General features: G+C 48.5%; 7 protein-coding genes across 11 annotated transcripts in view; 4 read left to right on the forward strand and 3 right to left on the reverse strand.

Annotated features, from left to right (window-relative positions):
* Positions 1–1,470, reverse strand: part of PVRIG (PVR related immunoglobulin domain containing) — a 1,592-nt gene extending 122 nt beyond the window's left edge. Inside the window, exons 1-5 of the mRNA XM_032872575.1 lie at positions 1,335–1,470; positions 895–1,248; positions 689–812; positions 543–600; positions 1–448 (exon numbers count right to left, since the gene is read on the reverse strand). The exon at positions 1–448 is cut by the window's left edge and continues 122 nt beyond it. Coding sequence (XP_032728466.1) covers positions 173–448; positions 543–600; positions 689–812; positions 895–1,248; positions 1,335–1,395 — 873 coding nt within the window. The 5' untranslated portion in view covers positions 1,396–1,470 and the 3' untranslated portion in view covers positions 1–172. The remainder of the gene's footprint in view (positions 449–542; positions 601–688; positions 813–894; positions 1,249–1,334) is intronic.
* A 7,327-nt stretch (positions 1,471–8,797) lies between these two features.
* On the reverse strand, positions 8,798–46,851 carry STAG3 (stromal antigen 3). The gene is made up of 34 exons (XM_032872581.1): positions 46,391–46,851; positions 45,537–45,698; positions 44,415–44,517; positions 43,522–43,638; positions 39,082–39,178; positions 38,161–38,237; positions 37,665–37,869; positions 36,748–36,899; positions 32,989–33,062; positions 32,069–32,192; positions 31,484–31,582; positions 31,197–31,276; positions 30,699–30,806; positions 30,318–30,432; positions 29,629–29,734; positions 29,360–29,463; positions 28,997–29,089; positions 28,804–28,893; positions 28,338–28,538; positions 28,146–28,216; positions 27,963–28,050; positions 27,414–27,494; positions 27,241–27,333; positions 26,938–27,106; positions 26,676–26,812; positions 25,566–25,667; positions 24,918–25,066; positions 24,537–24,665; positions 24,280–24,437; positions 11,239–11,413; positions 10,907–11,008; positions 10,507–10,585; positions 9,191–9,250; positions 8,798–8,928 (listed from the first exon to the last, which is right to left on the reverse strand). Exons 2-34 carry the CDS (start codon positions 45,686–45,688, stop codon positions 8,920–8,922), a joined length of 3,699 nt encoding a protein of 1,232 aa, XP_032728472.1. The 5' UTR covers positions 45,689–45,698; positions 46,391–46,851; the 3' UTR covers positions 8,798–8,919.
* Positions 46,852–46,895: 44 nt separating this feature from the next.
* GPC2 (glypican 2) lies at positions 46,896–53,331 on the forward strand. Its single transcript, XM_032872576.1, has 11 exons — positions 46,896–47,135; positions 47,218–47,416; positions 48,082–48,240; positions 48,527–48,849; positions 49,637–49,717; positions 49,984–50,146; positions 50,365–50,495; positions 50,715–50,906; positions 51,002–51,141; positions 51,238–51,413; positions 52,446–53,331. Exons 2-11 carry the CDS (start codon positions 47,251–47,253, stop codon positions 52,694–52,696), a joined length of 1,782 nt encoding a protein of 593 aa, XP_032728467.1. The 5' UTR covers positions 46,896–47,135; positions 47,218–47,250; the 3' UTR covers positions 52,697–53,331.
* A 1,891-nt stretch (positions 53,332–55,222) lies between these two features.
* Positions 55,223–59,644, forward strand: GAL3ST4 (galactose-3-O-sulfotransferase 4). The gene is made up of 3 exons (XM_032872580.1): positions 55,223–55,466; positions 55,647–55,956; positions 58,205–59,644. Exons 1-3 carry the CDS (start codon positions 55,342–55,344, stop codon positions 59,255–59,257), a joined length of 1,488 nt encoding a protein of 495 aa, XP_032728471.1. The 5' UTR covers positions 55,223–55,341; the 3' UTR covers positions 59,258–59,644.
* Positions 59,645–59,959: 315 nt separating this feature from the next.
* MAP11 (microtubule associated protein 11) lies at positions 59,960–64,745 on the forward strand. 2 transcript variants are annotated; one of them, XM_032872578.1, is made up of 11 exons: positions 59,960–60,521; positions 60,732–60,827; positions 60,933–61,062; positions 61,232–61,318; positions 61,479–61,599; positions 61,705–61,852; positions 62,190–62,272; positions 62,370–62,533; positions 63,283–63,437; positions 63,657–63,850; positions 63,964–64,745. In XM_032872578.1, exons 1-11 carry the CDS (start codon positions 60,111–60,113, stop codon positions 64,115–64,117), a joined length of 1,743 nt encoding a protein of 580 aa, XP_032728469.1. In that variant the 5' UTR covers positions 59,960–60,110; the 3' UTR covers positions 64,118–64,745. The 2 variants fall into 2 exon arrangements, with proteins under 2 accessions (XP_032728469.1, XP_032728470.1); XM_032872579.1 differs by having other exon boundaries at positions 59,960–60,362.
* Positions 64,746–64,988: 243 nt separating this feature from the next.
* Positions 64,989–68,221, reverse strand: LAMTOR4 (late endosomal/lysosomal adaptor, MAPK and MTOR activator 4). Of its 4 annotated transcripts, none has more exons than XM_032872583.1 (4): positions 68,106–68,221; positions 67,532–67,612; positions 65,684–65,801; positions 64,989–65,336 (listed from the first exon to the last, which is right to left on the reverse strand). In XM_032872583.1, exons 1-4 carry the CDS (start codon positions 68,106–68,108, stop codon positions 65,239–65,241), a joined length of 300 nt encoding a protein of 99 aa, XP_032728474.1. In that variant the 5' UTR covers positions 68,109–68,221; the 3' UTR covers positions 64,989–65,238. The 4 variants fall into 4 exon arrangements, with proteins under 4 accessions (XP_032728474.1, XP_032728473.1, XP_032728476.1 ...); XM_032872582.1 differs by having other exon boundaries at positions 68,082–68,175; XM_032872584.1 differs by having other exon boundaries at positions 65,244–65,353; positions 68,082–68,199.
* A 37,889-nt stretch (positions 68,222–106,110) lies between these two features.
* Positions 106,111–120,499, forward strand: LOC116876287 (NXPE family member 3-like). Its single transcript, XM_032872336.1, has 6 exons — positions 106,111–106,294; positions 110,285–110,399; positions 112,245–112,969; positions 117,446–117,519; positions 117,626–117,838; positions 119,823–120,499. The coding sequence occupies exons 1-6, from the start codon at positions 106,290–106,292 to the stop codon at positions 120,353–120,355; spliced, it is 1,665 nt and encodes a 554-aa protein (XP_032728227.1). The 5' UTR covers positions 106,111–106,289; the 3' UTR covers positions 120,356–120,499.
* The last annotated feature ends 2,742 nt before the right edge of the window (positions 120,500–123,241 follow it).

Here is a 123,241-nt window from a genome sequence, read left to right on the forward strand (position 1 = left end):
CTGACCACATCCGCAGCAAGGGGGCCTGGGCCGGGCGCGTGTGGAGACACTTCTGCAGGCCTGAGACTAAAACCAGATGTGCAAAGACGATACGCCCCCGGGACACGGACCTCAGAAGGGGGTCCCAGAGGTTGGAGAGGAGAGGAGGCCCAAGCGGGCTTGGGGGTCCCTCTCATCGAACTCCTAAATGCCCCTCCGCGGCCCTGTGCCCCAGAGAGTCAGGGAAAGGGACGAGGTTGGGGCCAGCTTGGAAAGGCCTCTCTCCGGCCTGAGCATAAAGTCCGTTCTCCATGGAGATGAAGCTGTTGTGAGTTGAGGCGGGCAGGGGCGCCCGGCGGGCCAGCGGCTGGCGTGGGAGCACCAGGTCCAGAGTGGCCGGGCAGTAGCGGCTGGCGGTGACGGCGGTGCAGGCCGCGCGCAGAGAGACCAGGGGGGCTCGACCGGCCGCCTGCAGGGATGCGGGGAAGGAGGCCCAAGTCAAGCTCTGCCTCCCAGGACCTGCCCTCCCCCCGCTGCGCCCTCCTCTGCTCCCCAGTCCTCACCCTTGCTCGCGCCTGTGGCTGGGGACCGGTGAGGGGCGGCTGGGCCTTGCCGACAGACCTGGCAGAGTGAGAGGGTTAGCGGCGGAGCAGGGGGCTGGCCTGCCGCTGCGGGGTTTAGACTGGGCCCGACAGGGGGTGGGTCTCACCAGTGCCTCTGCCGATGCAGGAGGTGGAGGAGGTAGACACAGCCAAAGAGGAGGACCCCCGACACCCCAAAGATCCCGGCCAGGTCAGCCCGCAGCATGGGAGCTGGCGTCGGGGCAGGGAGCCCTGGGTACAGACAAAGAGGCGTACCAGACGGGTGGCTGGAGCCCTGGCGTCCCTCTCTGGCCCCCCCGGCCCCTCTCCCCACCTTGGTCTGTGCTGAGGAAGAGGCTCCCGCAGGCCTCCTGGGAGCCCTCAGGAAAGGAAACAAACTTGCAGCAGAAGCTGGTGTTCGCACCGGGGCTTCTCCCCTCAGACCCTTGTTCCACAGCGAGGGAGATGCTGCTTTTGGTCTCCCAGTGGGCCCGGCGGGCCGGGGACCACTGCTGGATGCCGAATTCTGGGTGCAAGACAGCCAGCCTAGTCCCTCCGGCACCATCAGGCCCCCCCGAGCTCACAGTCACCAGGGAGATGGAGCCAGAGCCCAGGAATCCGCAGCGGACGGTGTAGGACGGGGACGCAGCAGCCTCCATCTGGACCTGCACCCACACCTCAGGAGTCCCTGCGGGATACAGACATAGCAGGGCCCCGGGGCCAGGCCTCCCCCTACCGCCACGTCTTCCGCTTCTCTCCTTGCCCCCAACTCACCAGCAGTGATGCAGAACGTCAGCAGCACCGACAGCAGGACTGGGGCCCGGGCCCGGTCCATGGCTTCCCTCTGGCCCCCGCTCTGGGAGCTGTCGCGGTGGGGACAGCACCTGGGCTTCCGTTCTCATCGCAGGAAGTTTTCATGTGTGAGCGGCCCCGGGAGCCGTGGGGCTCGGTGTTCTCCACACCCCGCCCCACTTCCTCTTCTGTCTGCCTCAGCTTGGCCAACACAGGGCAGTGGACCCCCTTCCTTGCGTGACAAAGCCACGGCGACAAGGTCCTCCCCGTACCAGAAACTGTGCTGCACGTGAGCGGAGCCGCGGCTCAGGCTCCTTCTCCAGCGCTGTGTCTCAGCAGCCGCCTGGGCAGGCGCTGGAAGCACGAGGGGCGGGAGAGGGAAGAACCAGGGGTCCCTGGTCTCTCCTTGGGAAGAAGCTTCTGGTCCCCTCCTCCCAGCTAAGGGGTGGGGGGATGTGCAGGAGTTTGGGGGAAGCCAGCAGGGGTGGGAAGGTGAGAGCCTGCAGCTCGCCGCCGCCTCTGCTGACTCTAGCTCAGGCCTCCTTCCCGCCCGCAGCTTCATCCTGTCCAGCTGCCCACCTAGTGTCCCCTCTTGGATGCCCGTCACAAACGTACCCCAAACTGCCCTCTGCCCCCTCCCCCCCCCCAAGGGGCTTCCAGCGGCTTGGGCGGGAGGCACAGTCCCCTGGGGCTCTGCTTTCATCTCCAGCCTGTCCTGAAACCCCAAGGGCTTCCCCTCTGACCACCTCGGCTTTGTCCCGCTCCTCCTGTCGCTTCCCTGACGCAAGCCGTCTCTTTCCACAAAGCATCGCTCTGAACCGCGCTCTCGCTTCTGGAAGTTCATAGAACAGAAACGAGCCGGGATGCTGCTGCGAGCGGAAGGCTTTGCCTCTTGTCCTGGCCCATGTCAAGCTTGAACGCGGGGTGCGAGGAGTTTGGTGAACCAGGGTTAGAGCCAAGGGCCTGTGCTGAGGACTTTTTTGGGCCAAGGTGTGGTCAGAACCGAGATGTGGCCCGGCCCCAGAACCACGGTCCTGTGAGGCCACACGTGCCCACGTGCCCGTTCCAGTGCATTCGAGCCCATGTGAGCCAGACACCAAATCCGGGTCCTGGGCGGACGGTCCTCCCACCCACGACTGAAAACCCAGGGAAGCGGGGCCTCCAGGTCAATCCATTCACCGCTCCCGGCCCGACGAACATCTTGTCAACCCGGTAACCTTCACTTGGATCCCACGGACCAATCTCCAAACCTGACTCAGACCGGCTCGCGCCACTTCCCCCACTGCTGTTGCCCTCACAGGGTGGGTGCCCAGCTCGGGGCGGATGCGGAGCTCAGGGACGTTCGCAACCTCGGCCTCCCCTGCCTGGAAGCCCTCCTCCCACCGCTGAAATCCTCCCCACGTTGCAAGGCCCAAGTCCCACCACCTCCAGGAAGCCGTCGCTGAGTGAACATTTCCTTCTCGAACAACTACTGACCGCTGGTGGCCCTGGGCGGTGGCTGCCTGGGCACGTCCTGCTGGGCTAAAGCTAAGCCCTAGGGGGACAGCAGTCTTTGAGAGCCCAAGCACAGGAGGACAGAGCACTGCTTGGTGGGTGGGACAAAAAGCAGTGGCACAACTACTCACCCACATCTTCCATTTTGTCTTGTAAACCACACTGTCCCCCCCCCCCCCAGTAAATTCTCACTACAGAAGATTTAAAACAACGTAGAATAGAAAACATCCAAGTTCCTTTACTTTCCCCCTCCTTCCCATTCCCCTCCCCATTTTCTCATGAGGTTCAGACTGTCCATATTTGATCATTTCTGGATTTTGTGCATGACCCAGGAAGACCAAATTATAAAAATAACATTCTGTGTTTTGCTTTTATCCCAAACTCTACGAAGGGCTTCCTTTTAGCCCCTAAAGAATTTAATCTGGGGATGGTGTAAGACAGGGTGACCTTTCGGGTAGAGGGGCCGCTGTTCTGAAGGGCCACCTTGACCATAAATGCTTACAAATGACCTACTTCTGGATCCTCTTTCCTAACCTGTCGATGCATCGGCTAAGTTCTGTTTCACTTCCGCAGGGGCCCGAGTAGAGCGCTTTTGTTTTGATGTGATGACCCTTGTCCTTCCTCAAAACTCTCTTGGCTATTCCTGAATAGTTTCCAGAATTTTGAGCTCCAGAGACATGGGTCCTTAAAGTTGCCACCAGAAGCCCGTTATCATCGGGCCTGCGTTGCTGGGCCTGTTCCCTTTTGGACCCAAAGGCACACGTCCGAGGACATGGGTCTGATAATGGCCGCGGGAGGCTCGGGCTTTCTCCCTGCAGCCACACGCCGCTCCCGTCCCGCTGCGGTAATAACCGCCGCGATCAGCCTCCGGAATTGGGCCCCGCGGGGTTGGACTGTTGCCACAGTTCCCTAGTTCTGCAAGCTCGGGCGGAGCCGCCTCGCCTCGCGGAGCCGCAGACCCTCCCATGGGTTACACTCTGCCTCCCAGGCTGGCTCCAGCCCTCCGGGAATGCTGCAGACCAGGTTTTTCTTTTTTAAGATCTTATTTTTAAGTAACTTGCATGCCCCACGTGGCACTCTTGCTCACAACCCCGAGATCCGGAGTCGCGCGCTCCAGGGACGCAGCCAGCCAGGCGCCTCTGGTGACCGTCATCCTAGGAGACCCCCACCTGAGTTTGCAGAGTGAGACTCGTTATCTGATCCTTCTCACAAATATTTTAAATGTTGTGAAAAGGCCATTTGTGTGCCCCTATCAAGGGAACCATGAGCGTAGCACTGGGGTGTGCACCACGTGCTAGGGTTGCTCTGAGCAGGTCCCGCAGTGACCTCCTGAGGAAGTGACTCGCCCCGGGCGCAAAGCTGGTACACGGTGAAGCCGGGATTGGACAAAAGTTTTAGCCCCAGGACCCACACTGTTACACCTGTGCCCAACGGCCTCTCCCACATTTAAAAATGTTAAATGACAAGGTTTTGATCAAAATCGAGCGGTCCTCTGCCCCATCCGTGAGAACCTGTGCTCAGGTCCACGGTCGGGCTTGCCCCATCCCCGACGCACTGCTTCTCCGCGGACAGATGCTCTCATCCTCCCGCCGCTGCTCCCCCACTCAGCCCCTCGGCGGGCTCTCAGCTACCGCGGTCAAGCAGATCTATGCTCCTTCAGGTTCCCCAGGATTCAGGGCTCCTCAGCCGCCCAGAGGTCTTCTCTGGTGTCCCAGGCTTCCTCCGGCTGGTCACCCCTCCTCTGGGCTCAGCTCCCGGCTGATCCCAACCCTTCGGGGCCTGTGTCTCGGGCCAGGCCAGCTCCACACCCGCGGCTCACAGGGAATCTCCGCTCAAGAAAGACTTTTGTGGGTCCTTTCCAGACCTTGTGTGCCGCCCTGCCCCAGGCAAGGACCTACAGAGGTCAAGGAAGACTTCAAAATGTCTCCTGAGAAAATAAACCTTCCCCCATCCCGCCTCCCTTATCCTCTCCTTTCATCCTCCAACATCCCCAGGCAGTGCTTTCTGGAATTCAAAACGCAGGATGACTTACCTGTTAGCCCAAGACTTTTCTCCACAATCTGAAAAAAATCTCTTCGCTTTATGATTTAGGAGAGAATACCACCACCTCACCTTCTGGCAGAGCTCCTGGTCTCAACAAAGATTAATAAGAAAAAAGTCTTAATTGAACAATATTGAAAATAATTAAAAGCTATTATTCGGGGCACCTGGGTGGCTCAGTGGGTTAAGCGTCTGCCTTCGGCTCAGGTCATGACACCAGGGTCCTGGCATCAGGCTCCCTGCTCTGCTGGGGGTCTGCTTCTCACCCCCCCCTCCAAGCTCCTCTGTGTGTGTTTATGTGCATGCTACATACATGTGCTTGCTCTCTCCAATCTTTAAAAAAAAGGGGGGGCTATTACTCAACAGTAAGCTAACAGGCAAGGCACAGCAGTCCCCTGAAAAGCACTGCTTGGTGTCACCTGTCAATCCAGGTGAGGTCAGCCTGCGCAGCGGCCTCCGCCTCTCTTACCCAAGCTGCCTTCAGCTCCGGTTCCCCCTTGGCTTGCGCCTGGCCACTCAGGGCTGCCGCTGGGCGGACGCCCCGCCTCTGTCGGCAAGAGGTTTACCCGCGCGTCATCCCGCCGAGCTGTGGGTTTTGGGGGGGCGGGGGGTGCCTCCAGTGGTGCCCAAAATAGGCCCTGCTGTCCTGCGGGACAGATTCATGCCTCTCACTTTTAAAGGTAAGAACACAGCGAAGTGAACTTCCGGGAGCGCTCAAGGACTCCAGTGCGCTCCCCGGGATCCGAATGCTCACGTCGGACCAGACCCGCGTCCGAAGTGAGACACGCAAACCCGGAGCTGACGACGGACCGCAGCGCCCGTGCCCTGAGCTGCCGCCGCGGTGTTCGTGGTCCTGAACCACGCACGACCCCTCTAAATGCACGGCCGCTGTATTTGGAAATCATTTTTGGCCTGTTTATAAGTCTTCCAAGGGAAAAATTTCAGTGGGATTTAGCTCATCTATTTAAAAAAAGTAAACGCAGCCAAAGGAGCACCTGTTCCATGTGGATTTTTACACGGTTTTGAGAGGTACCCCTCCCAGTTACGTAGACCGCAAGAAATAATTACCAAAATAAACTGAACTTTCGACAAGAACCTGCAAAAACGTTAGACCGTGATTTAAAAATATTTCTCACTTTAAGAGCAGAAAGGTATTTTGTACTAATCTCTCAAAACATTTATTTCATTAACTCACCCATTTTTTTTTTTTTTGAAAGAGCAAGTAGGAGGTGGGGGTGCGTGGGTGGAGGGCAGGGCAGAGGGAGGGGGAGAATCTTACCTCCACGCTCTGCACGAAGTCCAACTCAAGGCTCGGTCTCCCAACCCTGAGCTCATGACCTGAGCTGAAATCTAGAGTTGACACTTAACCGACTGAGCCGCTCGGGCACCCCAGCCGTTACATTTTTAATGTGTATAATAAACAGGGGCATCTGGGTGGCTCAGTGGGTTAAGCCTCTGCCTTCAGCTCAGGTCATGATCTCAGGGTCCTGGCACCGAAACCCACATGGGGCTCCCTGCTCAGTGGAAAGCCTGCTTCTCCCTCTCCCACTGCTGGTGTTGCTGCTCTCACTGTGTCTGTCGAATAAATAAAATCTTTTAAGAAAAACAAACTACTGGTAAATGTTTATAGAATTCTTTCACCTGGCAGACATGCCTAAACTTTCAGTCTTAGGATACCAAGGTTCCGTTTTAGTTACTAGTGCTACATCACGAACCGCCCCGCATCTAGTGTGAACATTTTATAGTGCTCAGACTCTGTGGGTCAGGAATTTGGAAGAGGCACAGAAATGATGAGGCCTGGGCCTTAGCTGGATGACTCAGAACCTGGGCGTCACAGTCTGGCTCACACGCGAAGCACGGCTGGTGGTTGACATGGACGTATGCTGGGACTTCAGCGAGGGCCGCTGGCTGGCCCCCCAACCATGGCCTTTCCATGTGGCTGCTTGGGACTGTCTCACAATGTGACTGGGCTCCCAGAGTGTCAAGAAACAGGACGTTGGAAGTTGCTGGTTTAATCCCGGGTTCAGGGACCGGCAGAGCATCGTTCTACCACGTGCTATCAATCAAGCAATCGCAGAGCTCAGATTCCAGGGGAGAGGACCTAGACCCGGCCCCTCAGTTAAGAGTGTCAAACAGTTTGGGAGCGTGATGCGGAACTTGCCTGTAATTTAAGACCGAGGCTCAGTTCACCCCCCTGTACTATCTGGGTGCAGAAAGACCACGTTTACCGAGCTGCCGAGTTTCTCTCGATCTTGGAAGTAACCTCAGCTTGGCTGGTATTTTTTTTTTTTTTTAAGATTTTATTTATTTGACAGAGAGAGATCACAAGTAGACAGAGAGGCAGGCAGAGAGAGAGAGAGAGAGGGAAGCAGGCTCCCTGCTGAACAGAGAGCCCGATGCGGGACTCGATCCCAGGACCCTGAGATCATGACCTGAGCGGAAGGCAGCGGCCCAACCCACTGAGCCACCCAGGCGCCCAGCTTGGCTGGTATTTAAATAACTTGGGACTTTCTCCTCCTGGATCCTTAGTGACCTCCGTATCCTCACCTTAGTTTTCCCCTCTGTTCGCAGATCCCATAGGAAGGGCTCCTCTCCCTGGACCTGTTCCCCCTGAATACAGATTAAAGCTCTCCGAACGGGTCAGCTGCCTTTCCAAACAGACTCTTAAACCCAGCTTCAGCGTCTGTCTGGGGGAGACGGTGCTGGGGAGGAAGGGAGGAGGAGGAAGAAGAAACGGGCTTAGCTGAGCGACCAGATCACAGAAAGTCAGGGTTCCTTTTGCACAGCCCATAGTTCCTTTTGGATACAGCCCCGACTGGCTGTATCCAGCCTGGGAGACCACGGGGACGACCTGAAGTTAAAGCAGATGCCCAGGACGGTAAAGAAATGGAAATCATCTCTAAATGGAGGCTGCAAGGCTTCAACAGTCAAAGTAGAAAGAGACGAGAGTGTCTGCACGTATCTGAGCGCCCGTCGGGGGGCAAAGAGAGCGGAGGTGCTGTGCTCTTCCGGGAGAACAAGAACAAGAGAGTTTTAAGGAGGCAGTTTCCAGAGGTGGCCTGAGTGAGAGCGACGGTGGCAAGGAGCGGAGAGAGTGACGGATGAGGTTTTGCAGAATGACTTGACAGGACTTGGCGAGGAACTGGCTGGGGCAGACAAGGCCAAGGGAGAAGACCGCGTCGAAGTCTTGCGTTTGGGGGTTGGACATGCAGAGGCCCTTTTCTAAGTTTCAGACACAGATTCTATACAATTTCAAGTTATAATAGGTGTCTTGGGGCTGAAGTCATGAATTTCCCTGGGTGAAGGCTGCCGAGGCGTACGGCCTGTTCTCAGTGTGAGAGAGGCCGCCTTCAGCCGATCGGGTTCTGCCCACCCTCCTCGGTGTGCGCTGTCCTCACCAGGAAACCGCTGCGAGGCAGCCAGAGTCTTCCTAGTGCCTCTGCCTCACCATGTGTCCCGGTTACTAAGCATCCTCGAGCCGGTGCATGAAGGCACCTGGGGGCATGTGCAGGGGCAGCCTCCGTCCGTCTGTACACCAGGCCACGGGGCAGCGAGGCAGAGCCGCTTAAGACACCAGCAAAGAACCCGATGTGATCAGTTTAACAATCTCAAGCCACACCCGGGGAACCAGCTGCTTGAAACAGGTTTATTGAGCTAGTCGCTGCGGCACAAAGGGGGCTGGGAAAGCGGTTCCAAAAATACAGAAAACTACTGGGCTCTTTCCACTCAGCACAGGGAGGCAGTGCCTCTCCAGGGCGGAGGTGAAGCCCCCACCCGCTCCAGACACAGCAGGAAAAGGCCCCGTCCTCAACACGGGGACAGAGCCAGGGAGCGTCAGGAAGGACAGGGGGCCCAAGGCTTCTCTATGCCAGCGTCATCAGAGGAAAGGGTTCGGTCAGGAAGGTGCAGCCCACCTCTCCTTCCCAAGGACAGGGGTGGGGCCTGGAAGTAACGGTTCCTTCTGCTGTGTTCTCCCGCCTGCCTTTTCCAAGGTGAGGTGGGGAGTGGAGGTGGGGAGGGGCCCAGGATCCTGTTAGAAGTCCTGTAACGGGAAAGATGAAAACGGAGACAAAATAGCCCAAAGGGCAAAGAGGTGACAAGCTCCTCCCAGCGACCATTCTAGTTCTCCTCCCACCCTCCCCCCACAGCTACTCCTAAGCTTCCTAGAACAGCAGAGAGAGCAGGCCACGGCCTGTGGCCTCTCTTGCCACCTACTGCCTGGCACACCGGTTCCCCGCCAGCACCTCCCAAGGACACGCGGCGCCTCGTAACCTGCCTTCTGCAGCCTGTGTGGGGACACTCACCTCAAGGTTCAGCTCTGTGGAATCTAAGAGGTCCAGCCCGTGCTCGCTGGGGGAGGAGTGCTAGGGGGAGGGGGCGCAAGTCAGATGGGCCCTTCCGTCCCACCGCAAACAATAACCAAGGGTGGGTCCCTGCACCCGCTGGCGGGCGGGGGGGGGGGGCACAGGACAAGGGGACGGTGGGCAGGAGGTTCAGACCCCACGGTGCCGCCTCTCCTGGTTTGCCAACTGAGTCCCTTAAATTTGTTCAGTTTGGAACCCCAAACTGGCATTTTCCCTGAGGGATCTTTAGGAAAGGCCATTAAAAAAAAAAAAAGATTTTATTTATTTGACAGACAGAGATCACAAGAAGGCAGAGAGGCAGGCGGAGAGAGAGGGGGAAGCAGGCTCCCCGCTGAGCAGAGAGCCCAATGCAGGGCTTGATCCCAGGACCCTGGGATCATGACCTGAGCTGAAGGCAGAGGCTTTAACCCACTGAGCCACCCAGGCGCCCCAGGAAAGACCATTTTAATAGAGGCTTTGCTCTCTAGTCTCTGTTTGAAGACATCGTTTTTTCCCTTCTGAGTACAAAACCCTCCATTCCCCTGATCTATTCTATTCTGCCCACCCCCCCGTTTTTTTCCTCCAGAAAGAACAGAGAAGGGAGGAGAGTAACAGCAGCAGACCCAGAATCTTCTTCAGGTCACAAGCTCCCTTTGAAAGATGCAGAGGCTGAGGAGTTAAGAGAAGCTAATTCGGGGTGCCTGGGTGGCTCGGTCGGTAAGGGGCTGCCTTCGGCCAGGGACCTGGGCATGGAGCCCCTGTTGTGTGGGGCTCCCTGCTCAGTGGGGAGCCTGCTTCTCCCTCTCCCACTCTCCCTGCTTGTGTTCCCTCTCTGCCAAAAAATAAAATCTTAAAAAAAAAAAAAAAAGACGCTAACTTGATAAGGTGGTGGAGCCGAGGACTCCCATCACCTCACAGCTTCTTTGTGCTCCTGTGGGGCCGAACCGCTTGCCGCACCATCTCTAGCTCTGGGGCTCCTTTCAACTCTTAGAGGCAAAATACTCACACGGAGATTAAGGGCGGGACAAGTGTTATTTGAGTCCTTTTTGGTATTTTAATTGGTTTTCCCTCCCTTCTTTAATAAAAATCCAAGCAGAGTACAAAGCAACTTACAAATCTCCCTCCTTTACTCTGTGATTCTTTAAAAAAAAAAAAAAAAATCCTGAGCAGCTTTCAGAAAAAGGGCAGCGTCAGGACAGCAGAGGAAAGCCGTTCCGGCTTCTCTAGTCACGGCGGCCTCCAGTTCTCGAAGGAGAAGGGAGGCCGGGCCCACTCACCTTGTCTGCGTCTTGCCATTCTTCGCTGAGCTCATTGTGAACTTCCAGCTCATCCTCGTCCTCTTCCATCAGGCTGAGTCTGAGGACAGCAGTGAAGGGGGGGGGGTTCATGCTGCTGTTCACACAGGAGCCCGGGGGGTCTCTGGGAGGCACCCGGGGGGGGGGGGCGGGCAGCAGGGGTGGGCGTGCAGGGAAAGGGCTCCGGGATCCCCCTGCTGCTTGCTCCGGAGCAGCTCTCGTCCTGTCAGTGCCGCATGCGGGGGGCACACGCTATCCGGAAGGAAGGGGTCTGTGATTCAAACACGTCCAAAAAGCATGGGCACAGCAGCAGTGGGTTAGGGGAGAACCCCTCGCGGTGACCGCCAAATGCGAAGGGGGGACGGAACGTGATGAGGCTCACCGGGTCAGCCGGGTGCCCAAACCAGGACCTGGAGGGTGGAGCAGAGTCCGGAAACGCCGTGGACTCGAGAACCTTGACCTCTGGTTACCTGAGAGGGGTTGGCTGTTGGGAATGAAGTAGGATCAGGGATGGGGATAAGAAGGGGGCGGGGGATGTTACAAGGGAGAAAAGCCTGTAGGGAGAAAGAAAATCTCAAAGACAATGGGAAATGGGACAATGGGAAAGGTAGAGGGACGGAGTGCCTCGGGAGGATGGAGAGAACAGAAATGGCAGTGCGGAGGCAGCCAGACACCGAGACCAGATGCCCAGATGCTGCTGCCCTCGGCCCTCACCCTCGGGTAAGCTCCGGTTCTGAGCTGCCTTCTTCCTCTGCCTCTCCCAACCCCCTCAGAGGCTGCCCCCTCTTCACGGCTGTGGAGGTGAGGGTGGGTGAGGGGGGGATGCTGGTCAGCTGTAGGCTCTCTTCCTGGGACGGACGGACATCCTCCCTCTGCCGCCTGGAGGGGCCTGCCAAGAAACAGGTGTGCGTCTTTTAAAAAAAGAAAAGGTGGGGGGGTGCCTGGGTGCCTCAGTGGGTTAAGCCTCTGCCTTCAGCTCAGGTCATGATCTCAGGGTCCTGGGATCGAGCCCCGCATCGGGCTCTCTGCTCAGCAGGGAGCCTGCTTCCCCCTTTCTCTCGGCCTGTCTCTCTGCCTCCTTGTGATCTCTGTCAAATAAATAAATAAAATCTTTAAAAAAAAAAGAAACAGGTGTGCGTATTCACTGCAGACCAGGTACGGCCACAAGACGGCTTCCTACGTTTTCAAGACCTGCCCAAGGTCTGGTTTGTGAAAGTTAAGAAAGAAGAGAATGGAAAACCTCTATGGCCTGGTTATGTTAGGACTGAAAAGGAGTATATCCCTGCGTACTAAAAAGGCTTACAACATGGTATCTAGGACTTGCTCAAGGAAAACAAAAACAAAAAGAACAACCAAAAAAGGCTTAAAATAGCTGTAGAGTTTGGAGACCAGAGCCACGAGGACGGGAGCAGGAGGGCTAGCGAGAACAGAAAAATGGGACACTAGATTTTCTAAAAGCCAGGAACAATGAGATGACCGCCGGCACGGCGTGCTGATCTGAAGAGGAGCCCCCGGGCTCACGGCGTTCGTCTCTCCTGCAGAGACCCGAGAAAGCAGGAGAGGAGGAAGAATCCAAGTTTATCTCAGAAAATAAATCCTTAAAAAAAAAAAAAAAAAGCCAAATTGAACATAAAAATAAGCCACACGCATGACTCTGCCTCCCCAGGGAGGACCAGGCAGACCTTCCTCCTCCCCCCAGCCTCGTCGTGGTCCGATGCCCACGGACGGGCGCAGCCCTTCGGCCTCCCCCGTCCTCCATCTGCACCGGCTGCCTTAACCACGTGGGCAGGTTCACATTTTTAAACATCAGCTTCCAGATTTATCTCAGGTGTCTGGTCTCCCCTGAGCGCCAGACTCCTGTGCCCAGCTGTCTGCCCAGCATCTTCACCGGCAACGACACGCTCATACTCAGGTCCTGGTCTGCTCAGGCCCCACTTTCCCCATCTCCGTCGGCAGCCGCGCCCTCAGTACCAGTTGTTGGGTCAAAATCCTTTCTACGGGCCAAGTCCACCCTCCACTCCTGTCTCAGATCCCACATCCGGTCTGTCAGGACATCCCATCAGTGATTCCTCAGAACTGTATTCGGGATCTGGCCACTTCTCCCCACCTCCACCACGCCCCCCAGTCTAGCCACTCCGCGGGTTCCTTGCTGGTGGCTTCTGCCCTTGCCCCTCTATGGCCAATTTCTCAACACAGCAGCCAGAAGGATCCTTTAAAAACAGAAGGCAGGTCCTGTCACTTCTCTGCTCAAACACTCCGTTTTCCCATTTCACTACTGGGTAAAACCCAGCGTCTTTACTCGGCCTCCCGTGCTCTGAGCTCCTCCGGTCTCTTTGGTCTGATATCGCACATACTCTATTCGCCATCTGGCCTGCTTGGCTGTGCTCAGAACATGCCAGGCACATGCCTAGTCTCAGGAGGACACTGAGGCTCCTGCCTCCCCGCTGTCTGCTCACGCCCTTCCTGCCTCCACCACAGCACACGGCACAACCCGCCACTTCTCTAAAGGAGAGATTTGTCTTTTTGTGCACTGCCCTATGCCCAGCACACAGCGCTCAGCTGGGATCTGTTGAATGAACAACGGAACCCATCTGGTTCAGTTTTCTCCTACCTCTACAAAAGCGCTGTTTTAGGCAAACCGATCGATACATCTGCGTGCTCGGCTGGCACATGCCTTCCCGTGTCCTGCTTGGGCTGTCCGCGAGCTGCTCGACTGCTCCTTCCTCTGTGCAGCTCACGTAAGTCTCACCCGTTTCTATTGCATCTTCTTGGTGAAGCCTTCATCAGCTTCAGATCAACTAAACTCAAAGGGATACCTTCCTTCCCTGAATTCTATAGCGCACCTGTCCATTCTCAAAACCCTTCGGAAGTTACCGTTCACAGGTGACTATTCATAACTTATATTTTCTATAAATGCATTTTCTCTATTAAACGGCTGCTTGAGGATCCTTCCCAGCGTCTGAAACACCTAACACAGTATCATGCACAGACTAGGTCCTTAACAATTATTAGTTCACCGATCAAAGGAGTTTCCTGGTGATATAAAAATACTTTCAAGTGGTACACCCAAGACATAAAAAATATTAACAGTCTACCTCACATCATATACAAAAATTTACCAGAATGGATGACACACCAAAGTCTAAGAGCTAAGACTAGAAAACTTTTAGAAGAAAACACAGGTGTAAAATCTTCAGGATCTTAGATTAGGCAATGACCTTTCAAGCTATGACACCAAAGCACAAACAACAAGAGAGAAACTAAATAATTGGGATTTCTTCAAAATTAGGAAACTTTTCTTTTTCCTTCAAGGAAATGAAAAAACAACACACAAAGTGGGAGAGAATTTTTGCCTATCATATATCTGATATGGGACTTGTACCTGGAATATATAAAGAACACTGACAACTCAACAAAAAGACAACCCGACTTAAAAATGGGCAAAAGAAAAACCCGCAGCGAATACCATTCTCACTCTGGAAAAGCTGACAGCCTTCCCACTGAGATCAGGAACACGACGAGGATGCCCACGCTTGCCACTCTTGTTCAACATAGCACTAGAAGCCCTAGCAACAGCAATCAGAAAGCAAAAAGAAATAAAAGGTATTCGGATTGGCAAAGAAGTCGTCCAACTCTCTCTCCACAGATAACACGATACTCTATGTGGAAAACCCCAAAGTCCCCACCCCTAAATTATCAGAACTCATACAGCAATAGGACAGGATACAAAATCAATGCACAGAAATCAGCTGCTTTCTTATGCGCTAACAATGAAACTGCAGTGAGAGAAATTAGAGAGTCAATTCCGTTTACAATAGCACCAAAACCCGTAAGATACCTTGGAATAAACCTAACCAAAGAGGAAAGGGCCTGTACTCTAGGTGATAAGGGAAATCTGTGTTCTAAGCTGACTGACCAATCCAGTCGGGGAATCCCAGTCCTGGTCCCGGTCCCATTCCGGGTTTTCCCTCCTGCAGAGCGGGCAGCGGCACAAAAAAGTGCCACATATACAAAAATAAAAGTATATCAACTACCGCCTTTGTGCACAAGACCTTTGTTTGAGCTCGGATCTTTGGAGATCACCGAGCCTGTGGCGTTAAATAAACCTCCCGTCGCCCAAGGTCTCCGAGAGCCTCTTGGCTCTTCTGTCAGGCAACGCAGCGCAGGTCCCTGACCAGGAAACCCAGACGCGCCGGCCCAACGCGGCCACTGGCTTGGGGGCAATGGCGGGGCTGTGACAGAACAGGGTTTGTAACAGAGAAGGCGCACCCTGCCTACTTTTTGTCAGTCTCCCCCCCGGTTGCCTCGGACCAGGCCTGCTGTTCCTGCCCCACTCAGGGAGACTTGGCAGGTGAGGACCGGGTCCCAGTGTCGGATTACGGTAAGGCCTGGGGCCCCAGGACCACACAGGCCCTCCCCTTAGGGTGGAAGCGGAGCCTGATCAGCGCCCAGAGACCTCTTAGAAGTCTCACAGGTAGGGACTCCTGGGGAGGGGCGGGGAAGGGTGGGTCCCTCAGGTCAGGAACTTCCTGAAAGGGGGGGGACAGAAAGGGATTTCTGAAAGGAATTCCCCAGGTCAGGGCCTCCCAGCAGAGAGGACCCACAGGAACCTCCACCGGGGAGGAACTGCAGTAACTTTGGTGCGAGCGCATGAATGAACGACACACTACAGAGCCTGAGTGTGTCTCAACCTGTTTCTGTGGTGACCTCATAGAGCCTAGGGCGGGCCCTTCGGGGTGCCAGTCCGGGCTTTATACAGACTCGCTGTGGCTAAGAGGCACCCAAGTCTCCTCCGGGAGGGCACACAGGTGTGCATCTGGTTGGTCTCTCCTCTGGAAGAGACCATCCTTTGCCTCTGCGCCTTTGCCTCTGCGCCACCACACACGGGAACATCACTACAGGATCGGGGCAGAGTAAACCTATGGTCCTCAAGACCGTGATCAAAAATTTCGAGAAGGGGTTTTCAGGAGACCGTGGAGTTAAGACACATCCTGGCCAGTTAAGAACACGATGTGAGTTAAGAAAGGCCCATGTTTTATGTCTGATGGCCTTCGGAAGGGACACTGGATGTCCCAGAGGTTTGGTGGGTGTGGTGAATGGTTAACAGGAGAACCAGCACACCCTGACCAGTTTCCGTACACTGACTCCTGCCTAGGAATTGCCCAGACCCTCCCCCACTTGGGTGCGACTCACTTACAATAGGCAGGGACAGGCCAGGGTCTTAATTGCCTCACCCAAGCGGCCCAGAGAAGACCCACAGAAGCCCCAGCCTCCACAGATCCTAGCCAGAGATCCTGAGGATGACCCGATCCTGCCCGCTCTGTACACACCCCCAAGGCCGTCTACACCTGGTCCCCCAACGGTTCCAGACACTCCACTACCACCAGTCTTCCAGTGCCCCAGGCCCAAAGGATCCACTTTCTCCAGGACCAGCAGCCAGGCCGCGCCCGAGGCCGGGCACAGGCGCCCTCCAAACGCCAGTATGAGAGATGCGAGGACCCGAGAGGCACAGGGAAGACGGGACAGTCCAACCTGGATGTCTTACGAGGCTTTCTCCACCACCCACCTCCTTAACTAGAAACATAACACCCCATCCCACTCTGAGAAACCACAGGCTGCGGCAGGCCTCATGGAATCCCTCTTCCTGACTCATCAGCCAACCCGGGAAGGCTACCAGAGGTTACTCCGCACCCTGTTCCACACAGAGAAGAGGACGACAACAACCAGAGGAGCAGAGCGGTACCTAGAGAGCACGCACCGGAGGGAGTCCCTGACCCCACAGCTTGGGCTAACACATCTGCACCCAAGGAGCGCCCAGCATGGGACTTCACCACAGACGAGGGACAGGGACAGGCCCGCATCCACCAATGCCAGGAAGCCTTCCTCCAGGGAATCCGAGCAGGAGCTAAGAAATAGACCCTCTGTTTGACCCCGAGGCACAGGAAAGCCAACAGATGCTAAACACCGCCTTCGTGGCTCGGGCCACCCCAGACAAAAAAAAAACTTCAAACACTAGAGGGTTTCCCCAGGATAGACATCACCCCGCTCATAGAGGTTGCCAATAACGTCTACGTGAAGAGGGAGGTCACAGCCGAAAGGGAAGCCAAAAATAAGTTGGTCTCCCCATTGCCCTGAGGAAAAAGGACGACACAAAAACGGGGAGACCCTGACCACCAATAGGGAGGAGACCCAGAACCCCCTTAGCAAAGGATCAATGTGCCTACTGCAGGGAAAAGGGACATTTTAAAAATGAATGTCCCAGCCGGGGAAAGGCTCAAAAGCCCAGCTGCTACAAAAAAACCCCAAGAGGACGACCTCATAGGGCTAGCAGAAACACTCAACTGAGGAGGACCGAGCTCTCTCCTCCTTGGCCCCCATGAGCCAGAATAGAAGTAGGGGGTCAACCAGTGACTTTTAGGGTTGATATTGGGGCCGAGCACTCTGCTGTCACCTCGCCAGTGGCCCCTTTCAACAAAAGAACAGCCGACCATCCTTGGGGCCACTGGGATGTGGGCAATACAACAGCCCTTTTGCCAGGCTCGTCCGTGTAAACTCGGAGGCCACCCTGACTAAAAAGGGATGATGGGTGATGGGCGCGTCTTCATTCCAACAGCAAAAGGAGGCCATCTGGTCAAGGAGTACCACCAACTCACCCATCTAAAAAAGAACGCGCATTAGAGGCCGTCCTCAAGAAGCACGACGACATCAGCCAGCCGCCGGCCCTGTGCCGAGCCACCAGCAAGCAATGCACGACATGTGCTAAAAATAATGCTCGGCCTGCACCGCGGCGCCCGCCAGGCGTCCAGAGGAGGGGAGTAACCCCTTTGGAAGACCCAGAAATAGACTTCACAGCCGTGCATCTACGCAGGTTCAAATATCAACTAGTGATGGTGTGTGTGTACTCTTGGGTGGGCCGAAGCCGTCCCAACCAGGACGGAAGGAAGCCGAGAAACAGCCAGAGTCCTGTGGCGAGAGATCGTGCCCCAGTTCGGCCTGCCACCATCCACAGTGACGACGAACCCGCGTTTGAGCAGACACCGTACAGGTCTTAACCAAGTCTCTCAGCGTCACCTGGAGACGCCACACTTCCTACCGGCCCCAAAGCTCAGGGAAAGTAAAGCAAATGAATCGCAACCTCAACGGAACCGTAGCAAAGTTCTGTCAGGAGACTAACCTCCCACGGCCAGATCTGTTACCCCTGGCCCGCCTGTGTGCCTGCTGCACACCCGGGATGCTAGGTTTCCCCCCTTTCAAATTAGTGTATGGACGGCTTCCCCCAGGAAACTTATATCAGGTTGGGGATAAAAAAACAGACAACTTCAGGCCCTGGGGGCCACCCCTAAATAAATTACAAAGATACACCATTGAAAGGGCCCCAATCTCTTTAGGGCCCTGGGTACACTCATTCCAGGCAGGAGACTCAGTCTGGGTCAAAGACTGGAAAAGGAACCCCTCAAACCACAGTGAATAGGGCCTCACTCTGTTGTTCTCACCACCCCTCCTGCCCTTACGGTCTCATATGTCACTCATGGGTCCACCACTCCAGAGTAAAAAGAGCCCATCCCCTGGACGAGGAGCCACACCAGTGGAAAGTCCTGCCAAACCCCACAGACTTGCCCCAGCTTCGTCTTCGGCAAGACCCCACCAACTGATAGACACCTGCTCGCCGCGGTCCCTAGCTCTCATCGGCGTGATACCCTTCATCTCGGAGTCGGACTCTATAACGTTTCCCATTCTGACTGGACTTTCTCCCAGAGACTTGCTATTGTTGTTTACTGAGTGATCCTAGGGTTTATTACTGCACTTACTTGTCCATAGGCTATACCTGCTGCCGGGCTAGCCACAATGGCTCCCTCTAAGGTCATGGACCCCACTTTTATCAGCCCTCTGCTATCTACTCCTAACTGCATGTCACTACGGTTTTCCTGACCCCAGTCAGTCCTGCTCTTCTGCTACCTGGTGTGGTGTTCCTCCTCCCTGCTTTTAGCTTGCCCAGCCTGGCGGGAGGAGGGGGGCAGATGCTCGTATCACTGTTACCGGCAAATGGACTTTCCAGCTTATCCCCCTCAATCCTGTGCCAGTGCCCCCACTGACTTCTTCCACCCGAGACAGACACCAAAGGCTGACCTCCACTTAATGGGCCACCATCTTCTTGATAATTAAGTCCATGTTCACCCCGAGCCTTGAAGTCAAACCCCAGAGTGAGACAAAAAATAACTCGCTCTGGCATATCCCTGGGTCCCCCATCCACACACAGCAAACATCTGTAGCACAACTGTTAGGTATGATTAACGCCTCCTACCAAGCGGTTAACCACTCAAATCCACCCCTAGCGTCTGACTGCCGGATCTGTACAAAGCCCAGTCCCGCCCAGTTCCTGGCTGTCATCCTCAACCAATTCAATGTGTTACCTCCCACCTCGGCACCAGGAACCTCATACTATCCCTTTCTGGCCCCAGTACCACTGTGTGGAAACTCTTCCTCTCCTGTCACAGGCCCCAGTCGGGTCTGTGCGCCTAACGACACAATTCCTGGCTTGTGATCAAGGTGTATACACCCGCGTCCCCCTGCACAGTCAGTCATACACACGTCAGTCTCTTACCCAATCTTTCAGTCCCCCCCTGGGGAGCAACGCTCCGCTTACATGGAGACCTCCTAGTGGCCTCTGATGCTCCCCCGCCACCATTCCCCTGCTCGTGAGCCTGCTGGCCGCGTCAGGAGCTGTCCTCGGTGCCACCAGTGTTGGGATGTCACAGGTTAGTACCCGGGGCTAGCTCAACAACTCACGGCGGATTTTTCTGCCCTTACTCAGTCAGCTCTGGCCCTGTAGTGCCAACTCGATTCGCTGGCCTCAGTGTCCTCCAAAACAGACATGGGCTCAGCTTGCTCACGGCTGTGCAAGGGGGACTCTGCCTCTCCTTACAGGAGGAGTGTCATTCCTATGCTAATGATTGGGGGTGGCCCAAGAAAACCTGACCCAGTCCCAGGACCTAGGAACTCACCGGTGGGAAGCACTCCAGCGGACTTGGTGGGATTCCCTCTCACAGTGGTTCCCTTGATTTACCCGTCTTGTGCTCCCCCTAACAGGAGCCTTCCGTCCTTGCATATTTAACGCCTTTATTAGGCTTATCACTGCTCGAATTGCCAAGATCAGACTCCACTTACTCCTTACTCACCACCGCCCCCCCCCTTGGAAAACAAAGATGATTCCCTCTATCCTAGGGGTTTAAAGGGGCATCAAAGCGGGGAATGATAAGCGATATCTGTGTTCTAAGGTGCCTGACCAATCCAGCAGGGGAATCCCCTTGGCCCCAGGGCCATTCTGGGTTTTCACTCCTGCCTCACCTGCCGAGGGCACAAAAGTGCCACAGATACAGAAGTACAAGTTTATAAACTACCCCCTTTGTTTGTGCTCAGGGCTCAGACCTTCGGAGATCACTCTCCTCTGAGCCCGCCAGCGTTAAATAAACCTCCTTTCCTCCAAGATCTCCGAGTGCCGTTTGGTTCTTATATTGGGCAATCCTGTCCAGGTTCTGTCACATAGGAACTACAAAACACTCATGAAAGAAATTGAAGACACAAAAAGATGGGAAAATATTCCATGCTCATGGGTTGGAAGAATAAACATTGTTAAAACAACTATGCTGCCCCGAGCAATGTATACTTTCAACACCATCCCAATCAAAATACCAATGGCATTTCTCAAAATGCTGGAACAATCAATCCTAAAATTTGTGTGGGACCAGAAAAGACCCTGAATTGCCAAGAAAATGTTGAGAGAAAAAAAAAAAAGGCAAAGCTGGGGACATCACGTTGCCTGACTTCATGCTTTACTACAAAGCTGTGATCACCGAGACAGCATGGTACTGGCATAAAAACAGACACATAGACCAGTGAAACAGAGTCTTTGACAGAACAGAAATCTTTGACAAAGCAGGAAAAAAATATCAAATGGAAAAAAGATAGTCTCTTCAATACACGGTGCTGGGAAAATTGAACAGCTAAATATAGAAGAATGAAACTAAACCATTCTTTTATACCATACACAAAGATAAACTCGAAATGGATGAAAGACCTCAATGTGAGACAGGAATCCATCAGAATCCTAGAGGAGAACATAGGCAGTAATCTCTTCAACATCGGCCACAGCAACTTCTTTCAAGACACGTCTCCAAAGACAAAGGAAACAAAAGCGAAAATGAACTTTTGGGACTTCATCAAGATCAAAAGCTTCTGCACAGCAAAGGAAACAGTCAACAAAACAAAAAAGCAACCCACAGAATGGGAGAAGATATTCGCAAATGACACTAAGGGCTGATAACCAAGATCTATAAAGAACTCAAACTCAACACCCAAAAAACAGTCAAGTCAAGAAATGGGCAGAAGACATGAGCAGACACTTTTCCAAAGAAGACATACAAATGGCTAACAGACACATGAAAAAGTGAACATCATCACTGGCCGTTAGGGAAATTCAAACCAAAACCACATTGAGATACCACCTTACATCAGTTAAAACGGCAAAAATCGACAAGGCAACAAATGTTGGAGAAGTTGTGGAGAAAGGGCAACCCTCTTACACTGTTGGTGGAAATGCAAGTTGGTGCAGTCACTTTGGAAAACCGTATCGAGGTTCCTCAAAAAATTAAAAATAGAGCTACCCTATGACCCAACAATTGCACTACAAGGTATTTACCCCAGATACAGATGTAGTGAAAAGAAGGGCTATCTGTACCCCAATGTTCATAGCAGCAATGGCCACAACAGCCAAAATGTGGAAAGAGCTGAGATGCCCTTCAACAGAGGAATGGATAAAGAAAATGTGGTCCATAAACACAATAGAATATTACTCAGCCATCAAAAAGATGAATACCCAGCTTTTGCATCAACTTGGATGGGACAGGAGATGATTATGCTAAGTGAAATAAGTCAAACAGAGGAAATCAATTATCATATGGTTTCACTTATTCGTGGAACATAAGGAATAACACAGAGAACGTTAGGAGAAGGGAAAAATGAAGTGGGAGAAATCGGAGGGGGAGACAAACCATGAGAGACTACGGACCCTGGGAAACAGAGAGTTTTAGAAGGGAGGGGGATGGGGAGATGGGTGAGCCTGGTGATGGGTATTAAGGAGGGCACGGATTGCATGGAGCACTGAGTGTTATACGTAAACAATGAATCATGGAACACTACATCAAAAACTAAGGATGGGGCGCCTGGGTGGCTCAGTGGGTTAAAGATTCTGCCTCTGGCTCAGGTCGTGATCTCAGGGTCCTGGGATCAAGCCCCGCATCGCATCGGGTTTTCTGCTCTGCAGGGAGCCTGCTTCTCTTCCTCTCTCTCTGCCTGCCTCTCTGTCTGCTTGTGATCTCTGTCAAATAAATAAAATCTTAAAAAAAAAAAGATATACAGTACAGTAACTAACCTAACACAATAAAAAAAATAAGTAAAAATGAGCAAAAGGATTTCAATAGACATTTCTTAAAAGGAGATACAGATGGTCAACAGGCACATGAAAAGATGCTCAACATTACTTATGAGGGAAACGCAAATTTAGGCAATGAGATACTACCTCATAGCCACTAGGAGATGGGAAAAAGAAGAAAGACAATAACCAGTGTCGTCAAGAATGTGGAGAAACCAGGACCCTCATACATTGCTGCAGGGACTTTAAATGAGGCAAGTACTTTAGAAAACAGTTTAGTACTTTCTCAAAACATTAAACATAGAAGGACCATATGACCCAAATATTTCACTCCTGGGTACATCTCAAGAGAATTAAAAACATGTACTCAGAAAAATTTGTACATGAATGTCCAGAGCAGCATTATATATAGCAGCCAAAACATAGAAACAACCTTATGGAAGCAACCTAAGTGCCCACTGATAGGTGAATGGGTAAAAGTATAGAGTATACACATATGGTATACGGTATACACATACAACAGAATCTTACTCCACTTTTATTTTATTTTTTTAAAAGATTTTATTTATTTGACAGAGAGATAGAGTACAAGCATGCAGAGCAGCAGGCAGAGGGAGAGGGAGAAGCAGACCCCCACTGAGCATGGAGCCCAATGCGGGGCTCGATCCCAGGACCCTGGGATCATGAGCCGAGCTGATGGCAGAGGCTTTAACCCACTGAGCCACCCAGGCGCCCCCTTATTCCACTTCTATTAAAGAGATCTGTGACAACATGGATGGACCTAGAGAGTATCATGCTAAGTGAAATATCGGACAGGCAAATACAAACAATGATAGAATTTTACTTATACGTGGAATTTAGAAAACAAAACCAATGAACAAAAGAACAGAAACAAAGCCATAAATACAGAGAACTGGGAGCTGGCAGAGGGGTGGGGGGGACATGCGAAATGGATGAAAGGGAGCGTGAGGTACAGGCTTTCCAGCTGGGAAGTGAGGAAGTCACAGGGATGAAAGGTACAGCACAGGGAATAGAGTCAGTGGGACCGTGACAGCATTATGTGGTGAGTGATGATCACTACCCTTACGGTGAGCACGGCGTAATGTATAAAGTTATCATACAGACTTACAGAATCACTGTGTGGTACACCTGAAACTAATGGAACTCTGTACGTCAACTATACTCCAATCAAAAGAAAAAAAAAAACCACCCAAATATCCATCAGCTGGCAAATGGATAAATAAAATGTGGCATAGCCATACAACAGAATATTATTTGGCTGTGGAAATGTATGAGGTACTGGGGCACCCGAGTGGCTCAGTCAATTAAGTGTCTGCCTTTGGCTCATGAGCCCCTCATTGGGCTCCATGCTCAGTGGGGAGTCTGCTTTCCCTTTCCTCTGCCCCCGCACCCGTCACCCAGCTCATGTTCTCTAATTTTAGAGAAAATGGAAAAGGTATGAGATACTGATATATGCTAAAATATGGATGAACCTTGAAAACATTGTGCTGAGTGAATGAAAGCAGCCACACAAGGTCACACAGTGTACGATTTCACTACATGAACGTCTGGGATAGGCAAATCCAGAGACAGGAAGTAGATGAGTGATTCTGCCTATGGCTGAGCGATAGAGAAAGTGAGTATTTTAAAGTGTTCACTTGAAAACACATAACAACACATCAAACTTATGATTTCTAGGATGTTATCACTTAAAATGAGACTCTATTTAAAAAGAAAATTAGGGCGCCTGGGTGGCTCAGTTGGTTAAATGACTGCCTTTGGCTCAGGTCATGATCTTGGAGTCCTGGGATCAAGTCCTGCATCGGGCTCCCTGCTCAGCAGGGAGTCTGCTTCTCCCTCTGACCCTCTCCCTTCTCGTGCTCTCTCTCAAGTAAATAAAATCTTAAGAAAAAAAAAAAAAAGAAAATTAACAAAAATAACCCCTTAGATTATAAGACAGGTAGTGATCTGAAAGTTTAAAAAAAAATCATGAAGGTCATATAAAAATCTTTAAGTCTCGTAAATAACAGAATACTAGATGCAAGGAAGGGCCCCCAAATGTATAGATTTCTTCATTCAATCTCTGGTTTTATCATCAGTTTCAATCTGATCTTTCACAAACTTTTTCTATTTTTAGTTGGCAGATAAACCGTGAAGAAAATAAATTCCCCTTAACGACAGCAGATGCTCAGTGAAAGACTTGTTTGACCGGAGACAGAAGTCTGAAGGAGGCATGAGGCCATATGCTGCTTATCTAGGAACTGGCGGTGGAGGAAGGAAGTGGCGCCGGACACCGGACACCGACACCCACACTCGCGGCACTTTACCTTCAGTCCGCCTCTTCTTGGAGCGGGGGTAGCCCTGAGGGCTGGCGTCTGCCGTGCTCTCCACAGGGCTGAGGGAGTGGCAGTAGGTGGTGACGGGACCCCACGGACAATCAAGTGACTGGGACACACGCTGCAGACACTTTCCCAGGTAGGACAGTCTAAGGAAGGGGTGGGACAAACAGGCTGAGTAGCTCGCGGGGCCTCATCGTTCCCTTCTTTCCTAATCCGCATCATTGTCCACCCACCCGCCAACTTACAGCAGCTGCTTGTCCTGATGGAAGAGTCGGGGGGAAAACTCGGAAAGGAGCTCCAGGAATGCCAGGTTTGGGGGCTGACCAGAGGAGCCAGCCGGAGGAGGCTCAGACAAGGAGAATCTGATGCCTTCCCTTGGTTGAGCAGAATGATTTTAGGAAGATGGTCCCTCTCCCCTTCCCTCCCACGGCTGAAGCATCGTGTCCGAGTGCACCTTCCCCAACCCCGGTTTGTTTCCCAGAGAACCCCGACTGGACAGACTGCTCCCCTTCGACATCCTTATTCCTCCCTCCAAGACCAGGCTTGCAGCTCTCCCTGCACACACACAGCCTCTGGCTCAGCCCTCCTAGAAAGATCCAAGTACCCTGACCTCCAACCTTCCTTACTTGTGTAGCATGACCACCAGGTCACGGTTCTGTAGTTGCTGGGGTCCAAAGCTCAAGGCAAACCTTCGGGCAAGGTCCCGCATCTCACTGAAGGCCGGAAGCTCATTCAGGCCCTGGGGCCCCTGCTCCTGCAGCAGTTCCGTGTACAACTGTGTGCAGGAAAACATAGCACATTTGGGAAAAAAAGGAACAAAGTGGAAATAGAAAAGTACAGCATTCCCTTCTCGGCCCAGAAATTCTAATGGGCTTGGGATGCCATTTGCTACTTTTACTCTTCCCTCCCACAACCCTCTGCGGTAGAGAGGGCCTTTACCCTTGCTCTATAACAATATAAACATCTGTAGTAACTGAAGGGACTAAGAGACAACAAACTAAAAGAAAATTAGGAATTTCTATCATTTTACTGTTGGTGCTCCTATGTCCTGATAGCTGAATTTCTGTGGAGTTAGGGTGGAAACTGCCCATCAGCGAGTACTTTCCACAGACCTACTAGTTACGAAGGAGACTATCAAGTAGAGTCAAAGTAAATCAGAAGTTCCTGTTCGTAAGGATCTCACATCCTACAGGGCTGAGGGCGAGTGGACAGTTGGCGGGCCACGGGGAGGGCAAGTATCATTGGTCTGAGGTGCTCCAAGCAGAAGGGCGTACCTGCTTGAGGCTCAGCAGCAGAATTCGGGAACAATGACTGCGGTCAATCTGCCTTGCTCTAGTTAATGTTTCCTTGATAATGTCACCATAGTCACTGTAGAACTGAGGGACAGGAAAAGGAGAAGATCATGTTTGACCATAAGACAAGACTTCCCGTTCTATTTCTTCTTATCATGTGTCCTTCCTGAACTATCTTAGGTCAGGAAACATGAGTTGAAGTATAAAACTCGGACTGGACCTCCTCTCCAGGCAACACGTGCGGGCCCAAAGACATCAAAGTGTAGACAAAAGAGTATGGGAAGAAACTCTATCCTGAGCTCGCATCTTGGGGAAAAAGCGTAATAAGCTTGCCAGTGTCTGCTCTCTTTGCGGCACTGAAGCCTTCACTGTTTGCCTTTCCCCCGCTAGAACAGAAGCTCCATGAAGCAGGAACTCTACTCTGCGTTGCTCAATGCTGTGTCTGTCCTTAGTGCCTGGAATGGTATCTGGCCCAGAGTAGGTACTCAAAATATACATTAAAAAAAAAAGCAGAAATCATTACAATGGTGAGTCAAGGAAACTGAGGTACACACCAAGATACCTTGTAAGGATTGATCCCTCTTCCACTGGTTTTTTTTTCAATTATTTTTTAAAGTTTTTTTTTTTTTAATTTATTTGACAGAGATCACAAGTAGTCAGAAAGGCAGGCAGAGAGAGGGGGGAAGCAGGCTCCCTGCGAAGCAGAGAGCCTGATGCGGGGCTTGATCCCGGGACCTTGGGATCATGACCTGAGCCAAAGGCAGAGGCCTTAACCCACTGAGCCACCCAGTGCCCCTGTTTTTTTCTTTCTTCTTGTATTACACCCCAGTTTATGGAGACTACAATCACAGGGGGAGAAAAAAGATTCCGGATATAAAGAACAAGATTTTCTTTCCAATGAATTTAATCCGAACAGCTTTCTTTCTACGCTTATTCACTACTGACTCTTCTTTGTCCCTTTATTCCAAACTCTTGTTGCCTTCTTCCTCCCACTTTCCTTCAAGCCTGACAGCATCACCTTCCCCCTCCTCCTTCCCGGACTGCTCCAGGGTCTGAAGTCCCCGAGCTCAGCCTGAAGTCAGTCCAGTGCACCTTGTTGTAGTGTTTGAAGACATCCGAGGCCGCATCCATCTCCAGGACCCCATAGAGCAAGAGCTTGCAGAACCCAGCCAGGAGGCGGCGCCGCTGGTGCAGCTGCTCTATGTGCACATGATCCTCCTGGGAATGGCCTGGCTCACAGCAAACGCAGAATGGAAATATCAGAACCACAAATTTAGGACTCTTGCCCTTAAGTGCCCGAGCCAGGCCCAAGCCCCAGACCCCTTCCTGAGCCCCAGGTATAGAGTCTTTGTACCGCTGCCCAGTTCTCCGGGCTGGATGAAGACGTGGTCCATGAGGAAGCTGGCTAGCTCAGACTGGAGAGTGGCTTCAGGCAAAAAGACAAGGGGTCTAAGGAAATCACGACCCCCTAAGATCATCTGAGGGCTGAAGACGAGAAGTAGATCACTTAGTAAGACAAAAGCCTGTTGGGGAAAAAAGAATGCTTAGAAAAGATAGGATATTGATCAAGACAGAAATTACACAGCTCATCTCCCCTTGGAACAAGGCTTCCTCGGACCACGGGGAGAGTCATGCCTCCTTGGTCCCCCTCGAGTACCTGCTCCTGGATGTCAGAATCCACATCTGAGAGGCAGCTCTGGCAGAGCTCACAGAAGGCCACCGTCCTCCCCTTCAAACTCAAGAGCTGCTTCTGCGGAGACAGTGCTTAGGGAGGAGGAACGGAGACACAGGCTCCTCCCTTCCCATCCCCCTACTCAGACGCACACTCACCTGCGAGGCGTCTGATTCAGAGAGGTGGGTTAGTGTCCAGAGAATGGAAAAATAGACAAGAGTCAAGGCTGGCAGGATCACCTGTAACAACCAAACGTCACCAAGTAGACGATCAGGAGAGTGAGGAGCAGATAGGGAGGGAGGGAGGGACAAACAGGCAACACACGCCTGAAAAAGTGGAGAGAAACGAAAGCAGCAAGCAGCGAAGAGAGAAAATGAGATTAGGGGACACTGGGTTCCTTCTCTGGGGAGTAAAGGCACGACTCTGAACAATCGTCAGAGAATTCTATCTTGGGCGAGCATGCCACTGCTCCGTTATCTGTCATCTCCTAGAATCCCTCAACTTTACTCCCAGGAAACCAGAGAGGACGGCTGCTTCCAGGCACTCCACAGTACAGCTCCCCCTCTAGGGCGGAGCGGAAGGAAAGACGTGCCACGACTCTCCCCTTGCGTCTACTCCACAGCCCCGGGACGGGAACTGCCCGGGCCGCCCGGAACACAGAGCCCTCAAGGACTCGCCTTGGACTCCGCTCGGACTCGTCTACTTGCCTGGTGAGGAACCTCTCCTGTGTCCACAGCCTTCCGGAGGAGCCGGTAGCACGGCTCAGAGAGCTCCCAGCGACTCAGGTCATGGGCACTTCGGGGAAGAGGGGCAACGTTACACAGGAACAGCGCGGCGGGCATCAGCACCGCAGCAGCAGGGCCAGGAGAAGGGACCGGCGAGCGGCTCACTTGTAGAAGGCAGAGAGGCGCTTCAGCGTGGCTGCCAGGCCGTACACCTCGTCCTCGTCTAGGAAGGGTGACTGAGGAGGAGAGAAGATCCACGATGGGATTTTCCCAAGAATTCACACACCCACGTTCCCCATCTCGTGGCCTTCTCTGACCCAAACGTGGGGGGTCCCGTTTCTCAGCCCCAGGCCCTACCTGCAGGAGCTCCTCGAGTTCCTGCTGGAAGCGGTCAGTCAGCAGGTCCACCAGCCGGCTGCGGGCGAAGTCCACCCGGCCAAAGAAGGTGAACTCGGGGTTACAGAGCAGATAGAGGGCGTGAGCCCCCGCCTCGAGCACCGCAGGCTCCGCGTGCTTCACCACCACTTCCTGGAGTTGCTGTAAGAACAGCTCCAGATGCTGACAGAGAGGGAGGGGAGAGAAGGTAGCGTGGTGGGGGAGCCGGGGGGGGCTATTCTTCCAGGGTGGGGGAGCGCTGGGGGAGATTAAAAACAAAAAGTCCGGTTGAAAGCATTAAACTTCAAGGATAAGGTGCCTGTGAAAGGGAAGGCTTACGGACTTTTCTGGAACCCAGGTTCTTGAGAAGAACCGGATCTTGGCAGGAGAACCTCTGGCCCTAGCAAGGAAGCAGCACGGCCTGAACGGCAGTTTCTTCTCTCCTCACCTTCTCCAAGCGCCTGGTGCAGTAGATGTTGAGGTCAAAGTAGTTGAGAAGCTGCAGCAGGGGCGCCACCTTCTCCGCGTCAGCCGAGAACTGGAGGGATCGGAGGGAGTGCTGTCTCCCAGCTCACGTGCGAGCCCCACTCCCAGTCCGTTCACCACTCGTTCCCGGATACTGCACGGTGGGGCAGCTCTACCTTGGCCAGGAGCTGCGGGAGCAGGGGGATGAGGTGCTCGGTGAGCTTCACCTTGTCATCGGCTTGGGTCTTCCGTTCTTTGGGGGTTAAGCCCTGGAATTAGACATTTGAGGGGTGCAGGGAAAGCTGCAGAAAAATAGGGAGTCCAGAGAGTGTGGATGTGTAATCCTCTTCCCTACGAACTCATCTGCCCAGGAAGGGAGAATTCATTTGGCAGCTCCTTCAGATCTCTTTTTTCTCTAGAAATGGAAATCTTTGAGGGGCAGAGAAGGGGCACTCAAACCCAGCACTTGAGGATAAAGATGGACAATGCTTATCTGGATTTAATGTTGCTCACCAACCCACCCACCCTTCCTGCCATACCTTCCTCCCAGTGATCCGCCCCACGGGCGGGTGACCCTCTGAAGCTTGCCGAACGCTGGACACAAGGATTTCTATCAGCGTGCTCTCCTGCACGTCGCCCAAGTCTGGGTTGGCAGGAGGATGAAAGACAGAATCACAAATTAGCCGCCCTCCATCTCCAAGTCACTCCTACTCCCCTACTGCCCATGACACCTCTGCCTTTGTAAGACCCCTGGTTTCCTACTAGGAGGTGAAAGATCCCCTCCTTCAGCTTTCCCCCCGGCACGCACTCTGGTCTTTCTCCAGCAGCAGGCTTGTCAGACACTCCCAGTCCTTCAGCTGAGACCCTGCACAGTCCCACAGGCTGTCTACCAAGTAGGCAGCGTGGTCATGGAGCTGTGGAAGAAAGTATATGTTTTTTTTTTCTTTCATTTTTAAAATTTTATTTAAATTCAGTTAACATATGCTGTATCATTCGTTTCAGAGATAGAGTTCAGTGATTCGTCAGTTGGATAGAACACCCAATGCTCATGACCTCACGTGCCCTCCTCAAAGCCCATCACGCAGTTACCCCATCCCCCCAACCATCTCCCCTCCAGCAACCCTCAGTTTGTTTCCTACAGTTAAGAGTCTCTTATGGTTTGCCTCCCTCTCTGATTTCGTCTTATTTTATTTTCCCTCCTCTCCCCTATGCTCCTCTGTTTCATTTCTTAAATTCCACATGTGAGTGAAATCATAGAATCCTCTTTCTCCGACTGACTGACTTTGCTTAGTTAGCATAGTACCTTTTAGTTCCACCCACATCATGGCAAGGAAGATTTCATTTGAAAAAGGTACATGTTAAGTTACTGAAGTCACATGGGAAAATTCCGGTAAATACTGATAAACCACGTCTTTCCTTCCTGCAGCGCCAGCTCCCATTCTCTGCCGCCAGCAGGTCTCATGCACCACAGCCAAGTAACTCCTTCCCATACGTCACCTCGCTCTCCACAAAGAAGGACAGCAGAAGGTGGAAAAAAGTCCTCTGGGCGCGCGGACTTCGGCGTCGCTGTCTCCCACTCTCTGTTCTAGTCTCACACTCAGGGTAGAAGAGCCTGGTAGAACGAACATGGGGAAAAGGCCATGCATGGGAGCGAATGCGGAGTGGGCTCATCACAACGGAGCAAAGAAAGAGTCCGGGGAGAGGTGTGAGGGAAAGAGGTACAGAGCCAGGGAAAGCTTTAATGAGTCGAGAAGGGGACAGCAACACCAAAAGAAATTTTAACGGGTATGGTGGGTGGTCCCTGGGAAAAGCAGCAGCAGACGTAGGAGCGGAAACAGAGGACAGCATCACAGGAACAAATGAGAGGCCCCTCCTCACTTCCAGTACAGAAACTCCCCCGCAGCAGACGCCAGGGCCCGGTTAGAGGCATACACAACAGGGTAGACGCCCTCACAGTCTGCATCTGTCAGCACCCCTTCCATGTTCCTGCCAAGACAAAAGAGTAAAAACAGGTGAATATGAACGTTGTCCTTTAGCACAACTAGGACTAGAAATAAAGGGGCAAATGAGGATTTGGGAACAACCCAAAAGAGGAACCAAAAAGGAAAAAAAAAAAAAAAAGCAACGAGGATGAACTGACAAACAGCTTTTCAACAATGAGTGGAAGACAAAAGAGCACCGAGAGTTAGAGATGACAGGAAATGTTCCTGGAGATCTCGCAGCTCAGGGTCAGCAACCCAGGAATGACCCTCGTCTTTCCACCGGTACATAAAGAAGCGTCAACTTATGAGAGATGGAGGGATAGGACTTGGGGTCTGTCTGTTGTTGGAAAGGTCAGACTCTGAGACGCAGGGCTCCCCGGCCCCCAGGACTCACTTCAGGATAATTGTTAGTAACTTGACGGCCTCTACTGCCACATCATACTCTCGGTCCATGACCATGGAAACCATCCGGTCCTGTAAGGAGAGAGCACATCACTCAATACCTGATTGTACCCATCCCCAAACCTCACGCTCTCACGGAATCTGAGATTCCTAAAGAGAAGGCGCGGAGGCAGAGGCTGGGATAGCTACAGACACAAAGAGCGACAGGAATGGAAAGAGGAGGTGGGGAAACGGGAACCACGAGAGTGAGCCAAGCACAAGAGCACGGCCCAGTCTCACCTTGAAGCGGCTGGTGAAGAGCTCCAGGCGGGCCGTCAGGTCCCGGCTGCTGTACAGCGCTTTCAGAGCCTTCAGGCACCTCAGGCGGACTTCTCGATGCTGTCGAGGAAAATGGAACCAGGACTGATTATTCTCTACTCAGCCCCCACTGGGCCTTCTTCCCCCCTCTGGCAGATTACTCCTTCTGGGCCTTGGTGTCCTGCGTGTTGAGGACTTTGAGATGAGTCAGAGAAAACAAACAGACGGATCACAGCAGAATCTGACAATCATAACGAAGAGGACCTTGGGCTACCACCCTAGCACTCGTCTTACCAATCCATTTCTTGCTTTTCCTAGCTTTCTTGCTTTTTCCTAGGGTAAGTCTTTCTCTACTCCGGTCTGGAGGTGTTCAATCTCCTGGATGCTGCCTTCTCTCTTCTGCCTTATCCTACCTTCCCCAATATTGGGCAGTTTTGAACTCCACGGCCTTCCATGATGGGCTGACCACTAGTGAAGCTTTCAAACGGCAAAACCAGGAAAAGCGGCAGCATCTTAGGGCAGGGAAGAGGGTGAGGGGAGCGGGAGAAAAGAGACTTCAACACGCACCTTATCGTGCAGGGTCCAGCCAATATATTTCAAATAGCTGTCTGTGAGGAAAGATGTGCTGTAGCTTTGCATCCAAGACCCAATCTCCTCAATGCAGATAGCACGGATCTCAGGAAGGACATCCCTAGGCACAGAAAGAGAAACTGATCCCTTAGCACCTTCTCTCCAAACTCACTTTCCATCCTCCCACATATCTTCCTGCCATAGAAGAATCTATTTTCTTCACTTAAATACCCTGCCCCATGCCTTTCATCCCCTCTTCCCAACATAAGTACATTAAAATCAAACATTTTCTTTCTGTAATCCTGCATAAAATTATTGAGCATATCCTCCTTAGCCCTTTTAAAATTGATTTTGGAAGTTAATATAACCGTTGGCCAAACTTCCACTTGAAGAAAATATTAAAATCCGCTGAAGAGTTCTGGAAAGGCAGAGATTGAAATCTAGTTAAGAGTGAGGGAAAAAACATGGATGCTATTTCTAACTTAACTCCACCCGTCCTTTTAAACAGTGTAAAACTCCTGTGCCTTTAGCAGAGTGACACAGCAGGCTGGGCTAGGGAAAGATGTGCCAAGTTGTGCACCCTCAGGAGAGCTCTGCCTTTTGGCTCTTTGCTCTTCTCCTCTCAGGTCTCCAGCCCCAGGAAGATGGGGATGGGAAGGTCTGCAAAGTTGGAGCAGAGTAATATCAACAATACCTTACTCTTCTATTTTCGTTCCCAAAAGAGCTTTTAGGAGACTTTGTAGTTGGGGATGAACGAAACCTTACTAATTTAAAACACCTGTTGTCAGAGTTTTTGCTCCAGTTGCATTAGCACCAGGACTCACGAAACAACCAGGGTCAGGATGGGGGTCTTGTTACTTTTACAGATTCTATAACCAAGGACCAGCTGCTTCAAAGCAAGGAGCCCATTCACTCACCTGTACCGATGCACAAAGACACCCCTGAAGAGGGCATTCATCATCCCCTCAATCTCCTCTTGATGCTCTTGGAGCTGGAGGACAGGGAGGAACAGGTCAATCTTTCTTGTGCCCATTGGCATAAAGCCACAAGAGTAAACTATGACTTCCATCTATTTCCTATTTATTACAGGACACACGCTGAACCCCTGAAAACCTTCTAATTCTAGAAGGTATATAGTCAACTAATGTCTCAGAGGTTTGTGTTTTTGTAAAAAATAGTATCTCCTCTGGATCTGGTTATTCTGGCTATCTTTAGCTATTCAGAGGTGCTCGCTGGTAGTTATACGTGTCTTTGACTAACAACAATTGAGAAAATGAATTTTTAATAAATGGAGTTTGACAGAAAAAGTAGAACTAGCAAAAAAACCAGACAGAACAAATTAGACCAGTGGTTTTCAACTGGGAGCCCCTGGGGGGACATTTAGCAACTTCTGAAAACATTTTTAGTGGTTACTCGTGGGAGGGGGTACTACTGCCATCTAGCGGATAGAGGGCGGGGATGCTGTTAAACATCCTGCATCCACAGGACAAGCCCCGCGTCAATAGTGCCATTGTTGAGAAATCCTGGATTAGATGAATGATAGGTATCAAGGAAGCAGAATGATAAGGGGAATTACAAGAAGAACAAGGAAACAGAATTATAAGAAAACATTCTTTAAGACAACTGACCCTACCTCTTCAATAAATCAACATACTGGGAGGAAAATGGGGGAGGCAGAAGTTCTATGTAAGATTAAGAGAGACTTAAGAAATACAAAAAAAATACGGTGCATAATCCTTAATTAAATCCTAGTTGGAGCTGATCAACTATAAAAGGCATTTTGTAGACACAAAAGGAAATATAAATATGGACTGGGATTAGAAAATTATTTAAAAATAATTATTAATATGTTTGAATGTAAAAATGGTACTGAGATAATATGAGGATAATTTTTAGGTGACTTTTAAAAAAACATTTTGTAGAGTACATATTTTGAGTCTTTAGGTGGAAATACCAGCATGTCCATAATTTACTTTACCAAAAAAACAGATGAAACAAATACAGAGAAATATTAGTTGTTAAATCTACATAATTTGTATACAGTGTTTACTCTACCAGTGTCTCCACTTCTCAGAATGTTTTGAAATTTTCATACTGAAAAGAAAAGGAAGGGGCACCTGGATGGCTCAATCGGTAAGTGGCTGGCTCTTGATTTGGCTCAGGTCAGGATCTCAGGATCCTAGGACAGAGCCCTGTGTCAGGCTCTGTGCTCAGCAGGGAGTCTGCTGGAGGATTCTCTCTCTCCCCTTCTCCCTCTGCTCCCCCACCTCCCTGCTCACGTATGCACTCTCTCAAATAACAAGAAAAGGGCCTGGTTGGCTCAGTCAGTAAAGCAGTTAAGCATCTGCTTTCATCTCAGGTCGTGATCCCAGAATCCTGGGATCAAACCCCACATCAGGGTCCCTGCTCTGTGGGGAGCCTGCTTCTCCCTCTGCTACTGCCTGCTGCTCCTTCTGCTTGCGCGCTCACTTGCTCGCGCACTCTGTCAAGTAAATAAAATCTTTAAAAACAAATAAATAACAAACCATAAGAAACTCTTAATCTCACAAAACAAACTGAGGGTTGCCGGTGGGAGGGGGATAGTTAGAGGGTGGTTAGATTATGGACAGTTGGGGAGGGTATGTGCTATGGTGAGTGCTGTGAACAATTCACAGACCTGTACCCCTGGGGCTAATAATGTATGTTAATAAAAAGTAAAAAATCAAGTTAAAAAATAAATAAAAATTAAAAATGAAGAAAAGGAAAAAGAGGGTAGAGGGAAGGAGGAAAGATGTGTCATCAGTACCAGTTTCTATAGGAGTTTGGAAAAAGGTGATTGGGAAAAGGCCACTGAGCACAGGGATTAGGAAGTTACTGGTTTGGAGAGAATAATTTCACAGAAAATCTAGGTAGCAAAAAAGGATTCAGATGGAAATTAAGGAAGTAAGGAAATGCTAAAAAGAAAGGTCAGAGATGTAGTTCATAAAGAAGAAGAAAGGATCAAAGGCTTACACAGAGTTATACATGAAAAGCAGAAAACAGTGGAGAGGGAGAGATTAAAAACCAAAACCGAGGGTGCCTGGATGGCTCAGTCAGTTGGGCAGCTGCCTTCAGCTCAGGTCATGATCTCGGGGTAGGGGGCTGGACTCCCTACTCAGCTCCCTCCCCCGCTTTGCTCCCTCTCCCTCTCAAATACATAAATAAAATCTTTCACGGGCACCTGGGTGGCTCAGTGGATTAAGCCACTGCCTTCGGCTCAGGCTCAGGTCATGATCTCAGGGTCCTGGGATCGAGCTGCATTGGGCTCTCTGCTCAGCAGGGAGCTTGCTTCCCCCCTCCCTCTGCCTGCCTCTTTGCCTACTTGTGATCTCTGTCAAATAAATAAATTTAAAAAGAAAAGAAACTGATAACTTTATAAAGAAATAAATAAAATCTTTTTAAAAGCTTTTAAAAAATAGAGAAAAAATAAAAACCAAAAGAGAAATGATAACCGACAAAGCAAGAGCCTAGACAAATCAAATAAAGATTTACGGTGGTAGACTCAATATAAGGCCTGAGACAAACTCCCCCCTTTTTATAAAAAGATCTTTTAAATTTATTTGATGGAGAGAAAGAGACACAGTGAGAGAGGGAACTCAAGCTGGGGGTGGGGGGAGGTGGGAGAGGAAGAAGCAGGCTCCCCGCTGAGCAGGGAGCCTGAGGACGTGGGGCTCAATCCAGGACCCTGGGATCATGACCTGAGCCCAAGGCAGATGCTTAATGACTGAGCTGCCCAGGCACCCGGGCCTGAGACAAACGTCACCTACATAAGGTTTAAGATCATACAGACACTGAAAATAGTAAAAGAGAGTGAGGAGATTTACCATGGGAGAGACCTTGGTGAGGGGTGGGAAAACAGTTGATGCAGTGAAACATGGGGAGTCCTCCCAACCTCATGCTTGGGGAGTTTCAGACACTATGGGAGAGTAGGGGGCGGAAATCTGTGGCTCATGACATACACAGCTGTCTGAAGTTTTAATCGATATAAAAGGTTTTGTTAGGGCTCACATCCTCCAGTGGTCTTTAAGTTTGAGAGGGAATAAAGCAAAGAGCTACTCTACACCAGACGAGGCAACTCACTCACCATCTCATTTAATCTTCATAAAATGGCCAAATTATCTCCTTTTTAAAGAAACGGAAACAGAAGCTTAGAGATTACATAAGGCCACGGAACAGGTAGCTAATTGGAACAGAATTGAAACCCAGGAGTGACTGAAAGGCCTATCGCTTTCCAGTCCTTCAACAGCTGACCTCCCTGGTCAGTGTTTGGCCTTTAGTACTCCTGTGGTGACCTGCAAACTGTACACTTGACTAGGTCAAAAATTAACTCCCTGCGTAAGATGCAAGTACAACACTCAAACACATCTGTGATAATGTAGACAATAGAAACTAAGCAAAAGTGGAATTATAAAACTCTAAAATTTACTCTAAATTAGAAATAATTCATTGAGCTCACATTCCTGAAACAAGATAAGCACACAATGACCTCTGACAGGATGGGTCTATTAAGACTGTTAGACTCCACTGTTCATGACCTGGAAGGTCATGACGCCTCTGGCTTACCCAAGAGGAGTGCTCGGGCACCGCTAAGATGGGCTACAGCAGCAGTGGATGGAAACTGGGAGAAAGGGAGGGATGAGGCAGGAAACACTTCTTACTTCTTTGCGTTTCTCCAGCAGGCTCTCCAGCCGCTCAGGTGCTCTCTGTCCTGGCCCCTTATTTCGTTCAGCCTCATACTGTCGCTGATTATTATCTTTGTGCAGACTCAGCTGAAGGGCAACTCTTACCAGGGAGGTCATTAGCTTCATGGCTTTGAGCCAGGAAAAACAAAAAAAGGGAATTATTACTGAGGTCAGAGGAACGAGGATAGGTTCAAAAAGGAAAGAAAAAAAAGCTTCTTGTGGTTTCAGTGGGAAGAGGAGGAAAAAGCAGGAAGTGGGGCAGTTGGGGGAAACTTACCATGGTTGCTGCCACCACTGCAACCAAAAGACAGAACAGAAAGGAAAAGATTAGAAACACGAGGAGGGCGCCTGGGTGGCTCAGTGAGTTAAGCCTCTGCCTTCAGCTCAGGTCGTGATCTCAAGGTCCTGGGATCGAGCCCCAAATCCGGCTCTCTGCTCAACAAGGAGCCTGCTTCCCCCTCTTTCTCTGCCTCTCTGCCTACTTGTGGTCTCTGTCAAATAAATAAATAAAATCTAAAAAAAAAAAAAAAAAAAAGAGGGGGAGAAAAAACAAAGAAAAAAAGGAAGGGCAGTAAAAATAAAAAGCTAGAGCAGAGTGACCCTAACATCTGAAGACTCTTCTGGAGTGGACTTTTTTTCCTCCCTCTTTTGGACTTCCTTTAATCCTCAGCATAGTCCCAGCAGGTGAGCTATGAGAAACAAGTTAAGGCTGAAAATTGTCACTGTAATCTACCCTTTCCTGTAATACCACTAGTGAGAAACTGGATTGAAGTTCAGGTAAGAAGCCTGCCCTTTAAGCAAATAGCTCAGACAGAGGTAAGAAGGAAGATTCAGGACCAAAGAACAGAGGAAATTCCCCAGAGAACATTTATAGAATAAAAGTGAGTGCTCACCTGCCAGGGTGCTGGTGTGACGGAAGGCACGGACCTGCGAGTCTGACAGTCCAGTGAGCAGGGAGATGAGGTTGTCCATTGGGAAGCCGTCATAGAGAAGGCTGTACTGGCACTGAAAGACTAAAGTCTTCACAAATTCACAGAAGCTGCCCTGGAACTTCTTCCAGAATGGACCTGGTGCTGTCAGGGGATAGTCTCCTGAGTCCTACAGGATTTATGGAAAGGATGAGAAAAGTATTATCAAGTCTATGAAACCATAGGGACTTGGGATGTCAAAACCCAATAGTATAGTGAAAATGTATCTCTGGTACACCTCATTTCCTGCTATTCTCAACTCTAGAGGCATATTCAGATAACAGCTATGGGTCCCTTTTGCCCCTAAGAAATTAAACTCCTTCCAAAAGCTATCCTATTTCCCAAAATCAGAAAAAAGGGAATAATGGGCCTTGTATTTTGAAATAAGAGTGGCAAGAGAATCCTGGTTGTCCTTCTCCACCTCGTTAAATTGTTCTGTCAGGTGCCGGATGATCTCGGAGTTGGACATCTTCTTGAACATCTCGGGGGTCACAATGCCTGAGGAATGGAGGAAATGAGGTTACTTAAGAGAAAAATAACAGGACACTGTGACCATCTGCATATACACCTAAGATGAGCTACGGAATATGCTGAAAAGAGCTTAGGTGGGGAATCAGAAGCCCTGAATCCTCATCATAAATCTGTTACTATCCAACTGTGTATCTGCTATAAAGCAAGCTCTCTAGAAAATCCAAAGGAATCAGACGACAGAAAGCAATGGAAAGCTATGGTTTAAAAAAAATCCAGACAGGGGCATCTGGTTGGCTCAGTCAGTAAAGCATAGGACTCTTGATCTCAGGATAGTAAGTTCAAGCCCCACGTTGGGGGCGGAGCCTACTTTAAAAGAAAAACAACAACAAAAAATAAAGCGATAAAGCTACACCAATTCTGGATTCTTATAACGCAACCTGCCTGAGATGATCTTGCCCCAGTAAATTAGGTCACGACCTCTGGGGATCTGGGGGCCCATAGCTTCAGTGGAGAAATACAGAAGGAAATGGCTAAGGAAATAATGAATAGCAAAAGGTTATTTCATCTAGAGAAGGAAGACTAAAAGATGTCTAATGGTCTGTTTTCATATTTGTGAAGAGCATCTGCATTGTGTTAGTGTGATTAGTTATTTTTCCCCAAAGGGTCTTAGCTCCAAGCCAACCTAGTTCCCTAACCGGGTCACTTACCTATTTATCTATCAACAACATAGCCGGATCAAGTGAAACTTTTCTGACGCTTTACTTTCTCCCTTTATTTAGAAAACAACTAGTCTTACTCATCTAAATGTAGCAAAAGTTTCATAACATAGGAGTAAAGCGCTAGGGAGTACACGGGGTAGGAGTTTCCTCACCTTTACATCCACAAGATCGGATGAAAAAGTTAATGAGCTCCAGGAATCCCGCATCCTGGTCTTGCTTGTAGCCATCCAGCCATTCGTCCACCAAAGACTAGGAAAACAAGATGCATGACTTCTATTTCTGGCAATATGACAGACTGGAAATGTTATAGGATTGTCCCCACTGAAAGAGCTAAGCTTCTGATCAAAATATTATAAACGTCTTCTAAAAGGTATTGCTGAACTGGAACGAAAAGTAGAATCCCATATAGGTCAAAAATGAGGGGAAGGTAGCAATCCTGGGGGATAAGGAAGCAGATTTTTGCCCTGGGGGTTCTATTAAATGCTGGAAATTCTGACTTTCTGTCCAGATAGCTGCATGGGACACAGAGCATGAAAGATAGAGCCTTTGGGTTTTCCAAGAAGAGAGCTCCAAAAAGAGGCTTCTGTAATAAAGCTAGGTGCTGGGAAAAGTCACATCATGGAAGCAGGAATGAGAAACGAACCTACAGGCTAGAAGGGACATCAAGAAAACTAGCTTGTTATGACTAGTGGAGGGGGGAAAAAAAGAATTCTCCCTTGAGAACTCATAACCATAAGCCTTCTCTCGGGTCCGGATTTGTAGTCCAGATCCACACTATCTGTATGATCAGAATACTCTCAATCAGAGATTTTAATTCCAAGTGATTCTGAAATGTCCCCAGTCAACTACAGAAGCAAATGTAGATTCTTCCCTTAAAAGCCCACCTGTAACCCAGGGCCCAAAGAAATTCCAACATATAGAGCTCCAAGAAAAATGAGCAGCTCACAGTGAAACTTAGTAAGGAAATAAGGCACTGAAAATAAGAATTATCAGGGAAAAAATGGAATTACATTCACAGACTTCAAACATTGAAAATTATTACAGATTATAAACCATGCTACAAATAAATAAATAAGTAAATAAAATCTTAAAAAAAACACTTTTATTTCACAGAGAGAGAGATCACAAGTAGGCAGAGAGGCAGGCAGAGAGAAGGAAGCAGGCTCCCTGCTGAGCAGAGCGCCCAATGCGAGGCTTGATCCCAGGACCCTCAGACTCTGACCTGAGCCAAAGGCAGAGGCTTAACCCTCTGAGTCCACCAGGTGCCCCCTGATTGAACTATTAAGAGACATGGAGAATAGAGTGGGAAGTTCTAATTTGATGTCTAATTGAATTGCAGATGATACTGAAATGACAAAGAAGCACTATCTGAAAAGAATTTTCCAGTCATTGAAAGACACCAATCTTCAGAGTCTAGAAGCAATAGATTTCAAACATGACAAATAAAAAGTTTACACTTTTAAGCATTCTATAAAACGTCAGAATACGAAAGCAAAGTCTCAAAAACAATCAAGGCAAAAAGGGATCACTTAAAAAGTATTTGCATGTAACACAACTAAAACAATTTACAAATTACATCTGTACAAATACATCTGCCCGAGTCATATATGGCTCTTAAAACTAAATCAAATAAAAATTAAAAATCCAGTTCTCGGTCATACCAGTCACATTTGAAGTACTCAATAGCCACACGTGGAGTGGCTACTGTACTAAAAGATAATACATAACATTTCCATCATTACAAAATGTTGTGTTAGTGCTAACTTAGATTGACAGCTGACTTTCAGCAGCAATAAGGGAAGTTAGAAGGCAGTGGAATAATCTTTTCAATGTGCTGAGAGAGAAAAAGGTCACCTTAGAATTCTCTACCCTTCCAAAACCTTTTAATAACCTTTCAAGAACAAAAGATATTTCATAACAAGCAAACAAAAATATGAGTTTGTTAATAAACTCTTCCTAAAGGAAATTTTAAAGGATAAACTTTGAACAAGTGAGTGAATTTGTATGCAAGATTTGAGAAGCAATGATAAGCCAAATGATAAAAATGTAAGTGAATACAAACACTGTATAAAATAGCAACATCTAATTTTTTGGAAGAATGGAAATAGATGTAACTAAAACATTGCAACAGTATGAAAACTGGAAGGGGAAATTAGAATTAAAGTGTTCTTAGGTCCTTATAGAAGACAGAAATCCAGGGGGACCTGTGCGTCTCATTTGGTTAAGCATCTGCCTTTGGCTCAGGTCATGGTCCCAGGGTCCTGGGATTGGGATTGAGCTTCTGTCGGGCTCCCTGCTCAGTGGGGATTCTGCTTCTCCCTCTCCTTCTGCCCATCCATGTCCACTCATGTTTGCTCACTCTCTTTCTCAATAAATAAAATCTTTTTAAAAAAGACAGAAATCCAAAAGCAAGGAAAGAGAGGGGAAAAAAGAAACAGAAAAGATAATATAAAGTGATGGAGTGCCTGTGTGGCTCAGTCATTAAGCGTCTGCCTTCAGCTCAGGTCATGATCCCAGTGTCCTGGGATTGAGCCCCACATCAGGCTCCCTGCTCAGTGGGAAGCCTGCTTCCCCCTCTCCCACTCCCCCTGCTTGTGTTCCTTCTCTGTGTCTCTGTCAAATAAATAAAAAAGTTAAAAAAAAAAAAGATAATACAAAGTGGAAGTATAAAATGGTAGAAATAAATTCATATGTATCAATAGTGACAATAAATGTAAATGAATAAAACTCTCTTGTTAAAGAAGAGATTAACAGAATGGATTAAAGAACATAATCTAGATTTTAGCTACATGCAGAAGACAGACTCCAGACATACATAGAAAGATTGAAGGTAAAAAGATAAAAGGAGGGGCACCTGGCTGACTCACTCAGTAGAGCATGGGACTCTTGATCTCAGGGTTATGAATTCAAGCCCCAGGTGGGGTGGACAAAGTACTTAAAAATAAAGTCTTAGGGGAAAAAAAGGAAAGAAAAAGGTATTAGGCAAACAATAACTAAAAAACAAAGCTAATGTAGATGTAATAAACCAACAATTTTTTGTCTTAAAATATAAAAAGTGGTGATATATAACAAAGGTTCAATTTACTAAGGCAACAAATGCTCAAAATACTTAAGGCAAAGATAAGCATGAATACAAAAGTAGTAACTAAAAAGATCATCTTTATGGATTTTTTTTAAAAAGATTTATTTGACAGAGATCACAAGTAGGCAGAGAGTCGGGGTGGGGAGAAGCAGGCTCCCTGTTGAGCAGAGAGCCCAATGTGGGGCTCGATCCCACCCTGGGATCATGACACGAGCCGAAGGCAGACGCTTTAATCCACTGAACCACCCAGGCACCCCCTCTTTGTGGATTTTAATACATCTCTCTGCAATTGACATACCAGACCAAAACCAAACAAAACCCCCAAAACCTCGTATAAATATCAAAGCTGTATCACATTTAACACTTTTGATCTCACCCAAGAGAACACTCTATCCAGTAACTGGAGAACACACACCCTCTTTGAGCATACGTGAAATAGTTTTGGAAATGAACTGAATACTAAGTCATAAAGCTAGTGTCCGGGTGCCTGGGTGGCTCAATGGGTTAAGCCTCTGCTTCGGCTCAGGTCATGATCTCAGGGTCCTGGGATTGAGCCCCACATCAGGCTTTCTGCTCAGCAGGGAGCCTGCTTTCCCCCCCCAACCCCCGCTGGACTCTCTGCTTACTTGTGATCTCTTTGTCAAATAAATAAATATTTCAAAAAAATAATAAAGCTAGTCTCCATGTTTCAAAGACCATATTTTCTGACTATAATGCAATCAAGTTGGAAAATAACAAAAACATAAATAGAAAAACTCCTTACGTGTGAAAATCTAAAACTGTTCTAGAAACTATAAAAATCTACGTCACGCATCAATAAGACTACGTCTCAAATAATTGAAATGAGTCACAGAAAACTATATAAAAATGGTTCATTTATTTAAAGAACATATTCACCAGTGACAAAAGTATAAGGAAAAACAAGGGAATGATTAACAGAAAATCTACTCTAGTGATTATCTCTGGGTGGTGAGGGGCTGCCTGGGCTGGATGGAGGGAAGATATACTATGGCACTATTAATGTTTCTTGAGCTGAGACTAGAAATGTGGGTGATTATTCAAATTTTTTAAAACTATATACGAGCCTTCTACACTTTTAGATGATAACAGAATTACAATAAAATTATGGGAAGAAAACGCAGGGAAGGAGGGAAAAAATTGGGTTTAACTGTTAAAGTGGAGCTCAAAAGTGACAAGGGTGAACAAGTTGCCACCCATACCGATGATCTCTCTCTAGATTATCCAATGCCACTGGTTGCCTCCTCCATCCTGATTAATAAAAGCAAAATCTATCCTGTTCTGTGATGCTTTCAGGCAAGCAGCATTCTCTCACATCCAAGGTCTTCCTTACATCGTTCCAAGGATTCACTCCATGGTCTTATCACTCTTTCCTCATATAGGTTATACTCCCTACATCGTCCACATTAAATCAATCTTGTAAACATTTGTCCTTATATTTCTACAACAGGTAAGATGGTAACAAGAAACAGAGGGTGAGACCCTGTTTTACCTGCATGTCACTTTTGGCAGCTTTCACAGCATCAAAGAGATCACTGGCTGGTAGCTCTGAGTCTTTCTGGCCATGACCACGTATCATTTGGGTCCCCTTCTTTGGATGTTTTGCCACCTAGTAAGTACAAAGAGATCAAAAATATTTTTAAAAAGTCAAAGTGATAGGGGCGCCTGGGTGGCTCAGTGGGTTAAAGCCTCTGCCTTCGGCTCAGGTCATGATCCCAGGGTCCTGGGATCCAGCGCCCCACCAGGCTCTCTGCTCAGCGGGGAGCCTGCTTCCTCCTCTCTCTCTGCCTGCCTCTCTGCCTACTTGTGATCCCTGTCTGTCAAATAAATAAATAAATAAATAATCAATCTTTAAAAAAAAAAGTCAAAGTGATAGTAACAGTCTTATTGCCACACAAGTAGGCTTAAGCTGCCAATTTCACAGCAGAATTTAATCTAAAATAATAGAGTCTTACATTGTAAACTTTATTATTTCTAACGTTTTCTTTTTTTAGATTTGACAGAGAAAGATCACAAGTAGGCAGAGAGGCAGGCAGACAGAGAGTGGGTAGCAGGCTCCCCACCAAGCAGTGAGCCTGACATGGGGCTCGATCCCAGGACCCTGAGATCATGACCTGGGCCAAAGGCAGAGAATCAACCCACTGAGCCACCCAGGCGCCCCACTTTTCCTCCTTTTAAAAAGTCCCTTAAACCATTCTTTTTCCTTTCTATCTTTAATAACCTTCTTTTATGCCTTTCTCTTCAAAATTTGCCTTCCTCCTACTTCTGTCCCTTAACACTCTAAGTTTTGCTCTTTCATCAGGCATTACCTGAGCCTTTTCTAGGTTTTTGTTTTTGCTGCTTCCCAGACTGGGTTCAAAAGCAAAACGAAACTGATTGACTCACTGGGGTTGTTTTGAGTGGTCGTCTTGCTGCTCTCTTCTTCACACTGCGTCTCAGGCTATCTTCAAAGTCACTGCCTTCATCAGCTGACAAAGAATCACTATCCCTATGAGGGAGTGTGGTTCTCCTTAGATACGCCACCCCAGTCCCTCTATATAAAATGGCAAATATATTATAATTTCTTTGTCTGTAACTGTAGCCCCTTCCCCATGAGAAAAATATATTCAGATTTTTTTTTGAAGAGGAGGTTTACTTTAACAGGGAGTAGAGACAAAATCTTAAAGGAACACTTTCACTTGAAGAAAGCGGTGAAGATGAAAAATGAAAACTGGAGTGGGTAAAGGACAACGCTTTCCTAAAATTCTCTCTGAATAAGAAAGTCAAATGATAGGGATCACTGCTGTGGATAAAAATCAGCGTGCCTTGGGAAGTCACACACTAATCATATGTAAACTGGAGATTAACAGGTGCCTAGAGTTAAATTTCACCTCTTGAAACAAATTCACAAGTGTTATTGATTAAAGTTAAACTTATATAATAGATAAAATCTGGTTCCCAGCAGTAGCACTGATAGAAAGGTGTCAGAGGAAGCCAATTAAAAAATAACCAGGAGATAAATCAGATCTTGTATGAGGTTATTTTTTTTCCTGGAAAGATAGAAAAAAGATATATTATTATAACCTTCATAAAGTAAGCTCAAAGATAAGGATAGACTGATCTGTTTATAAAATACCCCCAAAAAGGAACATCACACACCAACTAACACGTATATACAACTTGTTAAGAAACAAATGAACTCTTCTCCTTCCCCCACCTCCCCACTCCTGTACACGTTGAATATACAACCGTATTCAAGAAAGATTTGGATGAGCTGGATGATAGACTTAGAAGATGTATGATTTTTGGTGCCTACAACATGCAGGGCAGGAAAGAGGAAAAAACAAAAAAACAAAAAAACAAAAACAAAAAACCAAAACCAGCCCGCAGAGCTGGAAAGCATTGCTGTTCTGAACCAGTAAGCTTCTCTTAACGTTTTCAGAGAGTCACAGGCATACAAAGGGGAAAGCTGCCCGCACTGCAGGAGAAAGCCACGCAATGCAACAAGTTCTCACCAACTCCACTCACCCCTGTGAGGTCTGGTCCGAGTCCCTGTTACCATAGGGCACACTGACAGAAGAACTAGAGGAGCCAGATAAGCCCCTCTGTCCACCTCCTGCTGCTCTCCGCAGCGGGGAGGACACACTGCTTGGGGAAGAGGAGGACCGCAGGGTAGGCATGCTGGTCCTGCTGTGGAAGAAAGAGAGAAAAGGGCCTTTATCCACCATGTCTCCAGCCTCAGCTCCAACCACGCCCTTTCTTTCCACGGGGACTGCTCTGCAACTCGCGGTGGGGGTGTGGATGCACAAAAAAAAAAAAAAAGGAAGAAGAGGAAGAAGACAAGAGTCATTCCCCTAAGACACCATGGCCTGAGGGGTGCAGGCTGGGAGCTGTTCTCCAGAGTTGCAGCAAGACACACCCGAGCCGCTTAAAGCAAATCCTTCTCTGCAGGAGTCCAAGCGTCGGTGGCCTGGTGCAAGGGGACCAGCTCGCTCACGTTGCAAGTAAAAACCCCCAAACCAACAAAGGACCCACTCCAGCATTTTCAAGCCGGAGCCTGATTCCACAATGAAGGGAATAGGAAGCGCTCAATGACCTGGGGGCGCAGCCGCCATTAGAACCGGGCCAGAAACGCTTAAGGAGTAAACGCAAACTCGAGTTCTCCTTTTTTTCCAGAAGATGGTATCTCTGACAAGATCCTGGGGTAAGTGGGATGAGGAGCTTCCTAACTGTTGAAAAGACTATCAGTCTCTTGGGGGCTGGGGCTTGGGGTTCCTGGCCTCTCTGGAGAAAACCACTGAGGCATGGAGAAGGGCGATTCCTCTCTCGGGGCTGCGAGTGCAGGTGGGAGGGCTTATTCCCAGGTCCCAAAGGAGCCTCACTGTTTGAGCCCGGAACAGCGACGTCTGGTTGGGCAGGAATGAGGAAAAGATCACTGCCTCCGGTCCCTCGGGGTTCTGCGGTCACCCGACCTCCAGGACTGGCGCTGGCTGCTTCCCTTGCGGCGGTGGAAGAAGCCAGAAAAACGCGGGAAGGCACGAGGCACGTTGTGCGCAGGCGCGAGCTCAACGGCCCGTCCCACTGCTGGTAATTGTCGCGAGGCTTGGGCGTGCGCGATCTCGTGCTCACCACGTTCCAGTCACGCTGCACGGGCAGCCTCGTGAGGGCACGAGCTTTTCGGCGTGCCGCCCCGTCACGTGAGCTGGGGCGCGCAGACCGCCTGCTTTAGCCCTTCTCCACCCACGTCCCGCCCTCTTGGCCCCCAATTTCACCCTCCATTGGCCGGGCTTCGCACTAGACTAGTTGTAGCCCCTTCACTCTGGCTTCGCAACTGCCATAGGCGGATTCCGCCCAGGCCCCGCCTTTCGAACCAGATAGCCACGCCCCCGAGAAAAGCCACGCCCCTCCCCCACCAGCCTCCTTTAGTTCCGCCGAGTCCCGCCCCCCTGCCGAGCTTCCCCACTACATTGGCTTAATTTCTCCCTTGGCCCCGCCCCTGAGACCCGCTCCTTACCATCATTGGCGGGGCCTCGCCTCGCACCCCGCCCCCTGTCCGGCTCCCGGCTCCCATTGTCTCCGCAGATGCCGCTCGGTCCAGCTATCGTGTTCGGTGTTCAGTTTTCTGAGGTCGCGCTCTTTCTCTGCCGGGAGGAGAGGTCCCGCGGCAAAGAACCGGCTACCCAAGTTCGGGCTGTTCTTTCCTTCTTAGGACACAGTTTGCTGAGCCAGGGAGGCAGCAGCGATGTCCGCTCTGCGATCTCTTCTGCTTCTGCTGCTGTCTCTGTGTCCCGGTTCTGGTCCTGGACCCGGGACCGAGGCAAAGGTCACCCGGAGTTGCGTTGAGACCCGGCAGGTGCTGGGGGCCCGGGGATATAGCTTAAGCCTACTCCCTCCCGCCCTGATCTCAGGTGAGGAGAAAGAGGAAGACTAGAGAATTGGGGGCGAGGGAGGGGGCGGGGGGCGGCTCCTCCCCAATCCACAATAACTCTCCTCCCTTTCAGAATGACCGTTATAATAATCTATTCATGCCGTAGTCAGGCCAGTAATATCTCTTCTCCTGAACTTACTCACCGGGATCACAATACGCGTCCTGTTCACATAATAGGTTTCTTACTCCACCCCCGCCCTAGGAATCCCGTTCTAGGAATTAACACCCCACTCTGTATTTCTTTCTTCACAGCTCAATTTGTTCCCATCGCTATTCCTAAGAGCCCCTTCAGCGATAGTACTTTATTGCTTACCTAGTAACCCCACCCCTCTAAACCCCATTCTTGCCATAGATGCTGTCCTGTAAATCCCTAGAGACCTGGAGTGCTCGATGTTGGGGAGGGTCACCTGAGGACACTGATCACTAATTTGGCTCAGTACTATTTGATCCCATGACTAATGCCAGTGGACTCGAGATAGGTGAGGGGACAATAAGGAGGGGGTAGGGTCAGGTGCGAATGAGGGAGAGACAATAGAAAAGAAAGCAGACAGAAGAGAAAGGGAGCCTCCTAGACAGACGGAAGAAGGAAGGAATTTCATGATAGCACTCCCCCTCCTCCTATTCCTCTATGTCTCCTCTGTTCAGGTGAGCACCTCCGGATCTGTACCCAGGAGTACACCTGCTGTTCCAGTGAGATAGAGCAGAGGCTGACTTGGGAGACTGAGACCACCTTCCGAGGCCTGGTGGAAGAGAGCGGCTCATTCCTGGTTCACACACTGGCTGCCCGGCACAGAAGATTTGATGGTGAGGACTTGGGTTCCCCAAACCTGGCCTCACACCTCCTCTCTGTACTCATGACCCCAGCAAACATCCTGCCTTAGCCCCCCTTCACCACCACCCCCAGATTCTCTCCAGGGTCCGTCCCTCCCCCACCCCTTCCCAGTCTTCCCAGGTCTCTAAGCATTCCTGGGGCTCTAACTCACTTTTCTCCTGTCCCCCATCCCCATCGCTTCCTGCCTCCGCCCTTTCAACTTTCCATCCTTCTCTGGCCTCACCCCACCTCACACTCCTTTCTCCACATTTGCCACAGAGATTTTTCGGGAGATACTCTTGTCATCTGAGCACTCTCTGGCCCTGCTTTTCCACCACTCCTTCGGCCACCTCTACTCCCAGCACGCCCCTGTATTCAGTGGCCTGTTCTCTCGGCTGCGGGACTACTATCAGAGGTCCGGTGAGGGGTTAGATGACGCTTTGGTGGATTTCTGGGCGCAGCTCCTGGAGAGATTGTTCCCCCTGCTGCATCCACAGTACATCTTCTCCCCCGAGTACCTGTTTTGCCTCACTCGCCTCGCCTCCTCTGCTGACGACTCTCTGAAGCCTTTCGGGGATGCACCCCACCGCCTTCACCTGCAGGTGAGAGGCCCCAAAGCCTGAGCTTCAGCAACCTCTGACCTCTGAACCCCTCACCTCAACTCCCCTCCCATTCCCCAGTCACCCCTGCCCCAGTGATCTCCCCCCATCCCGCATGGCAGCCATTTCTGACCCCTACCTTGAGCCCCAGTCCCCTCTGCCTGACCCCATGTTCTTTGTTCTCCTTTAATTGGATACCCCCTTATTCTCATTTTGTGCCCTAGTTTCATACAAATCCCTGACCTGCTAACCTGCTCTTGGCCCCCAGCCCCCTTTCTGCTAACTGCTCCCCAGTCTTAATATCTTGACTTCCTGTGGTTCGACTAACCATGAATTAGGCACATAATAGTTGCAATGGACTTTCATTTACAGTATCTCATTTGTTACCATAACTTTTCGAGACGAAGAGTAGTATTCCTATTTTACGGATAAGAAAACTGAGGCTCCCAGAAGTGAAGGTTTCACAGCCAGTTAAGTGGTAGAGATATATCTTACATCCAGGTCTTCTGGCTTCAAGTTCATTGTTTGTTCTGATATGCCATCCTTCTATGGCCAAGCCCTATAAAACGCAGTCCCTCCATTTCTTCCCAAACCCAGTTCCCCTTTTAGCCTTCTAGACTATAATTCCTTTGAGTCTCTTGAACCTGCTTCCCTGTACCACCTGACACTCCTAACAGCCCCACCAGAATGCCACAAACCTAATCCCCACTGCTTGTACCCTCTTGGCTCCAGTCTTGACTGAACCATGACTGACCCTATGGTTTCTCTCACCCTCTTTCCCCTACCCCAGATAACCCAGGCCCTGGTGGCAGCTCGGGCCTTTATCCAGGGCCTGGAGACCGGAAGAGACGTGGTCAGCGAAACACTTAAGGTTAGAGGGGCCCAAGTGTGGGCAGGGCCCAGGGAGGGTGAGGCAGAAGTAAGAAAGGTCCTATGAGGAAGAGTCACAAACCTCCTCATATCAGCCCCAAGGCCTCAGTATCCAGGATTAAGCAGGAAGGAGGGGGGCAGGAGTGAAATCTCCCTTGTGTCATGATCCATGACCTCCTCCCATTCTCTGACCCTCTGTCTAGCACCAAGCTTGGCTGAGTGCAGCCACTGTGTTTGTGAATGACAAGTCCTGCTGTCTGCCCCCAGGTGCCCATGTCTGAAGGCTGCAGGCGGGCTGTGATGCGTCTGACCGGCTGCCCCCTTTGTCGGGGCATCCCCTCGGTGCCACCCTGCCGGGGCTTCTGCCTCAATGTGGCCAATGGCTGTCTCCACAGCCAGGGACTGGATCCTGACTGGGGGGCCTATCTGGGTGAGGGGATTCAGGAGGGTCTGGGAGGGCTGTTTGTGTTCGGGATGTCTTGGGGTGGACCGGGAAGGGAGTCATAAACCTTAGGGAGTTGAGAGACTGTTCTCATGTGAGTTTCTCCTATCCAACACTTTGTTGCTTCCCTCCATGACCCAGGTCAGGATTTGTGGGAACATCGCGGTCCCTCGTGACACCCTTTCTCTTTCTTCCCCTCCTTCAAGATGGTCTCCTGTTCCTGGGTGAGAAGCTCCAGGGCTCTTTTTCTTTTGAGCTGGCAGCCCAGGCCATTGGGGTGAGGATCTCAGAAGCTCTAAAGTACCTGCAGGAAAACAGTGTGGCAGTGTCAGCCCAGGTACGGGGGCCATGAGAAGGGTGGGAATGTCACCCTGAGGAGGGGGGAGGACAGTGGGGGTGGGGGTATTGGAGTGCAGGAGAGAGATGAGTGGAGCTGAGGGTCTGGAGTGGGGGGACAGTGTGGGGTGTCAGGGAGACTGGGGTGTTGGAGTGGGGCCACTGTGTGGCTCTCACCACAGGATGACCGGGTGGGGGGACCTCTTCCTTGTGCCTGAAGGTGTTTCAACAATGTGGGAACCCCCAACGGACACAAAGCCGCACCCGCAGAGCCCCGGCCCCTCGGGAAGAAGCGGGGCGCCTCTGGACCTCGGCGAGGGTGGCAGGGGCTGCAGGGGCAGCAGGAGCAGCAGGGGCACCAAGGATAGAGGAGAGGCCCACGATGGCCGGGGCCACCAACCTGAACCGCCTGGTGAGTGAGGGGCGGGGGCGAGGCGGGGGGTGGGGGGCAGGGACGGGTAGTTGGGGGCGCGTGCTCTAGCCCAGCCACAATCTCTGTTCGCCCAGGTGTGGGAGCTCCGCGAGCGGCTGGGCCGAGTGAGGGGCTTCTGGGCCCTGCTGCCCCAGGTGGTGTGCGGGGATCCCCGCATGGCTGCGGACGTCTCGAAGGAGTCGGCGCCCTGCTGGACCGGATCTGGGCGGGGCCGGTGAGACCCGGTGGAGGCGGGCGGGCGGGCGGGGCCCGACGGTGGGGTGGGCGGGACCGGGCGGGGCGGGAGCCTTTGGGGCTGCTCTGCCCACAGGTACTTGTCACCGGTGGTCGGGCTCTCTCCGTCCGAGCAGCTCGACAACCCAGAGCTGAACAAGGAGGACACGAGCATCAACCTCCAGGCGCGGAGGCGGCGGCTGCAGCTCCGGGCAGCCACGACCAGGATGAGGTTGGCCGCGCTGGGACGCGACCTGGAACTGGAGGACTGGGGTGAGAACCTCGGGCGTCACGAGCGCTGCGCCTCTCCCTGCTTTCTGCGATCCGACCTGGCCCCGCCCACTGCCTTCTGAGACCCTCCCCTCGAGGCACTACTCAGTTACTCCTTCCTTCCTTCCTTCCTTTGAACACGCTTTTCCTGAATGCTCGCCTCAAAGGTGACAGGGTGATGATGGTGATGGTGACAGGGTCTCCATCCTTGAGTTCATGGCTCAGTGGGGAGACACGAAAACACACTTACAGAACAGTGGGAAGCCTGTTAGATGGAAAAGTGCGTGAGCTGGGGACGACGATCCACGGCGGGGGGGGGGGGGGGGGGGGGGGGTGGGCCTTTGGGCTGGCACCCAAGGTGGAGTTTGCCAGAGAAACAAGGCACAGACAGACTTTCGTTGTTTCTCTTCTACTGTTTGTCCGTCTCTGTCTCGCATTATCTCTCCTCCAACACCCCTCTTTCTGTCTGCTTGCTGCTTCTTTGTGCGTCTGTTTTCTTTACTGTGTATCCTCTCTCCCCATCTCTCTGTTCTGTCTCTGTCTCATTATCTCTTGTCTCCCATTCCCACATCTCTCTGACCTCTCCCTTTGCCTTCCTGTCACTCACTTTCTCCCTCTTCCCAATCTCCATCTATCAACCTGTGTCCCTTTCTTCTCTCTTCTTTCTGTCTTTATTTTTCAAAGATATTTACTTATTTGTTTGTTTATTTATGAGAGAGAGAGAGTAGGATGAGTGAGAGCACGATGGGGGAGGATTGGTAGAGGGAGAGCAAGAGGGGGAGTCAGGCTCCCCACTGGGGAGGAAGCCCAATGCTGATGCCCCATGTGGGGCTCCATCCCAGGTTCCTGGGATCATGACCTGTGCCAAAGGCAGACGCTTAACCAACACCCAGGTGCCCCATCTCCTTTCTGTTTTTAATCTTAAATTCTCTTCCTCCCTGTTTACATGTCTCTCTCCCCATTTCTTCTCTTTCTGTGTCTGTCTCACACTGACACTCTTTCTCAACCCTGTCTCTGATCCTCTCCTTCCTGCAGATGAAGACGCCAGTGGTTCTGGAGAGGGACAGCACTATGCAGATGACTGGATGGCTGGGGCAGCAGCGGTGGCCCCCCCAGCCAGGCTGCCTCGCCCTCCTCGAAGGGACGTTAGTGGGGGCAAAGGAGGAGGTGTCCTTGTCCGCCACAACCAGGGCAGGAGCAGGACTGGGGGGACATCTGTTGGTTTTCACACCCAACCCATCCTCATTCTCTTCCTCTCAGCCCTGGCCCTGCTTGGACCAAGATAACAGGGGAGGGGTGCCCTAGCATCAGAAGGGTTCATGGCCCTTCTCCTCTTCCCCTCAGCTGGGTCTGAGGAGGAGTTGAAGGGGGATGCAGAGCGGTAGAGAAAGGGACTTTTTGGGTGAATGGCTGGGGCCCCAAATCCAGGAGATTACCATTGTGGGTTGGGGGTAGGGGGGTGGGTGTTCACAATATTTATTTTTTCATTTACAATCTGGGGAGGAAGAGGCTCGGGGTATTTATTTAGGAAGGAGGTGTACTCACCATCCAAGCCTCTGTGTTGGGCCCGTTGTCAGCCCCAACAAGGAAAAAGGGAAGGAGTTTTAGAGTTGCGATTGGGGGTGGGGTTTGAAAGAAGTTGGAAGTGGGGAGGGGTGGGACACCTGGTCTCAAAGGGGCAAACCTGGGTGCCAATGGGGTACAGGGCAGGGGACTCTGGGGTATGTGAATAGGGTCAAAATCTGTGGGCCTGGTTTCTATGGAGTTTTCTCAGTATCAATTTCTGAAACTAAAATGCCAAAAAGAAAAAAAGGGCTCATCTCATGATCTCTGTCATCTACATCCTTCACAAGCTTACACACGTCATGTTTCAGTGTTGGATTCAGTGTTTATTCTGCAAATAAACAGCTAATATATTGGACCCTGTGTGTGACTCTGGACTTTTAGCATCCTTCCCTGAGCCCATGCTCCTGGCAGAGACTTAAGACCTTTCTTGGAACCTGCCCCTTGTCATTCCATTTGGGCAAGTTGTCTACCCTCTGGGTCTGAGCCCCTTCATCTGTAAAGTGGGGAGAATTGTGGGGACCGGCAAAATTCTTTCTGAATCTGAGGTGCCATTAATATGACCACACCACTGCCTCCTGCCTACTGGGTGGGGGGCCCCTGTTCTCCGTGTGTAAGCTGGGGGCTACCTTGTCATGTTCTTGACAATGTCTGCTTTCAACTCCTCTGTTACTTTGTCTTTCCTTCTTTCTTTCTGTTGCCTGAATGAGTCTTTTGTTCTGCAGAAAGCTAAGCGGAAAAGGTATAATTGATTCCTAAGTGTGAAAGGAGGGTAGAAGTGCTGTCTTCCAAGGGCGGGCTGGATGCCCTGATAGAGGAAAGATGCCTGGAGGGAGAGACCCAGAGACGAGATTAAAGCCCAAGCAGCTGCAGGGACTGGCGGGACAAAGGGAGGGAGGGGGAGGAGCCTGGGCGTGGAGCAAGTTTATGGGGAAAGTTGAGCACTGCGCGGAGCCGGGCGGTGGCTGGGGCAGGCAGGAGGGCCAGATCCCGATTTCCCTGCTGCTCTTCAGGTGGCTTGGTGAGTGGGCAAGTGAAGCCAAGGCCGCGGCCAGTGGAGGGGCTCTCGAATTTATGGGAGGAGACTTGGGGGGTTCTTAGGACTCCGGAGGGGGCCGACAAAGGGCTGGCGACAGGCTGAGCGAGCACCAAAGCCGGAGGGGACAGAGGGCTGGATTGGAGATAATGGGTGGAGACAGAGATGGATGGAAGGAATAGAAGTCTGGACACACGAGGGAGTTGGGTACGGGACTGGATACTGGGGGCTGCGTTGGGGGAGGGAATCGGGGCGTGATGCCAGAGGGGGCTGGTCTCAAGGTAGCAAGTGAGGACGCTCCTTGCCTGGGGTCACTCCAGGCTTGTCCCAGAAAGGGGCTGTCGGGGCTTGTTGGAGGGGCTGTGGCCCCTGGTGGCGGCTGTGATCTGAAAGGGTGGGTCCAGACTCCCAGCTGATTAGGAAGCTGGGGCCTGGGAAGGAACTCAGAAGCTCCCTGTTTGTATCTTTCGGTATCTTTATGTCGCAGAGTTTTTTCCCTCTCTCTCCAGCTCCACCCTCCCAATCTCCTCTGGGTACAGAAGGAGTTGGAAAGCCAGCAGTGGGGAGTTGTGGGTGTCTGGGGAGCCGAGCTGCATCAGGAACCCCATGTCTCCCCCAGCTCTGCACACACTGGGGTCTGCCCTGTGCCGAGAGCACTTCAGGAGGGGGAAGAGATGCCCGAGTTTTGACTCTTATTCATGATAAAGTCTTTACTCCTGGAGTTGGCCTCCCTGGGTTCAGTAGCCTGTGCCCTGTCTGACCCCCGCTCCCGCCTTATGGCTGCCCCTTCTGGCCTCAGAATGGGGCTCTTCATCCCCATCTGTCATGGGCAGAGGAGCTCATGAGGAAGCCAGGGAAGCCAGGGGGCGGCCAATGTCCACTTCACTGGCCCATGAGTGGATTGTTCTTTCTCACAGGGTCTTGCCTTTCTCCCCTCCCCTTCTATTTCCCTGAGGCTCGGGTAGAAGCTACAGGTGAGGGCTGGGGAAGCTGGCAGAGTAGCTGTGGGCCACCGGGAGGATCTGGGTTAGAGAGCACCTGCCCCTCCCCACAGGCTCCCGCTTCTGGAATGAGCCACAACAGCAGGAGAGAAGGCTCTACCCTCTCCTTAGACTCCCCTCCTTCCCCCTCATTTCCCTTCTAGACGCTGACAGAGGCAAAAATCTGCTAACTCAGGGGGCAGACTCAACCAGGGCTGCAAGCAGGCCTGGGGGATGACCCCCCGATCTCGAACCAGCGCCTTCCACGGCTGCACGGCTGTCTCCACCTGTCCCTGCCTCCGTGCCTGGCCCTTGCCCTGTCCCTCGCTAGCATCACCCTTACCTGTGCCACATGGGCCCTCTGTCTCCTACCAGGACCATGCGTCTCTGGGGGCCTCGGAGCCTGGGGGTGGCTCTGGGAGTCTTCATGACCATCGGATTTGCCCTCCAGCTCTGGGGGGGCCCCTTCCAGAGGAGGTGAGTTCCCACCCTGTCCCAATGCCTGATTGATGCCCCCCATTTGCTCCGCCCCATGCCACCTAGGTCGGTGACTCTTGGGGACTCAGAGGAGGTTCCATGTCCTCTGTCCTTGTTCCACAAGATGCCCGCCCACCTGCTGGTGAGGGACAGGAAAATTGTCCTCCCATCTCTCCCCAGGCTACCAGGCCTGCAGCTCCGACAGCCCTTGGCCCCATCCCCGGGATCAGGATCGGCTGTTTCATCCTGCCTGCCCCAGCAGCGACTTGTGTTCCTGAAGACGCATAAATCTGGGAGCAGCTCTGTGCTGAACCTGCTTCATCGCTATGGGGACCGACATGGACTGCGCTTTGCCCTCCCTGCCCGCTACCAGTTCGGCTACCCAAGACTTTTCCAGGCTTCTCGGGTCAAAGGCTACCACCCTCAGGGGGGAGGTGCCAAGCCCCTTTTCCACATCCTTTGTCATCACATGAGGTTCAACCTGAAAGAGGTGAGGGGTATAAGAGGGGATGGGTGGGATTGGAGAGAAATGGGCTTAGGTTTGTGGCCAAGAGCACCAGGGGAGGGGGTCCCCAGGCCTGGGGATTCCTAGGCACCCCTTCATCCAGAAATTGGGCGTGGGACCCACAGATTCCGGTTCCCCTCTCCACAGCTATCCCTTGCCTAGTAGTTTCTGGGAGCCAAAGTCCTGCCTTCTTCCATCTAGAGCTTTCTAACCCCTTTCCTTGGCCAATTTTCCCCACTGGTGTCAGTGCCCTGACAACTCTGACCCCTCAGACTCTTGCCTCTGATGCTTCTTCTTGGCTCTTCTTGGCCCCTTCTATTGACACTACCAGGGCCCCTGCTCAGCCACTCCCTTCTGACCATCTTCCTCTGCCAGGTACGGAGAATCAGCTACATGCAAGCCTACATGCCAAGCCCTAGCCTGGTCCTGACCCCCTCCTCCCCAGATCCCCTCCTCCCCCTTCTCTAAAGTTCTAAAGGGGAAGGTGTGTGCACACACACACACGTGCTCACCCATACACACCCAGGAACCTGAGAGCTCTCGGGCAAACAAAATCAGTGTGCAAATGAAAATATACACAGAAGGAACTTTTATTGAATTCTTACTGACTGCTGGATACTAACCTTACCATCGCCTTGCCAGAAAGGCATTATAAGTGTCTCTGTTACGCAGATGAGAAGGTCAAGTTTCAGAGGGGCTAAGTGACTGGCCTCCTTAACAGAAAGCAGCAGGGCTAGGATTTGAACTCAGACCCATCTGCTCCCAAGTCAAAGGGCCGTCCCTGGCATACGTACATGTGTATGTGTGTTTGTATTTGGAACCGCAGGGAGAATATTTACCAAAAGAGGTGGGGCTTTCAGGAGTCCCAGTTTGTAAGGGAAACGTGGATACAACTTTGTAGTAAGAAGAGGGAGCAGCGTATCAGCAAAGATGTGGTGGTGGTGGTCGTCGTCATTATGTGTGTGCTTGTGTATGTGTGTGCACGTGCACGCACACGTGTGTTCTGTTGAGCTGGAGCTGGAGAAAGCAGCTGAGGGTCATGAGTATCACCTAAAGGGCAGTGAACGGTCACCGCTGGGAGTGAGGTGAGGACAATGATCTTTCAGTCAGGTTTCTCTGGCTTTTGACCTTTGATTTCCATTGTCATCACCTATTCACCGAGTACCTACCACATTCCATGCACTTCCACAGTCAAGGTAAGTGTTAACCCAGATTTATACACGAAGGAACAGCAGCTCTGAGAAGTTCAAGAACTTGCCTGAAGTTACATAACTGGTAGATTATTCCAGATCCATCTGATGGCACAGGCTGTTCTCCCCTGCCTTCAAAGACACACTCAGTTTGCAGGCTGTGCTCTGCAGGCATGGCCACATTAGCAGAGCAAATTGGAGGACATCGTGTGAGGGCCACGGTTTAGTGACAAGCCATATTCAGAAGCAGAAACCCTTCGGGGAGCCCAGGAGCTGGGTCCTGATGTGGATCTGCCTGCGTGACCATCCCAGGGTGTGGCTCAGTCCAATTCCCACTATCCTTCCTGCTGAGAGATAGAATCGCGGCCAGGCCCAGGCCTCAGGGTATCACCCTACCAAGTGTCCATAGCTCCCCAGTACCCCATCTATGGGTGTCCTTTACTTTCCAAGATGCCTAGGAGCCCTAGAAGTATCCTGTCCTTTCACCATCCTGGGCTTGGCCTGCCTACCTGATGCCTAGACTTGAGATAGCATTATGGTTGGCCCCTCTCCTCCCTCTCTGTTGCCAGTGACCGCTCCCCCACCCCACACCCTTACCTGGAGGTGGCCCGAGACCAGTTCCTTTCTTGAAGCTATGACCAAGAGCCCCAGGGTAGGCACCATAGGTTTTTGTTGGACAAGTGAAGACAAAGTTTGATTCTTAGAGATTTTAGTGACCAAAGCCATACAGAGAGGCCCAAAGAAATTAATGTTCTTAAGTAGCTTCCCGTGTTCCAGGTCCCTTCATACCCTTTATCTCGTGTACCTTCATAATCAGTGGGAAGGTATGGTTGTCCCCATTTTTCAGATCAGCAAATTGAGTCTCAGAGATGTTAAGTAACTGGCCGAAGATGTTTGTGTAGGAAGCTGGGGGTTTCCAGCAGAGCCCAGAAGTTTCGAGAAGGAGGTTTGAGGTGTCTAGGGGATCCCCTGGCAATGGGCTTGCTCTTAGTTTCTTCCTGGCCCAGTTCTTTCTCACTAAGCCTGTTTTCTCTCCTCTGCAGGTACTTCGGGTCATGCCTTCGGACAGCTTCTTCTTTTCCATTGTCCGAGACCCGGCAGCTCTGGCCCGCTCTGCTTTCTCCTACTATAAATCCACCTCATCGGCCTTCCGCAAGGCACCATCTTTGGCCGCCTTCCTGGCCAATCCTCGAGCCTTCTACCGACCTGGGGCCCGTGGGGACCACTATGCCCGCAACTTGCTCTGGTTTGACTTTGGACTCCCCTTCTCCCCAGAGATGAAGACCGAGAGAGGGAATCCTCATGCACCTAGAGACCCCAACCTCCCACAGCTGAATGTTTTGCCTTCTGGCACTGGGCCCCGAGCCCACCACCCTCTGGATCCCAAAGCTGTCTTCCATCCTGCTCCCACAGTGGCCGGTGGTCACGGCCAGACATCCAGCCCTGCCTCTTTAGATTTGAGATCTTCGTCCTTTCTCCAGTGGAGTCTGGCCTGGCTGGACTCTGTCTTTGATCTGGTCTTGGTGGCCGAGTACTTTGATGAGTCGTTGGTTCTACTGGCAGATGCCCTGTGCTGGGGTCTAGATGACGTGGTGGGCTTCATGCACAACGCCCAGGCTGGAGGTGAGCAGGGCAGAGGCGCTGTCAGCAATGGTGGACTGACCGCTGAGGATAGGCAGCTGACTGCACGGGCCCGAGCCTGGAACCACTTGGACTGGGCTCTCTACGTTCACTTCAACCACAGCCTGTGGGCACGGATAAATCAATACGGCCAGAGCCGGCTGGAGAGTGCTGTGGCAGAGCTCCGGGCTCGCCGAGAGGCCCTGGCTAAACATTGTTTAGAGGGGGGCGAGGCTTTAGACCCCAAATATATCACTGACCGACGGTTCCGTCCTTTCCAGTTTGGGTCAGGTAAGGTTTTGGGCTATGTACTTCGGAGTGGACTGAGTGCCGCAGACCAGGAGGAGTGTGAGCGCCTGGCTACCCCTGAGCTACAGTACAAGGACAAGCTAGATGCCAAGCAGTTTCCCCCAACAGTCTCTCTGCCCTTTAAAACTCCAAGGATACTCTCCCCCCAGGCATCAGACCAGTCTTAGGCTGAAGAGCAGTGAAGCCACGAGGGCAGACATAATTGAATAGGGGGCAGCCAGATGCCATTTCTGCTTCCCCCGAAAGCATGTTAGTGCCCTAGAGGTTGAATGAAACCTTGCACGGACGTGGGCACCAAGTCTTCCAGCCTGTGCCAAGGCAGGCATTCCAGGCATTCAGCCCCTTGCAATACTCCCTCCCTGCCTGTTTTGTCCCTCCCCTTTTCCAACCCCCTGGCAGGTCCTGATAGCACTCTCAAAGATCCTCCGGAGGAGCAAATCATGGAGTAAGTCAGGAAAAAAATGCATCCATTTCTCTATGAGTTATTTGGTTCTGGACTATGCCCATTTCACTGTGAAATGTTTGTTGAATGAATAAATAATTTGAGCCTTTGACTTGCTTCATACAAGGCGGAAAGGGGAGAGAATGGAGCATCTTCCTGGGAGAAGCAGAGTTGGAGGGGGTTCTTTTAATATTTCTTCTCTAAGAAATCTGTCTTGTGGTCTCTCCTAAACCCTCCTTACCGCAGCCTATCCCCAGCCGGACCCCGCCTCTCTCCCCAGCGGGCAGGTCGCCCACAAATTCCGGGGCCTCAGAGACCACGCCCTTTCCTTTCCGCTTCCGGTTTCTCGCCAGTCAATCGGCCCAGCAGCCCGGTTCCGGCCCTGCGGGGTCTCGGTTCCGGGTTCGTTGCCCCGGCTCCGGGCCCCGGCTCCGGGCCCCGGCTGGTCTTCCGGGCCGGTCCGGACGCGCGCAGCACCGGTCGGGGGTCGGGACTCCCGGGCCCCGCCCCAGCGGCCCCCTCGCCCTCCGCCGGCCCCGGCCCACCTCGCCCCCCGCCCGCGCCGTCCTAGCCGCCCCATGGAGTCCCAGTGTGACTACTCCATGTATTTCCCGGCGGTGCCACTGCCGCCGCGCGCGGAGCTGGCGGGAGACCCGGGCCGGTACCGGGCGCTGCCCCGGCGCAACCATCTCTACCTGGGGGAGACTGTCCGCTTCCTGCTGGTGCTGCGCTGCCGGGGGGGCGCGGGGTCCGGCGCCGGGGGCGGCGCGGGCTTGGGCTCCCGAGGGGCCTGGGCAGAACTGGCAACGGCCCTGGCCGCCCTGGCCTCGGTCAGCGCGGGAGGCGGGGCGCCCGGGGGCGGTGGCTCCGCAGACCTGGATCCCGAACCCCCAGGGGGCGGGGATCCTGGCGGTGGGGCGCTGTTTCGAGGCTGCAGCCCCCTCCTCACCCACGGCCCGGGCCCTGCTACCTCAGGGGGAGCGACCACGGTGAGGAGCGTGGGGTGACACGGCACAGGGTGGAGGGGCGGTTTGCTGGGCTCCAGAGACAGGAGGGGATGGACGCTGGGGGCCTGAAGGAGTCAGGTGACGGAGGAGAGCAGAGGCCAAGAAGAACCGAGAACATCACATCTTAAAGGGAACGGCGCAGGCTGCCTCTTTTGACTCTCCTGCCCTCTTAACCCCTTTCACAAACCCCAGCTGCCTGTGGAGGAACCAATTGTGTCCACAGATGAGGTCATCTTCCCACTCACAGTTTCACTGGATAGACTGCCCCCAGGGACACCTAAGGCCAAGGTAAGACTGGCAAGGGGTGGGGCTGTTGTCCTAATTCAACTCCCTTTCAAAGGCTGGGCTAGCTGTCTCTCCTCTTGACGGAGGTCCTGTGTCCCCTGTGCTCAGATTGTAGTGACTGTGTGGAAACGGGAGGTTGAGGCGCCAGAAGTCAGAGATCAAGGCTACTTGCGCTTGCTGCAGACCCGATCTCCTGGGGAGACCTTCCGGGGCGAGCAGAGTGCTTTCAAGGCCCAAGGTGGGGAGAATGCAGAGAGGAAACGCTAAGAGTCTGGAATCTGGGGGACAGAATGGAGGGGTGATACTGGCAAGTGCCTGATCCCGGGAGCAGAGGAAGATCAGAGCTGTGGGTTGGAGGTGAGGTCTCTGCCCAGCTCATTGGTTCTTGCCTGGGCCCTCTCCTGCAGTGAGCACCCTCCTGACTCTGCTGCCCCCTCCGGTTCTGAAATGCCGCCAGTTCACTGTGGCTGGAAAACACTTGACCGTGCTCAAGGGTGAGATCGATGGCTCAGGTCTTTGGTAGCAGCAAGGGCATTGACTGGGTGGCAGTTACTCTGGGCATACTGGTGGGGATCAGTCCATTGTGGAGGGGTAAAGTCGGGACTTGAGGGGTCTCGGTACTCTTAGCTGAGCTGAGCTGGTTTCCTCCAACAGTGCTGAACAGCTCCTCCCAGGAGGAAATTTCCATCTGGGATATCCGTATTCTCCCAAACTTCAATGCTAGTTATCTACCTGTCATGCCTGACGGCTCTGTGCTGCTGGTGGACAATGTCTGGTGAGGTCCTGAGGAGGGGGGCCGGGTTGCAAAGTAGGGATTGGGGCAGGGCCAAGAGCTCTGGCATGAAAAGATCAAGCTCTGTCCCTCTTTCTGCTGAACTAGTCACCAATCTGGGGAAGTCTCCATGGGCTCCTTCTGCCGGCTCCCTGGTACCTCTGGCTGCTTCCCCTGCCCGCTTAGTGCCCTGGAGGAACACAACTTCCTGTTTCAGCTGAGAGGGGGTGAGCAACCCCCTCAAGGGGCCAAGGAGGTGAGCATAAGAGGCTGGTATGCTCAAGGAGCAAGATTAAGAAAAAGCAGTGGAGGGGCACTTGGGTGGCTCAGTGGGTTAAGCCTCTGCCTTCGGCTCAGGTCATGATCTCAGGGTCCTGGGATCAAGCCCCACCATCGGGCTGTCTGCTCAGCAGGGAGCCTGTTTCCCCCTCTCTCTCTGCCTGACTCTGCCTACTTGTGATCTGTCAAATAAATGAAATCTTAAAAAAAAAAAAAAAAGAAAGAAAAAGCAGTGGGAGGGAAAGGCCAGGGGGTGACAAAAGACAGAAGGGGACCTCAGATACACATGATGTTTCCTTTTGTCTCTCCCCCAGGGCCTAGAAGTTCCCCTGATTGCTGTGGTTCAGTGGTCTACCCCAAAGCTGCCCTTCACCCAGAGCATCTACACCCACTACCGGTGAGTTTGTTGGACTCCCTGCTGGGCACCATCCCGTTCACCTGTTCGGAACACATGCCCTCCCACACGCCCGGCTTCCCTTTCTCACTGCTTCTAGCCTGCCCAGCATCCGCCTGGACCGGCCATGCTTTGTGATGACGGCCTCTTGTGAGTCCCCTGTTCGGACTTACGAGCGGTTCACGGTCACCTACACACTGCTCAACAATCTCCAAGACTTCCTTGCTGTGAGGCTTGTGTGGACGCCGGAGCACGCACAGGCTGGTAGGTGGGCTGTCAAACTCTGGGACCTTGTCCCAAAAGAGGAGGGGAAAGGAAGTCATGGAGGTGGGTGGCTTTTGGCAGGCAACTTCAGCCCTGTACCTGGGTGGTCTCCATAGTGTCACCAATGGAAAGCTTAGAGAAGCAGTGGGCCAGTGCTTTTAAGGGCATTGACCCTGGATCTGGGCTCCCTGGTATCTTTGATTTCTGCCTCTCCCATATACTAGCTGTGTGACCTTAAGTAGGTTACTTAATCTCTCTGAGCCTCACTCAGGTTCCTCTTCTCTAAAATGGGGGAAATAGGGTGCCTGGGTGGCTCAGTTGGTTAAGTGTCTGCCTTTGCTCAGGTCATGATCTCAGAGTCCTGGGATCGAGTTCCGCATCTGGCTCCTTGCTCAGCCAGGAGCAGGCTTCTCCCTCTCCCTCTGCCTGCCGCTCCCCTGCTTGTGCTCTCTGTGTCCAAGAAATAAATAAAAATTAAAAAAAAATAAAAATTAAATTAAATGGGGGAAATAGTATCTCATGGGGTTGTTACGGTGATTTAATGGTTAACGTAAGTGACATGGTTCGAACGGACCTCAGCACACTGTAAGTATTAGCGGTTGTTATTTATACGTCAGCAAAAAATGACACATACCCAGTTTACGCCACAGAGTGAGCCTGAGGGTCAAATGAGACTGTGCTCGCGAAAGCCCTTTGCGACCATACAGATGGGTTTACTGGTGGCTGTCTCTGTGTCTCACCCCTTCCAGGAAAGCAGCTGTGTGAGGAGGAGCGCCGGGCCATGCAGGCAGCCCTGGACTCCATTGTCTGCCACACGCCCCTCAACAACCTGGGCTTTTCCCGGAAGGGCAGCGCGCTCACCTTCAGTGTGGCCTTCCAGGCTCTGAGGACGGGGCTCTTCGAGGTGGACCGGGGGTGGGGGCTGGACTGCGAGATGGGTTATGCAGAATGTCGGGGTGGGAGGAGTCAGAGCCACCTGCCTCGGGTGCTACGGAACAGTGGGGACAGAGGGAAGGTAGACTTGCAGTTCCACGCCGGCAGGGCAAGTGGGGACCGTGATGGGAAAGGAAGGCGGGGGCCGGGAGGCTGAGCTGGGGCGCTGATTTGTGTCTCCCCGCGCCAGCTGAGCCAGCACATGAAACTGAAGCTGCAGTTCACCGCCAGTGTGTCCCACCCTCCGCCCGAGGCCCGGCCCCTCTCTCGAAAGAGCAGCCCCAGCAGTCCTGCTGTCCGGGACCTGGTGGAGAGACACCAGGCCAGCCTGGGCCGCTCTCAGTCATTCTCTCACCAACAGCCCTCCCGCAGCCACCTCATGAGGTATGGAAGTGTGGGAGGGGTGCCACGGGCCTCAGTAGAGGCTAGAGTTGGAGCAGGAGCAGGAAAGGGTCCTGGGGTCTGACCGGAGCCCCACAGCCTCTGCATTCCCCCAGGTCGGGCAGCGTGATGGAGCGCAGAGCCATCACGCCTCCTGTGGCCTCCCCTGTGGGCCGCCCCCTCTACCTGCCCCCGGACAAGGCTGTGCTTTCTCTGGACAAGATTGCCAAGCGTGAGTGCAAGGTCCTGGTGGTAGAACCTGTCAAGTAGCACCGGGCAGGCTCTCCTCCCTCTTAACACTCCCAGAAACCGAAAGCCCCTGGAGGGGGTCCTCACTCCAGACTGTGCCTCCCCTGGGATGCCTCCCACCGTGGATGAGGAGGCCCAACAGGGCCGCCTGTCTGTGTCTGCTGATGAGGGACAGGGAAGAAGCTGTGAAATGGGCGGGTATGGCTACAGCACTAAGCCAACAGTATTTCCCCGACTCCCTGGGGGGGCTGGCCCCACCCCGAGGCCATGGCAGGGGCTCCAAGAGCTCCCTTGCCCCCCGCCCTATACCCTGGTTCTAAGTTTACAAAGTGTATTCCTTGTTCCTATTAAGTTGTCTCTCCTGCCTCTGACATTCCCTCCATCCCACCGCAGGGCTGAGATTAGAGGGTGGTGATGGTAAAGGGACCTCGACAATGACCCTCCTGTCTCAGGGGAAAGGGGAGATAGCCAGGTGGCCTCCTCCTGCCCCTCATGTTTACGTTTGCAGCCTGAAGCACTTTAAGTTGTGTGGGGTTATCTTTTCTTTTTCTTTTTTTTTTTTTTTGGATCTGTCTGTTCCTGTAACTTATTCTCCAACTACTGCTTCCAACTGAAATAAGACTATTAAATACCTGTTCAGGAGGGAGAAGAATGACTTCCGTTTGTCTCTTGGTGGCAGGAGCAGAGAACCCAGGGGCTCAGAGGGGTTCCCTACAGGAGGCACACCAAACAGCTCCCCTCAGCTCCCCTCCTACCATATTACCCTCTGATTGCCAGGTGCCTTGCCTCACCTTCGGGGCCCACATACACAGCTTGTCTCCCTAGAAGACAGACTTGGGGTATAACCCCCCCCATCCCCCGGCAAGTTCACACTCTCCCATACACACATCCCTGGGCTGGGGATATCAGACTTATGTTTATTAGGAGGGAGGGAGGGAAGAGGCAGAAGCCCTTGCCCTCACTCTCCTTGACACAGTGCAGAGTCCCCAGGCCTCTGCCCTTCCAGGTAGGGGTGGGGAGGCGGGTGAGCAGAAAGCCTTAGTTCTAGCAGCAAGCCAAGAAAGAGCTGGAGGAGGTTTGCGTCTTCCTCGTCACAGAGGCCCATGGACCCAATCCACCTCAGCCCCCGGGCCTCTGGCGGCTCAGACGTCAACAGGCTCCCGGCCTTGGTTCTGCCTCTTCACCACAAATACCCTCTGTCCCGACACGGTCACCAGCAGCGTGTGTTCTCCAAAGACCACTGGAGAGGAGACACACCCCCCACCCGGGAGAGGGAAGGGAGCACAGAGTTAGTAGGGTACAATGGCCTCTATAGGGTCACACAAACTGGCGGGATCAGAAGCCAAAGGCATTCAGTGGTTCAAGGTACGAGGGCTCCATTACGTCCCCTTCCTTCTCGTGCTTTCTCATCGTTCAGATGCAGGGGTGAATCCCAAAGGGACCAGGGGCCCCAGGGGGGATGGTGGGAGGTTAGCAGGAGATGGACTTTTTTTTTTCCCCCTGAGAAGAGAAGCCTCTGGGAACAACCCCCACCCCCTACCACCACCACCACCACCACCACCACCAGGGGCAGGGGCTGAGGCTCACCTGACAGGCGCTTGAAGGGTATGTTTGTGCTGTGGTGCAGCCGGAAACCACAGGCTGTGCTGACCAGCTCAGAGATGGCACTGGCTGCCTGCTCATCATTCTCTAGATCCCCAGATGACTGCATGCAGAGGGAGGAGGAAGGATGGCAGAAATTAGGGGAACACAATTGGGAAAGAATTCCAGGAACAATCACCTTGGCTCTAGCATTTGTAACCTCTTCCTCTCCATTTCCCAGTACCCCTAAGGTCACCCCTATTTTTGGGAAAACAAACCTGAAACTTTATGATACTGTTGCCCCTGCTGGTGCCATCTTATTTCTCATCCTTACAGTATGGGCCTTCCCCCAGTGAGCAGTGACCCTCGTTCGTTTCTTTACTGACCATTCTTTCTTAATCGCTGAAATGTGATTTCTCCCCTTTTCCCCACTCGATAAAACCATTCTCAAACATCTGTGCCCACCCAGCACTGACAGGTTCAAGGCCCCCTCTTCTCCTGTTTACTTGTTGCCCTGCCTGCACATTCTGAAACATAAACGAACATTCTCTTTGTCCTTGAGCCCTTCCGTAGTAACTAGCCCTTGGGTAATGATGTGGCTGTGGCCTAGGCTTCCTCTTTTGGTGATTGTCTCAGAGTTTCCTCTCCCAACCTCCTCAACAAGGACCTCGCAACTAGGTCACATTCAGTCCCTTTTGCTCTCTGGGACATTCTGTACCTCCGTCTTCTCATCTGTTAACTGGGACAAGTTCCTATCCATAGGCTTGTTGTGAGGATCACACTGAACTATTATTGGTGAGATGCTCAGAACAGCTCCTGGCAATACATACTGTATCAAAATGTCTAAAGCCATCAAAATCTCTTTACCTCACGCCTCCCTAGTCAACTTCTTAATTTCCTGTTTCTGAAGGCACCATCATTCTAGGCTTGGGTTCAACGTCTTACTAGATGGAGAAGTATCTCCTCCAATTACCTGTCTCTAGTCATTATCAAGATATACTGACTCTTCTTTTAAAATTTCTTCTCTCCTTGTTCCTCCTCACTGCCACCATATCTGTCTCATACCTAGATTTTGGCAACAGCTCCCCCTACTTCTGAATCCCCACCCTTTCTATCTTCACACCTGATAGAATAATCTTGCTCAATTCTTTCTTTAGCTCACATTTCTGTTCAAAACCCAAAGCTCCCATTACCCTCAAGATTAACCCAAATGTGTCAACCAAGCCTTGAAAGTCCTCCACAATGAGATCTTTCCTTACCATATCCTCTTCTAAACCTTTCCAAATCTTTTCAATATAGTCCCACCATTCCAACTCTGAGTACTCTCCTTTTCTGCCTGTTCACAACCATCGGTTGCCCAGATGAATTCTTACCTCCTCCAAGAGTCTCTTTGTTATAATGTAAGTTACAACACAAAGGTTGAATCCTTCATTTTCTGGTCTCCTTCACTAGTCTTTACGACTTGCATTGCTCTCAACTTTTATCCTTAAGCCTTGTCTCTCGAGCTCCATTAAAAACTTCTAGAAAGCTAAACACTGTATTGTACTATGAAACAAAATTCATAGCCTCTTAAATAAACACCAAATAGAGACCTATTCGAGAGAACTTGGATAATATCAGTTATCAACAATCCTGTAACTAGTTGTCTGACTTTGTTAAAGTCATTAAACCTCTCAACTCAGAAGTTACTAGAGTATGATTCCAGCGATTTGATTAGTGACTGAAAGCTTACTCTCTGCCAAGCATGATAGCTATGACCTAGAATAGAGACAACTCAGGCTAAACCCGGCAATGTTAAAAGAGATCATAGGGCCATTTGTCCTTGGTGGACCCCCTCCCTTGCCCAGAACGCACCGCCAGCACCGCGCCTTCACTCAGCACCAGGTAGCCAAGCTGGTCTGGGATTCGCTCCAGACCCTGGGTCAGTGCAGAAGTCTAGTGGGTAAAGATGCAATTAGTCAGAAGCATGCCGGGATGGCCCTAGATGGTCTTCATTTGCAAACCCAAGTCTCGCTTGACAAGGCCCCCCAAACCTTCTCTTTCCCCAGCTATGGCCCTTCCAGACCCTCTCCTCTACAAAGCCTTCAACACTCATCTTGCTGAGCTTCCCACTTTCTCACCCTCTGACCCTGGGCTCCCTTGGCCTCCGCAGCTCCGCTGTTCCCCCCCCCCCCCCCCCGACCCACCTCCCAATTCCCCCGGTGGCCGGCCTCACCCCCGCAGACTACTCCCCAGCGCCCAAACACCCTCGCACAGATCCCTCTTCAGCCCTCTACGTCGCCTCCCCTCCCATCTCTATTCTCTCTGCGTCCCGGGGTGGATAGGAGGTAAGGGCGGAGTACAGGCCCAAGTCTGGGGAACCAAAGAGATTGGGGAACAGGGTTGCAGAACCCCTAGCGCTCACTCCCGCGCATGCGTCCTCACTCACCATCGCAGCCTTAGGTGCTGGGGGCGCTCCCTATCAGATAGGTAGCTTCCGGCTCCAGACCCAGGTCACGTGCTTCCACTAGGCGGTCCCCTCCAGCCCTGCGCCCCTGGCCTTTAGCCCCGCCCCCGGAATGCGGATTGGACCATAAGTACATCATCAGCCTTAATCTGCCAGTGCGGAGGGCCGCCTCCCGAAGACGCAAGCGGATTGGTCTTAGGCCCTCCTTCACAGCCCTCTCCCCGCCCAAGGGGAGGGGGCGTGTCGGCGGAGGGTGGAGCCTGGAGGGGCGGGAGGGAGGAGGGAGGAGGGCGGGCTGAGGGTGTGCGCCTGCGCACAAAGGGGCCGACGTTCCCTTTCGGCGAAACTGCCCACCCGTGAGATTACGAGTTGAGTGTAAAGTGAAATGACGTGGAATGCACGTGAAGAGCTAGTCAAAGGCTACTTTTATTTCTACTCCAGGAAACTGTTCCCTCAAGACAAATGCCTAAGGTATTTGTTCCTAAAATAGCTTTTCCTCCCGGGATTCTGGGATTCTGTGCGAAACAGGGTGATGGTGCGTGGAGTCCCCGCCTCCTCCCCTCGGGCGAGGCAGCCGCGAAGCTGGCTGTTCTCTCCCAGGAAAGATTAGAAACAGTATCCTGAAGTCATTTTATTAATACCTGACCGTCACCTCGAAAACTTGTGTTTTAATTTAAGTGGTTTCCAGACCCGCAGTACCAATATCACTGAGAAAGTGTTGGTGAGGTCAAATGAAGGGTGATTCTAGAAATAGTAAACCCTTATTGGTGACGGTGTGGAGAAATTGGCGTCTTCTTGCATTGCTGACGGGGTTGTGAAACGGGGCAGCTGCTGCGGAAAACCCATCAGCTGTTCTTGGGAAAGTTGAACTAGAGCAGTTCCACTCCTGGAGGGATTCCAGAGAGAACTGGAAACATGTCCACGCAAAACACCTGCACACAAATGTTCATAGCAGCGTTAGTCATAATAGCCCAAGGATAGGAAACCCCCAAATATCCATAAACTCAGCAACAGGTAAATAAAACACGGCATGTCCATACAATGGACTCTCATCCAGCTGTAAAAAGGAATAAAGTACTGATAAGTCCTGCAATATGGATAAACCTTGAAATCATTACGCTAAGTGAAAGCAGTCAGATACCCGAGGCCACACAGTATGAATCTGTTTATGCGAGATGTCTAGACTAGGCAAATCCACAGAAACAAGAAGCAGATTGGAGGTTGCCAGGAGCTGAGGGGAGGGGGAAATGGGGAGCGACTTCTAATTGGTGATGAAAATGTTTTGGGGTGATAGAGTGATGATGGTTACACAGGCTGTAAATGGAGTAAAACCACTGAATTGCACACTTTAGAACGGTGAATATTACTGCATGAGTTATGTCTCAATAAAATAAAACTAAGTACCGTTGCTTGAGAAGTTTCATTAGAGAAAATGGATGCCTTTAAAAAAAAAATGAAGTTTGTTTACTTATTTATTTATTTATTTATTTTAGAGAGAAAGTGTGCACATGTGAGTGGGGGAGGAAGAGCAGAGAGGGAGGGAGAGAGAATCCCAGAGAGGCTCCACACTCAGCACAGAACCCAACATGGGGCTCAATCCCACAACCCTGAGATAATGATCTGAGCTGAAATCAAGAGTCAGATGCCTAACCCACTGAACCAGCCAGATGCTCCAAAATAAGGTATGTTTATAACATAAGATTTAAATTGGGAGGAAGATAGAGAAACAAAGTTATGTGGAGATGCTTAATTTGCAAAGGCCCCCCTTGGCCTTAAATATTGGTGACACTTCACAGCATCATTTTCTTTAACTTACTCTCCGGAGCATTTTTCATCCCTGCACTCACCTATCCCTCTCATTAACCACACGGTGATAGTATCCCCATTTTACAGATGAGGAAGTGCAAATTTAAGAGAGGTTGAGCCCTGCTCACAGGCAGACTAGCTGGCAATGGCAGAGACAGATTCTAACCCAAGTTTGCTGGCACGGAGTCTGATGCTTTTCCCATTGTTCCATCAGCCAACTAGAGTTATTATTACCTTTAAAAAAAAAAAGATTTTATTTATTTATTTGACAGTTAGAGATCACAAGCAGGCAGAGAGAGGGGGAAGCAGGCTCCCTGCTGAGCAGAGAGCCGGATGCGGGGCTCGATCCCAGGACCCTGGGATCATGACCTGAGCTGAAGGCAGAGGCTTTAACCCACTGAGCCACCCAGGAGCCCCTATTATTACTTTTTTTAAAGTTACATTTAATTTTACCTCAGAAATTCCATGTTTTTATATTACTTGAGACAGATGAGCACTTCACAGGACAATGCTCATCAGCCATCACCAGAATTATTTCATTTTTATAAATTATACTCATGTAGAGAGTTAAGTTTCTCATTCTTTCATTCAACCAGTGTTATATTGAGCACCTTCTGTGTACCAGACACTCTTCTTGGAATTGGAGATATTATCTATCTTCCTTTCTGTCTCAAAATGATAAAGGTCAAGGGAATGATTTTTAAAAATTGAAATAATGGTTACTTCTGGGATTGAGAGGGGGATGAGATAGAAAGAGATACAAAGCGTTCATAGTCTGAACTATGCTTATGTGCCCCCCACCTCCAAATTCATATATTGACCCTGGTCCCTACTTTGATGATATTTGGAGGTGGGGACTTTGGGAAGTGCCCAGAAACTACATATTCCTTTATTTTCCCCCAACTTGACCCCTTCCAACATACGTACTTTGTCCCACTTGGATCGAAGGGGCTCGTATCTCTCGTGTAACACTTACTGCATCTCACTGCTACTCTTTGTTTGCCTGCCTGGCTCACTTACAAGCTGGGCAGGTGTCAGGGCTGTGATGTTTCCAACATTTTATTCCCAAAGATAATGACTATTACTCCACAGTCTTCAAAAAGTGCTGGTTGAATGGATGTGTCAGGGTTACAAGCCAGGAAAGGCAGAGTGGGGGTTGGGAAGTCTGTTGATGGTTGTATATAATTTAGATTGTTGTTTGACCAAACCACTGGGTCCCGTAGCCTAGCCAAGTTAGCACATAAAGTGAACCATCACAGCCACAAAACCCAAAGAGGGTGGGTGCCCCCTTTGCTGTGATGGTCTCTGTCGCAGCTCTCATACCTGGGCCTGCAGTTGTGTGAGAGGAAAACCTTTCCCACTGGTTTCCCCCTGCCTCCACCCGGGGGTATTATGGGATAACTGAGCAAAGGGGAAGGAATGTGCTTTGTAAGTACATATCTTGGGGGAAACACTGATCAGCCAGAAGGGGAGGAGGCATTTGAGTGTCTGGAGCTGGGCGGCTTGTGAGTACTGGGAGCCCATATAATGTTGGCGAGTCCACTTCCTTGGTTCTCTGTGGCCAAGAGGCGACAAAGCCCATCTAACATATGCAGGCTCTCTTAAAACTCAGGCTGCTTCCATTTCTCAAATTTAATAGTATGCGAAAAACCAAAGAGAAGCAAAAACAGGGTTCCAAAATTGTGGCATGATTGAAATGGTTACATTTAACAGATAAATGCTTTTAACACAGAGATATTGCAAAGCCTTATGACTTTGACAGTTCTGCAGTAATTGCCAGGTTTACAAAGTTAATCTGTAAGGCAGAAGGCTATAATGAGACACCAGTTAAGTCGTAATCTGGAAAGTCTCCTTCCTTCCTTGTGGGGTTATCTCTGACTGAATAAATAACCAAACTGCTCTAGAGGGAATGTTCAAAATCTACATTTGAGGCTTTTGTGAATGTGAAGCCTGGGCAAAAAGTCCCTCTCCGCCTGGGCAGGGCTCTAGATACAGCTTTAACATGCTTGAATTTCTAGTTATTTTTATGTCCTTAAGGAGGGGGGGTCCCAGACAGAATTAATAATGTGGTTGTGAGTCACATCCTCAGCCCTGGCCTCATACTTTTTTTCCAGTTATAGATTCACACTCTGCTGAAATTATAATTCCTTCTAGGATTTAAGTTTTTCCTCTAAGGCCAGAAAGGATTAATTCATTCATTATTGAAAGCTATGACTCTATGCCAGCCACTGTTCTAGAGGTAGTGGGTAGAACAAATGTCTCTACCCTCATGGAGCTTATACTCTAGTGGATGGAGACAGAAAACAAGCAGTACATATAAGAGGAAAATTAAGTAGTATGTTAGAAGATGGTATGGGGAAAAAAATCATCAAAGTAAATAGGGCCCAGAGTATGGGGATAAGAGGGGACATGCTATAGTATTAAATAGGGTGGTCACGGTAGGTCTCTCTGAGGAGACTTTGAGAAGACTCAGGCAAAGTCTGGAAGGAGGTGAGGGAGTCAACCTGGAGGAGACCTGGGAGAGAGTATCCACGGCAGAGGTAACTATCACAAAGGCTCAGTGTGTGCGTGTATAAATGTGTGTGATAGACTTGAGAATCAGCAAAAAAGCCAGTGTGACTGAAACTGAAAGATTAAGGGGAGAGTAGTAGGAGAAAAGTTCAGGGAGGTAATGGATGCCAGATGATGTACTGTTGTGTGGGAATTTGGTTTTTCCTCTCAGTTAGTTGTTGCCAACCTTTTCCCCCCATTATTCTCCTCCGGAGAGTCTTTCATTTCCTAATTGGTGCCCTCTCATAAAATTTTCATATCATAGATAGACTTACATTTGTCTATGTACTGTGGCCTTCAGAGGGCCACAAACCATTGTAATATCCAATAATTTTTTTTGACCCCCGACCCCTAAGAAACAACTTTTATCCCCCTGGAGATGATATTGCTTCTATTGAGAATGCATACTGGGTGAACTGGGAAGTCACCAGGGAGTTTAAACAGAGGAATAACATAATCTTACTATTAAAAGGATCATTCTCGCTGTTATGTTGAGAAAAGACTGTAGGAAGGTAAGTGTGGAAGCAAGAAGACCAGTTAGGTAAGAGATTATGGTGACATAGACCAGGGTAGTGGTAGTGGAGGTACTGAGAGGTAGTCAGATTATAAGCACATTTTGAAGGTAAAAACAATAGGATTTCCTGATGCACTGAATGTAGGATGTGAGAAAAAAACAAAGCAATAAGAATGATTTTGTTTTTGACCTGAGCCACTGAAAGGATGGCATTATCATCAACTTAGATGGGAAGAGCCAAGGATCGAGTAGTTTATTTAGAGGGTATTTGGGAGTGGTGGAAATAAAGTTCATTTTTGCCACATCTATCTGCGATGTATTGCAAGTGGAGATTTTGAGTAGATAGATATGAATCTAGAATTCAGGAAAGAGTTCTGTGCTAGAAATATAAATTTGGGAGCTGTTGGTAGATAGATAGTCCTTAAAGCCACGAGACTGGATGAGCTCAACAAGGGAGTGAGTGTCAATAGAGAAGAGAATCAGGGTCTAATCCCTGGGGCATGTCAACATCAAGAGGTTGTGAGAAGAGGAGGAATCAGTGAAGAAGTCAGAAGAAACAATCAGTGAGGTCAGAGGAAACCAGGAAAGTTAGGTGTCCTGAAAAACAAGTTAAAGCATGTATCAGGGAGGAGGGAGTTTCCAGCTGGTGCAAACACTACTGATGGGTGCTGAGAACCTTCAGTAGGTGATTGATTGTTGGATTATGTGCTATAAAGGTCATTGATAACTTCAAGAAGGGCAGTTTTGGTGGAATGGTCAGAGCAAAGTCTGGTTATATCAAGATTAAGAGAGACCAGGAGTGGAGAAATCAATACATTGAGTAAAGTCATCTACTGTTAAAAGAGTTTTAACTACAAAGGGGTCAAAAAAATGGGGCAGTAGTTGGGTAGAAGGGCCAGATACATCAATGATCAGAACAGACCTCCGTCATCAGTGAGGTCAAGGGAGGAGGGTTTTATCAAAATGAGAGAATATCAAAATGAGAGAATAGATGTACGCCGATAGGAATAACTCAGAAAAGAGGGTGTATGTGGTGATATAAGAGAGAGTAAGGAGAAGTTCTGGGGCATTAGCTTTGTGAAGGTGAGGAAAGATGGGGTTTAGTGAAGGATTGTCTTTAGATACAAATATAGATGGTTCATCTATGGCAGCTGATGGGCGGGCCGATTACATGGACACAGATTTTGATAGCTAGATAGAAAATGGAGGTGGGGGAGTCTGAAATTTTTTCAGCAATGGGAACCACAGTCACTGCCTGAGAGAGAGGAGGAGATGACATATTTGGAGTTCGAGGACAGAGGCCCAGGTATGAAATGGTCAGCCCAGAATGAGTGACTGAAAGGCGGTGGATAACAGTGTCATCGATGGAGAGCCGCTCACAGAAATGAAAAGCCATATGGTGTTGAAAGATTCACCTACAAGGATTTTCAGATTGCTGAGTGTTAGGACAGGTAAGAAATTGGAGAGAGTGACACTGAGCCAGGAGGTGACATTGTTTAGAAATGAGGGAGGGGGGACATGTCAGCTGGCAGATAGCAGGAGCAACTTGTGACGGGATTGGAAAGGTCCTGACCAGTTATTAGCTTGAGTCCCATTCCTGGTCAAGGAAGTGGAGCTGGGAGGGCAGCAGGTTAGCGTGGGCAACGTGGCCTCAGAGGAGTGGCATACTGAGCCCAAAAGCCAAGGCCCAGGGGCAGCCAGTCAGCAACAAGTGAAAAGGCTGACTGGGAGCTAAAGTAAGAGGAGGTTCTTGTGCTTTCATTAGAGGGTGAGTGTGTACTGGTTGGGGCAGGCGTTTGTGTTGGAAGGATACTAATAGTGAGGTGAGATGTGTAGATTCTCAGAGCTGCTAGTGCACATGATCCCATAGGGCCTGATCTCCAGGAGTCTTGTTGGCACCACTGTGAACTTGTTAAATAACATTTTCTTGGTTTGTGGAGTAATAGCCCTGTATTACTTGTATTTGAAAATATCGACTCATCCTTATCCTCTCTTAAGCCCCTAAAACCTCAGTTCAGGGCTGTTAGAATTTAGCCCTTGCCTTGCAAACCAAGATCATAAGCTGGGGCCATATTTTCTCAAAATTTGGCAAAATAAAATCAAATAGAATTCAGGCCCACAAATCCAATATCATCCTTTTTTCCAGCTAGCCCTCCCTCTCCTCCATCCCCACCTCCCTTTCCATAAAACCACCCATCAGAGGTAAGGCAGCCAAATGTGGTGACCCTTTGCTCTCCTCGACCTGGGCAAGTCTTGGCAGATAGTGTGAAGAGAGGAAGGGTGGGAGACCAGGAAGGAGCTAAGATGGGTATGGGATGGTAATGTGGACCCAGGGGGGGTATATGCTGAAGCATAGGGGTCTAACCAAATTCCAGGTCAACTCAGAGACAGAATGGGTTGGCCCATCTAGGAGAACTTTCCTTGGTTGGACATGGGACTCTTTTCTGACTTTGGCTTTTCCCTCAAAAAGTCCTCCCAAGGGTGCCTGGGTGGCTCAGTCAGTTAAGCGTCTGCGTTCAGCTCAGGTCATGATCCCAGGGTCCTGGGATGGAGTCTTGAGGCCAGGCTCCCTGCTCAGGTGGGGGTCTGCTTCTCCTTTCATCCCCCTCTCCTTGTTATCTGCACACTCTGTCTTTGTCTCTGTCTCTCTCGGGGGCGGGGGGGAGTCCTCCCAAGTTGACTAGATTGTAAGGTGAACCTATGACTTAATTTTATTTCATGATTCTTAATCTTTTCATCACCAATGACACCCTTTGTTCTGGACTGAATATTTGTCTCCCTCCATCCACATTCGTATGTTGAAATCCTAACCCCAAGTGTGATGGTAGTAGGTAGGGCCTTTGGGAGGTAATTAGGTCATGAGAGTGGGATTAGTGCTCTGGTAAGAAGAGACAGGAGAGAGCTTCCTTCTGGTCTCTGTTCCTACCATGTGAGGATAAAACTAAAGTCAGCAGTTTCAACTCAAAAGGGGGCTTTTAGTACACACCCGACCACATCCTTTTTAGTCTCTTTTTATAACGTTGCATTTATGACGTAACCTTTTCCCCATTTTTGTTTCAAATTTATTAAAATCTTCCTTTCTACTTTCACTATCCATTGGATATTGGATACCTTCAGTATCCACTTCTACTAAATATTTTAAATACTTCAGAGAGTTCACAGACCTCACTGTGGGAACCCAACTTCCTCATTTCCTGTGCCGCCTGGGTCAGTTCCTGTGTACTGTGTCAGTCCTGCCGTATTACCATTGCCTTCCGTCAGGGCTGACTTCATGGGTACTCAAACTGCACAGCCACACAGAGCCCCATGCTCAGAAGGGCCTATGCTGCGTTTAATGCTCTGCGTCCCCATTTTGAAATTTGTAATAATCTTTGAACAAGGGGCCCCATGTTTCCATGTTGCACTGGGCCCCCAGTCGTTATAATTGGTCCCACCTGACTGTGGGAGGTCTTGGGGTTGGTGGGAAGATATGGCCCTGAGTTACTCTGGCAGACTGCTCAAGACCCTGGTAGGAGGGAAGGAGACTTTCCTCTCTCACTGTCTATACCTCAGACCCACTTCATTTGCATTAAACAATAGAAACATGGACATGGATCCCCTCTTGCCTCTTTGGAAACCCCCTGCCGCAAATCCTGTGCCTGCCGCTCTCACTTTTGTTTCCTTGTGCTGTATTTCATTTCCCCCCCAACCAGGTGTGTTACAGTTGAGCAAATGACCAAGAGCCTCAGTGGGGATCCCCACTCACCTCCCACACCACTCTTCGCCCCCACCACGTGGGCACCCATGCACTTTCGCAGAATTCCTACCACTATAATTGAACTTTCTGGCTCCAAATGCACCAGGAGCTGAGAGTGGCAAATGGCAAAAGGGAAAGGAGATGGCAGGAGGAGGAATGGAGGAGAGGCAAGGGAGAAAAAGAAGGAAGAGAGAAGCAAAGGGGGAGGAGGTGAGGGTTAAGAAGTGCTTGGGATGAGACCTTGCTAATTCCATCTGCACAGCTGGTACCTGCTAACCCCTCCCCACCTAGGTGGGCAGACTGCATAATGATCCTGCCAGCCCACTCCTGAGACCACAGCAAAAACAAAACCAGGAACCCCTGAGCTGGGTTGTTAAGTTCAAACTCTCAGGTTTAAAAGCATCCCGGATGTGGCTGTAACCTTCCATCTTCTGCCTCTGCCTTTCTGGGATTACCCATGTTTTTCTCAGTGCGTGTGGCCCTTCTATCTGGGATGCTCTTCCCTCCCTCCTCTGCCTATCTGTGAACTATTTCATCCTTCAAGGCCCTCTTCAAACCACTAGTTCCTCTGGGAAGACTTCCTGTGCCTGGATTTTGTCACAGGGTCCTTTGTGGTGTTCTGTCTGGTACTTAGACATCATACGGCAGCTACTGGTGTATGAGACAGGTTCCCCACTTTAGCTGTGAGCGCTTCAAAGAACTCTAGCAGTGTGCCTGACCCAACTGGTGATCCATGTTTGCAGAATGAAGGAGGGAGAAAATGGGAAGGAGAAGGAGCAGAAAAGGAAGAAAATCTAACAACAAGCAAAGGAGGCAGGAGAGCAAAAATTAGAGAGGGGAAATTAGAAATTAGAAATTAGGGGGGAAAAAAAGCCTCCTTCAGAATTTATAAAGTGTATTTTATGTCTTCAGAACATTTACAGGTTATAGTTATCCACACAACTACTTTGCAATGCAAATAAGGTAGATATGATTAATTTAGTTACAGATGAAACAGGTGAAGCAAGTTATACGAGCTGTATAGTGAGTAGCTGATGGTAACAGTGTGACCTGAATCCAGGATGGTGTTTGTGGGGAGGGAAGTGGTGCTGGTACATCATCTATTTCTTTTCAGGGAAAAGGAGAAAAAAGATAAAGTAAAAGGAGAAGCTCTTCCCCCTGCACTGCCGCCACCAAAAACAAGAAAGGAAAAAAAAATATTTGAGAAGGGTGGGGTAGGTTTTATTTCTATGCTTTTCTCTTTAAGTCCACAGTCACATTTAGCCGTTCGACCATGTATCACTAGACGGTGGATTTGATGTTTGTTTGTTTTGAAGAGATGGAGGCTTAGGAGGTATAAGGGGGGAATGAAACAAATTGAGTTTGGGGGTTAAGAAAAATAGTGACATCTGATTCTCCTGTGCCGCCTGGGTCCATGGACTAGAGACAGCTTGGGATAGTACAGTCTGGAACCCAAAAGTTTCAGAAATGGGAAGGGGATGATGAGAGCATTATAGGTTTTGTGTGAGGTCTCTAGATTATACTGTATCCCCAAAGGGCAAAGGGATAGGGGAGGTTTGTTGATGAAGACAGTTCACACTTCAAACTTATTTTATTTTTTAAAAGGTTTTATTTTTAAGTAATCTCTTTACCAAACATGGGGCTCGAACTCACAACCCTGAGATCAAGAGTCCCACGGTCCACCAAATGAGCCAGCCAGGTGCCCCTTTAAACTTATTTTGTTTTTTAGGGGCGCCTGGGTGGCTCAGTGGGTTAAGCCGCTGCCTTCGGCTCAGGTCATGATCTCAGGGTCCTGGGATCGAGTCCCGCATCGGGCTCTCTGCTCAGCAGGGAGCCTGCTTCCCCCCGCCCTTCCTCTCTCTCTGCCTGCCTCTCTGCCTACTTGTGATCTCTCTGTCAAATAAATAAATAAAAATCTTTAAAAAAAAAAAAAAACTTATTTTGTTTTTTAAAATTATTATTTATTTGAGAGAGAGACATTGAGAGAGAGCATGAGAAGGGAGAAGGTCAGAGGGAGAAGCAGACTCCACATGGAGCTGGGAGCCCAATGCGGGATTTGATCCTGGGACTCCAGCACCATGACCCAAGCCAAAGGCAATCGCTCAACCAACTGAGCCACCCAGGCTCCCTAAACTTACTTTAAAAAACAAAAAAATACCTAAGCATTATAGAAAAATTAGGAAATATACATATGCAAAAAGAAGAAAATGATAGTTAGCCACAGTCTATCATTCAGAAATACTATTGGTGTTTGGAGTCCTTCAACTGTGTACACACATATATTCAACAACCCATTTAAAATAGCTACCTCTGGGATGCCTGGGTGGTTCAGTCAGTTAAGCATCTGCCTTGGGCTCAGGTCATGATCTCAGGGTCCTGGAATCAAGTCCTACATCGGGCTCCTTGCTCATCAGGGGGCCTGCTTCTCCTTCCTGCTCCCCCTGCTTATTCTCTCTCTCTCTCTCTCTTTCTGACAAATAAATAAAGCTTTAAAACAGCTACCTCATTTTCAATCATATAATTTATGTAATTTTAATAATTTTGTATTGTATACCTGGGTATTTAAATTGTTTTCAGTTTTCATTTTTAAACAACATGCACTGAAAATTCTTGTGCACATCCAGAATGATTTCCTGGGGATAACTTTCTAGAAGGAGCATTTTAAAGAATGGCATTTGGGGTGCGTGGGTGGTTCAGTTGGTTATGTGTCCGCCTTTCACTCAGGTCATGATCTTAGGGTCCTGAGCAGAGAGTCTGTTTCCCCCTTTCCCTTTGCCCCTCGCCCCTCTCTTGCATATGCCCGCTCTCTCTCTCTCTCTCTCTGTCTCTCTCAAATAAATAAATAAATCTTTAAAAAACATAAAAATAAAACGAAGGATGACAATCTACAGTGTAGAGTAGTAGCTAAACCATGGATTAAAAACACTTGTTTGTGGGGCACCTGTGTGGCTCAGTGGGTTAAGCCTCTGCCTTTGGCTCAGGTCATGATCTCAGGGTCCTGGGATCAAGTCCTGCATTAGGCTCTCTGCTCAGCAGGGAGCCTGCTTCCTCCTCTCTCTCTGCCTGCCTCTCTGCCTACTTGTGATCTCTTTGTCTCTCTGTCAAATAAATAAATAAGATCTTTAAAGAAAACAAAACACTATTTGCTATGCAATTTAGTTACATCATTTAGTTTCTCTGTGTCTCTGTACATCTGTAAAATGAGGGTGATAGCACACTGCTCCATAGAGCTGCTGAGAGGATTAAAAGAACTAATAACACACTTAGCCTAGAGTCTGAACATGATAAGAGCTCAGTAAATGTGAGCTATTATTATTGCCAGACAGTTCTTTCAAAAAGTTGCGCAAATTACAGAGCACTCTATGCTAGGATACACTGTCACTAGAATTAATGTTGGATATTATCATTCTTTTAAATTAGTAATTCTCAATCTTTTTTTTTTTTTAAGATTATTTATTTATTTATTTGACAGAGAGAGATCACAAGCAGGCAGAGAGGCAGGCAGAGAGAGAGGAGGAAGCAGGCTCCCGGCTAAGCAGAGAGCCCGATGCAGGGCTCAATCCCAGGACCCTGAGATCATGACCTGAGCCAAAGGCAGCAGCTTAACCCACTGAGCCATCCAGGCGCCCCAGTAATTCTCAATCTTGACTGTACATTGGAATCATGTGGAAAACCTTAAAAATGGTCCCACTCCCAAAGATTCTGATTTAATTGGTCTGGGATGTGATCTTGGGCATTGAAATTTTTCAGGCTTCCCGGATGATTCTGATGGTCAGATAGGTGAATTATCACTGTTTTATTTCCTCTTTGATGGGAAAAAAAAAAAAGTATCAATGGTGCTAGCAGCTGCGGGGAGGGGGAATGAGGAGTAACTGCTTAATGGGTACTAGGTTTCCTTTTGGGGTGATGAAAATTTTTGGAACCAGAGAGATGTGGTAGTTCTGTAACATTGTGAATGTACTAAATGCCACAGAATCGCTTACTTTAAAATGATTAATTTTGGTGTTACGTGAATTTCATCCCAATAAGGAAATTAACAGAGAAATACTGTCTTTTAATTTCTTTATTTACAATTATAGTTGAGAATTTAATTATACATTTAGTAACCATTAGGATCATTTTTCTTTTATTCTTTTTCTTAGGCCTGTCTATTGCCTACTCTTCTGCTAAGATGTTCATTGTACTGTTTGTAGGAGCTCTTAGAATGTTAACCTTTGTCTGACACAGGTTTTAAATATTTCTCCAGTTTGCTTTTTATCTTTTAATTTATTCATGTGTTTTTTGATGTATATAAGTTAAATTCTTTTCTTGTAATTAAGCTGTTGGGTTTTTTATGATTTTGTCCTTTGGTGTCAGGCTTATAAAGCACACCCCCCCACACACACACACACATGCTAGAAAAAGAGCAAACTAAACCTAAAAAGAGCAGAAGAAAGGAAATAATAAAGATTAGAGTAGAGATAACCAAAGTAGAGAATACAAAAATAATATAGAGAGGGGCACCTGGGTGGTTCAGTGGGTGGGCCTCTGCCTTCGGCTCAGGTCATGATCTCAGGGTCCTGGGATCGAGCCCCACATCGGGCTCTCTGCTCAGCAGGGAGCCTGCTTCCCCCTCTCTCTCTGCCTGCCTCTCTGCCTACTTGTGATCTCTCTCTCTCTCTGTCAAATAAATAAATAAATCTTAAAAAAATAATAGAGAAATCCATTAAGCCAAAAATTGGTTCCTTGAAAAGATCAACAAAATTGACAAATATTTAGCCAGACTATGAAAAAAAAGAAAGAAGGCTCAAATTAATAAAATCAGAAATGAAAGTGATAACATTACTACTGACCTTACAGGAAAAAAAAAATCAAAAGAATATTCTGAACAGTTGCATGCCAACAAATTAAATAATCTAGATGAAATGGACAAATTCCTAAAAACATACAATGTACCAAAATTGACTCAAGAGGAAATAAAAAAATCTGAATAGACCTGTAACAAGTTAGGCTATTGAATCAGTAATCAGAGTCATCCCCAAAAGGAAAAGTCCAAGACCAGATGGCTTTACTGATGTTATCAGTGAAAAGTTCTACAAAACATTTAAAGAACCAATTCTTCTCAAACTCTTTCAAAAAATTGGAAAGGAAGGAACACTTTCTAATTTATTCTCTTACTCCTTATACCAAGGTCAGAAAAATACATTGCAAGGAAGGAAAACTGCAGACTAATATGGACACAGATGCAAAAATCTTGAAGTATTAGTAAACTAAATATATTGAAAAGATTATGCACATGGCAAAGGGGGATTTATCCCAGGAATGCAAAGACAGTTCAACTTACAAAATTCAAGCGATGTAATATACCACAGTAATAGAGAGAAAGAAAAAAAAATCCCCACACAATCATCTCAAAAGATAAAAAAAAGCACTTGATAAAATCCAACATTCTTTCATGCTAAAACAGGAAAATGATGCCTGATTTTACCTATTCAGCATTGTATTAGAAGTTCTAGCCAGAGCAACTAAGCAAGAAAAACAAAACACATCTAAACTGGAAATGAAGAAGTAAAACTATATTTATTTGCAGATGACATGATTGTGTGTGTGCGCGTGTGTGTGTACGTAGAGAGAGAGAGAAAGAGAGAGAAATTCCGGAGAATCCACAAAAGCAATATTAGCACTAATAAACCAATTCAGCAAAGTTGCAGGATACAAAACACACAAAAACCATTTGTATTTATATTCATGAACAATTAGCAATCTAAGAATGACATTTAAGAAACAATTCCATTTAGAATGCATAAAAAGAATAAAATACTTAGAAATAAAGTTAACCAAAGAGGTGTGATACTTGTACCCTGAAAACTACAAAAAAACTGCTGAAAGAAATTAAGGAAGATCTAAATAAATGGAAATACATCCAAATTCATGGTCTGGAAGACTTAATATTGTCAGGATGACAGTATTATATCTGTCATACTACAAAGGGATTTACAGATTCAATGTAATCCTTATCAAAATCCCAAAGGCCTTTTTGCAGAAATGGAAATCACTTCTAAAATTCATAAATCAGGAGAATTGAAAACATAAAACTTATACACAAATGGTTGTAGCAGTACTACTGAAAAAGACCTGACATTTGCTTGTGGAAGTGGGCACTGGAAAAGTTGCAGCTTCAGAATTGTCAAGTGGCCAAAGAGGAAATCTAAAATGGGACAAAGCTGTAATGGGAGATCTGGGAGGGTGTGGCTTCTCACACATCCAGGGAGCTGAGGGAGCTGGAAAATGCTTAGATGAGTACACTGTGGGTTTCCTGTATTCCTATGTGACTGCGCTCAGCTGGGTACAGTTTTCTGCATTACCTGGTATCCCCCTTCAACATCTCTCACAAACCCTTAAAGCACTGATTTCCATAAGGTTCCAGAAGGTTAGTTTACAGCAAGTTCTGCTGCTGTGACACCACAGTGACTTCTCTGCCATTCAGCAGGTCATGACTTGAGTCCTCTCCAAAAAGTCTGGAACTCAGCCCTAAGAGTGGTAGCTGCCTTTGTATCTACTATTCTTGCTAATCATTGTCCTCTGGAATAATCCACTCGGACACTCTCAGATAGATACCCTTTTCCTACAGTGGGAATTTGTCATGCCAAAGTCCTCCCATTTTAGAGTCACAATATATCAATAAAACAACTACAATGAACACCAAATATGTTTTGTGAAAATTTAAAGTGAATGACAAAATGTAAAGTCTCTCACTATTGGCTTTTGGATATGGTGGGTTATTATCTAAAACAGTTGTGAAAAAAGTGAGACCTCCGCTGTGTAAGCCAGACTTCATGCAAAGGCCTGGGATTGGGGGAGGAGGGTTCTTGGCACCCCAGAATGGAATCTGCCTGCTTATAGGAGCTGTATTGGTTCCAAAGGACAGAAAGTGAGACTCAAGGATTCCAGAGGTTGAGAGGGGTGGGATGGGGGGTCTAGGACTTAGAAAGGTGGATTTTGAGAGACACGGGGCCTGGAAGAGTTTGTAATACAAGGCAGAGCATGCATATATGCCACATACCAATTTCCACACCCTTTCTTGGAAAGTTGCCAGAGTTAACCCCTTAACGTTAGGAAGGTCTATTGTTGTTTTATGCTTTTATTTTATTGTTTTATGCTATACATGGGTCCGTGGTTTATACTGGACATTTGACAGAAAAGTCTAGGCTGTCACAGATCCCTTCATGGGGTACAAGATTCTGACTGTGGGGTTGGTCTTTCTGGCTTGGGGGAGTACCACGTTTGCCTCTGCTTTTTCTCATCATTGACTCTTGTGTTCTCTCACTGTGCGACCTAAGGTTTGGCTTGATTAATGCTTTAATCTGGGTGAGGGGACTGGGGGAAGCTCTCAGTGTCCTTACCTGTGTCCCTATGGGACTCCAGGGGCAGTCACTGCAGGGTGGGACATCGTCCTTAGGACGAGGGTGAGTGGTTGGGTATTACGATCTATTAGGGAATCCAAAACACAAATCCCTAAGAGATTGTTCAAAGAAAATCCCTATGGAGGGGGAAAAAAAGGGCCATTTCCATGGTTCTCCACTCTCCTCACCCTTCAAAAGTGTTTCCTCTCTGTCCCAGTGTAAAAGAAAGAGATTGAAATCTATGGTGTCCAGTCCTGCTTTTTAGAAAAGAGGGAGGGGGAAAAAAGGCAGAGATTCAGAGGAAAAAAAAAAAAAATCCCTGTCTGGAAAGAGAGTGGGTAATTGGCTGTGTCTTTTGGAAACATGGGTATGGCAAGAAGCTAAGAATATCTCTGAGAGGGGTGCCTGGGTGGTTCAGTCGTTAAGCATCTGCTCAGGTCGTGATCCAGGGTCCTGGGATTGAGCCCTGCGTTGGCTCCCTGCTCAGCAGGGAGCCTGCTTCTCCCTCTCCCACTCGCCCTGCTTGTGTTCCTTCTCTTGCTGTGTCGTTCTCTGTCAGATAAGTAAATAAAATCTTAAGAAAAGAAAAGGATATCTCTGAGAACGCATTTCCCTGTGTGTCCATAAGTCAAAACTGAAGTTCTGGGGCTTAATGTAGTTACAGATGTTATTTCATTTGGACTGTTTAAACTCACGTTTTAAAACAGCTGAATAGGTTGTTGGTAGTTAAACAGTAGGGGCTTTCAAATGAACCAGAAATCCTATTTTCATTTCATTTCATTTCATTTTCAAATGAAAATAGGATTTCTGGTTCCATTTAAGTGGTTGATCTGGCAAGATTTTTTTTTTTTTAAAGTATGAAGGAATTTGGCAGGGAAGCCCCAATTCCTTAATAATCTGGTCTAGGGAAAGTGTTGATTTCATTTCCAGAGTAACCTTTCACTGTGAGAAAGAAAGAGCCAGACTCCTTTGGTGTAGCAGCCAAAACTTTCCACCTTTTAAAAAAGTTGAACTATCACATGCATGGAAATATATAAATCATAAGTGCTCAGCGAAATAAAAGATAACACACCTGTGTAATCATCACTCGGGTCAAGAAATAGACATTACCAGGATCCCCAGAAAATTCCTCTTATGCCTTTATCCCCATCACCACCACCCTCTCTTGTTTCCAAATATTAACACTATAGTTTATTTTTGCCTGATTTGACATTTTATAGAAATAGAAGTATATTATATGTACTCTTTTATGCGTGTCTTCTTTTTTTTTGACTATTTTAAATATTGCTTCTATAAATCTTCTTGTTCATGTCTCCCGGTGTGGGTATGCATGCCTTTCTGTTGGGTATACGCCAGCAAGCTAAATTTCTTTGTCCCAAGGTATACTATATGTTAAACTTTGATACTTACTGCCAAACAGTTTTCCAAAGTGGTTTTCCTGATTTATTCTCTTGCCAAAATAATAGGAGGCATTTAGTCACTTCACATCCTCATGAATGTTGGTATTGTCTGTCTCTTAGTTCTAGCCTTTTTGGAATATGTAGAGGTACTTCATTGTGGTTTTAATTTTCTTTCCTTTCTTACAAATTCCGTTGAGCATCTGTTCATTTGTTTACTCATTATTTGAATTTCCTCTACGGTGAAATTTTTAATTGGGTCATTTGTCTGTTTCTTATGAATTTGCAGGAATTCTTTTATAGATTTTGGATACAAGCCCCTTCAGCTCTGCGTCCTGCCTGCCTTTCACATGAATAATGTCTTTTGATGAAAATACCTTATTTTTTATTTCAAAATTTTGTCGTGATCGGAACATAGTATGAGATCTACCTGCTTAACAATTTTTAAAATACACAGCACAGGGGTGCCTGGGTGGCTCAGTGGGTTAAGCCTCTGCCTTCGGCTCAGGTCATAATCCCAGGGTCCTGGGATCGAGCCTGAGGGCTCTCTGCTCAGCAGGGAGCCTGCTTCCCTCTCTCTCTCTGCCTGCCTCTCTGCCTACTTGTGATCTCTGTCAAATAAATAAAATAAAATACACAACACAATATTAGAGGAACAACGTTGTACAGCAGATCTTTAGAACTTACTCATCTTGGTTAACTAAAACTTTATGCCCCCTGCTTAGTAACTCCCCGTTTCCGGTCTCCCTAGCTCCTGGCAAATGCCATTCCATTCTTCAGTTCCGTAAATTTGACTCTTTTAGATACTTCCTATTAGTAGAATCATTCAATATTTTTCTCCTGTGACTGGCTTCTCTCGCGTAGCATAATGGCTTCAGGGTTCATCCATGCTGTGTCATAGTGCAGAATTTCCTTCTTTTTTAGGCTAAATAATATTCCATTGTATATACATACCATATTTTCTTTATCTTTTCATCTGTCGGTGGATATTTCCACATCTTAACTATCGTGAATAGTGCTGCAATGATCATAGGAATGATATCTCTTCAAGATCTTGATTTCAATTCTTTTGGGTAAATACTCAGAGAAGTAGGATTGCTAGAGGCACCTGGATGTCAGTTGGTTAAATGGTCAACTCTTGATTTCAGCTCAGGTCACGATCTCAGGGTCCTGGGATGGAGTCCCTGTGGGGCTCCATGCTCAGCAGGGAGTCTGCTTAAGGATTCTTTCTCCCTCTGCCCCTCTCCCTGTTCATGCTCTCTCTCTCAAACTGATAAATAAATCTTAAAAAATTAAATATGTTGCTAGATCATATTGTAGTTCTATTTTTAATTTGGGGGGGACATCTACACCATATTCCACAGCAGGTACACCATTTTTCATTCTTGTCAACAGTGTTGCAAGTGTTCCAGTTTCCCACATCCTCAACAACACTTTGTTTTGTTGGGGGTTTTTTGTTTTGTTCTTAATAATAGTCATCCTGGGGCACCTGGGTGGCTCAGTCGGTTAAATGTCTGCCTTCAGCTCAGGTCGTGGTCCCAGGGTCCTGGGATCGAGCCCCGCATCGGGCTCTCTGCTCAGTGAGAAGCCTGCTTCTCCCTCTCCCACTCCCCCTGCTTGTGTTCCCTCTCTCGCTGTGTCTCTCTCTGTCAAATAAATAAAACCTTAAAAAAAATAGTCATCCTGACAAGTGTGAGGTCATATTGTGGTTTTGATTTTTCACTTTCCTGATGATAAGTGATGTTGAGCATCTTTTCATATACCTGTTGGCCATTTCTATGTCTTCTTTGGAGAAATGTCTGCTCGAGTCCTCAGCCCATTTTCTAACTGGGTGTTAGTTTCTTTGTTATCGAGTTGTTGGAGTTTCTTATGTATTTTGGAGCTTAAGTCCTTATCAATAATATGGTTTGCAAATACTTTCTCCCTCTCTATAGGTTGCCTTTTCACTCTGTTGATTGTTTGCTTTGCTATACAGAAGCTTTTTAGTTTGTATGTCTATTTGTGTTTTTGCCTGTGCTTTTGACGTCATATCCAAAAAAAAATTGCCCAGACCAATGTTAAAAGGCTATTTCCCTAAGTTTTCTTCTACTAGTTTCATGATTTAATGTCGTACATTTAAGTCTTAATCCATTTTGCATTAATTTTCTATATGGTATGGTGCCTCGGTGTTTTTTTCTTTTCTTTTCTTTTCTTTTTTTAAGATTTTATTTATTTGGGGTGCCTGGGTGGCTCAGTGGGTTAAGCCTCTGTCTTCAGCTCTAGTCATGATCCCAGGGTCCTGGGATCTAGCTCTGCATCGGGCTCTCTGGTCAGCGGGGAGCCTGCTTCCTGCCTCTCTGCCTGCCTCTCTGCCTACTTGTGCGCTCTCTCTCTCTCTCTTTGTCAAATAAATAAATAAAATCTTTTTTTAAAAGATTTTATTTATTTATTTCACAGAGATCACAAGTCAGACAGAGATCACAAGTAGGTAGAGAGGCAGGCGGGGTGGTGGGGGGGAAGCAGACTCCCCGCTGAGCAGAGAGCCCGATGCGGGACTCGATCCCAGGACCCTGGGATCATGACTAGAGCTGAAGACAGAGGCTTAACCCACTGAGCCACCCAGGCGCCCCAGTGTTTTTCTTTTCTAAATGGAAATAAGAATAGTATAGTACTTCATGGATTTTGTAAAGGAGTAAATGAAATAATACATGTAAAGCACAAAGAAGAGTGTCTGGCATTTTGTAAGTTATAAATGTTAGCTCTGTTCTGTTTTTCCTTTTTCCTTACTACCCTGTCCCCATAGCCCCCATGCTGCCCTGGGATTCCAGGCCCAAAGCCTTCTGGGATGTGTGGCACTTGCTGTCCTAATCTCCCCACTCCTCCACTCTTGACAGCATCCTGGGCTGCCTGACTGGCCACGGCCACACGCTGGGGGACTCCATGCTTTGGCAGTAGTGGAAGTACCTGGGAGATAGCATGTGCTAGGGGTGGCTCTGGGGCGAGAGGGCTGGCCATGAAGGAAAATGTGAACAAGGATGTTGAGAGACAAGGCTCCTACTATGTTTTTTGTAGAGAGGTGGGGCAGGATGCTAGGACTTTTACAAGGGCCAGTGAACAAAGGAGTCTGAGCTAGGAGAATGTAATTATCACTCTTGAGCTGCTTTTCCAGTTTAGGTAACCAGATGTTATGTAATGAGCTCAAATGACAGTGTTAAAAAAAGCCTTCAAATAATACGATTTCTGATAATACAAAAAGGTCCCCCTCACTTAGTTAATAAATAAAATCCCTATTTACTCTCTTTTAAGTAAAATTAATGTAAACAACATAAAATTCAAATTTTTGTCCCACACTCTCCCTCAATTTCTTTTTCTTTTTATCTTTCTTTCTTCCCCTTGTTGAGCAGCAGCTGGTTACCTCCCATTTAAAAAAGAAAAACAGGGGTGCCTGGGTGGCTCAGTGGGTTAAGCCTCTGCCTTCGGCTCAGGTCATGATCCCAGTGTCCTGGGATTGAGCCCTGCATTTGGGCCCAAATGCTCTCTGCTCAGCGGGGAGCCTGCTTCCTCTTCTCTCTCTGCCTGCCTCTCTGCCTACTTGTGATCTCTGTCTGTCAAATAAATAAATAAAATCTTTTAAAAAATAAAATAAAAAATAAATAAAAAAGAAAAACATCTAGCATCTCTAGAAGTTATATAGAATGTCTCAGTATAGTATGTCTCAAGAAGGCTGTACCTTGTACAAAGTTACTACCGATCTCGAAAATATCTGGGGAGGAGGAAGATAGAATAGAAAAGCTAGCCGTATGTTCAGTGATCATACTCTCTGTGAACTCAGTTGTAAAGCTACCAATAAGCTAATTGCAGCTCTGGCTTAGCATGTTTTTTGAAGAATGTCCATCTAAGCATATTATCTCTGATCTCAGATGGGAAGCTCAGATACATTCCTTTCTTCCTACAAAGTTTAGAAATTTGCCATACTGTCACTGTCAGTTACTAGACTAATTGGAGTTTCTCTTTTATTTTACACAGTTTATTGAAATGTAATTGACAAACCATAAGCACATACTTAAAGTGTGCAGTTTCGGGGCACCTAGGTGGCTCAGATGGTTGGGCATCTGCCTTTGGCTCGGGTCGTGATCTCTGGGTCCTGGGATGGAGTCCCAGCCAAGTGCTGGCTCTGCAGGGAGTCTGCTTCTCCCTCTCCCTCTGCCTCTCCCCCTGCTCATGCTTTCTTTCTGTCTCAAATGAATATATGAAATCTTTAAAAAAAAGTATGCCATCTTATAATATATATGTCCACCTGCAAAACAATCTTCACAAATCAGTTAATTAACATATCCACCCAGGAAGGTTTCCTCGTAGCCCTTCCTAATCCTTCCCACTCCTCCACTCCCACTCCCCCCTCAGGCAACCACACATTTTCTTTCTGTCTTTTCAGCTTACTTTGCATTAGCTAGAACTACACAAATGTAACCATACAATATGTACTCTTTTTTTCTGTGTGGCTTCTTTTGATCAACATAATAATTTTGATGTTCGTCCACATTTCCGCACGTGGCAATAGTTCATTCCCTATTTACTGCTGTGTAATATTCCATTGTATGGATATACCATTCCTATTCATTCATCTGTCAATAGACATTTGGATTGTTTTCAGTTTAGCTCTTACAAGTAAAGCAGCTACAAATATTTGTACACAAGTCTTTGTATTGATATATGATTCATTTCTCCTGAATAAATACCTTAAAGTGGAATGGCTAGATCATATGTAGGTATATGCTTAATTTTTTAAGAAACTGCTAAAACATTCTCCAAATTAGTTATACCATTTTATATGCCACCTTCACCAGTTAGGACTTCTAGTTGCTCTTTAATCCTTGCCAACACTTGGAAGAGTTGAATATCTATCTATCTATCTATCTATCTATCTATCTATTTATTTGAGAGAGATCAGAGGGAGAGAAGCAGAAGGAGGGGGAAAGAGAAAATCTTTTTTAAGATTTTATTTATTTTTTAAGATTTTATTTATTTATTTGACAGATTTTTTTTTTTAAGATTTTATTTATTTATTTGACAGAAATCACAAATAGGCAGAGAAGCAGGCAGAGAGTGAGGGAGAAGCAAGCTCCCCGCTGAGCAGAGAGCCTGATGCGGGACTCGATCCCAGGACTCCGGGATCATGACCTGAGCTGAAGGCAGAGGCTTTAACCCACTGAGCCACCCAGGCACCCCAAGAGAGAGAATCTTAAGCAGAATCCATGCGCAGAGCAGAGCCCAATTTGAGGCTTGATCTCACGACCCTGAGATCATGACCTGAGCTGAAATCAAGAATCAGATACTTTTAAATTTTTATTTATTTATTTATTTGACAGAGAGAGAGAGATCACAAGTAGGCAGAGCAGCAGGCAGAGAAAGAGGGGGAAGCAAGCTCCCTGCTGAGCAAAGAGCGGGATGCAGGACTCGATCCCAGGACCTTAAATCATGACCTGAGCTGAAGGCGGAGGCTTAACCCACTGAGCCACCCAGGTGCCCCAAAACCTCTTTCTTTTTTTAAAGACTTTATTTATTTATTTGACAAGAGAGCGAGCACAAGCAGGGGAAGAAGCAGACTCCCCACTGAGCAGGGAGCCCGATGCAGGACTCGATCTCAGGACCCTGGGATCATGACCTGAGCCAAAGTCTGACACCTAAGGGGCTGAGCCACCCAGGCACTCCCCACTCAAGCATTTTTTATGATGGTGGCTTTAAACATCCTAGTCAGATAATTCCAACATTTCAGTACTCTTGATGTTGGCACCTGGCGATGCTCTTTTCTCATTCCAGTTGTGATTATCCTGGCTGTTGGTGTGATGAATGATTTTCTGTCATTTACTGGACATTCTGGGTATTATGTTGTGAGACTCTGGGTCTTATTTTACCTTTGTTCTTTTTAGCAGGCAGTCACCTTGTTTAGGTGTGGTGTGTAGACCTAGGTGGGTGTATATTCTTGCCTTGGGGGCCCTCCTGATGCCAGCCTTGACCATGGAGCACCAACTCTCCCTGTCTCATTGCCACTGGGTGAAGGTGGAAGTTCAGCTCCACACCTTGCCCTACTGACACCAGGGGCAACTACCATTTCTTCACTTCACCTTGTCTGCCATGTTGCTTCCAGGTGGGAGTGGAAGCTCAGATCCCTCCTGGAGTCAATTTTATCTTCATCCATGCATATGTTACGTTGAATTCTTTACATACTACAAAGGACCAAGTAGATATCTTCCAAACGGAAATATTCTTTGGAAACACCCAGTAGATGGAACAAGTAGAATGGATACCCTTTAGAGCAAATTAGTAAGCTAAAAGATTATTCTAGAATTCATGTTCTCTCCCTCAACTCTGTAGTGTTGTTCAGAATTCTCTTTACCCTGTAATAATTTTTTTTAAAGATTTTATTTATTCATTTGACAGAGATCACAAGTAGGCAGAGAGGCAGGCAGAGGGAGAGGAGGAAGCAGGCTCCCTGCGGAGCAGAGAGCCCGATGTGGGGCTCGATCCCAGGACCCTGGGACCATGATCTCAGCCGAAGGCAGAGGCTTTAACCCACTGAGCTACCCAGGCGCCCCTACTCTGTTATAATTAGTAATTCTTTACATTAACTTTGCCTGTTCAGATTAAATCCTGTGTGTTTCTTTCTCCTCACTGGATTCTAACTGATACACTAGTAACTCCTGATGACTCAATTTTTGACTTTCCTCTTTTTTGCATAATAAGAAGAACCCTTATCTAAAAAAGAAAAAAATTTTTTTAAAAAGTACACCTGGGTGGCTCAGACGGTTAAGCGTCTGCCTTCGGCTCAGGTTGTGGTCCCAGGGTCCTGGGATCAAGTCCCACATGGGGCTCCCTGCTCAGCAGAGTCTGTTTCTCCCTCTCCCTCTGCCTCTCCCCCTGCTTATGCTCTTTCTCTCTCTCAAATGAATAAATAAAATATCTAAAAAAAAAAAAAAGAAGAAAATTTAAAAATAAAAAGAACCCTGCAATTTCAATGGCTTGATAGAAAACTATTTTGAGCTCATCTGAAGTCTAGTCAGTGTTTGGGAGCAACCTTCCATACTGCTATCCTTTAAGCAGTGACTCTAGAATCAAGGTCCCTTTCATCCTAAGCCCCCACTGTCCCTCAGAGCCTCCCAGGGTCCCTACTGGATCTTCTGCATCTGGTCCACTGATAGATTGAGAGAAAGAGAGAGAAATAGAAGATTATATGGGCTGGGGGTGTTTTTTTTTTTTAAGATTTTATTTATTTGAAACAGAGAGAGAGATCACAAGTATGCAGAGAGGCAGGCATAGAGAGAGAGAGGAGAAAGCAGGCTCCCCGCTGAGCAGAGAGCCCAATGCGGGCCTCGATCCCAGGAGCCTGAGATCATGACCTGAGCCGAAGGCAGTGGCTTAACCCACTGAGCCACCCAGGCGCCCTTATATGGGCTGTTTAATGCTCAGGCAGGGAAGTATTACACATCTTTGCTGCCCAAATTCCAGTGTCCACAATCCACTCAGGGAATTTAGAAAACAAAGTCTTCAGGAAGAGAAAATGGGGCGGTGAGCAACTAGCTAGGTCCCTACTTTTCCAATGTATTTATATTAATTTTAGACTTATTGGTGAACTGTTTCTATTTTTGTAATTATTTAAGTTTTTGCCTTGTTTCTCCCTCCTTTTCTTCCTTCTTATTTTTCACACCCACTTGTTTTTCACCCATAAATAATTATTGAGAACCTCTGCTGACCAGACACTGTTCCAGGCTCTAGGAAGGTAGCAGTGACCAAAATAAGAAATCAAGATTTGTTTTGTTGTGCGTGAACTCTAGTGGAAAGACCCAGAAACAAGTAACAAAATAAACACATACACATACAACTCTAGACAGTGGGAAGTTCTGTGACAGAAAACAGCATGAAAGTGCAAGATGGTAAAGAGGAGGAAGATGGTTAGATTAAAAGGTCAGAGAAGGTGCTTCTTGAACAGTTTCACTGGAGCCAAATCCAGAATGACAAGAAGGAGCCCCCTGTATGATTATTTTGGTGATCATCTCTGGCTCTGGCTCTGGCTCATTCAAAAAAGAGTTGCCTCTTTTGCAAGTAGGCCTGGGCAGCAGAACACACCTGGAGAAAAACGTCCCATCCTGCTGACAGTTCTCACTTGAAATGCTAGACCATACACCTCAGGGGGGACCCTAGGGAAGCACAGTAATCACTGTGGTTCCCGGATGGGTTGCATCAGTATCACCTGGGGGCTTGTTAGAAATGCAGCTTCTCAGGCCCAGCCCCAGACCCGCTGACTCAGAAACTCTGGGGAGGAGCCCGTCTTTGTCCTCCAGGTGCTGCTTATGTGCACGGAAGCCGGAGAGCCACTGCCCTAGTTCCACTGGGACACTCCTAGGTGTCTGCTTCCCCCGTGTCTCCTCTCTCCTGGAACCTTCCCCAGCCTCACCCTCAGCCGATGACCTAACATATTCTCTTGAACAAAACAAAGCAACTGGAGGCGAGGGTACAGACTCTCCCACAACCACATTTCCTTACCTCCTGGAGACTGTACTAGCATTCTCCATCTTCCCACCTGTTTTTGTAAAGTTACCTCCCTGCTCTTATCTATGACCGGTCCTTCCGCTTCTGCTCTGGTTCTCGTCCCCTCTTGCCTGTTCAAGGACATCATTCCACCAATTTCTTCTCCCTCCTGAATCACTTTCCCTCTCAGCAGTGTTATTTCCATGACGTTCCTGTGGCATACACCTGTCTCTTTTTACTTTATTTTCGTATGCCTGAGTATTTGAGTCAATTTCAGAATCGTGATCTTCCACTCCCAAATAGTTCAGTATAAATATTTTCAAAGGGGCGCCTGGGTGGCTCAGTCGGTTAAGCGTCTGCCTTCAGCTCAGGTCATGATTCCCTGCTTGGCAGAGAGCCTGCTTCTCCATCTCCATCTGCCTGCCACTCCCCTTGCTTGTGCTTGCTTGTGCTCCCTCTCTGTCAAATAAATAAAATATCTTAAAGAATATTTTAAAAACAGACTATTTTTTGGGGCGCCTGGGTGGCTCAGTGGGTTAAGCCTCTGCCTTCGGCTCAGGTCATGATCCCAGGGTCCTGGGATCGAGCCCCGCATCGGGCTCTCTGCTCTGCAGGGAGCCTGCTTCCTCCTCTCTCTCTCTCTCTGCCTGCCTCTCTGCCTGCTTGTGATCTCTGTCTGTCAAATAAATAAATAAAATCTTTAAAAAAATAAATTAATTAAATAAAATAAAAACAGACTATTTTTTATAATAACCAAAATAAGATTATTACAGTGGATAAAATGATAATAATTCATTAAATCTAATACGCAGTTCAAAATCAAATTTCTTCCATTGCTTTTCAGGAATCCATACAATTGTTTTTTTCAAAGTCAAGATCTATTCCAGAACCTGGTCATTTATCCCTTGATTTCTTTCTTTCTTCATTTTTTAAAAAAGTTTATTTATTTATAATCTCTATACCCAGCATGGGGCTTGAACTCACAACCCCAAGATCCAGAGTCACATGCTCCACCAACTGAGCCAGCCAGGCCGCCCAATACCTTGATTTCTTTAAACCCCAATCCCTTGATTTCTTTAAATCCAGGCTAGTCCTTCCTTTTCCTTATCCTTTTTAGTGGAAAAGTCAGGGCCAGTTGTCCTGTCCAATGTCCCACCTTCTGGATATTTCTGATTGCTTCCTGATGGTGACATTTAGTTAGTCCTCTATTCCTTGTGTTCCCTGTAAAAATAAATCAAGAGTTAAAGACTTGATAGATTTAACTAAGGCATTTGCAAAGGGATGTTGTAAATTCTTTTTGCAGTGCATTGGGGGATCTGCACAGTATCTGATTGCTTACCATCAATGACCATGACCATGAGTGACCACTGGATAAGGTTATATAAGCCTGATCTCTCCATGGCAGTTATGTTTTCCCCTTGGGAGCAGAAAGGAATCTAGTGGTATCATTTTGGCCTTGTACGAATTCCAGAAATCCCCATTAACCATTCTCCTAATGATTTTTAACACTGCTGATAATGACTGCCTGCAAACATGTTTCGAAAGGGTGATTTTCTTTCTTTTGGAAAATTTTTAGAGGGTGGGGATGGGCAGAGGGAGAAAGAGACTCTTAAGCAGGCTCCATGCCGCCCAGCGCAGAGCAAGACAAGGGCTTGATCTCACAGCCAGAGACCAAGACCTGAGCCAAAATCAAAAGTCAAATGCCTTGGGGCACCTGGGTGGCTCTGTGGGTTAAGCCTCTGCCTTCAGCTCAGGTCATGATCCCAGAGTCCTGGGCCTGAGCCTGCTTCCCTCTTTCTCTCTCTGCCTGCCTCTCTACCTACTTGTGATCTCTGTCTGTCAAATAAATAAATAAAATCTTAAAAAAAAAGTCAGACGCCTAACCAACTGAGCCACCCAAGTAACCTACAAAAGGGTGATTTCCTTTTTCTTTTCTTTTTTTTAAGATTTTATTTATTTATTTCACAGAGAGACAGTGAGAGAGGGTACACAAGCAGGGGGAATGGGAGAGGGAGAAGCAGGCTTCCCGCCAAGCAGAGAGCCTGATGCGGGGCTCGATCGTAGGGCACTGGGATCACGACCTGAGCCAAAGGTGGACACCCAATGACTGAGTCACCCAGGCACCCCCAAAAGGGTGATTTTCTAACTCCATTGTTCTTTCTATAGTTACAGCTGGACTTTTATAAGAAGTAATGTTTCCTCTCATTAACTGGAGCTAATAGGTTAGTTGAAAGATAGCGTCTCCTGGAAAGGCAAGAAAACATTCAGCTATTTCCCTTTAATGACCAATTTGCCAAGAAAAAGTGACTACCTTTTTTTAGTATCATTGTGGATATATAGATTTTTATCAATTTGGTGTGACTGAGCTAATTTTTTAATAAAATTATCACTTTCCCTAATTATTCCCTCTCATTCTTTTCTCTAATATTCAAATTTTCACAATTTCTGCCAAATTGATTCCTGTGTCCTTTCTGACATACCACCAACACTAGAAAGCATCCTTGATTTCTGGCACAAGATATCCCAGGCTCACTTTGTACTATTTTGCTCCAGATCTAGAATTTGTTGATTCTCCAAGAATTCATGGAATTAGAAGTGAATAGAGTGAAATTAGAAATGAATATCTGGTCGCTGTGAGTGGTCACGATTATTGGGGTAACATTGTTTCTAGGGCACTTAACAGAAGAGAATGCAGATGGATAATAGATACCACAGACAGACTAAAAATCACGAATTCATACTGATATTTCAAATTTATTTTAGAGTTAGTGGCTTATTTTCTTAATTTTTAATTTTTTTTAAGATTTTATTTATTTATTTGACAGAGTGAGAGAGCACAACCAAGGCAGACAGTGGGGAGAGAGAGGGAGAAGCAGACTCCCCACTGAGCAGAGAGCCTGATGTGGGGCTCGATCCCTGGACCCTAGGATCATGACCTGAGCTGAAGGCAAATGCCCAATCATCTGAGCTACCCAGGCACCCCAGTGGTTTATTTTCTTATTTGAGTTTATATTTGTATCTCATTTCTCTTACACTGAAAATCTAACATTACAAACACAATTACTTTCATGTACTGTTGGTGGGAATGCAAACTGGTACAGCCACTGTGGAAAACAGTATGGAGGGTCCTCAAAAAGTTAAAAATAGAACTGCCCTACCATCCAGCAATCACACTACCGAGTATTTACCCGAAGAACAGAAAAACACTAATCCAAAGTGATACATGCACTCCTATGTTCATTGCAACATTGTTTTCAATAGCCAAGATATGGAAACAGCCCAAGTGTCCATTGATAGATGAATGGATGAAGAAGATGTGGTATTTATAGGGACGCCTGAGTGGCTCAATCAGTTAAGTGTCTGCCTTCAGCTCTGGTCATGATCCCTGGGTCCTGGGATGGAGCCCTGTACTCCTTCTGCCTTCCTTTGCCCTTGTACTTGCACGCTCACGCTCCCTCTCTCTGACAAATAAATAAATAAAATCTTAAAAAGAAAAAAGATGTGGTTTTATATATACAATGGAATATTATTCATCCATTAAAAGAATGAAATCTTGCTATTTGGAATGACACGGATGGAGCAAAATAGGTCAGAGAAAGAAAATACTATATGATTTCTTTCATGTGTGGAATTTAAGAAACAAATAAGCAAAGGGAAAAAAGAGAGAGAGACAAGCAAAAAACCAGATTCGTAATTACAGAGAACAAACTGATGGTTACCAGAGGGGACGGGGTGGGGAGATGGGAGAAATAGGTGACAGAGATTAAGGAGCGTGCTTGCTGTGATGCACACCAGGTGATATTTGGAATTGTTGGACCAATAGATTGTACACGTGAAACTAATATAACACTGCATGTTAATTAACTAGAATTAAAATAAAAACTTTAGGGGCACCTGGGTGGCTCAGTGGCTTAAGCCTCTGCCTTCCACTCAGGTCATGATCTCAGGGTCCTGGGATCGAGCCCCACATCAGGCTCTCTGCTTGGCAGGGAGCCTGCTTCCTCCTCTCTCTCTCTCTTTCTCTCTCTCTCTCTCTCTGCCTGCCTCTCTGCCTACTTGTGATCTCTCTCTGTCAAATAAATTTTTTAAAAAATTAAATAAAATAAAAACTTTAAAAAAACCCCTTATTTGCTGTATTCTATCATATTAGAAAAAGTAATTTCAAAGTAACAATGCCACTATTAAAAATAACAACAGGGGCGCCTGGGTGGCTCAGTGGGTTAAAGCCTCTGCCTTCATCTCAGGTCATGATCCCAGGGTCCTGGGATGGAGTCCCACCTCCGGCTCCTTGCTTGGCAGGGAGCCTGCTTCTCTTTCCGCCTCTGCCTGCCACTCTGCCTGCTTGTGCTCTCTCTCTCTCTCTCTGACAAATAGATAAATAAATAAAATCTTAAAAAAAAAAAAAAACCACTGAATGAAGTTAAAGATCTATTTATAAATGACCAGGGTTGTATCGAAAGGACTCAGAAGCCAACCTGAAGAGCTTTCCACTAGACCAAAATAAATAAATAAATAAATAAATAAATAAGGACATTGGATTGTCAACAAGGACAAAAACTGCTGTACCGGACTGAAACACAACAGATGTGTTTAAATCCACGAACTTGTAACACTTTGGAGAATTCTAGGCAATCAAATCATTATTTTAAAAACTGAAAAGTAAAGGAAAAGAATCAAGTTTTTATCCTGTCTTTCCATAACCAAGCGGTTGGCAAGGGGAAATTTCTCTCTACAACAGTACTCCAGCTGATAAATCCGGAAAGAATGACAATACTGGAATATCATCATTTCATAACTCCTTGTGAACTGATAGAATTAGTCTGTAATCATCAATAGCAGCTCATAGCATGAAAAAATAGAGATATCCAGACAATATTGTTCCTGAGGGAAGCAGAGTCATTACTTTTGAAGCTCTGTGCCTCCCCAGAAATGGAATCTGAGTTTGATCAAGCCTCTAGATAATAATTACTAATTAACAGGAAATACAGAGGTTGAAAGAAAATGTTAAACAGTATTGACGTGAAAAGCCAGACCATAGGAAACTCTACAGAAAAAACAATCTGGTTTCTTCAACCAATAATTGCAAATAGGGGGATGGGGTAAGTGGAGGAGAGGGGCAGGTAGACTGGAAAAGATGGAAGAGACAGCTGACAGTCACAAAGTGCAAATTTTCTATGATTTGAACCAACTGTAATACTCCTTTGTAAACTTTTTTGTCCTTAGAACGCATCCCCCTAACCAAGTACAAAGAACTGGGTTGTCAAGTCCCTTGAAATAAATTTGTTCTATTTGTGGTTGTTAGTAATTTGATAATTATTTCGAGTTGTTCATTGTGTTCCCAATTTCAGGGGCTGCACTTTTAAGGTTTTTTTTTAAAGATTTTATTTATTTATTTGACAGACACAGATCACAAGCAGGCAGAGAGGCAGGCAGAGAGAGAGAAGGAAGCAGGCTCCCTGCCAAGCAGAGAGCCCGAAGCAGGGCTTGATCCCAGGACCCTGGGATCATGACCTGAGCCGAAGGCAGAGGCTTTAACCCACTGAGCCACCCAGGGGCCCCGAGATTTAAATTTTTAATAGGTATTGCATATATATGAATCAAAAGGCAAAACTGTACAGCAAATTATGCAAAGAAAAGTCTTGTTTCCATACCTGCCCTTCAAACTCCATTCCCTTTCCATCTATAGGCAATTATTTTGTTTATTTATGCATCAGATACTTCCTTTTACAAATATAAGGATTTTTACAAATACAAAGATTTAAATGCATATATAAAAATTAGTGTGCATAAATTTACTTAAAATTTTTTTAGAAAATATAATAAAACAGAGGAAATGTGTAAAACAGTTCAACAAATAGTTATAAAATGATCATTCGTATAACTCCCACCCAAAATAAGAAAGAGAACAAAACCCTCACTCCAGAAGCCTCTGACACCATGTCTCTCCCGAGTTATAGCCCCTCCCCTTCTCCTGTCATGCTAGATGTACTCATTATTCTTTTATAATATTTTAATATAAGTTTTTCCAACTGATAAGGCATTCCCAAACAATATGTGTGCATTTTGCCTGATTTTCAGCTTCATGTAAATGAAAACATACACTATGAATTCTGTTTGTCTGGCTTCCTATGCTCAAATACAGTATTTAAGTATCCTTCATGTAATTGCAAACCATCCATTTCCACTGTCATACGATGTTTCGTTGTATGATTATATCACACTATATTTTTACATTGTACCGTTGATGGGCTATTATGAAAAATTGCTATGTTTTTGTGCCTCTGACTTTATAGCCTGCATGGACAGGTGTTTCTGTAGGGTGTCCCCTGGTGGTGGCTTTGCTGATGACAGAGTAGATTTATCTTTTGACGTGCTGGAGTCTGCCAATTTTTCAAAAGTGGTTTTGCCTGTTTACTCTTTCATAAGCAGCTCGAGTTGTCCCATATTTTTACCAGCATCTGATATTATCATTTTTAAAGATTTTATCATTTTTAAATATTTGGCAAAATTTGTGCATGTGTAATAGCGACTTACATGGTTTTCATTTCAATCTCTCTGGATTACTTATGAAAGGACATTAAAAAAAAAAAAAAGAGGGGCACCTGGGTGGCTCAGTGGGTTAAGCCTCTGCCTTCAGCCCAGGTCATGATCTCAGGGTCCTGGGATCGAGCCCCGCATTGGGCTCTCTGCTCAGCGGGAAGCCTGCTTCCCCCCCTCTCTCTGCCTGTTTCTCTGCCTACTTGTGATCTCTCTCTATGTCAAATAAATAAATAAAATCTTTTTAAAAAAATAAAAGACAAGAAAAAAAAAGAAAAAAGAGTTTGGGATGTTTGGATACCTGATGGACCTGGCACGTTGAATGAGAAGTCCGTCCATTCCCCGTAGCTCTGCAGTGCGACTGCCTCATAAATCAGGTGTCGGTTTATCGGTTTGTTTTAGGCCTGTCTATTCTGTTCTATCTGTTTGTACCAGCACCAATACTACCCAGTCTTCATGACTGTAGTTCTGGAGTAATTCTGCATTTCTACACGACAAAACCTACGCTTTTGTTCGTTAAAGGGGTCTGGGCAGGGGTTTTGTTGTTGTTGTTGTTGGCCTTTTGTGCTTCTGTAGAAATCTTTTAACCAATTTATGAAATTGAAAAGAAAATTCCCGTTGGATTATGTTGTGATTATATTGAATAACTGTGATTATACTGAATTTGTAGTTCAGTTTGGTTTCAGCTGAGATATAATGAACATCTTTCCACTCGTACTATTTTTGTCATTGATTTCTGATGTAATTACATTGTGACCAGAGAATATGTCATATAATTTAGTCTTTTGAGATTTGATGAGCCTTGCTTTTTGGCCCAGTATACAACCAATTTTTGTGAATGTTCCACATGCGGATTCTGCAATTTATAGTTCTATTGTCAATGTAGGACTAGTTGGTTTTTTAAAGTATTTTACTTATTTAGGGATGCTTAGCTGGCTGAGCATCTGCCTTAGGCTTGGGTCATGATCTCAGGGTCCTGGATTGAGCCCTGCATTGGGCTTCCTGCTCAGTGGAGAGCCTGCTTCTCCCTCTCGCTCTGGCCCTCCTCCCCGCTTGTACTCTCTCTCTCTCTTTCTCAAATATTTAAGAGGGAAAACACACACGCACCAGTGCAAGTGAACCGGGGTCACAGAACGCTCCTTCCTTTATGAAACCCTCTTTTCTCTCAGCTTCCATAATATTCCATCCTTCGATTCAGACATGAGTGACCTAAAAAATAAGGTCCACACAAGAGTCCATTTTACTGGGAAGAGTGACATCAGAGATACCTGGCTGGCTGGCTTGCTTGCTTGCTTCCTTCCTTCCTTCCTTCCTGCATGGACGGGTGTTTCTGTAGGGTGTCCCCTGGTGGTGGCTTTGCTGCTTCTTCCTTCCTTCCTTTCATGGCTTTCATAGAGGTGGTTGCAAGGTCAGGCTCCTGACACAAAAATGGCACCCTTGGGGGCTCCTGGGTGGCTCAGTCAGTTGTCTGCCTTCAGGTTGGGTCCTGATCCTGGGGTCCTGGGATCAAGCCCTTCATTGGGCTCCCTGCTCAATGGAGAGCCTGCTTCTCCCTCTTCCTCTTTCCCTCTCCCCACTTGTGTTTGCGTGCTGGCTCTCTCTCTGTCAAATAAGTAAATAAAATCTTTTTTAAAATTTGGCATCCTTGGGACGCCTGGGTGGCTCAGTTGGTTGGACGACTGCCTTCGGCTCAGGTCATGATCCTGGAGTCCCGGGATCGAGTCCCGCATCGGGCTCCTGGCTCCGCAGGGAGTCTGCTTCTCTCTCTGACCTTCTCCTTGCTCATGCTCTCTCTCACTGTCTCTCTCTCAAATAAATAAATAAAATCTTTAAAAAAAAAATTTTTTGGCATCCTTGGTGTAAACAACAGTGGGAATTTCTCCTACTGCTTAGGCAGGCGGTAGCAGTGGTGGTGAGTGCCTGAGCAGTCATGTTCAGAGCATGGTGTGGAGTATAATTCCTAGAAGCTTAGCATTCAAGCTTGCTTTTCGAGTCTCCAAGCAGTATTGGGGGTACCTAGAATCCTCCTATTAACATCCATGATTCTTTACTCGGGCGAATTAACTCCTATTTCTGGAAAGTAAGATCTCTGATTAATCAGAGTAAGCAATCATACTGCCCCTGGTGACTGGCAATTACAGTTTCATGTGGTAAGGGGTGAGCTCTCAGAGTATACAGGGTAGGCATGTGGCCCAGCCTTTGGGGCCTAGGGAAGAATTCCACAAAGGGAAGATACTTGAAGTGAGTTCTAAAAGAGGATTGTGGGGGCACCTAGGTGGCTCAGTGGGTTGAAGCCTCTGCCTTCGGCTCAGGTCGTGATCCCAGGGTCCTGGGATCGAGCCCCACATCGGGCTCTCTGCTCAGCGGAGAGCCTGTTTCCCCCCCTCTCTCTCTGCCTGCCTCTCTGCCTACTTGTGATCTCTGTCTGTCAAATAAATAAAAATAAAATCTAAAAAAAATAAAAATAAAAGAGGATTGTGAGTGGGGCGCCTGGGTGGCTCAGTCGTTAAGCGTCTGCCCTCAGCTCAGGTCACAATCCCAGGGTCCTGGGATCGAGCCCCACATTAGACTCCCTACTCACTGGGAAGTCTGCTTCTCCTTCTCCCTCTCTCTGCTTCTCTCTCTCTCCCTCTCTCCCTACTTCTGTGCTTTCTATCTCTTTCAGATAAATAAAAAAATAAAATCTTTTAAAAAAAGATTTAAAAAAAAGAGGATTGTGAGTTAGCCAGGCACAGAGTATTCTAGGAGATTCTAGATCAAAGGGCATTCCAGGCTGGGAAACAGAGATGCCCAGGGATGATATAAATCACATGGCAACATTTTTGAGATGGGGACAGGGAGAGGGAAAAAGTGAGAGAGGAGAATTAAGCAAGAAGAAGATCCCTGAGGATTTGTATACTATGCCCAAAGTGGTTTCTTGGACTAGTAGCACAGCTTGAGCCCTTGCCTTGGAATGTATACCCTAGGAAAAGGTAGATGCTTGACGCTTCCTGGCTATGATTTTAGATGAGTACATACTCTGTAGTCAGCTCTCAACCTTGCCTGAAAGTTCAGGAAGGAGCTAGCTGAAAGTGACCATAGCCAGTGATGGAAACCCCTGACGCAGAAAGAAACCAGCGTGCTGGACCCGCACCTTGCAAACTCCTGAGCACGACTCCCCTCCCTATGTCAGCTCTGACCCAGCTCAGCCAAACTCAATTCCCTTAGAGACTTTGTTCTCTCAAGTTCTCCCCCAGACAAGCTTCCTCCCTCCCCATGTCTTCTATAGTTTAGTTAACAGCATTTTTCTCTAAAGCTGTATCTTATTGTTCTATATGGATAGATGTTTCTGTGATTTGTCCCGCAGAGCTGACCACGTGGACCTCCACGTACACAGGCAGGCCAAGGAATATTGTTTGTGAGACTTGTGCCATGTGAATGACCTTGGGAGCCTGATGGTTTGAGATATATCATCTGGCCTCCAGATCAGAACTGTTCTTCTGTTCTGGATGCCAAGAGCTACAAATCTTGTCTCACATCCCCTCCTGCTCCAGGCTGGGCTGGACCCCTGGCATGGAATCCAAGAGGGGAGGCAGACACACATAACCCAGGCTCCTTGAAAATACAGGAAAATGATAACATGGAAATGCAGCTCGCTCCAAACTACACATAGGCCAACAAATGTTTAATTTCAAACCCCATTACTTGCCCTATAATTACGGCCCTTTGGGGGATGGCCAGTTGGAAGCCTCACCTGACGGGAGGACACCTCATCCAGGCCTCTCCATTGGAACCCCAGCCTGGCTGTTTCCACAAGCTTCCCCCAGCTGATGAGTTGAATGTTGTAAGTACCTGAGCTGATGTAACGAAGCCTTATTTTCATTTATTGCCTACTGTTAACCTACATCCGTATGTAGATTCCTTTCCTCTTCTGTGTCTATCAGGTTTCTATGATAATAATACAGTTTTCTTTCCTTTTTGAAACTGAAACACGGCTGTTGTGACTCTTCTGTTCAGAACGCTTCAGTTTACTGGGGAAGAAAACATTTTATATCCCTTCGTGTTGGCCTGGCTGCTAGAAAATGCGAAGATGATTGCTCACACGGAGCAGTTTCCAAGCAACAAATTCACCTACTGGTTTGCCTGCCTCTGCCATTAGACACACAATTGTCTCTCAACTCCAGACTTACCCTTCCATGCTCGACTTTGGGAGTCTCGGGCTGGAACTCTGCAAACATCTCTGCTCTACCTGCTGGTTGCCTCTTAGGACCTTCTAGTAGAAGATGCCAAAGGGAGAGGGCAAGGCTTCAGGAAAGAGAGGGGGACTTGCTATTCCCATCTGCTTCTTACGGGATTGCTGCTTGTGTCCCGTTCCAGTGAGCATCAGCTGCCCTCCTCATGCTGACAGCACCTGATTGTTGCACAGAGGCTGATGCAGTGGTGCTTTTCCCACCACTTTCAGAATGAGTTGAACAGTCCCCTTCTACAGAGTGTTATCTCCATGGACTCCTATGTTTCTAAATTTTCATCATTCTAACAACCTCTCTCGGCTCCCTCAGTCCCAAGGGTGGTGGCTGCTTCCTGCGGTTGGAATCCACACTACACAGTGTTCTCATTCTGCTTTTCTAGTTACCTCTGCATGACTCCGTGTACATGGTTAATGATTCATTATATTAAATTCTGTGTGTGATCTGGTGGGATTCCTGTCTCCTTACCAGACCCTGACTCAAATACTTTCCTCTCTGCTTCCTGAGTTTTCCTTTTTGTAAATCAATCTTTCTTATCTCGTCTGGTCAAATAGTTTGTATTATGTATTTTGGAAGGAGAATCAAAATAATATTTTCCTATATAAACTGTGGATTTTAGAGTTTCTCTTTTCCCCCAACCTTCCTTGCATTTCCTATAGCCACAGCATTGAGAACCCTTCTCCCAGCTTGAGCCCCTTTTTCTCCTCTTAGTGCTTGAGTGCTACCTAGAAGACAACGAAAATTCACCCTCAGGAAAAAAGCACTCAGTCTTTTTTTTTTTTAATATATTTTTAAAGATTTTATTTATTTACTTGACAGAGAGAGACACAGCAAGCAAGGAAACACAGCAGAGGAGTGGGAGAGGGAGAAGCAGGCTTCCCATTGAGCAGGGAGCCTGATGCGGGGCTCGATCCCAGGACCCCAGGATCATGACCTGAGCTGAAGACAGATGCTTAATGACTGAGCCACCCAGGTGCCCCAGCACTCAGTCTTTAAGCAAGGACATCATCCCCTGAAAATTCCCCACATCTGCTTAGGTATGGGATTCAAGCCTAGTTTCTCTCTAGAAAGGACACATACATGGCCCTCTCCCCAGGATGTTGCTCTGTTCTACAGATGTCAGTAGCAAAGGCCTTCTAGTGAGTGGGAAGAGGAAGTCATTATGCTTTGTCTGGGGGTTTGGGCCATAGTGTTCTACAGTGGTTAAGCACCTCTTGCCTGCAGACTTATTCCCACATTTCTTCTTTGCTGTTGTGTTTTCAGACTCTAAGGTTATTCTGCTGCAAAGCGTGGCTCTCTTTCCTACAACAGTGGTCATCTCTGCACATTGGACTTCATTCTGGGTGCCTGACTGGCTCCATCATCCACATGTTTGGAGATGCTGTACTTGGGAAATATTTGAAGCACTGGCATGATGTTACTCTGTGAGTTGCTATGAAGAGAGGAAACAAGACTTTGGGGACTTTGTAGAGGAAGGAAAGAAAGAGTAAGAAGCACTGGGAGGTATCCTGAGATGAGGTAAGCGGGCTTACGCTTCAGAAAGGAAATGTGAGCAAAGGAAGTAGACACATGGGCAGACTCAGGTTGTGGGAACAGGGAATTTGGGCTACTTGTCAAGCATGATTTGCCCAAATCATGATCTGGGCAAATTACTGTCTTTAATGTTATGTGGAATACAAAGAAAGGCACAAGATATGGTGCCTGGTTTTGAGAAAGTGATATATAGAACTAGAACATTGGGTAATGCCCACAGAAGGGGGGTATGAGGCAGCGCCAAGTGGTCAAGAAGACAGGAGACTCCGGTAAGGCTTTAGGATGGAGAAAGTAGTCAACAGTTTCAATACTGCTGGGAAACTTGAGAAAGCTAGTGGAGAAAGAGACCTCAGAGATGGCAGTTAGCACTGGCAACCCTGTGGAGAACTGGAAGCAGGGTGGTGGTGAGATGGATCTTTTATTTCTAGAAGATTGGAGTGTCTCTAGGATAGAGATACCAGATGTCCACCCCTGAAAGCCAGTAGCCAGCATCCAACTGTACAAAGACAAGGATAATGTCTAAGCCATCTTGGAGTGTGGTGCTACACACTAAACAGCTGACCCTGTAGTTCTGTAACCTACTTCATGGTTTCCCTGCAAGCTCATTCTCATTCATGAACTGAGTGAAAGGGGAAAGGGAGGTGGCATTGGGTGGCAGGGGACCATCGTGGTTCTTATTTCCCTTTTTGCTCCTATCGACCGTTGCCTGATGCACGGCAATCATCTAGGTGGTCCTGAAATCAGTGCTGGCTGGGGAACCATGCCTGCTGATTGCCACCCAAATTTCAAAAGTATGTTCAAGTCTAGGTACAGTAGTGACTAACTCGTCCACTAGCTGAACAAGCTTCTCTGACATGACTTTGCTGGCACCCCTTTGGGGATTGAGTTATGACATCGACTTGACTTGTCCCTGGGCAACATTTATAATTAGGTAGATTGATTCCTCCTCTTGGTCTGCCCTAGCTGAACGTGTCTGCCTAGGTCCCAGAGCTGTGTTGGGGGAAAATATGGAGCCTACAACCTAGTCCCAGGAGTGAAAAGGAGCAACTGAGGGGTAGGATGTCTGGAATTTCTAAGGGAGGGTGGTCTGGATTCCTAGGTCTTTCAACACCCCCAACAAGTAAGTGCAGAGGAGGACATAACTCCTTCTTAAAGGAGGAGCTGGAAGGGGAGGAATCAAAGAGGAGGCAGCAGCTGCTTTATGAAGCTGGGAAAGAGATACCTGGCTCCATCCCAAGTGAAATTCTCTTATTAGTATTTGCCTTAGATTTGATAAGATGTTGAATAAACATGATGTGGTAATAATCTGGAAGCAGATGCCTAACAACATAGGATGACCGCATTTATTACAGCAGTGCCAGTAGCTCTTACATTTTTTTCAATTTTTAAAAAGATTTTATTTAAAAATTTTTATAAAAAGATTTTATTTATTTGAGAGAGAGAGCGCGCACTAAGGGGGGAGGGGCAGAGGGAGAGAGGGAACAGACTCCCCCGATGAGCAGGGAGCCTGACATGGGCCTCGATGCCAGACCATGGGATCATGACCTGAGCCAAAGGCAGACACCTAACCGACTGAGCCACCCAGGGGCCCAGTTCTTAGATTTTTAAAGAAGTCTGTCCAATGTTATAGGTGCAAGAAAGCAGGGCTGGAGTTTCTAGGTGCTTGATGGAGGTGAGTAGGTGAGTAGAACTTGGGGCCAAGTCCTCGCATTTCAAGAAAAGAGATGAAATGGGAATGTTATCTGGAGTTTGATAATAGCCATTGGGGAACCAAATCTCTTTCAAATACTTCCCCCTGCCTCCCATCTTCATTGGGGCAGAAGCTAAAAATCTGCCCAGGTGTCCTGTGTTGCTATTATTATTCTTGCTGTCATTATTGCTTCACATTTTTATGGGGCCTCATAATTTTTTTTTCTTTTTTAGAGAGAGAGCAAGCAGAGGGGAAGGGCAGAGGGAGAGGGAGAGAGAGAGAATCCCAAGCTCAGCACAGAGCCTGACCTGGGGCTCGATCTCACGACCCTGAGATCATGACCTGGGCCAAAATCAAGAGTTGGATGCTCAACTCACCGAGCCAGCCAGGCACCTCTGGGACCTCATGATTTTAATTGCACTTGCATGTTATATATTTACTTGGTCTCCACATAGGCACTGTTGGAGACCATAATACAGAAAATTATAATGGCATTGGTAACACCACTTACTGGCTTTATTGCTTTGGCCCGGGCCTTTTTGCTCTTCTGGATTAGAGAACAGGCAGAAATTAATGCAGATGGTTGGGGTGCCTGAGTGGGTCAGTCAGTTAAGCATGTACCTCTTGATTTCAGCTCAGGTCTTGATCTCAGGGTGGTGTGTTAAAGCCCTGTGTATGTATCTATGTATTATGAATGAATGAATGAATGAGTAAGTAAGAAATGAATGCAGAAGGCCAAGAGGAGTCTAGGTTTATCCTCAGCTTTATGGTCCCCCATCCTACCCAACATCCAGGTTGCCACTGCGTCTGGCAGAATGAGCTCTTTGCCATTCCCAGGATTCATGCTGGACAGCAGAAGGCCTAGTTCTCAAGCTCCAGGCCAGGTTTCTAGTGGAGGTATCTCCCTCTGGCTGTAGACCGCTTGAAATAACCCCCAAGCCTGTGTGCCCTATAGAAGTAGTCTTCTGGGCCTTCCCTTGGCTTTGCTCCTGCGCCACTAGCTCCTTCTTTAGCTCCTGACTCAAGTCCTTGGTCTTCTCCTACTTTAACATGTCACCGAGGCAGTACTTAGGGCTATGCCTATCTTTGCCCTCACTTAATCCTGTCTTTTCTTGGGATTTAGCAGAGGAGGAAGAGAATTCCTCCCAAAAGGTACACTTTTTATTTCCACAATTAAACGGTGATTGTGTAGGGGCACCTGGGTAGCTCAGTCCGTTGAACATCCAACACTTGACGTCAGCTCAGGTCATGATTTCAGAGTCATGAGATTGAGTCCTGCACCGGGCTGGGCGAGCCTGCTTGAAATTCTGTCTTTCCCCTCTCCTTCTGTCCCTCCCCCAGTGCTTTCTCTTGGAAAAAAAAAGTGATCATATAAATAACACATGCTTTTTACTTGGATTTGAACAACACGTGGAAATATAAAGAAGAAAATAAAAGACCCCTGAAATCTCATTACCTTGAGATAACTAATTATTTGGTAACCATCCTTTCAAGAACCTCTTTATGCATTCAGGCATATGTGTGTATAGTTTTACATGAATGGGATCATATTACACATCCTTTGTGTGTGTGAGTGTGTGTGTGCGTGCACACGTTTTAAGTCACGGATTTTTTTCTCTCTCCCTATCTCTTCTTCCTAAATAAACAGCCTGTCTCCCTGTTTCTGTCCTACATATGATCAATATTATTATCTGCTGTGTGCTCTCCTATATTCTTCATATCCTATTACTATCATACAGATATATATGTATGTTTACATATCTATGCTTATATAATAGTATATATTTTATAATATATATATATATATTATATAATATATATATATATAATATAATATATTTTATAATATAATATAATATAATAATATAGATAGGTTTTTTCCCCCCTTGGTTTTGAAATGTGATATCCTTCAATTCATACTTTCTTTCATCATGTTTTCTTTTTCTTGCTAGTTGTTATTCAGTTGTAGGAACATATCAAAACATGCTTATCTAATCTTCCACTGGTGGATATTTCTGTTTTCTTTTTCAATTTGGGAATATGATGAATAAGGCTGCTATGAACATTCCGATGTGTTTTTTTGTGGACATAAATAGAATTGCTGGATCGTAGTTGGTCCAGGGGACTTGCTGAAACTTCTCCACTGGACACCTGAACTTGGGCAGAAGCCTTCTCATCCATAGTCCTTGTCATTATTGGTCTTCTTTGTAGGGGAGATCGTAGGAAACTCTTACTTCTCCATGTCCATAATGACACTCCTTCTGATTTTACACTTATCTACCTAGGCTCTTGACCATGTGCCAGATGTCTAGTAAACCACTCCAGGTTCCCACAGACCTGTTCATCAGACAGTTCAAGTGGCACACGACCGTGATTGTGGGATCAGTTGTTGCAATTTGTGTAAGTATATTTCCTTCCATTCGTCTCTGTCCCTAAAGCTTGAACCGGTTCCTTTCCAACTAGGAGAAAGAGGCTGAGGGAAGCTCTCCATTTTGTCATTCCCTTTTTCCTCTTTCTAATCCAGAAACAGAAGTGACATAGAGGGACAAGCTCTTAGAAAAACAATGAGCAGGCCGCCTAGGTGGCTCAGTGGGTTAAGCCTCTGCCTTCGGCTTGGGTCATGATCTCGGGGTCGTGCCCCACGTCCGGCTCTCTCCTTGGCGGGGAGCCTGCTTCCCCCCTTCTCTATGCCTGCTTCTCTGCCTACTTGGAATCTCTCTCTGTCAAATAAATAAATAAAATCTAATATATATAGGTATATATATTTAAAAAAAAAAGAAAAAAACAATGAGCAAATTATGTCGGGAGGGGTAGCTGTAATGGAGTTGGATATCAGGACCGTGGAACTTAAAGGAGAACAGGAAATTGGGGAGACAGAGAGTGGAAAGCCACCCAGGCGTCCCTGAACTGCTCCTTTTTAACGTTATAAAATAACTCCGTTTATCCCTTCAATTCCAGTCCAACACCTCAGGATCTATTCTAGTCTTCCCTTTTCCATTATCTGTAACTCCTTCAACAATGAGAAACTGGTTTCTCATTATCCCCAACGCATCGACTTACTTGCCTGATTTCCCTGTATGAAACCAATTTCCCCCACCTTTTCCTGCTCTTGCCCAGCAACTACCCTTCTCGACTACCCTCCTCCACAAACCCCAAGGGTTTATTGCTCTATAGTGATATGAGGAAATGCCATCTCTTGGAGTAATCTTTTCCTCTGTCAGGATCATATCCCTGAAATATATACTTTATCCTAAGATGACACTTTTCTACTGAATTATCATCTCCTATTCTCTGATAAAGAACCTAAAGCAAGAAAGGATGTTCAACAAGACATTTTCAGGGGCACCTGGGTGGCTCAGTCGGTTAAGCCTCTGCCTTCAGCTCAGGTCATGATCCCAGTGTCATGGGATCAAGCCCTGCAATGGGCTCTCTGCTCGTCGGGGAGCCTGCTTCTCCCTCTCCCTCTGCCTGCCGCTCTGCCTGCTTGTGATCTTTATATCTCTGTTGAATAAATAATAAAAATCTTAAAAAAAAAAAGAAAAGAAAAGAAGAGATTCTCAGGTTCACCAGAACTAGTCATAACAACAACATAAACTCATCCCAGGTTAAATGACAAAAACTTTGAACTGATGCCCAGAAAAAGGAGCTGTAAAAGTGACTCAGTTTGAAGACCACTGTTATCTAGCATAACATAAATGATTTGTGGGTCCCCTGGGTGGCTCAGCTGGTTAAGCACCTGCCTTCACCTCAGGGCATGATCCCAGGGTCCTGGGATCGAGCCCCGCATTGGGCTCTCTGCTCAGCAAGGAGCCTGCTTCTCCCACTCTTTCTGCCTGCCGCTCTGTCTACTTGTGATCTCTCTGTCAAATAAAGAAATAAAATCTTTAAATAAATAAATACACAGATAAATAATTTGTTCTTTGTAAATACATAGATGTATATCTTTAAGGTTTCTTTTTACTTTTTCCTCTATTTATTCCTGATAAAGCTTCTTTTGATGTGTAAGGTGTAGATTCTATAAATGACCAACCTTGGGAAATATAGCAAAACCCACAGACATATGGTTTTAAACACAAGTTGGTATCTGCATACGTGTTTGGTGGTGATTGCGACACCAGCTTTGGTTCAGAAGCAGCATGAGGTAAGGCAGGTAGGAGAACTAGGTCTGGTGGACTGACAATGCCTTCCCCGAAGAAAGGTGAAGAGACACGAACGACTAACAGGTTCTTCTTTCTTTACCCACAGATCTTGTACATCAGAGTTTCCTGGCATGACAGCACCATTCCTCTGCCCCCACAGCCTCCCCCAGCCTGCAAGTCTTCTGCCTCTCTCCTCCAGGAGCTCTCGGACCTGACCCATCTTCTGCACTGGCCTCCTACCCCAGGAGATGGAGGGAACCTTTTGTCCTCTACCAGTCCCCAGACCTCCACTTACCACCTGAGGGGACCTTCCCAGGCCAGCTACACCCTGGGCAGCTACCTGGAGGCCATTCTTGTCGCCAGAGACCACCAGGGCAGGCCCAAGACTCATGGTGGGGATCTGTTTCGGGCACAGCTCCTGGGTCCCTACCTGAAGGCAGGAGTTCCTGGGGATATCCGGGATCTGGAGAACGGCACCTACCTGTTGACCTTCCCCCTGCTCTGGGCTGGACAAGTCCAGGTGCAAGTGCGGCTGATCCACTCCAGCGAGGCCGTTGGGGTCCTGAGGGGAATCTGGAGAGACCAGTGGGCCACGGTCGATTTCACAGGCTATTTTCGAGGACCCACAGGACATGAAGAAATTGTGACTTGCAATGTGAACCCCCTACTAACTGGGGAAGAAGAATCCACCTGTCACTATAGGGATGAAGATACTGGTGAGCTCTGGTTCTGTGCTCGGCCTCCCACCCTGCCCTGCGACTCACTGGTGGGCCATTCAAGTGGTCATTATTGGAACGTGACCACACCACATGAAGAGGCCCTGCTGGCATGGTAAGAAACCCAGCATCATCTGGGATAGCTGCCCTGCGCCCCCAAACCCTGGTCCCTGTGATTTTTCTGCCCCAGCTGCTACCTTTATTCATCTGTTCCCTTCTATTAAACATGTTTCCTACTGTGGGCCAGGTCTCCTACTCACTGCTGGCTACTTTTATGCAATGGTTGGCATCCCTGCCCTCTACAAATTTTCAGTGAGGAGACTCATGGCTTTTGAAAACCCACAGTGTGATGAGTACTTAAGTGTAGTATTCACAGAGTGATGTGAGGGCACGGACAAGGGGCACCCCACCTGGTAGGTCAGGCAGGTGGCAACTTAGCTAAGCTTCAAGGAGAACCAGGGACCTCTGGCAAAAGAAAAGCATTCCAGGCCTCGCTGCTCTTCTGATGGCTCTTGGGAGGAGAGAAGTGGTGCCGAAATCACCAGCATATGTGGTCAGGGAGTATGGAGGATGGATGTGACCTCCCTGAGTGAGAGGGGGGCAGAGCTTGCAGCCTGCAAGCTGGGAAGGGCTGAGAACTGTCCTAAGTCTTGGGGGAGCAAGCCTCCCTGGGGGGAAAGAGAATGGGAGGGAGGGGAGACATGGCAAACAGCCTGGCTCACTGTGAGCCTTACTGTCCCTGAGATCTGAGGCGTGGTGGGGACAGAGAGATCCCAAGGAGAAGAGAGGTATTTTGAGAGACCCCAAGAAAGAGGGAGGCATTTTTTAAGGCAGGAGACGTGGGCATCTGGTCTCCAGCAGGGAGAATAGGAGATGGAGGCAAAAACAGGGTCCCAGAAGAAGGCAGGGGTGCGGGGACATCCTCACTGAGTGAGGAGAGAGAAGAGCCAGAGGTGTTTGCGGGGAGGGCTGGCAGCTGGGATGTGTGCTGCTCCGTGGCCCCAAAGAGCACAGAAGTTCTCACAGGCTCCCATGAGGATGGGAGGAGGTGAGCCAAGCTGGAGATGCCCGAGCTGCCAGGGTGCCTGCTGGCCCCACAAGATGCTTGTCTCTGGGAGGCTCTCGGGAGCTCAGACTGGGGAATTCCCACTAACACTGACTTCCTGGCATGAGAATTTAGTGCCAAGAAACCTTGGTCTTTCCAGACCAATTCTTATGCTCCCTTTGGTCAGAAAGGGAGAACCACACACCCTTTTTGCATTGGTCGATTAAAAGTAACTCTAAGACGAAATTACAGGAGCCATCTCGGGATGGCGCTTGGGGTACAGCCCAGGAGTCTCTGGAGTGAGAGTGTGTGGGTTCTGATCCCTGCTCCACCTGCTCCAACTTGCCAGCTTCTATCTGTGTGATCTCTGGGAAGTCACTTAACCTCTCTGTTCTCTCATCTCTAGAGGGGAATAATAATAGAACTTCCCTCAGAGACTTGTGGTAAAGAACAAATAAATGAATGTGTGTAAAGTGCTTAGAACAGGGACAGCATATAGCGGCTCTGATGGCTCTTACAATCGTGTCCCAAGTATTTTGATGCTGTCGAGTGGCCCCTGCTCTATCGGACGTTGTCCAAAGGCCTGGAGGTCCTGGGGATGGGAGAGCAGGGCAGAAGTGGCCCCGTCCCGCGGGAGCCACAGTGTGCTGATAGAAGACGGGCGTTAAAGAGACAACCACACATGTACACATGTGGCAAATGTGTAGTTGACATGCATTTGCAGCCCCAAGATCAGGTGTTTTCTTTACATCAACTTTAATCCCATCTGAGGACCCCTGCAGCTGGGCTGGTGGCAAGAGCTCCCTCACCTAAGGTCCTGCAAAGAAACTGACACCTTGGCCATCTGGGATCCTTCTTTGGTCCTCTGGTCACCCCAAGGTGCCCACTGTCCAAACTTGTGTAATCTTGGGGTCTGCTGGGAGGGCAGCCAACCTCACCTGGGTACAGCTTGGGACCATCTTTCACCTGCTTCCGGAAGCTTTCGCCTCTAGAGGGCGCTAGAGCCCTGACATTCAAGGAAGGCCATACACCGGCATTTTTCTAGATTGTAGGAATATTCTCATCCCTTTCTCCCCAGAAGCAAATTCCTCTCTCCTCCTCAGACACAGCCCTTCAGACAGTCCTTTCCTTCATTCAGCAAATGCAAGCTGAGCACATCTGCCTGCATGAGCCTGCTGGAGGCACAGGGAAGGCAACCACATGTACCCTGATCCCATAAAGCTTCCTTACTACAGGAGGGAGGGTCAGAAACAGTGAACATGGCAATACCTAAGTAGTGTATAGAATGTTAGAAGGAGATACGGGGGCACCTGGGTGGCTCAGTTGGTTAAGCAGCTGCCTTCAGCTCAGGTCATGATCCTGGAGTCCTGGAATCGAGTCCCTCATCGGGCTCCCAGCTCCATGGGGAGGCTGCTTCTCCTTCTGGCCTCCCCTCTCATGCTTTCTCTCTCAAGCTCTCTCTCAAATAAATAAATAAAATCTTTAAAAAAAAAAAAAAAGGAGATACGGGCTGGGGGAAATTTAAAACACACAGGAGGTGATGATTAGGAGTATGGTGGGCTGTATGGTTAGGAGTATGGTTGCAATGTTAAACAGGGGTCAGGGTAGACTTCATTAAGAAGGTGACATCTGAGCCAAGCCTTGAAGGGGATGAGAGAGTTGACCCAGGCTATACCCCAGAGAAGAGGTTCGAGGCAGAGGAAATGCCATGGTGTACCTGGTGTGTCTAAGGAACAGCAAGGAAGTCTAATAGCTGAGAGGGGGCAGAGGACAGGGAGGTGGCAGGGGAAGACCAGTAGCATTAAGGGAAGGACATGGCATGACCAGGAAGGGCTCTGTAGGCAATGTAATTTTGGGTGTAAGTGAAAAGGGAGTCACTTGCAGGATTTTGAGCAGAAGACAGGCACCCCGATCACATTTTTAAAGGGTCTCTCAGACCGTTGTTTTGAGGATGGATTGCAGGTTAAGGGAGAATCAGGGAGACTGAAAGGTGGGAGGCCTTTGCTTCAGGTGGCGGTAGTCAAGGTGTCTAAAGTGATTCATTTCTGGGTATACTCTGAAGGCAGTACCTATAGGATGTCCTGAGAGAACATGGATGTGCCAAAAAGTGAGAGCTCGCAGATGAGTGTGGGGTCTGGGGCCTGCTCACGTGGAAGGACAGTTACCATCAGCTAGAGTGAGAAAGTAGCAGGTGGGGTGTAGGGGGTTGGAGAGGGGGAGTTTGGTCATGTGTATTAGACACCGAGTGGGGATGTTGAACAAATGACTAGACTCACAAACCTGGAATTTGGCAGAGAAGACTGGGCTGGAGATCTTGGCTGAGTGAGACCACCAAGGTAGGGAGTGTGATCTGGAAAGAGAAGCCAAGGGCTGTGGCCGGAGCCTGGGGAGAAGGGGCTCCCACAAGGGGCTACTTACTAGGGGAGGGAGGGGGTCCCAGGGACCAGGGAGCGACTGCTGGTTTGATGGTGGTCAGGGAGAATCCAACAGGAGTGGGCTCAGTGAGACCACGAGGAGAGTCAGCACTTCTTGCAAAACGCTCCAAGCCTATGAATCTTTGTTGTTGTTGTTGTTGTTGTTGTTGTTTGTTGTTGTCATTCTTTGTTGTTGTTGTTTTTAAGAGAGTTCCACGCCTGGTGGAGGGGGAGCGGTAATCTTAAGCAGGCTCCACCACACTCAACCCAGATCCCGAATCGGGGCTTAGTCTCATGACCTTGAGATCATGACCTGAGCTGAAATCAAGAGTTGGATACTTAACGGATTGAGCCACCCAGGCGCCCCAAATCATGCTTTTAATTTCCTGTACTTCTGATGCCTTGACACCTTGGGGCCTTGGGGACTGAGGAGGGGTGGCCACTCCCGGATTAGCTAGCTCCTGGAGAGAGCAAACAACCTGACTTCAGCACAACCACCCACTCCTGAGTGCATACCGCCCCCTGCCTCCTTTTCTCGGGCTCTTACAATCCTAGCCAACACACCCGGCCACTGAGGGCCGGTACTGACCATTAGAATCTCCCTCTATAGCCCAGAGACTGCCAACATTACTCAAAGGATCCAATCCTAAGCACCCCCGCTGCTTGCCCTTCCTTGCCTGTTCATTCCTATGAAAATCACAACAAAGGTTTTGCCCTCTGCCCTTGCTCCCTCTGTCCCCGACTGACTCTGGTGCTTCTCTGTGTGCCCCTGCTTCTCAGGAACTCTGGGTAATACCTTATCTTTCTCATGGTATCATCTCCTGATCCGTTGGCCTCCCCAATACCTAAATAAAACCAAAATCCCGGGTACATTGTAAAACAGCTCTGCTTTCTGCACTGACGGAATCCCCAAGGCAAAGGACCCGGGTCCCTGGATCCCTGAACTCCAGCTTCCAATCCTCTCCTGCCCCCAGACCCTCCCTGTCTCCCAGAAGCCCTGACACTGGACAGAGGCCCTTGACACTGAGGACATCCTTTCCTGCAAGAAGCCCCATGTCACTTCAGCCCAGGATTCTTTCCCATCACACATTCCCATTAAGGGCTCCCCTCTTGCCAATTGGTTTCTCTTCAGGAATGTGACAGACAAAGTCCTCCCTCAGGGTATTTCTCCAATCTGGGTGGCCAAGGAGAGCAACAAGAGTCTGGGTAAGTGACACCTGGGCTTGCAGAAAAGGCAGCATTTATTCCGTGCCCGTGGCTTTGGACTCTTCTGTACCCACAGATTGCTTTGCTTACAAATAATTATTTACAGTTGTGTCCCCTCAACAACCGTGCCACCCTGGGATCCCGGGCCCGAGGCCCTCTGGCTTCTACCACCGAGCTGTGTGGCACTCACTGTCCTGCTCTGGCCGCTCCTTCTCCACCGCTGCCAGCGTCCTGGGCTGCCTGGCTGGCCGCATCGTCCACATGATGGGGGACTCCACGCTCCGGCAGTGGTGGGAGTACCTGCGGGACACCGTGCCCTGTGAGTGGCCCTGAGGGGAGAGGGCGGGGCTCCTCGGAGAAGGAGAGAAGAGCCAGGGCTTTGAGAAGGCAGAGAACGTTTTAGGACAAGGACCTGAAAGATCCCTGGGGAAGGACCGGATGTCTGGGTTTGGGGCAGAAACAGGGATGGGGAACAGGATGCCCAGTTACACATAATCTCAACAATTAGGTTGATGATGGGAGGCTCTCACAGGAGGGGGAATGTGTTTGAAGAATGATGAGTACATAACCCTCGCCGGAAGTGAGGATTTGCGCGCGGGGGCGGGGGGTGGGCAGTAGATACTGAAGGAATAAAGTTCCAAATTAAGAAAAATATTGTAGGGAAACCAGGGACTTATCTTGTGACATTGGGGAGATGCTGAATGTTTGCAGAGTTTTCAGTTTGCTGGATTGATTGGATTGAAAAAGGAAAGTCCAAAGACCAGTTCTACGTTAGGGGAGGTCAGCATGGAGGCTGGGGTCAGCAGTACAGGAACCATCATCCTGAAGGAACCGACAGCTTGTTGACTGATTGCTTCTAGAGAGGGGGGAGATGCCCAGGTAACTAGGGGTAACAGGAAACGGACTCAGAATGGGAGTTCCTGGCGGGCCTGACTAGATGTGGGTGCAAGAGGCAGCATTGGGAGGCGATGGTGTATTTATTTTATATTCTTCACATTGGGTTGAACAGGTGAGGAGGGGTCTTCCGGGGAGGGTGTGCATGAAGCTTTTGAACACAGGATTAGAACTGAATGGAGGTGTCTGAGCTTCAGATAGAGTTTCATGTTTATTCCCTGGAGGAGAAAAGTTAAAAGAGGTGAGTGTCGTGCAAGCTGAGTCCCATCTGAGCCTCCACGTTGCGCGCACAGATCCTAACATGTAACGTGACATGGGTTATGGAGGATGCTTGACTGGGGAGTGGGGGCAACATGACAGCCGAGGAAAGAAGGAACGTCAGCACCAAACCTTACCTCCCCTCCCTGTCCCGCCATCACCCCAGAGAACCGTGCAGGACCCACAGGGCACAAGAGGGATGTGGGCTGACATTTGCTTACAGAAGTCCTAAAAGTACCCACTGCTCCCACCTAGAGGCCTTGAGGTCTGTGGGATGTCGTCTACCCTCCTGCTGCAGGAATCGAAGGCGCTTGCCTCCCAGGAGGATTAGCCTGGGTGAAGCCCTTTCCTTTGGGAGAAAACAAGAGCTCCAGTTCCAACTAATCTGATGTGTAGGCAACGTCAAGTGACCCCCCCCCCGGGTCACTTTGGGACAATTCTGCACATGGCAGGTGGAGGAGGTGACTTTCCTAAGCAGGAGATGTCTCTAGAGATGAACAGAAGCTCGAGTCAGAAAGTGGGGAAAACCAGATCCTCTGCTGGCTGATGTGGCACCTTCCTGTGAGACAGAAAAAGGGGTCCCCTGTGCCCACAGAGCCCTGAAGCACAAGGTGGGGCAAGCAGGCAGGGACTGTGTGCAGAGGAAGGAGGGCCTTTCCCTGCAGTGCATCTGGCTCTCTATCAGGGCACACAGCTGAGGGGACAGACCAGACGTCAGAAGCCTCTGGCCCCCAGCTGGCCACCGTTGCACAAGGACAGAAACTGGACAGCCTTGACTGTCTCGCCTGGGGCAAGTCTTCATCCAGGGCTGGCCGGAGGGAGCTGATGGGTGAATCCGAGTTGAAGTGCTGGGACAGAGAGGAGACTGCAGAGAGTGACCACATACTGCTAAGAAAGGCGGGGGCAGCCAAAGGAACATCAACGGGACAAAATGCTCCAGGGGGCCAGGGAGGCCCAGGACCGAGAAGAGGTCTGGGGACTTGGAAACGGGGAGGTCACTGGCGATCTTACAGATTAGGGAGAGCACAACCTGCTGATACGGCCAGAGGCTACTTGGGTCCTAAGAGGAAAGTGATGCCAGATCTTATGTTGTTTAAGGAGGAAGTACACGCCCAGATTAACCCCTAAGCCTCCTCTTGTCCTCCCCACAGCTCTGAAGCCTGTGGATCTACATGCCACGTATCACACGGGACCCCTGATGGCAGTGGAGACCACTCGGGGCATCGTGCTGCACTGGCGGGCCCACAGCTGGCCCCTGCGCTCCCTGCGCACACCGGTGGCCTCCCTGCACTCTGTGGTGCGGGAACTGGGGGGCCTGGCTGGGGGCCCCCACACCGTGGTGGTGCTGGGCCTGGGCGCCCACTTCACCACGTTTCCCCCGTCTGTCTTTGTGCAACGCCTCGCAGGGATCAGGGCGGCGGTGGCAGCGCTGCTGGCCCGGGAGCCCCACACTCTCGTGGTCATCAAGCTGGCCAACACCGGCTACAAGTCCGTGTATGGCAGTGACTGGTTCACCCTCCAGGTGAACCGGCTTCTCCGAGCTGCCTTTGCCGACCTCCGTGTGGCCTTTGTGGACGCCTGGGAGATGACCTCCAGTCTGGGCCTGCCCGACAGGATCCACCCAGGCCGGCTTATCGTCCGCAATGAAGTCAATGTCTTCCTGTCCTTCGTTTGCCCCACGTGAGCGCTGCTGCGGGTCCTGGCCTGGGTGGACGGAGAAGCTGATGGGATGATCAAGCCTGGACGTCCTTCCCTTCAGCCGTCCTCACCTCTTCGCTTACTTTTCTCATGCCCAGGCTATATATCAGTCAGCAAGAATTGTGAGGGAAGCCTGGTAGTGGTCCAGCGACATCTGTCACATCCGTGCCTGCAAGGATTGTCATTTTATGTGCTGGAGTCTCCATTTAGAGTGTCAGCGAGCCTTCAAAGTCAAACTTCAGTCAAACAAGAGATTACTGATAGGACCCGGCAATTCCTTTTCTGGGTATTTATCTGAAGGAAAGGGAAACACCAGCTCAGAAATGTATCTGTACCCACCCCCTCCGCCTTCACTGACGGCAGCTTTATTTACAACAGCCAAGACATGGAAGGAACCTGAGTGTCCACCAGTGGATAAATGGATAAAGGAAATGTGGCCTATATGAGATGGTCATGGACCCTGGGAACAAGGCCCTCCCTGTGGACTCTCATCCCTTTCCTGCAGAGCAAAAACCGAGGAGCAAACTCAGAACACTTCAAAAGGATCCCAGACAGACGGTCGTCAGGTCGCCAAAATTGACTTTTCATTGACTTTCCTTCTCATTTTAATGCTAAAAACATGCCCAGAGGTGGAAACTCCACATGCATATGAAAGCCCAGGGTATGAAGGAGCTTGTTTTGTCAGCTGAGCTGCCGCCCACTTTCCTGGGATTCCCCACCTCAGTCCCTTTAAAACTTGCCCTGGCTGTTTTTGAGAGAGCCAGTGTGACACCTTAGTCGTGAGTGTGTTTCCCTTCTGCGGCTGCTGTTGCCCCAAGAAAGCCTTTCCTGTACCTTTAAATTTGGGGTCCAGCCTTGGTTTCTATTGTAGCTGGGTACAAGGACCCAAGTCTGTATATACGAGTCTGATAACGTATATACACAATAAAATATTAATCAGCCATAAGAGAGAAAGAAATCGGGATGCCTGGGTGGCTCAGTCATCAAGCATCAGCCTTTGGCTCAGATCGTGATCCCAGGGTGCTGGGATCGAGTCCCACATGGGGCTCCCTGCTTGGTGGGAGGCCTGCCTCTCCCTCTCCTACTCCCTCTGCTTGTGTTTCCTCTCTCGTTGTGTCTCTCTCTGTCAAATAAATAAATAAATAAAATCTTAAATAAAACAAAAAAAGAAAGAAATCCTGCCATTTACAAAAATATGGTTGGGTTTTGAAGGCGTTATGGTTCATGAAATACACCAGAGAAAGACAAATGATCTTACTTACATATGGAATCTGGGGAAAAAAAAATAAAAACAAAAAAAAAACAAAAGACTTGGGGCGCCTGGGTGGCTCAGTGGGTTAAAGCCTCTGCCTTGAGCTCAGGTCATGATCTATGGGTACTGGGATTGAGCCCCGCATCAGGCTCTCTGCTCAGCAGGGAGCCTGCTTCCCTCCTCTCTCTCTCTGCCTACCTCTCTGCCTACTTGTGATCTCTGTCTGTCAAATAAATAAATAAAAACAAAAACAAAACAAAAAAAAAAAAACAAAAGACTCATATGGAGAACAAAGCAGTGGTTGCCACAGGTGGGGAAGGGGGCACCATGGGTGGAGGGGGTCAAAAGGTACAAACGTCCAGCTCTAAAATAAATAAGTCCTGGGGATATAGTGTACATCATGGTGACTACAGTTCATAATACCGTATTGGATCTATGAACACAGTTAAGAGTAGCTCTTAAAAGTCCTAACAGAAAGAAAAACCTTTTTAGCCATGTTGGAGATGGGGGTCAACTAGACTTATTGTGATGATCATTTCAAAATAATACAAATGTCAGGGGCACCTGGGTGGCTCAGTGGGTTAAAGCCTCTGCCTTCGATTCAGGTCGTGGCCCACTTCCTCCTCTCTCTCTGCCTGCCTCTCTGCCTACTTGTGATCTCTATCAAATAGGTAAATAAAATCTTAAAAAAAAAATCATTATGTTGTGTACCTGAAGCTAATACAGTTCTATATGTCAATTATATTTTAATTCAAAAAATTAAAAGGAGTGTTTCTTGGGTTAGTCGTGTGATAGACTTTTCCCAAGACCTATCGGTGTTTTTAGACAAAGGAATATCGTCTAATTTGGCATTGCTGTCGATAAAAAAATAAGTTATTTGGAAATATTGATTATAACAACATATTTAGAGCTTTTACTGAGAAAAAATAATTTTTACGACATAAATATGAAATAGTTGAAATTCCACATCTTTAAACGTCCTGCAAATATCGCCAACCCAAAACAGATCATCCGGGATGGTGTAATAATAATCAGTACAGTTGTCTTTGTTTTGCTAACTTTTATTTGTGTAAAAACACTTTCTCAGTTATGTATTAGGAAGGTAGACTCCTCAGGGCAGAGAGATCTTATTTGGCAGATTATGATAACTTAAATATTCACCATAAGGCATGGGGCTGTGGTTGTGCTCTGACCCGGGTCTCACACAGCTGATAGGCGCAAACCCACCATCCAGAAGGAAGGTGACCCGGGGCACAGGGAACCTGACCACAGCTCTGCAGGGCGTTCCCCTTCCCCCTGGGGTCCTGGCTGCGGTCGCCGCCCCCATGCACCCCTCTCATATTCGAGCTCCCCCTGTCTGGGTCCTCCCGGTCTCACCCTCAGCACACACTTGTGTTGTGTAAACGTTTGTTAACCACTTCCTCACAGTTGCTCGCCCTTCGGTGACCTTCCCGGGCCCTGACGCATTCGCGTCTGACCTGCGAGTACAGCGAAACTGGGGAGGGAGGGACTGCGCGGGGCCAACCGCCAAGGACCCCGGAGACCCCTGTGAGCCCCAGAAGCTGGCAGAGGTGGGAAAGACCCTCCCCAGAGCCTTCAGAGGGGGCATAACCCCGCTGA

The sequence above is a fragment of the Lontra canadensis genome, unplaced genomic scaffold (assembly GCF_010015895.1).
Source record: "Lontra canadensis isolate GAN:19392208 unplaced genomic scaffold, GSC_riverotter_1.0 scaffold45, whole genome shotgun sequence".
Classification (NCBI taxonomy): Eukaryota; Metazoa; Chordata; class Mammalia; order Carnivora; family Mustelidae; genus Lontra; species Lontra canadensis.

Coding starts and splice junctions, on each gene's coding strand:
- GAL3ST4 (XM_032872580.1), top strand. CDS start 55,342: ATGGGCCCTCTGTCTCCTACCAGGACCATGCGTCTCTGGGGGCCTCGG. Junction 55,467..55,646: donor GGGGGCCCCTTCCAGAGGAG/GTGAGTTCCCAC, acceptor ATCTCTCCCCAG/GCTACCAGGCCTGCAGCTCC. Junction 55,957..58,204: donor TGAGGTTCAACCTGAAAGAG/GTGAGGGGTATA, acceptor TCTCCTCTGCAG/GTACTTCGGGTCATGCCTTC.
- STAG3 (XM_032872581.1), bottom strand. CDS start 45,688: ATGCCTACCCTGCGGTCCTCCTCTTCCCCAAGCAGTGTGTCCTCCCCG. Junction 44,518..45,536: donor TCGGACCAGACCTCACAGGG/GTGAGTGGAGTT, acceptor ACTCCCTCATAG/GGATAGTGATTCTTTGTCAG. Junction 24,666..24,917: donor CTGGTGGTCATGCTACACAA/GTAAGGAAGGTT, acceptor TGCTCAACCAAG/GGAAGGCATCAGATTCTCCT.
- GPC2 (XM_032872576.1), top strand. CDS start 47,251: ATGTCCGCTCTGCGATCTCTTCTGCTTCTGCTGCTGTCTCTGTGTCCC. Junction 48,850..49,636: donor CCCACCGCCTTCACCTGCAG/GTGAGAGGCCCC, acceptor CCCCTACCCCAG/ATAACCCAGGCCCTGGTGGC. Junction 50,147..50,364: donor TGACTGGGGGGCCTATCTGG/GTGAGGGGATTC, acceptor CCCTCCTTCAAG/ATGGTCTCCTGTTCCTGGGT.
- MAP11 (XM_032872578.1), top strand. CDS start 60,111: ATGGAGTCCCAGTGTGACTACTCCATGTATTTCCCGGCGGTGCCACTG. Junction 60,828..60,932: donor CAGGGACACCTAAGGCCAAG/GTAAGACTGGCA, acceptor CCCTGTGCTCAG/ATTGTAGTGACTGTGTGGAA. Junction 61,853..62,189: donor CCCCTCAAGGGGCCAAGGAG/GTGAGCATAAGA, acceptor TCTCTCCCCCAG/GGCCTAGAAGTTCCCCTGAT.
- LOC116876287 (XM_032872336.1), top strand. Junction 112,970..117,445: donor GAAGAGGCCCTGCTGGCATG/GTAAGAAACCCA, acceptor GTTTCTCTTCAG/GAATGTGACAGACAAAGTCC. Junction 117,839..119,822: donor CCTGCGGGACACCGTGCCCT/GTGAGTGGCCCT, acceptor TCCTCCCCACAG/CTCTGAAGCCTGTGGATCTA.
- LAMTOR4 (XM_032872582.1), bottom strand. CDS start 68,108: ATGGTGAGTGAGGACGCATGCGCGGGA. Junction 67,613..68,081: donor GTGAGGACGCATGCGCGGGA/GTGAGCGCTAGG, acceptor TTTACCCACTAG/ACTTCTGCACTGACCCAGGG. Junction 65,337..65,683: donor ACCCTTCAAGCGCCTGTCAG/GTGAGCCTCAGC, acceptor TCTCCTCTCCAG/TGGTCTTTGGAGAACACACG.